The sequence below is a fragment of the Thamnophis sirtalis genome, unplaced genomic scaffold (assembly GCF_051295495.1).
Source record: "Thamnophis sirtalis isolate CommonGarterSnake01/CBP01778 unplaced genomic scaffold, rThaSir2_p1.2 scaffold_14, whole genome shotgun sequence".
Classification (NCBI taxonomy): domain Eukaryota; kingdom Metazoa; phylum Chordata; class Lepidosauria; order Squamata; family Natricidae; genus Thamnophis; species Thamnophis sirtalis.
In genome coordinates, this window is record NW_028261394.1 from 27,091,446 (window position 1) to 27,213,341 (window position 121,896).

Genomic DNA, 121,896 nt, shown 5'->3' on the forward strand with positions numbered 1-121,896 from the left:
TCTGCTGTAGACAAGGAGGCTGGGAAGGGAGAATCAAAGCTACTCATAGTGCCGTCCCATGAGAGCTGTTGGCTACTTAAAGGACAAGACATGGAATGCAACAACGTGCAACCCGCCAAGACAGAGATTGTTCCCAAAGCAATTTTAAATTCATTGGACGGAGGGGGGGGGAGGTAACGAGGAAGAAGGAGGAGAAAGGGAAAAGTTATTCAGGATGTTTTTAAAAGGGGAAACTTCGGTTCCAGCTTAATGTTGGGTCTATCCCGGCTTGGTCTTCTAGGAAAGAAAAACTCCCAACTTCTTTTGTAGTGAAATGAATTCTTTTCCTAAAAGCCAAGTGGTTTACGGCAAGGCAAAGCTAGGAACTGACGTTTTCACAGATAAAAGCTACCTGAGTAACTTTAACCAGGGTAGGCTGGATTCGGAAACCAATACCATGTACACCAGTACTGCATTGTGCACTTAGGACTACAACAAAATTCTCAGTTGATCAGTGAGACAGTTGTTAAGTGTGTTTTGCCCCATTTTACAACCTTCCCTGCCACAATTGTTAAGTGAATCCCTGCATAAATTGTTAAATTAGTAACATGGCTGTTAAGTGATTCTGGCTTCCCCATTGACATTGCTTGTCAGAAGGTTGCAAAGGGGGGATCACATGACCCTGGGATGCTGCAACTGTCATAAGTACAAGTCAGTTGCTGAGCATCTGAATTTTGATCGCGTGAGGATGCAGCAAGAGTTGTAACTGTGAAAAACAGCCATAAGTTATTTTCAGTGTTGTAATAACTTTGAATGGTCAGTCAATGAACTGCTGTAAGTCAGGGAGTGCTGACTTACTTATAGTACTCCTTCAGAGATGGTATTCAGCAGGTTCTGACCAGTTCTGGTAGTAGAAATTTTGAGTAGTTCGGAGAACCGGCAAATACCACCTCTGGCTGGCCCTGCCCCCATCTATTCTCTGCCTCCTGAGTCCCAACTGATCGGGAGGGAATGGGGATTTTACAGTATCCTTCCCCTGCAGTGTGGAGGTAATAGAGATTTTGCAGTATCCTTCCCCTGCAGTGGGGAGGGAATGGAGATTTTGCAGTTTCCTTCCCCTGGAATGGGGAGGGAATGGAGATTTTGCAGTATCCTTCCCCTGGAGTGGGGAGGGAATGGAGATTTTGTAGTATCCTTCCCCTGGAGTGGGGAGGGAATGATAATTTTGCAGTATCCTTCTCCTGGAGTGGGGAGGGAATGGAGATTTTGCAGTATCCTTCCCCTTTCATGCCCACCAAGCCACGCCCACCAAGCCATGCGACACCCACCAAGCCACACCCACAGAACTGGTAGTACAAATTTTTGAATCTCACCACTGTACTCCTTGACTGATGACCATTCACTTAGTGACTGTTCAATGTTATGATGATGTTGAAAAATGTGGCTTACAATTGGTCCTTAAAATTTGTGGCCATTTGGTTCTTTCATTTCCTGATTCATCAAATCTCTGTTGTTTTTTAACTTGCACCGATGAAGGACACTTTTTGCGTTATGTCTGATTGTCTCTTTTATTATTTTCAAAGATCATCAAAAAAACGTTTTGGGTTTATTTTATTAGTTTACAAGAGAATGTAAAACAGCCCTTATTTGTTTTATTGTTTTTATTTCATTTTATTGTTTTTAAAAGATAATGTAAAACAGATCTGATTTAAAGCAGATTTTCCAAACCCGCAGGGTTTAAAATACCAAAAGTACATTTTGAGAAAAGTGAAATAGTTTTTTCCTTGTTCTTTTTTCCTAATGGCAATTTTTATGTAATAACTTTCACTTCCTTCCCAGCCCTGATTGTTTCCTAAGCAGAAGAGGTCAAGGGTGCCTTCCCCTGAGCACCCACAGGATCTGCTATCAGCTAATGATGTCATGATCTAAAACAGGGGTCTCCAACTTTGGCAACTTTAAGCCTGGTGGACATCAAAGCTGGCTGGGGAATTCTGGGAGTTGAAGTCCTCCAGGCTTAAAGTTGCCAAAGTTGGAGACCCCTGATCTAAAAGACTCTTGCTGGATAACCAAAGACCAACCAAAGTACCTACCAAGAGGACTAAGAAAGACAGATGTTGGGGTCTGGGAGATGCTGCAGGGCACAAGCCCTGGATTTGTGCTCTTTTATCACCAGCAGTGGAAGAAAATTCAACCACCCACTGGGTCAGCCTCCAAGGTTGCCTACTAGACGAGTAGTAGAGTTGGGTGATGGGCACCAGAGGTGGTATTCAGCCAGTTCTGACAGATTCTGGAGAACCAGCAGCGGAAATTTTGAGTAGTTCAGAGAACCGGCAAATAGGCTGGCCCCGCCCCTGCTGCCTCCCAGCCTCCCAGCTGATCTTCTTTTGTTGCCCTGAACAGGAGAACGGAGCTGGAAAGCAAGTTAGTGGGGTGGGGAGGGAATGGGGATTTTGCAGTATCCTTCCCCCAGGAGTGGGGAGGGAATGGGGATTTTGCAGTATCCTTTCCTCAGGATAGGGAAGGTATGGGGATTTTGCAGTATCCTTCCCCTGCCATGCCCACCAAGCCACGCCCATGAAGCCACACCCACAGAACTGTTAGTAGAAAATTTTGAATCCCACCACTGATGGGTACTTGTTTCATCTCAAACAGATAGATGTTCTAGGTCAGCCCTGCCCATCCTTATGGCTCATCTCAACATTGCAAACATCAATTACAATCAAATCGTACCGACAACCTATTGGGCATATTCAGCCCAAGAAGGAATAGTTCTCTTTTCTTCCAGTGAACGTTCTTGCTTTGGTATGGAGGCCTGCCTCCCATGCTGAAGACTCTGTCCTTGCTCCATAGTAGCCCAGTGGGCTAAACATCTCAATAAGGCCAATGAGGAGTTGCTATGCTTTAGTGCAGCCTTTGACCAACAGCGGTAAACTGTCCGGACGTTGGCAGAGAAGAAGAGGGAGACCAGACAAGGACTCCCATCAGTTGTGCGACCAGCAGAGCTCATCCCTCTTGTGAAATAAGATGGATTTTTGCCAATCAAAAAAGATGGAGAAGTCACACAAGTTCCATGGAATGTGACTCCGCCTGAGAGTCACATGTGTAGTACATCACGCCTTGAACCTGCCTCTTGGGTGACCGTTTGATACACAGGTTACGCTTAAAGTAGACTAAGCCACCAACTGCCAAGAGGACACAGAGAACAACCCCAATAGAAAGCACGGGGATAATGTAATTGTGTACCATGGATTGGGAACGGGGATAGCAAACTACAGTTCCTGGTGGGGTATTTGGGTTGGGTATTGAAGTACTCTCAATAAAAGTTTCTTGCCGATGACCTGGAATTTGGAGAGGGTCTGAAGGTTTGGGGAAAGTTCTACCAGTTCCAATAGATAAAGGCAATTCTGTGGTGCCTCCTTCCCATTCTGCATCAACCACACCTCGAAACTGGACAGAACTGAGGCTAGTTCTACCAGAGTTAGACTGTCTGCTTGAAGGACTACTAGAGTTGGCAGGAAGTTGAGTTGTGGAACCCTCAGCTGACTGCAGTTCATGGTCTGCGCTGGAGCTGCTGAAAAGCAAACGGTGTTGATCGGAAGAGTTGGAAACCTTGGTGGGTATCATAATCAACATCTTATCTTTTGTGACAGACTTCTGGAGAAGCTTGCTGATGGGAGAGTTCATGGAAGGACGGGTTGAAGGATTCGCAAGAGTTTCTGAAACGAATGCAGGGCTTTGGGTACTTGTTCTGTCAGATCCTGGAAAAGGCATAGGAGGTGACACCAATCGTTGGGTTGTTCCAGAGAAATCTTCCAGGCCTTTCTTTGTTGGCGGGACGTGCTCCCCCAATCCTTTGTGCCCCTCAAGGGTTTCTGTCCCTATCTCGTGATTTGCAATCGAGTCAGGATGAAGGGTGGATTTATCAGCAATAGTTTCTGGCTGAGGAATCAACGATGCAGAAGATGTGGTGGCCTCCATCCCAGACAACCCTCTTTCCACAGAAGGTTGTGCCTCTCCTGTGGTTCTCACGGGGAGTGTAGCTGTCTTGTAGGGGGTTGTACTAATTTTTTTCGTGGGTTGAGCGTGGCCCTCAACCTCCAACTTAGTTTCTCCTGAATGTCTGTTAGCTACAGGGAGACTTTTTATGGTGTGGCCGAATTTAGTCCTTGCATCCATGGCCTGCATGGCTTTCTTTACCCAGTCATCGTCTCTCTTGGCACAAAAAAATCTGTTTTTCTTCGTTTTCAATCTAGAAAAAGGTAGTGGGGGGGGGAAACACTCAAGTAAGAATAGATGGGATCAATATTTTAGACATTCCAAGACATGTTTAAATCCCACTGAGTTCCAGTAGAAGGCCTTTAATATTGAAGTATTGAGGAAAGATATTCCTATCCCATTGCCTGTATGTTGTATATAAGTCTTTGCTATTGCCCTTCCTTCCTTCCTTCCTTCCTTCCTTCCTTCCTTCCTTCCTTCCTTCCTTCCTTCCTTCCTGTTACAATGCAGTATTGCAGGCTACCTCTGCCAACTGCCAGCAGTTCAATCCTGACCGGCTGAAGGTCAACTCAGCCTTCCAACCTTCCAAGGTTGGTAAAATGAGGGCCCAAATTGCTGGGGGCAAATAGGCTGACTCTGTAAGCCGCTTAGAGAGGGCTGTAAAGCACTGTGAAGTGGCATAGAAGTCTAAGTGCTGTTGCTATTCTATTCCTTCTTGAGCTCTGTGCAAAGGCTCTAAAAAACCAACATAGATTTTATGTCTGAGTCTTTGAATTGGAAAGAGAAAAATATTGTGACAAAAGGGCACTTACATGATTGACGTCTTGCCTCTGCAGGTGCTAACTGTGTAGCTCTCTAGTATACTCAAAGGAAATTTCCTCCGTAAATGGTCGAGGCATTCCATTTTGCAAGCTTTAGTTGTATCAGGTTCTCCTGGAGCAAAGAAGCAATCCAAAAAGGAATTAAAATCACCACCGATTCCATTTTTGCAAGAATAAAATCTCACGATTGGTTAGGTTCATATAACACCACAAACTTTAAACCTGGATTAACACAAATAACTGCACTGGTTGCATAATATGAGCTAACCCAGCCTTTCTCAACCTTGGCAAATTTAAGATGTTAGGGAATCCTGGGAGTTGAGGTCCATCCCTTTTGAAGTTGCCTTCTGGGAGTTGAATTCCACCCAATTTAATTTTACATTCTGGGAATGGAACACTGCCATTTATTAGTATTGCATTCTGGGAGTTGAAATCTATCCATTTCTTTGGTGGGAAGAAATTACGGAGCAAAAAATAGAATTGAAACCAGAAGCATTCTAATTAGGACTATTTGACCAAAAAATGGACAAACAATTTCAATACATAATACTACACATACTCACTAAGCTCGGATTGCTTTCGCACAAAACTGGAAAAAAATTAATACACCCACAGATGAAAAAATAATTAGAAAAGTACTCGAATGTGCAGAGATGGACAAAATGATCATAGAACTGAAAGAAAGAGAACTATAAAGGCTAAATATGAAAGTCGATACAGAAGGCTGTATAATTACTTTATGATGTTATGTATGGCTTTCTTCTTGTTTTTTTCTTTGTTTTTAAAGATTAAAATGTTTAATAAAAACTATTTTAAAAAAAGAAATCTATCCATTTTAACATTGCATTCTGGGAGTTGAAGTCCGCCCATATTAAATTTGCTGAAGTTGACAAGCTCTAAAACCAAATTACTTCTTAGAATTTTCGCCACGGTTTCATCCAACAGATTGAGAACTCTGGGCTTCCCATAACCCCAAAACTTCCCCCTTTCGAAAGTCCCGTCCATCCAGGCTTGGTGGGGCACATGTAGACCATTCAGTGTGAGATGCCACTGCAATTCACCGATGGCTTCCATTGGACTCAGAAGCGCATTTTTCTGCTCTCAGGGTTTCCGTTGATCGGGACCCAAACCTCCCCTCCACCACAAAAAAAGATTTTCCTCCAGCAGGGATACAACCTTTAGCTCTTAATCAAATCGGACGACAGTAACAGTTCATTTGGTTGTTCTGAAGTAAGAATCCCGGGGGGGGGGGGAGCGGGGGCGGGAATGCCTCTCCTTCTCCTTACATCTTTGTTCATTTTTAGCAAATTTATAAAACACGTTTGAAAATAAATTTATATATGGTACGGCTTTATATAATTATATAATTATGGAACCATATGTACATATATTTATGTATATGCCTCTGTCTATGTGTCTGCCTGTCTGTCCATCTATCATCTCTCTCTCTCTCTCTCTTTCTTCTGTCTCTGCCTGCTTATCTAATCTGTGTGTGTGTGTGTGTGTGTGTGTGTGTGTGTACACATACATGTATATGTATATCACAAACATATATGTAAATACATATACATATACATATGTGTGTATACACACACACACACACACATCTATGCATCAGGGGTGTGTTACTGCCAGTTCAGTGCACACACGCAGTTGCCTGTAAATAGGTCTGTGCATGCGCAGAAGATTTAAAATGTCAAAAAAAATGCCACTGCGACCAGGGAACCGTTTTGGGGGCGTGGCAAGCCTGCCGTCCCTACCGGCTCGGTGACCCAGTCGCAATTTTCACTACCGGTTCGCCCAAACCAGTGCGAACCAGTAAGCAACCCACTTCTGATATGTACGTAAGGCATGCAGTGGCTCAGTGGCTAAGACGTTGAGCGTGTCGATCAGAAAGGTCGGCAGTTTGGCGGTTCGAATCCCTAGCACTGTGTAATAGAGTGATCGCCCATTATTTGTCCCAGCTTCTGCCAACCCAGCAGTTCTAAAGCACGTAAAAGATGCAAGTAGATAAAGAGGAACCACCTTTGGTGGGAAGGTACCAGAGGTGGGTTCCTACCAGTTCACACCAGTTCGGTAGAACCGGTTCGTCAAATTTTTGAAACCCACTACACACACACACACACACACACACACACAAACACACAGAGACAGACAGACAGACTCACTCAGCGAGAGAAAGGGAAAGAAAGAAATAAAAAAAGAAAAAAAGAAAAAGTGAGAGAGAGGTGAAAGAAAAAAAGAAAAAGGGACAGAGAGACAAAAGGAAGGAGAGAGAGAGAGAGAGAAAGATAATACATGGCCGGCAAGCCACTCCCACAAAGGAGGCCACATCCACAGAGTAGGTTCGAAAATTTTTTGAAACCCACCACTGGAAGATACCAGCGATCTATGCGCCTTCGGCGTTTAGTCATGCTGGCCACATGACCATGGAGACGTCTTCAGACAGCACTGGCTGTTGGGCTTTGAAAAGGATATGAGCACCACCGCTTAGAGTCGGGAAAAACTAGTACATATGTGCGATGGGAACATTTACATACACACACACAGAGTTTATTATTCTCAATATATTTATAGGTTAGTACTTTATGTTCTCTTATTATTTTAATATTTTTAAAGGTTTGTTATTTTTAAAATGTCTTTATAAACTGCTTACAGGCCATTTTTTGTTTTCCATGTATTTATAGAACATTTTATTATCTCTAATATATTTAGTCATTATCTTTATATATATACCATTTGTTACTTTTAATGTACTGATATATTGATATACCATTTTTAAAAAATTCTTTAACACCTCCAGAGTCTTCTTAATGTATTTATGCCCTGTTTGTTGTTTTTAATCTATGGATAAACTATCCTTTTTTAAAAGAAATATCTTTGCTAGACGGTTGCATCAAGAAGCCTCTGGTGTTACAATCTCCCTTTTCTAATCTGTCACAAGAACTCATAAAACTCAACGCTCTTGCCAGCCCTTCATTCTGGGATCAAAGAAAGTCGAAGGCCTCTTGAGGCAATGAAATAACTCCTTTATCTCTCTGATACACCTTTCATCAGGGTTCATTGTCTCAGTCTGCCAATAAAATACAAGTTAAAAAATGACCTAGAAAAGCAAATACATTAAAAAGTGACCTCTGACTTTTTCCAATACTGAGACGCTAATAAAACACAACTTTTTTCTAAATGAATCCGTACTTAAAAACCTTTAAAATGCTAATAAAAGTTGACGTTGAAAATAAGCCATGTTTTTACATTTCATCTACCGCATATTAATCTATCTGTATATAAATCACAACCTTATATTTAACACTGCACAATATTTCTCTAGTCAACTCAGATCTCATCCTCAAATTCCAAAGATCATTTTTCTCCTCTCTTTTTTTTTTTTGCAGGAAATCTAACCGTGGTCTCCAAGCTAAGGAAGGAGACCACTGCTTTACATTATTCTCAGGAACTGGCTGCAATTCAACATTTTAGGGACACAGGCTCCCCACCCATTTAATATCTGATGAACCCTGCAACTCAGAGCAGACTTCATAGTAACTGAGTTGAGTTTATTGGCCTGACCACGGTTCGTAGTAGCAATAAACTAGGGAGACTCTGAAAGAAAGTAATAAATAGAGTACAACGTTAGAAGAAAAATTATTATAGCAAGGTGAAGTCAAAGCTGCAACCAAGAACTTACATTTTTCTTTCTAATTGGTTCTGATAGTTGGTGGACACATGTCCTCAAGAAGACAGGTCAACATTTCAAGAACTCTTGAGTTTGTTTACTATCATCGGGTCCTGATCTCATTGTAAATGGGGAAGTGGAGATGAAATCCAGAAATTGTAAGGTGGAGAAACATGACACTAAATTCTTTGTAACACTGAAACAAAAGTCTTCCAGAAGTCCTCACAACCAGCAATGACATACAGGTGGACCTTTGTCATAGTTTTGGCAGTGTGACTAGCTTGATGTGGCACACCCAGGAACAATAACACAGCACAGAGAGCCTTAAAGACAATTAACAGTGGTTTACTTACATCTATATACAGGCAAACACATGCAGAAGATAAAATCTCTTACCATTCACTACAGACACAAGGAGAGAACTGAATACACGCTGAGAAGAAGAAAAAACACCCTCTAATAGCCACCTATATATAGACTTGTGTCGTCCCCCCCATCAGAGTCTTAAAAGGGTTATACCATAGCTGCAATGAATCAACCTTATTTCATCAGCCTAGCGTTCAGCTTACAAACTACAGCTTACAGTCTTACATCAGCTGGCAGCTATTAAATCCTCAGGACCTCGACTTATGACCAAAATGGAGCCCAAAATATATGACATTTGTGACATGAGTTTTGCCCCATTTTATGACTTTGCCTGCCACAGTTGTTAAATGAATCATTGCGGTCGTTAATTAACCCGGTCGTTAAGCAAATCCAGTTTCCTCAATGATGTTTGTCAGAAGGTCGCAAGAGTGGATCACAGGACCCCTCTGGATGCTGTGGCCATCATAAATATGAAACCAGTCAGCAAGCGTCTGAATTTTGATCACAGGGATGCTGCAATGGACGTCAGTGTAGGAAATGGTCATAAGTCCCTTTCTTCAGGGTTGCTATAACTTTGAACGGTCACTAAATGAATTGTTGTAACTTGAGGACTACCTGTAGTAGGACGTTCCACAGATCCTGTTAGCTCGGAATTATGTTTCTGTTTTCTGTTACAAATCTAACTTTGCCAAGGGCAACGTGACTTTAGAAAATAGGTGTCATAGTCCATCATCCAGGAATCTCTCTGGGATCCCTCTAGATTAGTGTTTCTCAATCTTGGCAACTTGAAGACGTCTGGACTTCAACTCCCAGAATTCCCCAGCCAGCATTCGCTGACTGGGGAATTCTGGGAGTTGAAATCCAGACGTCTTCAAGTTGCCAAGGTTGAGAAACACTGCTCTAGATTCAATTCCAGAATTCTCCAGCCAGAAAGGAACATCTTTTTTTTTCTGGAAAAGTTTTTTTTATTTTTTGTTCTCTATATACAATTATAGGTATACATTCACATTATTATTCTTTTTTACATTCGCCATTCTTATACATTTACAGGGTTATAACATACCATTTGGGTTGCTTTGTTTACCATCCCTTGCCTGTTTTGATACCACCTTCTTTTCCCTTTCTTTTCTCCCTCCCTCCTTTCTCTACTTTCTTCCTTCCTCTCTCCTTTCCCTTCCTTCTTCCCTTACCTCTCCCCTTTTCCTTCTCTTCCTCTTCCTCTTCCTATCCTCTCTGCTTCTCCCTTCCATCTTCTTCTCCTCACCTCTATCTTCCTTTCTCTTTTCTATTGTTGTGGGTGTCTCTTCCAGCTCTTAATTTTTATTTTCTTGGGTGGTGTTTCCGCAGACCCAAGAATAATTGAATATCATTTCTTACAGTATAATACAATAGCAGAGTTGGAAGGGACCTTGGAAGTCTTCTAGTCCAACTCCCTGCCTAGGCAGGAAACCCTATCCCGTTTCAGACAAGTGGCTATCCAACATCTTCTTAAAGACTTGCAGTGTTGGGGCATTCACAACTTCTGGAGGCAACTTCTGTTCCACTGGTTAATTGTTCTAACTGTCAGGAAATTTCTCCTCAGTTCTAAGTTGCTTCTCTCCTTGATTAGTTTCCACCCATTGCTTCTTGTTCTGCCCTCTGATGCCTTGGAGAATAGCTTGACTCCCTCTTCTTTGGGGCAGCCCCTGAGATATTGGAAGACTGCCATCACGTCTCCCCTAGTCCTTTTTTTCATTAAACTAGACATACCCAGTTCTTGCAATGGTTCTTCATATGTTTTAGTCTCCAGTCCCCTAATCTTCTTGCTTGCTCTTTCCAGAGTCTCCACATCTTTTCTACATCGTGGTGACCACAACTGAATGCATTATTCCAAGTATGGCCTTTCTTGTTCCCTTTCCTTCTCAAATCTATCCTGATTGTGGTCCCCCTCCCTTTGTATCTTACTTTTGAATATATACTTTTATATTATTATTTTCTTCCCTATTCCCCCCTCTCCCCCCCCCCCCATTTTTTGACTTGATGGCGTATCGTCTGGGTTCCATATCTTCCCCTTACTTTCTTTTCTGTATGTCTTAAACATCTGTGGAGATTCTCCATCATCCAGGTCATGGTTGTGCCAAAGGTGATTTTTTTATTCAAAAGGATACTGGATTTTCTGGATTTTCTTTGAAGATGTTTCGCTCCTCTTCCAAGGAGCTTCTTTCAGCTCTGACTAAACCAATTGCTGTAAACCAAGGACTACATGTAAGTCTTTCATTCTGAACAGATGTCAATTCCCAACATCTGGAACTGATCAGCTGAGGAGCAAGAAGAGGCTTCCCTTGATGCATGAAGCCTTCCCCAAAATCTCTAAATTGCAAACATTCCAAGAATTGCGCCCATCTTATCTGCATCTGGTTTCCTCTCCACAGGAGTCACCAGAAGCTTATCACCTGTTTTGTGATATTTGAGTTTTCTTATCACTCTGCAGCTTCAGCATTCCAAACAGGGGAAGTCCAAGGTCACGTCGCAAAAAACCAAGGGGTGACACCTTTGCAGCTTTTAAAGAAATCCCAACATTCACTTCTTTTGAGTTGTTATTTTGCAGTGAGAACTGCTTCATTGTGAAAGCAGAGGATAGTTGGAGTGAGTTTTCCTTCCAGGTACCTTGCAACCTTCATCTTAAACTCTACCCATGTTTCTCAGCCTTGGCCACTTGAAATGTGTGGATTTTAATTCCCAGAATTCCCTAGCCAGCAGTCTGGCTAGAGAATTCTGGGAGTTGATGTCCTTGTATGATATTAATTTAGGGTCAAATTTCCCAGTATATTTTCCCCATGTCTCCACTGTTTCAAAGACATCTTCAGATGTGTCATTTTTGGATCTAAGTTTGATCCAAAGATCAATGGAGCTTTGCCAGCTGGGGGATTCTGGGAGTTGAAGTCCTCATGTCTTTAAATTGCTGAGGTTAAAAATCACCGATAGAGAATCAAACTCATTTTCCATAATTTTTTCCACATCTCTAATGTTTCCAAGACATTTACTGGGAGTTGAAATTCAAACATTTTCATGTTGCCAAGATTGAGAAACACTGATAAATGGTGTCTTTCAGAATCCGATACAATTTGGTGATTTTATGGGATCCTGTCAAGGGAAAGGATATGCAACCAGAAACAGCTTCGACACCTCCCCCCCCCCATGGTTGCACCCACCTCCGTAACTTTTTTACACCCCTCCTCAGGATGCTACTTACTTAAACAGGGGGATAAGAGCAATGAAACTTTTGTTTAGGAATTTGGAAAAGCTCCAAGGAATTAGGAGTCTGAGTAGATCAATTTCTCTGATATAAATCAGATGGTACAATTGATTACATAAATGACTTTCAAAAACAGAATGGGCCTGAGAGAAATGTCTATCTCTTCCCACTCTCCCTCTCTCTCTTCCCCCCTCTCTGTCTCTCTGTGTCTCTCTCTCGTTCTCATTCTCTCTCTCTTTCTCTCTCACTTTTTCTCTCTCTTTCTCTCCCCCTTCCCCTCGCTCTTCCCCCCTCTCTCTGTCACTTTCTCTCTCACACTTTCTCTTTTTCTCTCTCTCTTTCTCTCTCTGTTGCTCTCTTTTTCTCTCTCTTTCACTTTCTCTCATTTTCTCTCTCTCTCTCTCTCTCTCTCTCTCTCTCTCTCACACACACACAAACACACACACCCCCACACACACACACTGTTTTCCTCAAGAGACTGGAGATCCTTTCTCTTAAAAAAAAGGACTTGCCTTGCTCTCCATTGGAATAAATTATGGACACAGGCATTTCAGTTCAATTCAGGAGAAAAACATTGGCTTAGCTACAAAGCATCAGATGCAAACTGCCAGTTGCCTTTCTCCCCCCTCTAAAACCAGAAGGACCCTCGGGATTGATTGTGTGGACGGAATTCTTGAATTCTTTCCTTTCAAACTGTCCTTGGTTGCAAATACACCCCTCCCGTGCTGCTAAATGCTGCTCCAGACAAACAGCCCTGAAAGGGTTTCCCACCCAGAGCCAAACGGAATGACAGAAGGGTCCACTTGTGCCAGAAGATGCTGGGATTGCACAATCCTGCCTTTATTTGAATGCTCTGAGCGCCTTTGTGAATTGCTGCTGTGTCTTGGAGGAGCAGCCGTGTGATGGGTGAAGCAAGAGTTTGTTTGTCTTAACACACCCACACAATTACGGCAGTGACTTCTGAAGCTGTTCATACCAGCTACTCCGTAGATCTCGCCTGCCAAACCATAATAAACAGCGTTATTGAAAGGCACACGCCTGGGGCTGTTGGGATGACACTCATCTATAGGTAAAAGTTAGATGTCATTTGTGTATCCCTGTACAGGCAATTTTAGCAGGCTTTGGCAATCTCCAGATGAAAGATACTCTACTTCAGGACAAACTGGAAAAACTCCCGCTTTTTGTGTGTCTCCAGGAGTGAATCACACCTTTCCCCTTTTCGGTCTTTTGCACACACATGCCTAGTGGGTGTCACCTACACAATCTCTGTTTCACAGTCTTTAAAATCAGTGTGACTTGCATATTTGCTCAAGGTCCGGATGGATCTATTCTTGACAGACTGAGCCCTCTCTAACAAAATGAAATAAACTGAACAAGGGGAGATTCAACCTAGAAATAAGGAGGAACTTTCTGACTATGAGAACAATCAACCCATGGAACAGAAGTTCCCTTCGGAAGTTGTGGGAGCTTCATCACTGGAAGCTTTCAAGAAGAGACTGGACTGCCTTCTGTCAGAAATGCGGTAGGGTCTCCTGCTTGGGTGGGAGGTTGGACTAGATGACCTACAAGGTCCCTTCCAACTCTTGTTTAATATATCAATGTAAAGAAAATTAAAATCTTACACTTAGACAAAAAAAACCCAAAAAGACACAAATAAACTGGGTGAAACAGAGACATAGTCACTGTGAAAGGAATCTTGGAGTCTTAGTGGACAACAAGGTAAATATAAGTTAGCCGTGTGCAGCAGCAGCCAAAAAAGCCAATGCAATCCTAAACTGCATTAACAGAGGGATACAGTCAAGATCAAGATATACTAATACCACTCTATAAAGTAAGACCACACCTAGAATACTACATCCAGTTTTGGTCACCACACTATAAAAAAGATGTTGAGACTCTAAAAAAAAAGTGCAGAGAAGAGCAACCAAGATGAACTGGGCATGGCTAATCTAGCGAAGAGAAGGACCAGGGAAGGCAGGAGAGGAGTCTTTCAATATTTGAGGGGTTGCCACAGAGAGGAGGGGGTCAAGCTATCCCCAAGGCACCTGAAGGCCAGACAAGGAATAATGGATGGAAACTGAACAAGGAGAGATTCAACCTGGAATTTTTTCTGACAGTGAGAACAATCAATCAGTGGAACAGAAGTTGCCTTCAGAAGTTGTGGGAGCTTCATCACTGGAGGCTTTCAAGAAGAGACTGGACTGCCATCTGGCAGCAGTGATGGGAAGAATCAAGAGGTTTCAGCGAATATGAGATGAATAATACAGTCCCTGGGATGGACTTCACATTTAATAATTATGTCTACTAAAGCATCGCCGGTCTAGTGAAGAGAAGGACTGGGGGAGACATGATGGCAGTCTTCCAATATTTGAGAGGCTGCCACAGAGAGGAGGGGGGTCAAGCTATTTTCCACCTGAAGGCCAGGCAAGGAATAATGGATGGAAACTGAACAAGGGGAGGGATTCAACCTGGAAATAAGGAGGAATTTTCTGACAGTGAGAACAATCAAGTAATGGAACAGAAGTTGCCTTTCAGAGGATGTGTGAGCTTCATCACTGGAAGAGAAGAAGCGACTGGACTGCCATCTGTCAGAAATGGTGTAGGGTCTCCTGCCTGGGCAGGGAGTTGGACTAGATGACCTGTAAGCTTCCTCCCAACTCTGTTAATCTGTTAAAGGTATCCCTGTGGAAGGCAAAACTGCAGAAGTGGTCTTTAATCAGGCAAGGTGCCAAGAATCAAAGGATGTAGCTGTTAATCAGTAGAAGTAATATCGTTTTAGTCTTTCGAAGCCCAGAATAAGATCAGACAGAACAGAATTTTTAACACCAGTCTTTTCAAAGCGCAGGATAATATAAAGCAAATTACAGCCTTTTACTCAGCGAAGGTGGCCAGGGATCACAAGATTTAGCTGTTAATCAGTAAAACTGATATCATTTTAGTACCTCAAGGCCCAGAGTGGGATACCAGCTGAGACAGAATGGATTATTGTCAGTCTTTTCAAAGTACAGAGGACTATAAATGAAGAAGCAGAAGAATTTAGTCCCTTTGTTTGGGAACTATCCCTTTACTGAGAGAAATGGATTTTCTAAGCTGTTTGGCCTCGTATCTGGAATCTTATCAAAATAGCAAAGACCTGAAAAAGTTTTCAGGCATTGGAGAACGAGCTGAAAAATCCCTACCCAACTCTCCAATTGCAGAGTTAAGACTTGCTTTGCAGAAATGCAATGCAACATTTCTTTCTTGCATGCCTCTGACTGCTGTTGGCTTCCTAGGGGTTGCATATCCCTTGAGGGGAAGGATTTAAAAAGTCAAGATGTTGCCATGAACACATGATCCCTTCCCTTTTTATTGTGGATCACAGAGGTGATAATATAAAAGAAGGGCAGAGACAGGCTAACATCTTGACTTTTCTTTTATATAACCCACCTCCTTGAAGGACAATTCAAATTACGAAGTCCAAGCAGCAGGCAGTCAAACAATTCAATCACAAAAAAAACCTCCGTATCCTGGGTTTTTGACAGCTGTTTTCAGCCATTACAGAAAAAAAAAACTTAAGAATCCAGAAGAACAGCCAAACTTCATAACTACATCTCTACAAAATGTTGGATACCGGTGTACCTTGAATAGATGCAACTGATGCAATAGATCAAAGAACATCTGGTCAGGTGCTCTCAAGAAGCAGATGGAGACCTCTCTCTCTCTCTCCCACCATTGTCCCTCTGCAAGGAGGATTTTGGAGACACGCTGCTCCCAACTCAGAGATAACATTCAGTTTTCAAGACTGATAGTCCTCCAAGGGTCTGCCCTTCATCACCAATGGACCTCTTCAATCCTCTTTGAAAGTTATCAAAGCTACCGGCTGCTATCACCAGTTCTCTGATAATGAATCCCACAGGTGAAGTCTACAGACTTCACTACTATTTGGTTGAGTTAAAAAAACAGATATAACAGCCCATATTTGCGCTGTGCGTCTATTATATTTTTGTAAATACCCCACAAGAACATCTCAAGTAGGAGAGAAGAACTGTCAAGGCATGTTTAGCATAAATATTTTATGGTAGTCCTTAAAATAAGGAAGACAATCTTTTAGAAATATTTATGCAGATAATCCTCCACCAATGACCCCAACTGAGCCCAAAATTAGAACTCCTGAGCATCAGAGCGTGCTAATTACTGTATAAGACATACTAATGATCTGATGGTCATTTTGAAAAGTCCTTTCTTAGCAAACACCTAGAAGCCGAGAGGAACATATGTGCCATATGTGCCAAATCTCAAGTTTGTAGACTTTACGGTTCTGGGGATTTCGTGATGAGTGAGTGGTATATGTATATATATATTAAAAAATCAAGATGGCAATACAAACAAAGCCAACTTGCAATCACACAGTTGGATCTTGACTTTTTAAATTTATTCTGCAGATGCTCCTGGTTTAAAACATGTGGTTACTAGCACAGTAATCAACAGGTTTTCCTAATCTGATGGAATCCACCTCATAAAAGCTATTACTCAGAAGGCAAATATGATTAGGCTTTTTTTCACACTTGTTATCTTTCTGACAAACATTGGAATATTCGGGATCCATTTCAACAACCATAATCAGTACAATAATCTAATGGATGAAAGCTTCAAGCCCGCTTTCTCTATTATGTCATCTGCAAGATATTAACCTTAGACTGCCAGTGAAATTCCCATTGTTGCACAATCACGCCATGTGCCCACTTGATCCACCAGTCTTTCATTTGCTCGGTATGGGATTCAGATGTTAGCAATTAAGGGCTTAACTCATTGTAGCAAATAACTAGAATACTGCAACAACTGAGGCTGGAATACTGCACTACTTCTATGCAGGAGAGACAGCAGGAATGGAGGAAGCCAATAAAGGGGAATAGATGTCCCCCAGGGTTGAAATGAGGAGTCCTTGGTGCTCTCTGAGCGTCGTGGTTTTCTTGGAGACATCTCATTATCCAATTACCTCCACTAGAGCGATTAGATCCCACAGATTAGGCCTCCTCCGAATTCCATCCGCCGGCCAGTGTCGACTGGCGACTACCCGGAGCAGAGCCTTCTCTGTGGCTGCTCCGACCCTCTGGAACGAACTCCCCGTGGAGATTCGAACCCTCACCACCCTCCAGGCCTTCCGCAAAGCCCTTAAAACCTGGCTATTCCGACAGGCCTGGGGCTAAAGAAACGTTGCCCCCGTCTCGAATGGTATGACTGCTGTGTGTTTTAAACTATGTATTGTTTTGTGTCGTTTTTAATTTTGTCTGTATCCCCCCCTTCCCTGGTTGAGTTGTGAGCCGCCCTGAGTCCCCTTCGGGGGAAAAGGGCAGCATATAAATAAAATCAACATTCAACATTCAACTAGGTAGCATCATCAGTGCTAGAAGGAAGGGAGAGAGGGAGGGAGGGAGGAGGAAGAGGAAGAGGAGGAGAAGGAGATGAAGGAGGAAGAGTGTTCAGTCTTGCAATGATGGATAGATACCTTACTTGCTTCCAATCCCACAGATTTCTTTCCATGACACTCTATCCCTAGCCTGTCATTCCATGGGGTCCCCATCACCACTGTAACTGTGTGCCTCTTTCATGCTCTTCCCTTCTTTTCTTCTTTTCCACAATCTTCTCCAGAGAGCTGCCAAAGAGCTCCTCTTCCCACAAGGTATCCAAAATATGGTATTTTCAGCCTGGTCATTTGTGCTTCGAACTCTGTGTTGATTTGTCCATGATGCATTTCTTTGTTTTGCTTGCGATCCATGGAATTCTTTGGAAACCAAACATTCTCAGGAAAGCAAGCATTCTTTGTAACTTTCCCCTAAAAAACCTGCTTCTGGAAGTAAGCCCACTCGTGATAACAGTGAAGTGAGAATCCCACAGGTGGGTTGGTGTGGGGAATGGCTGGCTCCATGACCAAAAGGATGTGGGGAGAGAGAAGTAATTTTTGGTTAGCCCCGAGGTCATGGCCAAACATGGAACAACCGGGACTTTCAAAAAGGTGGAGAAAATCAATTGTGGAGTCTTTGGTGCTCTCTTAGCTTGGTGGTTTGCTTGCAGATATCTCATTGTTCAACTAGGTGTCATCATCAGTGCTGGAAGGGAGTGAGGTTTGCGAGGAGGAGGAGGATGACTATTGGGTTCCACCACAAATGCGCGCACAACAAAAGCGCGCCTGACTAAACCGCGGTGTCTAAAGCGCGGTGACAAAACCGCGCGACGAATGAGCGACTAATTAGCCCTAAAGCGCACCGACAAAAGCGCGCCGACAGAAGCGCACTGTAACATAACCCTAAACCTAACCCTAAACCTAACCCTAAACCTAACCCTAAACCTAAACCTAACCCTAAACCTAACCCTAATTCTAACTTTAAATCTTACCTTAAATTAAATCGCGCTTCTGTCAGTGCGCTGTTGTCGGCGCGCTGTTGTCGGCACGCTGTTGTCGGCGCGCTGTTGTCGGCACGCTTTTGACATCGCGGTTTTAGCACCGCGGTGTTGTCAGCGCGCTTATGACGTTCGCGCTTTTGTCGGGTCACGGACTATTGTGGTCCTTGATGCTCTCTGAGCTTGGTGGTTTGCTTGCAGATATCTCATTATTCAACTAGGTAACCTCATCAATGGTGATGATGCTATCTAGTTGTGCCCTGGTGACATTACCTAGTTAGGTCATGAAACGCCTGCAAGAAAAACACCCGGCTGAGAGCACCAAGAAGCCCATGGTCCACCTCTGAGCTCCAGAGATTCTCTTCTATTGGAACCAAACATGGGCATCAGAGGCTTCAGAAAGCATGGAAATGGGAGAAATGTGCATACAGGCAAACCTCCACCCACTATTCTTTCTGCCGAAATGCCTATAAACACGGAGCACACACACACACCCCTTCACTCCTTTCTAGCACTGGTGATGTTACCTCATCGCCGGGTCACAAAACATCTGCAAGCAAGCAAACTGAGAGAGTACCCAGGATTCTGAAGTTCCGCTACCAATAATCTCTTCCATTAGAAAATCATTCCCTTAGCTAAACATCTTTGGTTCTAAGAAACATTCCTGGGCTTTGCATTTCCCTCCCCCTCCCTGTTCTGGATTTCCTGCTCAAGGAAACCAACAAGTAATTGCTCTAAGTTTACATTTTGTTAGGGAGGAGAAGAAAAGCAAATGCAATCCTAAATTGCATTAGCAGAGGGATACAATCAAGATCAAGGAAGGTACTAATGTCACTATAAAGCCCTAGTAAGACGACACTTGGAATACGGCATCCAGTTTTGGTCACCACACTATGGAAAAGATGTGGAGACTCTAGAAAGAGTGCAGAAAAAAGCAACCAGGATGATGAGGGGGCTGAAGACTAAAACGGTTGCAGGAACTGGGCATGGCTAGTCTAGTGAAGAGAAGGACCGGGGGAGACAGGATAGCAGTCTTCCAATATTTGAGGGGCTGCCACAGAGAGGAGGGGGGGGGTCAAGCTATTCTCCAAAGCACCCAAAGGCCAGACAAGGCGCAATGGATGGAAACTGACCAAGGAGAGATTCAACCTAGAAATAAGGAGGAATTTTCTGACAGTGAGAACAATCAATCAATGGAACAGAAGTTGCCTTCAAAAGTTGTGGGGGCTTCATCACTGGAGGCTTTCAAGAAGAGACTGGACTGCCATCTGTGGCAGGGTCTCCGGCTTGAGCAGGGGGTTGGACTAGATGACGTACAAGGTCCCTTCCAACTCTATTAATCTGTCAAAAAGCTAAAATGTCAAAGGGGTAGGGATACTTTCCCTCCTCCTCCTCCTCAAATCAGTGGTTCCTGAAATGAATTGAGAAGGGAGGGGAGGCTAAGCCAACTCTGCCACTCAAATCCTTCCAGTTACATAAAAAAAAGAGGTCAATAGCTGCAGAAGAGACCAAAACATAAATAAATAAAATAAAATAACAAAATAAACCCAGCACTGCCTTTTTAGTGTCCCCTCTCAGTTGCTGCCCCAGAAGTCCTCAAAGTCCATTCTGATCAAGGTTTGCCTGAGCATTTTCGAAAGCAACTTTTTCCAAGTTGGAATCCTCTAGAGGAGTGTTGGCGAACCTTTTTGGCACTGAGTAAACTGGAATGTGGGTGCGTGGGTGCACATACTGGAGCGTCCTGAAAACACCCTTAAAAATACCCTGAAAACGACCTAAAAACCTCTTGAAAACAGTCCAAAAACACCCTGAAAATGCCCTAAAAACACCCTGAAAATGGCCCAAAAAGTGCCCTGAAATCACCCTTAAAAACACCCTGAAAACGACCTAAAAAAACCTTGAAAACAGTCCAAAAAGGCCCTGAAAATGCCCTAAAACACCCTGAAAACACCCTGAAAAACATCCTGAAAATGACCTAAAAATGCCCTGAAAACAGCCTGGTTTTTTGCCGTTTTCCGGTCATTTTCTGGCACTCCGGCTCCCATGAAGACCAACTGGCTGTACTGGAAACTAGAAGAGAAGCTGGCAACGGTATGCATGCCTACAGAGATCACTTTGCATGCCACCTCTGGCACATGTGCCATAGGTTTGCCATCACAGCTCTAAAGGTATAAAGGTATAAAACATCAACTCTGAGGAGCATGGGAATGGTAGTCCAAGCTACCTGAACGGGGGGGGGGGGGGTAGACTAGGAGACCTCCAAGGTCCCTTTCAACTCTGTTATTCTGTAAACCTGTACAGGTAGTCTTCACCTTACGACCACAATTCAACCCCAAATTCCCAGCACAAGAGTTCTGCTGTTAAGTGAGTTTTGCTCCATTCCCTTGGGGTTTTTTTGCCACAGATATTTAGCAAATCACTGCAGCTGTTAAGTGAATCATGGAGTCATTAAACAAATCCAGCTTCCCCCATGGACTTTGCTTGTAGGGAGATAACTGCGAAGGTTAAAGCTCTGCCTTAGAAACTTAGAATAGCAGAGTTGGAAGGGACCTTGGAGGTCTTCTAGTCCAACCCCCTGCTTAGGCAGGAAACCCTACACCACTTCAGACAAATGGTTATCCAAGTCTCTTCTTAAAAACTTCCAGTGTTGGAGCATTTACAACTTCTGGAGGCAAGTTGTTCCACTGATTTAATTGTTCTCACTGTCAGGAAATTTCTCCTTAGTTCTAAGTTGCTTCTTTCCTTGGTTAGTTTCCTTCCATTGTTTTTCATCCTGTCCTCAGGTGCTTTGGAGAATAGCTTAACTCCCTTTTCTTTGTGGCAGCCTCTGAGATATTGGAAGATTGCTATCATATCTTCCCTGGTTCTTCTTTTCATTAAGCTAGACCTACCCAGTTCCTGCCACCGTTCTTCCTATGTTTTAGCCTCCAGTCTCATCATCTTTGTGATCAAAAGTGGATGCAGTATTCTAAGTGTGGTCTTACCAAGGCTTTATAAAGTGGTATTAACTCTTCATGTAATCTTAATTCTATCCCTCTGTTGATACAGTCTTGGCTTTTTTGGCAGCTGCAGCACACAGCTGGCTCCTATTTAAATAATCTCCAAGGTTATCAATGATGATCAAATGATCTCAGGATGGTTCAGCAGACTTAAATACATGCCAGTTGCCAGCATCCGAATTTTGGTCATGCTCCCCTGTCCAAGCCATTGGTTAGGCAAAGGTGTGGCTATAGACAGGTGTGTCTATAGGTGTGTCTACATCCCCTTTGCAGCTACCTGTGTCTTTTTCAGGGCCTTCTACCTGGCTAACAGAAGGAAAGATTTCTCTGTTTTTCCTTGGGTCTGGTCTGCAAGGCCTATTCCATCCCCAGAGCCAAAGGCAGTTTTGCATCAAAGGCGTCCCACATCTCTATTCCATTGCAACATCAAGGGGCGATGTTTGAAAAGAATCTCAGCCATGCTCTGCATGTTTAAAACCAGCCCAAAAGCAAATAAATAAGTAAATAAATACTGGAAAAAAATACATACATGGTTGGAAAAAATGTTAAAGTAACATATTGATTTGAAACCAGAAGTATTTTTGTTGGGCATTTTAACGGATAAGCACAATAAGGGGAAAGCATATCTGATTTTACATGCACTGACTGTAGCCAGAATTGTGTTTGCACAACAATGGAAAAGTGAAGAGATCCCAACAGATGAAAATGTGATTAAAAAAATTCTAAAATGTGCTGAGATGGACAAGCTAACACTTATAATGAAGGAAAAGGAAGAGACTGAAAACTTTTTGACCTGGGATTTATTTTATCAATGGTTAACTGACAAAAAACAGTTAGAAACAGTGGAAATATAAGGAAAGAACCAATGATTACAATGGAGGTATGTTAAAATGGATAAGCAAATATTATTATACTATTATTGTCATTATAGAACCCATACTAATGCAATGAACGTTGTTGTAAATAGTTTTGAAGGCGTGTATGAATCAATGTGAATCAGTATTGGCTATTTGCTTTTATTATGAATTGAATATGTTACTATATAAGTGTTACTGATTAAACCAATATTTGCTCTTTGCTTCTGATATGATATGCTGTTAGAAATCATTTATTAATAATTAAGCTTTCTCATTGGCTTCTGCTTATAGTATTGTATACTGTCAGAAATTAGTTGTTTTCTAGCCTAGCAAATTGTACCCTTAATACTGAATGGCATTACTGCAAATGTTGTCTCGCTGCTGCCTCTCATTTCCATTCTTGGCTTCAAAGCGAGGCACATTTTTGAAAACATAGAAGAAATATCAGGCCCCATAGATAGAGGAACCAAACTAGGAAGTTTTCCTAGCTCATAAATCCTTAAAGCATTCTGCCGGAAAACAACTTGGCAAAGCGGGGCTGCCACACCCTACACGAGGCTATAGGAATTCCCCATAGATAATAAGGTAGGCAGAGACAGGAGCTTGAACAAAAGAACGCTTTAAAGATCATGTTGGTAACGAATCTTTGTCTCTGATTGGATAAACTTTGTTTCTATCTGCCTAAAATGTATATAATACTCTGAGCCCCTCTTGCAGGGGGTGGCTGTTCTTTCCATGCATTTATTTGTATGTTTTAGATATAGTTTTGTCATCCAGCTTTTTCTATGGCTGTAAATCAAAGCTGATATTTTTTTGCAAGCCTCGTCTGGAGCCTCACGCTCTTTGGCATTTCAGTGGCTCAGGGAAACTGCGGGAACCTTACAGTTTGATTACTATTTCCTAAAACTATTTTCACCCAGGCAACACATTGTTTCAATGAAAATGGTATAAAAATAAAACAAAAACTTTATGGGAAAAAAAACACGTTTAAAACCAGCCCAGCTGCAAATCACTGGACAAAACAAGGCAATGGCTGCAATTTCTCAAGCTGGCCAATCGAAAGCCAAGAAACAGATCGATGCCAGGATTTGGGGGGGAACAGAGGCTTCTAGTTGGTCTTTCAGCCAAACCACCGAAGGGATCCAGTTGTTTTGTTTACATCGGGGCACAGCAACAGCTGGAGGAAGAACTGTTTACTTCTAAAGGCGCCTAACACTTCAAGAAACATCTGACAATTACAACCCACCGATGCAGGGCACCACTGCTTAGCCACTTGGGGTTCCCAGTAAAAGTTTAGCAGGTGGAAGGGAGACCACGAGGAAATCACAGGATTGCAGGCCAGCCGCCCGTAGAGTGGGAGGAATCCAATCAGCCTGCTCAGAAAAAATAAAATAAAAACCAAAGTGGGAAAACCCCTTCCATGGGCTCAGAAGAAAAATCATCGGAAAGAGGAGAGAATGTGCTTCCGGGTGGTATCTGATGCGAATCTACAAAGCCAGGTGGCTGCAGGAGTGGCAACGTTTTGTGACAAGAAGGAACAAGATTCTGCTTTGGGGGAATTTCCAGGCAGCACCAGCCACTGGGCAGGCTGCCCAGACCTATCTTGGTTTTTTCAGCTCAGCCCACCCACGGCCAGGTAGCACAAGGGGTCCTGCCCAGTTGTGAGGCTGCCTGGTGCTCTGCTGTTTTGGGTGCAGATATTGGTGTGACAGCAGCTCCCGAGGCTGTTACAGGTAGTCCTCGACTTACGACCACAAATTGAGCACCGAATTTCCATGGCTAAGTGAGACATTTGTCAAGGGAGTTTTGCCCCCCTTTCTTGCCACCGTTGTTAAGCGAATCTTGGCAGGTGTTAAGTTAGTCACACAGTTGTTGAGTGAATCTGGCTTCCCCATTGACTTGGCTGGTCGGAAGGTCGCAAAAGGGGATCGCGTGACACACACACACCCCGGGACACTGCAACCGTCATAAATATGAATCAGTTGCCAAATGTCCCAAGTTTTATGACCCTGGGGATGCTGCAATGGTCGTTAAGTGTTCCAGCGATCATCAGTCCCTCTTTTCTGTACTGTCGCCACTTCAAACGGTCACTAAGCGGACCATTGTAAGTCATAGACTACCTGTATTTCTTAAGCTTGGCAAGATGAAGTTGGGTGGTCTTCAGTTCTCAGGATCCCCCAGCCAGCCTGCTTTAAGATGTATAGAACGACACCTCCCAGAATTCCTAGCCAGCCTGCTTTACAATATATGTGGACTTCAACTCCCAGAATTCCTTCAGGCAGCTTGCTTTAAGATCCGTGGGTTTCAATTCCCAGAATTCCCCCGTCTACACCTCTTCAATTGGCAAAGTTGAGAAACAGGGTCCTAATATCTGGAGTCAGAAGCAATCGGAGAACCAAACCAGGCCCCAAGAGAATAGCTAGTAGTAAGATTGTTATTGTGATGTAACTAATTAAGAAACAAAGAAATGAGAGTACATTGTTCATTGTAGAAAAAAAATGGAAAGAAATGCTCTCTATGCTTAAAACGAATTAGAGAATGTACGCTGTTTATCGCAAAATATACCAATGGAGAAAATAAGAAATGAAAATGTGATGTAACTTTGAAGAGGCAATGGAAGATATTGTTGATGTATTAAGAAAAAATAACCATCAAGATGAAAAATAATGGAAGAGAATAATTTGACGGAAAGTGAAAACAAAACTATGATGTAACCCCGGAAACCCCGGAAAACTCTTTATTCCTATAACATGTATGTTTTGTATTAAAAAAAATTAAAAAGTGACCAGAGAACCAAGCAAGTCCCAATTCAGGGCGCTGCCAACTTCACAGCCCAATTCTAGCATCGGAACATGCGCAAAGTGGAAGCAAGAGAAACACCCCCTTGCCTTAGTTCGGTGCTCCCATACTATACTCCCATACAGCTGGGCGATGAAGAAAACATCCAGGAATTATGTCATCCAGAGTGGTTGGTTTATCGAGCAGCAATTTCTCTCTTTCCTTCTCTCTGTTTGTCTATTTGCATTAAGAAATTCAACAATCCTCCCAGCTCATTTGGCCTATCGGAGGAAAAGGAAAAAGGGGGCTGCCTGCCATTTTTATTTTATGTAACAAAACTGCTGCTTCTGGCTGGATCATGCTTCTCCAAAGATTAAAGGAGTTGGAAGGGACCTTGAAGGCCATCTAGTCCAACCCCCCCCAGCCCAAGCAGAGACCCTACACCATTTCTGACAGATGGCAGTCCAGTCTCTTCTTGAAAGCTTCCAGGGATGAAGCTCCCACAACTTCTGAAGGCAACTTCTGTTCCATTGGTTGATTGTTCTCCCTGTCAGGAAATTCCTCCTTATTTCTAGGTTGAATCTCTCCTTGATCAGTTTCCATCCATTATTCCTTGCCTTCAGGTGGAAAATAGTTTCACCCCCTTCCTCTCTGTGGCAGCCCCTCAAATATTGGAAGACTGCCATCATGTCTCCCCTGGTCCTTCTCTTCACTAGACCGGTGATGCCTTAGTAGACATAACTATTAAATGTGAAGCCCATGCCAGGGACCGTATTATTCATCTCATATTCGCTGAAACCTCTTGATTCTTCCCATCACTGCTGCCCATGTTTTTTGTATACATATGGAAGGAGCTGGTATTTGCCCACAAGGCTCATTGAGGCTTTTTGTGGGGGGCTTTTGAGTCCATCCTGACAGCTGGCAAATGCTCAGAGACGTCCCTGCAGCTTTCCTGGCAAAGTTCCTCAGACGTGGTTTGCCATTGCCTCCTTCCTAGAGCTGAGACAGAGTTACTGGCCCAATGTCAAGGTGAAACCAGGCTTAATAGTAGTCACTGTGAGAGGGATCTCAGAGTCTTAGTGGACAACCAGCTAAATAGGTGCCAGCTGTGTGCAGAGGCAGCCAAAAAAGCCAATGCAATCCTAAATTGCATTAAGAGAGGGATACAATCAAGGTTAAGGGAGATACTAATATCACTCTATAAAGCCTTAGTAAGGCCACACCTAGAGTACTGCATCCAGTTTTGGTCACCACACTATAAAAAAGATGTTGAGACTCTAGTAAGAGTGCAGAGAAGAGCAACCAGGATGATTAGGAGACTGGAGGCTAAAACCTACAATGAACAGCTGCAGGAACTGGGCATGGCTGGTGTAGTGAAGAGAAGGACCAGGGGAGACAGGATAGCATCTTCCAATATTTGAGGGGCTGCCACAGAGAGGAAGGGGACAAGCTATTTTCCAAGGCACCCGAAGGCCAGACAAGGAATAATGGATGGAAACTGATCAGGGAGAGATTCAACTATAAGGAGAAATAAGGAGAAATATTCTGACAGTGAGAATAATCAACCAAGGGAACAGAAGTTGCCTTCAGAAGTTGTGAGAGCTTCATCTCTGAAGGCTTTCAAGAAGAGACTGGACTGACATCTGTCAGAAATGGTGTAGGGTCTCCTGCTATAAGGTCCCTTCCAACTCTGTTAATCTGTTAAAGTCACCCAGCTGGCTTTGTGCCTAAGGCAGGAGTAAAACTCACCACCTCTGTTTCTACTAGTGGATGCCTGTAACCACTACACAAACTGCCTCTACTACTAGTGTTCATCCCAACACAATCTTAAGAGAAAGCGGAGCCTTTCGCCCACTGCCTGTGGGTGTAGGTAATTACATGAATAATAACAGAGAAATCCAGGAAGACTTGGGAAAGGAAGGTTGCAATAGGCCGTGAAAGAAAGTGAAATGTAATAGGGACTTTTATGCTCTGTAGGTAAGCAATTTAAATTGAACCTGAATTTATTCTGCTGGGGGACAAGGAGAAGCTTTACATAAGAGAAAAACAGGAGGTTTCTACTTTCACTGTTGTATTTTTAAAAAAAGTCGAGAACTAGAAAAGCTAAATATGTAAGCAAATACAGAAGGCTGTAAAGCTATTTTATATTGTGTGTGTGTTTTTTTCTGTATTTGTTGTTGTTGTTTCTGTTTTTGAAGGTTAAAATGTTTAATAAAACTATTTTTTAAAAAAATATTTTTATTTTTTTAAAAAAGTCATCAGGTTAGGCTGCCATCCAGTTTGCGGGTTGCTAAACTAACCCAAGCCACCAAATCGGGTCAGCCCATGCCTAAAGGCTGCATTCTCACGACTCCGGGTTACTTGGGATGGCTATTGTAGCCGGCTGCGGGAACCTAGCCTGTCGGAACCCTTTCTGGTTCGACGCCACGTGTGAACCCCGTTCCTATCCGGGTCCAGCGGGTTGTGCGGACGCAAATGAGCTAACCAGGGTTTGGGTTCGAGGAGCGCGTGGGTTCCCACGGTCTCTCCCCGAAGGCTGCTAGGTTGGGGACAACCCCCCCCCCAACGTAACGCCCCCCCCCCCCAATCCAGCCTCACCTGTCACCGCCGTGATGGGCCACTCGCAAGCGACCGTCAGCGCCAGCAGCGCCAGCAGGCTCCGCGCTGCATCCGGCATGGCCCCGCCGTCCTCGGGGCACCCTGAGGGTACCCGACGAGCCACGGTCGCCTTGAGCCGGCGCGGCGTCCGGGCTTCTCCTGGAGATTTGCCTCCGTTGCTGTTCGCTGCCACAGGTTGGAAACTCCGCGCGGCTCCGGGCTGGGTTTTCCGCATGACGTCACGGGGGGCGTGTGGGACAGGCCCCCAAGTCGCCCTCCCTCCCCCTCTTTCCAGGGATCCAAAACGGGGATCCCGGAAAGGAGGGTTGGTTGGAAAGACTCCAGGGAGAGCCGGGTGGTGGCCGGAGCACCGATGCGGAGCTGCTGGACTCGGGCGACGGGAAGGAAAGCGGAGAAAACTTGGCAGGCGGTATCCCAAAAGTGATTTCCCCCCCCAGAGCTGAAGAAGCTGCTTGGATGAGAAGCGAAACGTCTTCAAAGGAAAACAAAGAAAGTCCAGTTGCGTCTTGAAAAAAGCACTTTTGGGACAACCATGATCTAGATATCTACAGACCTTTCGCCATACAATTTGGGATGAACACCCTTGGAATGGTACCTAGAAATGGATTTCCTTGTATGTGGCTGTATGAAAATGAAAAATGGAAAATAAAAACATTTTAACAATAAAATAAAAAAATAAAATAAAATAAAATAAATAAAATAAAAAAGCGAAATGGATTTTCAGAGGGGAGGGGGAAATTGCAGACTACAGGAACCATTTGCATCACTCAGGTGACCCTGAGGACACAGAAAAACCTCCCAGTTGTCTCAAGGACCCTCTAAAAGGATGCAAATGCCCAGCTGTCTGTAAGGAATATCAATCCTTCCATTCCCCACCATCCAGTGAGAGCTGAAGACGCTTCTTGGATGAGAAGTGAAATGTCTTCAAAGAAAAAACAAAGGAAGTTCAGTTGCCTCTTGAAAAAAGCCCCTTTGGGACAACCAGGACCTCGATGGCTGAGAATCTCTCCAGACTTTTAGCTATACAATTTGGGATGAGCACCCTTGGAATGGGATGGGAATAGGAATGGATTTTCAAAGGAAAAACTGCAGGCAACAAGAACCAGGAGCATCACTCAGTTGACTCTGAAGACACAGGTAAACCTCCAAAGGCTTCAGTGACCCTCTAAAAGGATGCAAATGCCCAGCTGTCTGCAAGGAGCATAAATCCTTCCTTTCCCCACCATCCAGTGAGAGCTGAAGAAGCTTCTTGAATGAGAAGTGAAATGTCTTCAAAGAAAAAACAAGAAAGTCCAGTTGCCTCCTGAAAAAAGCACCTTTGGGACAACCAGGACCTGGAGGACAGAGAATCTCTTCAAACTTTTAGCTACACAATTTGGGACGGATACCCTTTGATGGTGTGGGAGTAGGAAGGGATTTCCAGAGGGGGGAGGGAATTGCAGACTACAGGAGCACCAATCAGGTGACTTTGAGGACATAGATAAACTTCCAAGTGCTTCAATGACACTCTCAAAGGATGCAAATGACCAGCTGTCTACAAGGAATAAAAATCCTTCCACTCCCCACCATCCAGTCAGAACTGAAGAAGCTTCTTGGGTGAGAAGTGAAACCTCTTCAAAGAACAAACCAGAAAGTCCCGTTGCTTCCTGGAGGGGGTGAAGCACCTTTGGGACAACCCCGACTTGGATAACAGAGAATCTGCATAGACATCAGGAGCCGGTGGTTGTGGGAAGGGGACTGGAGTCGCCCGCACAGTGCAGGCTTTGCTGTGAGGCTCCTGGGACCATCCAGCTTGCGAGCCTAGAGCGAATTGGGGACAGAAGGAGCTGCTTCACTTTGCCAACGCTTCGCCAACTTCACTGGCCGCTGCTGAGAATGGAGGGGCTTTCTCATCCGCCCCATAAAGTCCTTGGGTGAACCAAGCCCAGGTGGGAGGTTCTTCCCAGCTTTCTTGCAGGAGGGGCTGTGTTCAGACCACCAGATTTGACAGTGGAGGAGAAAGCAGCGAAAGAAAGAGACAGCTAAAGAAAAGGGGAGGCAGCATAGCAAGGTTCCAATATTTGAGGGGCTGCCACAAAGAAGAGGGGGTCAAGCTATTCTCCAAAGCACGTGAAGACAGGATAAGAAGCAATGGATGGAAATTAATCAAGCCAAAAAGCATCCTGGAGTTAAGGAGGAACTTCCTGAGAGCAATTAGTCAGTGGAACTGCAGGCCTCCAGGCATTGTGGAAGTTTTTAAGAAGAGATCAGACAGTCATTTGTACAGAATGGTTATAGGCTCTCCTGCTTGAGCAGGGGGCTGGACTAGAAGACCTCCAAGGTCCCTTCCAACTCTGTTCTTCTGTTATTTCCAGAGTCACATGATCAAAATTCAGCCACTTAGCAACTGGCATGCATTTAGGATGGTGAAGTGTTTTGGGATCCCCATTTGCCACCTTCCCAGCTGGTTTCTGACAAGCAGAATCAACAGGGGTAACTGGATTTTCTTAACAACTACATGATTGTCAATGGTCCAGTTGGTGAATCTAGGACAGGAGTTTTGCTATTATTGGTATTATTTTACCAAGCGTATAAACTTTACAGAATAAACCACATTGGTACAGAAGAAGCAAAATCAGCTCTGGATTTCCCAGTGCCAAAGCAAGCATCGTCAATTCCTTACAGGTAGCTCAGTCTCCATTACACCCACCAATCACTTCTGTTCATTTTGTTATGGGAACCTGACAGCCATGCTGGGACATCTATTTGGTGTGGGCAAAGGATTTGAGTTTCTTCTTCAGGATCTGGCCTTCTAAAGAGCAGTCAGGGTTGATCTCCTCTAGGACTGACCGGTTGGATGGCCTTGCAGTCCAAGGGACTCGAAAGAGTCTTCTCCAGCACCATCGTTCAAAGGCTCATATTCATAGTTCAGTTGGGTGTATCTTTCCCTTTCTCCCTTGCCTTTGGCTTCCCTTCCTTCCTCAGCTATTTGCAAAGCTTCCTCAGATGGCCATTTTGCTTTCTTGCATTTCTTTTTCTTTGGGATGGTTTTAGTGGCTGCCTCTTGTACAATGTTGTGAACCTCCGTCCATATTTCTTCTGGCACTCTGTCTATCAGATCGAATTCCTTAAATCTATTTGTCACCTCTACTGTATATTCACCATGAAGTATGGTTTAGTTCACACCTGAGTGGCTTAGTGCTTTTCCCTACTTTCTTCCCTTTAAGCCTAAATTTTGCAACGAGAAGATGATTAGAGACATCCAAAAGATGTTGATTTGCATTTATAACCCTCTCATCTTTTTTCCCTACTTTTTCCCCCCTCCTAAGAATAAAATGGGGTTTACTCTAGTGTTGTCCTCAATCATCAGTTGACAGTACCAGGAACTCTCTGCCTGGAAGCTCTTACTGTACTCTAACATCACATATGATAAATGTTTTGCAATAACTTGTTAACAGAGGGGATCCACCTTCCTAACAAGTCTGCTTCTGTTCAGCAGTCAAATTTGCTCTGGAATCTGATAAATAGAAATCAAGAACAAAGGAAGACCTTTTTCACAACATCTCTTGAAAAAATTTAGATATCCACCACTAATCCATTGTCTTCAACGAGGCGAAATACCTGTTTTGTGGTAATCCTGTAGAGTTGCGCCTCCTAGGATTTCTCCAAACATTTTTAACAAATTGTTTTTCCTAAGCCAGTTGCGTAGAGAAGACTATTAAAGAAGCATTTGTGATTAAAAATGAAAATGAGAGCAATCTACCAACTTCTAGGAGAGAGGGGCATAATTTCATGGGGAAAATGCGCAGAAACATGGCACAGGGCAGCCAAGAATGAAAGGATGGCTTTATGGTTTAATCAAGTCCAGATCACTTTTACCCCCCCCCCCAAACACACGGATCCATCCTAATTCAGAGAAGTTACAAACAAACAAAAAATCAAACTTAATCACTTGATGCAGAGTGTTTAAGAGAAATTCCTTAAAATCCAAAGGAGCCAAAGAGCCATCAAATTGAGGTCAATGTCAGCCAATCAACCAAGTGAGGGCAAAAAAACCAGACCCTGCCTTAAATCAAGCTGTCAGTCACTCTGCCATGTCTGTCAGTCCTGGAGAAAGAGGGTTTTTTTCCAGGTGGGTGGGTGTTACTCAGAGCTGGGTTCCTACTGGTTCGGCCCCGTTCGTCATCGTACCAGTTCTATCCTGGATCCTGCCATCTTTATTTTCTGTTCTGCACATGCGCAGAACAATCTTCATTGAAAAAAATGACATTTTTCTCCTTTTTTAATGGTGTGCGCATGCCAGTCCCAGAGAGGTCCTAGAGATGGGCCGTTTTTCACAAAAACGGGGGTGTTTTTGCCTTCCCCCCAGCCCTGCTGAAGCCTGCAGAGTGTGCCTGGGGGCCGGGGAGGACAAAAACTTTTTTTTCTTACTGGGTGCTCCCTTAGCTCCGTCGAGGCTGCCTCCCCCCCCAAAAAAAACTTGTCGCCACCTTTTCGGTGGGCATGTCTTGTTGGGGTCATGTGACTGAGTGTGCGTAAGTTACATCAAGTTGCCCATGCCCACTCAGTCACATGCCCCCCCCCATCTAGCCACACTCACCGAACCGGCTCCAGGTTAAGCAGAAGGATGGGGTCATAATCTTCTTCTACAAGCTTCAAAGGCTTACATTCCCACAGCTGCAGGTAGAAATATCGAGAAAAGCAAGATTCCCACCCCAGATTCACAGCGAATACGACGGGGTCTCTTGGCACAATCTCATCTTAATGAAAATTGGATTGAGACATCTAAAGGCCTTGGGAAGCCTTGACAGTGATTCATACCTATTAGAGCAGTTTATTGTCAAAAGACTCACCTTAGATTTCCAAGGAAGCCAGCAAAAATACTTTTTACCTAATCCAGCTATTCATACTGCTAACCCAGAACAAGGTAAACTATTTTACTGGCAAGGAAACAAGATTTTTATTTATTTATTATGGTTTAAGTTAAGGCTGGAAAAAATGTATCCACATTGAGTGATAACCGACTTTGGCTTTGAAGAAAAGGTGAGATGTCAAATTACTAATTCTGCAAGGAAATGATGCCAAGCAAGGAAATCTATGCCAAGGAAATCTATGCAAGGAAATCTATGCAAGGAAATCTATGCCAAGCCCTTCCACAGAATCTATGAAAGAGCAGGTGTTTCTGACAGCACCTCATGAAAGATTTGACCGCAGATTTGATTTTCTTTCTTTTTTTCCTTTTTTTAATCCCGTTGGATCAGAGCCAGGATCTTTCACAGGGTCTTGGTAAAAATTGAGAAATCCTTGATGCTCTCTGAGTTTGGTTGTTTACTTGCAGACATTTTATAACCCAAACTAAGTAAAACCATCGTGTTTGGGACATGAGACATCTGTAAGAAAACCAAGCTCAGAGAGCACCAAGGACTCCACAGTCCTCCTCCATACTACAATTCCTTCTAGCATTGATGATGTTACCCAGTTGGGTAATGAAATATCTGCAAGAAAACCACCAAACTCAGAGAGCACCAAGGGCCCCACAGTCCTCCTCCATCCTACAATTCCTTGTAGCATTGATGATGTTAGCTAGTTGGGTAATGAAATATCTGCAAGAAAACTCTGCGCATGTGCAAGGAAGATGTTTGCCGAGCCTATTGCTCCGGCTCTGTCTAAGAATAAACAACTTGGAAGAGGCGAAACGGTGTTCAGGAACTGAGCCAATTGGGAGGCTGAGGACGAACAATCTATCAGGGTGCTGCTGCCGGCAGTGAATTGGAGAGACATTTGCTCTCCAGAGCTGCCGGGCACGAAAGACGCCAAAAGACGCCGACGCTGACGCCGCTTGAAGATACTGTGGCCCAGCTGTTCGGGAAACCTCACCGGAGCTACCATCTGCTTGCTGCGATTGCTGAGACCAGCTGGGAGCGCCGCAGCTGCTGAGAATGGCGCTTGAAAACGCCGCGGCTGTGGGTGCCGTGGCCCGGCTGTCCAGGAGGAGCCCTCTGTGCGAGCTGTGGAACGGTCGGTCGCTTTTCGCTCCGTCGAGACAGGCAGAAGGAATGCTGAAAACACTACCGGTTTCAGCTACAAGTCGTCCAGAAAGGAGCCCTAATGGTAGACGAGACTGGAAGGAGCCTGTGGATTTGCACCAGTCTATCATCAGCATTGGGGAGTGGGATGGCCGATTCACGTGGGCTGGATGGCGGCCTTGGACGGAAGGGGGCGACGGATTTTTCTTGGCGTCTTTGCGACTATCCCCCCACCCCCCTGGCTCTACTCGATCAGAGCCTCTTTGCAGTGCAACCCTCCCTCGCCTTCTTCTGTGATTACAGAGCCTCCTTCCTTCTTTTTACCACCTTTACCATCTGGCTCTCTCTGTTTACTTTGTTTACGAACTTGGACTCTCGGACTTCCAGAGCTACGCCCCTGCTCCTTTTGTTGCGACTACAGCTGCCCGCCGTTCCCCAAGAATATTATTCCAACTATCAGGGACATCACTCCATCTGCCCTCTATTTTTCAATTGCCACCCAACACGGCTTTCTTTTGGACCTTGACTTTGGGTGCTTTTCAGGACCTGAGGAAGGGAGAGGGGCGGAGCAGCTCTCCCTCCTCCTTCCGCACCATTGACTATTTTAACCGTACTTGCGCAGTGCTCCGCATATTTTAGGAATGTAGTGTGAATGGTGTGCCTGGCTGATGTTTGTACCCACCTTTTTAACTTCATATTGTTGTATTTTTTGTGTTTAATTAACATACGTGGGGATTGCATGGATGAGTGGCTGTGTATGTATGTGAGGACTGGGAGTACAGCCTGGTGCCTCCTTCACTGAGTGCCATTGCAGAAGTGGTAGGGGGCCCAGGCCTACCTCCCATCCCAGAATGAGTGACAAAAATCGCCTGCCGGATGGAGTGGAGGCTGTGGGAGGGGATATGGGGTCTACGGGTGCGGGGGTGGGCAGGAACATTACGGTTACTATGGGGAGAGGCAGGTACGATGGGAACTTCAGGGCTAGCCATTACCGGGGAAGGAGGGTTTGCTACATCACAGAGATCCCTCCTTCTGGCCCTGCTAGTTCCACTCCAGGGCCAGATGGTGAAAACTGTCAGGGCCCTGGTCTCAGGCTGTTCTTTCTAAATGCCAGGTCTGTGGTTCACAAAGCTCCCCTTGTCCGGGACCTAATTTTAGACGAGGGGGCAGACCTGGCATGTATTACTGAAACCTGGCTGGGCCCGGAGGGAGGAGTCCCCCTCACTGAAATGTGCCCAGAAGGATTTCAGGTGCTTCATCAGCCGCGACCCCAAGAAAGGGGTGGGGGAGTGGCTGTCATCGTCCGAAGGTCTTTAGTTCCTCGTAGGATCCCTGCTCCGGAGCTTGTCAGGTGTGAGTCCCTGTTGATGAAGTTGGACCTTGGTGGTCAAGTGGGTTTGTTGCTAATGTACCTACCTCCCAACAGCGTTGCAACAGCCCTCCCCTCGCTCCTTGAGTCAGTAGCCAAGTTGGCAGTAGAGTTCCCCAGGCTTATGGTTCTGGGGGATTTCAACCTGCCTACACTTGATGAACGCTCTGACGGGGCGCAGGAGTTCATGGCTTCCATGACAGCCATGGACTTGACCCAAGTAATTCGGGGTTCGACTCATTCAGCGGGTCACACGCTCAACCTCGTATTCCTCTCGGAGCAGTGGAGATGTGATCTAGAGTTGAAGGGCATTAAGACCTTGCCCTTGTCATGGTCTGATCACTTCCTACTAAGGCTTGACTTTCGGAAACCAATCCCCCACTGCAGGGAGGGGGAACCAATTAGGTGGTTCCACCCCAGGCGCCTGATGGACCCTATAGGATTTCTCGACCAGCAGGGAGGTGACACGCGGCTGGATCCAGACGATAGTTAACACCTCTCTCCGGGAGGGAATTTTCCCACTCCTTCTAAAGGATGCGGTGGTGAGACCCCTCCTGAAGAAACCATCTCTGGACCCAGCCATTTTGAGCAACTATCGCCCAGTCTCCAACCTGCTCTTTGGGAAGGTTGTTGAGAAAGTGGTGGCCTCTCAACTCCAACGGTCCTTGGATGAAACCGATTATCTGGACCCCTTTCAGTCGGGTTTCAGGCCTGGTTATAGCACTGAAACTGCTTTGGTCGCACTGATCGATGATCTCTGGCGAGCCAGGCATAGGGATCACCCCTCTATCCTTGTGCTCCTCGACCTCTCAGCGGCCTTCGATACCATCGACCATGGTATCCTTCTGCGACGGTTGCGAGAGGTGGGAGTGGGAGGCACCGTCCTTCGGTGGTTCTCCTCCTACCTCTCGGACAGGTCGCAGTCGGTGTTGGTCGGAGGGCAGAGGTCGACCCCAAGGCCCCTCAATTATGGGGTGCTGCAGGGTTCGGTCCTGTCCCCCTTCCTATTTAACATCTACATGAAGCCGCTGGGTGAGATCATACGCCGGCACGGGATTAAGTACCACCAATATGCGGACGATACACAGTTGTACCTGTCCGCCCCGTGCCAACTCAGCGAAGCAGTAGAAGTGATGTGCCAGTGCCTGGAGGCTGTTAGGGTCTGGATGGGAGTAAACAAGTTGGCACTCAATCCAGACAAGACCGAGTGGCTTCTGATGTTCCCTCCCAAATATTGGCCAAGTATTCCATCTCTCAGGCTGGGGGGTGAAATTATACGCCCCTCTGAGAGGGTCCGCAATTTGGGAGTCCTCTTGGATCCACAGCTGACTTTAGAACACCATTTGTCGGCTGTGACCAGGGGGACCTTTGCCAAGGTTCGCCTGGTGCACCAATTGCGACCCTGCCTGGATCGGGAGGCTGGCGACTCCCTGGGGGTGAGCCTTCTCTGTTGCAGCTCCGGCCCTTTGGAACGACCTCCCCGTGGAGATCCGGACCCTTACTACCCCTTACTACCCTCCCGGCCTTCCGCAAACCCACCAAGTCCTGGCTGCTCCAGAAGGCCGGGGGGCTTGTGAAATATCCAGCCCCACGGTAACTGTGATTGTTGTATATTTTAAAGTGTTGTTTTGTTTATTTATCCCATTCCCTTGTTTATTGTAAGCCGCCCGGAGTCCTTCGGGAGTGGGCGGCATACAAGACCAATAAACTCAAACTCAAACTCAAACTCAAAACCAACAAGCTCAGAGAGCTCCAAGGGCCCCACAAACCTCCTTCTCCTCCTCCTCCAACCTACAATTCCTTGTAGCATTGATGATGTTAGCTAGTTGGGTAATGAAATGTCTGCAAGAAAACCACCAAGCTCAGAGAGCACCAAGGACCTCACAGTCCTCCTCCTCCTCTTCCATCCTACAATTCCTTCTAGCATTGATGATGTTACCCAGTTGGGTAATGAAATGCCTGAAAGAAAACATGTCCTACGCTACCGGTGTTAAATGAAGAGACCCAAAGCAAAGACCAGCTGGCCAGCAGGAGGAAGGGCATCCCAACACTGGCAGCGTGGCAAGAAGTAAGATCTTTTTCTTCCATGAGCTTCTGTTTCATCGTTTGCAGGGAAATGGAAGCTTATGAAAGAAACGCCATGGAGATCTGACCTGGGGCAATGGCGCTCATGCCAGCAGAGAGGGCTCTGCATGTCACCTCTGGCATGCGTGTCATAGGTTCGCCATCACGGGTCTATGTTCTATGGCTGATGGAAAGTAGATTAGTGGTTGCACCAAGTAGTGGGGGGGGGGATTTCTCCACCAATTGGCCTCTGTGGTCAGAGTGGGGAAGGAAGGATTTCAGGACCCAACCTGGGCCTTTCTAGGTTGTTTTTGCCTGTTTCTCTTTCTTGCCCAATTTGGGCATTTCCTTTTGGTGTAAGCAGGTGGAGGAGTGTGATTAAAGTGACAAACATAAGGAGTAAGTATAAATACAGTCAGAAACACACCCATCTACTCCTTTGGGAAATTTTGCACCAAACAAGTGGGGGGAAATGAGATTGTGACATATGGGTGTGGAGCAGTGGTGGGATTCAGCCAGTTCGCACCTATTCGGGAGAACCGGTTTATAACTTTCTATGCAGTTGGGAGAACCAAAATCTCCTTTTGTTTTTTTTCCCACTTTACAGGGCTAATCCTGTAAGGAAGGCAGGAAGGAAACATTCTGGTGTGGTTTCTAGCCTCATCTTTATTGCCCTGCTTCCAGAAACTGCCTCCCCAGTTAACCCTTACTGCATTGTCACAGCTAAGGCGAAGCGCCCTTTGACCTGAGTATTGTTGAGTTGGCCACGCCCATATGGTCACATGACCACTAAGCCCCACCTACCCACCTGGTCATTAGGACAGAGAACCGGTTGGTAAATTATTTGAATCCCACCACTGGTGTAGAGACTGGAACAAATAGTAGATGACAGAAAAAAAGGAAAGATATGTTGCAACGGTAGAGGAACAGTTTAAGTTGATGTCTTGTAAAAGGAAGTCCGAAGCCTCCCCACCACCCCCCTGGCACTTTTGTCTTTCTATCTGTCTGTCTTCTTTCTTTCTTTTTCTTTCTTTCTCTCTCCCTCCCTCCCCCCTCTTTCTCCCTCCTACTTTCTTTCTTTTTCTTACCTTCTTCCTTCCCTGCTCTCTTTCTTTTTCTTTCTTTCTCTTTCTTTTTCTTTCTTTCCTTTTCTTCCTTCCTCTGTCCTCTCCTTCCTCCTTTCCTTTCCTTTCTCCTGGCTACCTTCCCTTCCACCTTTCTTCCTCCTCACCTTCTCTCCCTCCTTCTCTTCTTCCTTCCCTTCACCTTAAATATTTACTTTTCTTACATGAAAAGCTAATCAAGCTCCCACAAACAAACATCACACCCATCTGTTCCTCGCATAAAAGTTGACCTCTGTCTTCTTCTTGAGAAACTAAGTTGTTCCAGGAATGGGGTAGTGGGGAGGTGAGCAGTTGTGACATGTCTAGAAGGAATTCAAGAAATAATCTAAAGCTCAAGTCTAAGGGCAAAGACAAAGGACAAAATCTCCTGGAAAAAGAATGGCTGAGGAACTGCAGTGTGTATGTGTGGGGGGGGGGGGGGGGGCGGTGCATTAACACAATGTGGCAAGTCTAAAAACAGAGTTCCCCCACAGTCTTCTGGACAAACCGAGAATTTAAGGAGAGTCCCTTCTGTGTCCCTGGCTCCCCACTAAGCAGCTCTGGGCTATGCTGCCTCTTATCTGATCTCTGGCAGCAACTCTGAGCTCCGTCTCCCAAGGTCTTCTCCACACACCACTGCAGGTAATCCTTGACTTAAAACCACAACTGATCCCAAAATTTCTGTTGCTGATTGAAACAGTTGTTAAGTGAATTTTGCCCCATTTTATGACCTTTCTTGCCAGTTATTAAATGAATCACTGAAGTTGTTAAGGTAGTAGTCAACTGTCAGACCAATGAACCCAAAATAAGGAAACGCTCTCAGGAGCTTTGAATTCCCAAAAGTAAAACTTTATTGGATACACCGTGTCGGTACTTTCCCACACAAAGGCTTGCCTAGTTAAACAATAGCTTCTTCTTCTCCCCACCTGGGTGATCACATTGACTAATTATGAGATGTCTTTTCGTTATGGGAACAGTCTATTGCTTTCTCCAGCACCTGCAGTGATGACCTTGATGGTTGCCAGGTTCTCATGCTCTATGTTCTTGGCATTCTATTCCACCCTTCCCTCCCTCCCCCAGTTCATTGCCAAGTTGAAAAGCATTAAGGTTTGAAAGAAGCAAAGCAGTTCAATCTTGACATTAGCGACACAGTTGTTAAGTGAATCTTGCTTCCCCATTGATTTTATTTGTCAGAAGGTCACAAAAGTTGATCGCATGACTCTAGGACACTATAACCATCATAAATATAAGCCAGTTGCCAAACATCCAAATTTTGATTACATGACCATGGAGATGCTGCAACGGTCATAAGTGTGAAAAATGGTCATGTCACTTTTTTCAGTGCTGTTGTAACTTCAAACAGTCACTAAATGAATAGTTGTAAGTCCAGGAAGAAAGTGAGGAGGAACTAAAGAGCCTCTTGATGCAGGTGAAGGAGGAGAGTGCAAAAGTTGGCTTGAAACTCAACATTAGGAAAACTAAGATCAAGGCATCTGGCCCTCTTAATTCCTGGCAAATAGATGGGGAAGAAATGGAGGTAGTGGCAGATTTCATTTTCCTGGGCTCCAAGATCACCACAGATGGGGACTGCAGCCAAAAAATTAAAAGATGCTTGCTCCTGGGGAGGAAAGCTATGGCAAATCTAGGCAGCATACTAAAAAGCAGAGACATCACTCTGCCAACAAAAGTGTGTATTGTCAAGGCTACGGTTTTCCTAGTTGCAATGGATGGCTGTGAAGGTTGGGCCATAAGGAAGGCTGAGTGCCAAAGAATGGAGGCCTTTGAGCTCTGGTGCTGGAGAAGACTCCTGCGAGTGCCTTGGACTGCAAGGCCATCCAACCAGTCAGTTCTAGAGGAGATCAACCCTGACTGCTCTTTAGAAGGCCAGATCCTGAAGAGGAAACTTAGAGACTTTGGCCCCCTAATAAGAAGGAATGATTTGATTGATTGATTTGATTTGATTTTGATTTATTATATTTATATGCTGCCCTTTTCCCCCGAAGGGGACTCAGGGCGGCTAACAATTCAAATCAGGGAAGGGGGGTACAGACAAAAAAATAAAAGACAAAACATAACAATACATAATTTAAAAACACACAACAGTCATACCATTCGAAATGGGGGCAGCAGCTCTTTAGCCCCAGGCCTGTCAGAACAGCCAGGTTTTAACGGCTTTGCGGAAGGCCTGGAGGGTGGTGAGGGTTCGAATCTCCATGGGGAGTTTGTTCCAGAGGGTAGGAGCAGCCACAGAGAAGGCTCTCCTCCGGGTAGTTGCCAGTCGGCACTGGCCGGCGGATGGAATTCGGAGGAGACCTAATCTGTGGGATCTGATCGATCTAGTGGAGGTGATTGGCAGCAGGCGGTCTCTCAAGTACCCAGGTCCAATACCATGAAGGGCTTTATAAGTGACGACTAGCACCTTAAAGCGTATCCGGAGACCAATAGGCAGCCAGTGCAGCTCGCGGAGGATAGGTGTTACATGGGTGAACCGAGGTACACCCATGATCGCTCGCGCGGCTGCATTCTGGACAAGCTGAAGTCTCCAAATGCTTTTCAAGGGCTGCCCCATGTAGAGCACGTTGCAGTAGTAGAATGTCTCCCTGGAGAAGAGTCTCATGCAGGGAAAGATTGAGGACAAAAGAAGAAGGGGATGGCAGAGAATGAGGTGGCTGGATGGAGTCACTGAAGCAGTTGGCGTGAGCTTAAATTGTCTCCAGAGGATGGTAGAGGACAGGAAGGCCTGGAGGAATGTTGTCCACGGGGTCGGACATGACTTTGCAACTAACAACAACAACAACAACAACAACAACAACAACAACAAAAGTCCAGGACTACCTGTATATCTGCACACTAGATTATAACCTATGTTTCATAAACCAGAATGGATACATTCACACAAGCTGGGACCAACCTAGCACATTGCGAGGTCACAGAACGGGGGACTAGGCTACTGTCTCTTGATCTCTGAGAGATGCCAGAAACGTTGTGCTTGTCCAGGCAAGTCAATTCAATTATTCCAGGCCTTGCAGTGACCCAAATCTTTGTGCTTGTTCATCTTAGTGGCATTGCTACAAACAATGCAGGGAACCTGCCAAATTGGCTTGCCAGTTCTGAGTTTTTCGCCTGGCATCTTTTTTTCCCAGCAGTCAGGAGTTTCCCAGTCAGTCATCTTGTCCAGGAAATTGAATCTTTTCTGTCCATTTGTAAAAGTGCCAACGGAGAACAGTTTTGAAGAACTAGTTTGTGCAATTTTGGTCCTAAAACGTCCAAAAGGTGCATTTTTCTTTTTAAAAAAAAAGTTTGTATTTTTAAACAGACATAGACAAACAAAACATAAAACATAGAACCATCTTCAATTACATACAGCGTGTCGATTGGTTGCAAGGTTTTTGTGCATCCTTTCCATAGTTCTCACTTACAATTTATATGAAATCATGTATTATCAAATCAAATATATATGTATACATTATTATCATTGTACATCATTTATTTGACTACAGATATTATTCCTTCATTTTAAATGAGATATTCTAGATATTGGATTCATTTATATTATAACAATTCATTACATCATCTTAAATCTATCCAATAATAATACATCTTTATCTTTTATTCTGTTTCATTCTATTATTCTTGTATTATAAAATTCTCTAATGCCTTTCATTTCCATGTTTTTTTAATCTAACCACTGATAAAATAAACCCCGTATCTTGTAAAATTGTTTATCTTCTTGTTCTCTCATTTCAAATGTCATTTCTGCAAATTCCATTATTTCAAAGGTGCATTTTTCAAGAGGCCACTGGACTTTCGTGTTTTTCTTTGAAGATGTTTTGCTTCTCATCCAAGAAGCTGCTTCTGCTCGGACTGGATGGTGGGGAATGGAAGAATTTACGTCAGTCGTGGTATTCAGCCAGTTCAGACAGGTTCGAGCTGGTAGTAGCGACTTGCAGGTGGGGGATGCTCAAATTATAGAATTTGAGACAAGTGACAAATGGCATCTCAAAACCTGGCCAAGATCCCAGCTGAAATGTTGTGGAAATGCAGATCAGGTTAAACGTGCTCGGAACAGAGCTATTATCTCTCGGCCTCACAGGATTGTATATGTCGGAGAAAAAAATTGGAGATATTTACCATCTTGAATTGCTGGAAGAAAGGCATCTTATCCATTTAATAATCAGATCATATGAAGGACTGCCATCCAGTTTGCATACTATTAGAAAAGTGCAAATTAGCTACATTCTATTCAGAATAGAGCCAGAAGGGACCTTGGAGGTCTTCTAGCCCAACCCCCTGCTCAAGCCAGACACATAAATGGCTGCCCACTCTCATTTTTAATCTTCCTCCAGTGATGGAACACCCACAATTTCTGAAGGCAACTTCTGTTCCACTGGTGAATTGTCCTTACTGTTAGGAAGTTTCTCCTTAATTCCAAGTTGCTTCTCTCCTTGCTAAATTTCCATCCATTGCTTCTTGTCCTGCCTTCTGGTGCTTTGGAAAATAAATAGACCCACTCCTGTTTGTGGCAGCCCCTCAAGTACTGGAAGACTGCTATCATGTCACCCCAGTCCTTCTCTTCATTAGACTAGCCCTACCCAGTTCCTGCAACGGTTCTTTGTATGTTTTAGTCTCCAGGCCTTTAATCATCTTAGTTTCTCTTCTCTGCATTTTTTTCCAAAAGTGTCAACATTATCCCCAAGCATGGACACTTAAATGAAACAAGCAAAATGTTAAAACTACATCAGGGGTAGTCAACCTTTTTATACCTACTGCCCACTTTTGTATCTCTGTTAGTAGTAAAATTTTCTAACCGCCCACCGGTTCCACAGTAATGGTGATTTTATGAAAACCTAATGAAAATGTTTTTAAATAATGCTATGAGTTTTTTTAAAAAGTCAATTAAATTTAAAAAAAGGAAAGTACTTCAATATCAGACAAAACCCTACCGCCCACCATGAAAGCTGGAACGCCCACTAGTGGGCGGTAGGGACCAGGCTGTCTACCACTGAACTACATAAATGATATTTATGTAGTTACTTATATTATTATTATACAATTGTATCACAGCGGCCAGTTTTTTCGCCGGATTTGGCATTGGTTACTAGTCGGGCCTCACCCAGGGGCCTAGGACGTCGTAACGTATTTTCGTAATATGCGTGCAGATCCAAGCAGTGCGGCTTTTTGCATTTGACTGATGGTGATTTTGTCAATTTTTAAATATAATTCCAGTGCTTTTGGAATAGCACCCAGTGTGCCAATTACCACTGGAATTATCGCTGTAATATTATCGATGTAATATTTTTGCTAATGCCAGTTGTTTCTAAGCATTTTATGATCCAACTATGTGGCAGTGAGTCAAATGCCTTTTTGTAATCAATCCAGACCATATTCAAGTTCGTTTTTCTGTTCTTACAATTTTCTAATATCATTTTATCAATTAGAAGCTGATCTTTTGTGCCCCTGCTCCTTCTTTTGTTGCCTTCTTGCTCTATTGGCAAGATGTTATTTGTTTCCAAATAATCCATCATGTTATCTGCAATAATGCCTGTGAGTAATTTGAAGGTTGTTGGCAAGCATGTTATTGGTCTGTAGTTTTCAGGTGTTGTTCCTTTAGTTGCATCTTTCTGAATCAAGTATGTTTTTCCAGTTGTCAACCATTCATCAATTTGGCCCTTTTGTAAAATTTCATTCAGTTGCCTGGCCAATATTGCATGTAAACTGGTCAGATATTTGAGCCAGAAACCATGTACCGGTAATTGGTCCTTTCCAGGTGATGTCCAATTCTTTACCTTTTTAACTCGATTTTTGACCATCTCAGTTGTTATTTCTAATACTTGCATTTGTTTGTTGCCAATGCTTTTCTCAAAGTCATGTATCCACTTTGCTTCCTTGTTGTAGTCCTTTGCATTTTCCCACAATTCTTTCCAGAATTCAACTGTGGCCTGTTTTTCTGGTTTTTCACTTTTGGTGTCACCATTCACATTAAGACTTTGATAAAAACGCCGTTGGTCTGATCGAAATTGCTGATTTTGTTTATATTGGATGATTCATGCCTCATATCTTTCAATTTTTCTAGCTGTTGCTGTTATCTGCTGTTTTACAATCTCTACAGCTTCATTGATGTTTCTTGTATCCAATCTATATCTTCTGATTAGCCGATCTATGATTTTGTTGTTTTTAAGCCGTTGTTCATGCATGTTCTTTAAGTTACTAGCATCTGCTCTTAATTTTTTGATTTTTTGTTCTAAACGGATTTTCCACTTTGGCTTTGATGCTTTTTCTGTTGTGTGACTAGGTACTTTAATTTTAATGCCTAGTTCATTAGTGACTATTACAGCTGCGCTGTACATTAACTGGTTTGTTTCCAAGATGGATTCCGGTTCAATTGTTGAAAACACTGCATTAACCATTTTCATGATAGGGGCCAAAATTTTCTTAGGCATAGTTTTTAATGATGGTAAACGTTGCCTTTCCTCATTAAGCAGAAAATGCTCCATGATCTTATCCTTCAATTCTTTTTGTTTTTGAGTTAGTTCATCAGTTGGTTCAGTGATAGCTTGTTCTAGTGGTGGTGATGTTATTTCCTCCCCGAGAGCTTCTTCTGGGAGTTCTACTATAATGTCTTTAGTTGTGTCTTGAATATCACTTATTTCCGCTTGTGATATTGTTTTTTGGGTTTTGCAATTTGCCTGAATTTCCTCATGTTCAACTTCACTAAACACTTTATTCCGTATAATAAATCGCCTTTGATCTGCTAGTCGTTGTTCACTAACATTTGAATCTGGATATTGTTGTTTCCATAATTCATACATTTGCTTTAAATAGCCTCTTTTTTCTGGCTCTGAGTTATAGTAACAGGCCATTATGGCATGGTTTTCATCTGCACTATATTTTTGTCGTTTTGTTGGCTGGTCCACTTGTAGCCCACTTGTCGACGGATGTCCAGGGACCCCAACATCTGCCGCGGCCCTTGTTAACCCGCGCGACGACCGATGCGGTATGGAATTCTTATTTGTTTTTTTCACCATATTGTATGGGTTGGCGGGTTTTTTTTTACGGGACCAGATGCCAACCAGACCGCAACCCTCCTCCTTTCTCATCCGGGCTTGGGACCGGCAACGGCAGAGTTGTTGTTGTTGTTGTTGTTGTTGTTGTTGTTGTTGTTGTTGTTATTATTATTATTATTATTATTATTATTATTATTATATTAAAGTAACAAAAATATCTTTTAGATCCCCAAGACATGTCACAACTTTTGAGCACCCCTAATGTTGGAAATAAAAAGTTGAAACATTTGACTTGCCCTTAGAAAGGATTGCTAAAATTTTAGATAATTAATCAGTCCCTATAGCCTGGCCTTATTTCTTGAAACGTGCTGGTCCTTGACTTAGAGCCATTCTTGTTTGAAGTTACTGCTGAAAAATGTGACTTACAATCACACTTAGGACTGTTGCAACAACAACCCAGCTGTGTTATCAAAATTTGGGCCCTTGGCAACCAGCTTGTATTTACAACAATTTGCAGCTTCAGGTGACCATAGGGGTCACTGTTGATGACTTTCTTAGCTGGCTTTTGACAAGCCAAGTCAATAGGGCAGGGGTCCCCAGACTTGGGAACTTTAAGACTTGTAGACTTCTGGGAGCTGAAGTTCACAAGTTTTAAAGTTGTCAAGTTTGAAGACTTCTGCAATAGGGGAAGCTAGATTTGCTGAAGAACTGCCTGATCTTCTTAACTGCTGTTTTTTTGTTAATAACCATGGTGGAAAAAGTCGTAGAACAGGGTGTGACTCAATTCTCTTTGAAATAGTTCACCTTTGAGACCACAGTCTTTATGAAAGGAAACATTTAATACCCTCTCCTAAGGCAAAGATTGGAATGGAGTGGAGTGGAGTGGAGTGGAAGGAAAGGGAAGGGAAGATGGAATGGAATGGAATGGAATAGAATAGAATAGAATAGAATAGAATAGAATAGAATAAGGACCTTGGAGGTCTTCTAGTCCACCACTCTGCTTAGGCAGGAGAACCTATACTATTTCAGATAAGTGATTGTCTAGGCTGGTCTTAAAAACATCCATGATGGAGCAACCACGGTTTCAGGCCAACTGTTCCACTGGTTACTTGTCCTCACTGTTAGGAAGTTCCTTCTTATTTCTAGGTTGAATGTCTCCTTGGTTAGTTTCCATCCATTGTTTCTTTTCCTGCCCTCCGATGCTTTGGAGAATAATTTGACTCCCTCTTCTTTGTGGCAGCCCCTCAAGTCCTGGAATCCTGCTAACATGTCACCCCTAATTCTTCTTTTTCTTAGACTAGCCAAACCCTGCAGCCATTCTTCATATGTTTTAGTCTCCACGTTTTTTATCATCCTGGTTCTTAGCTCTTCTCTGCTCTTCTCTGAACTTTTTCCAAAGTCTCAACAAGATTCTTGATTGCCAAAAACAAAAACAATGAAACCTGAAGTAGAAACCTGAAGTAGTTATATAATTATATTGCTTAAGCCAGGAATATCTGATAAAGATATGTTTACCCTGATAAAGAATGTGGCATTGGTAGACTATTTTATTGGGTTCCTTGATGTCAGCCTCTGCTTTGCTGTTGCTTCGGCTGCCATGAAACGGGGAGGGAGGGCATGGTATTTGGGAGGGGTTACTCATTGTGCTGGAGGAAGGTTCTGGAGTTCACCGGTTGATCGGACTACGCATGCGTGGGAGTTTCCCGCCAGGACTAACGGCACCGACATTCCATCTTCGTGATGCCTTTTGAAGTTATCTCGCACCTGACACTTGGGAGAATTATGATTGGACTGTAACCGTGATGCCAAGGGGTGGGGAATGGGCTATTCTATATATCGATCGCTTTCGTGCCTAAATATTCAGATTTCGCTTCGCTATGCCTTTAATCATTTTTAATTAGTAAAAGTACATTTGATTTCCACACATGGAGTCTCGTGGTCTTTCTTTCCTAATTATTTAATGGAGAGGTGCTTACACTTATTATTATTATTATTATTATTATTATTATTATTATTATTATTATTATTATTCATTCAGAATTTGCCATCTTGCTTAGATATTATCTGCATATTATCCTGCTTCTCATTTCAAGCGAAGGATAATTTAATTGGTTTGGTTTGGTTTGGATTCAGGCAGGAGGCAAACCTAGTCATTGTGGTTTGTTTGTGCCGAAGCAAACCATGAATTAGCCTTAGCCTGGTTAAGAGAATCTTCAATTGTTGCATCTCTGTTTTCTCAAGCAGCACTGAAAAATATGCATTGAGCAGTGGTTTACCCATCTATAATTCAAACACCACCCCAGAAGATACTATAAAGGATTCCTTCTCTCCCTCCCCTCTCTCTTTCTCTTTCTCTCTCTCTCTCTTTTTTCCTCTCCCTTCCTCTTTCTCTCCCCCTCTTTCTTTCTCTCTCCTCCCTATTTCTATCCCACACTCTCTCTCCCTACCTCTCCCTACCTCTTTCTCTCCCCCCTCTCCCTGTCTCTTCCTCCCCTCTCTCCCTCCCCCTCCCTCCCTGTCTCTCCTCCTCCTCTCTCTCCCTCTCTCTCTCTGCCCCTCTCCCTCCTTCCCCCCCTCTCTCTCCCTCCCTCCCTCTCCCTCCCTCCTCTCTCTGTCCCTCCCTCCCCTCTCTCTCTTTCCTTGTGCCAAATACACAAATACCATCAAATCTCAAAAGATTTGGGGGATTTGACTTGATCTTTAGTGAGTTTGGGAATTCTTTCTCAAACTGTCAGAAGAGTTCAGGGTGTACACCCCATGGTTTCACAACATGTTATAAGTTCACAAGTTTCTCATTATATCCCTATTTTTTTTTTTTAAAAAGCATATGTACAGAGTGTGCCAATGTCAGACCCCATAAGCCAATCACAATGTATTTGATTCATTGTATGAATTAATTCTTTTTTTGTGAGAAAAACTGCACTCAGGAATGTTCAAAAGCCATGGGCCAAACAAATAAGGAAGGGTTGAGAAGGATTCATAGTTGGCTAAACAACCACACAACAACCCATAGAGGGCTTGTCCTCAAGGGAACTACATCTAGATCAATTCTAGAGCTGGAAGGGACCTTGAGGGTCTTCTAGTCCAACTAATGAGACCCTATCCCATTCCAGACAAATGGCTGTCCAGTCCCTTTTTAAAAACATCTAGTGATGCAGCACCCACAACTTCTGGAGGCCAGCTGTTCCACTGGTTCATTGTTCTCACTGTTAGGAAGTTTCTCCTTAATTCCAGGTTGTTTCTCTCCTTGATTAGTTTCCATCCATTGTTTCTTGTCTTTCCTTCTGGTGCTTTGGAAAATAGGTTGACACTCCCCCCTTCCTTGTGGCAGCCCCTCCAATACTGAAAGACTGCTATCATGTCACCCTAGTCCAGTGTTTCTCAACCTTGGCGACTTTAAGTCCTGTGGACCTCAACTCCCAGAATCCCCCAGCCAGCTGGCTGGGGGATTCTGGGAGTTGAAGTCCACAGGACTTAAAGTCGCCAAGGTTGAGAAACACTGCCCTAGTCCTTCTTGTCTTTAGACTAGCCAAATCCAAATCCTGCAACTGTTCTTCATATGTTTTAGTCTCCAGGCCTTTAATCATCCTAGTTGCTCTTCTCTGCACCTTTCCAAATGGTGTAGGGACTCCTGTTGGGCGGGGGGGTGGACTAGATGACCTACAAGGTCCCGTCCAACTCTGTTAATCTGTTGTTGTTGTTGTTTTGTAATTCCTGACAGGGAAAGCTCCACTGTGGATGCTCCATTCCTGGACACTTTCAAGAAGACATTGGACAACCATTTTCCAGAATGGGATTAGAGGGTCTCCTGATGACGCAGTGGGTTGGACTAGAAGACCTCCAACTCTGTTATTCTGCATTCTGTATTTTGTTTTCACAATAGGCCAGGCATGGGGGAAGGGGAGGCCAACAGGGAAGGGCCTGGCTCGGCCATGGGCCAAAATAGCAAAGGCTGCTGTGCCTCTGCTTTCAGCAAACAGCGCTTTCTGCCTATCAGGGAAAGTGGCACCAGCCCAGGAGATTAGTCAGCCAGATATAAAGGACAGGAAATGATGATTTAGTGGACAATGTGCTTTTCTCCCTACCCAAGAAAAGGCCCGTCAGTGGGAAAGTCCCAGGAAAAAGGGAAATATTAAGTCTGACAAATGAAGTTTGCCATGCGTTGGGTGGAGCAGATAATTTGCCAACTTGTTCTGGCTCTGCTGATACCAGCCGTCCCCACCTCAGTGCTCCCAAGGAAGGGATTAGGTCCAAAGTCAGGATTGTTGACACTTCCAGACCAGCAGAGGTTAGCCAAGGTCTGTCAGGAGCAAAGGATCAGGACTAGGTATGAGTTGCTGCTCAGACTGTCTACGGAGAATCTCCGTCCCCAGGTCCTGGTTGTCCAAAAGGTGCTTTTTTTCAAAAGGCAACTGAACTTTCTTGTTTGTTCTTTGAAGACCTTTCACTTCTCATCCAAGAAGCTTCTTCAGCTCTCACTGGATGGTGGGGAACGGAAGGATTTATGCTCTTTGCAGGCAGCTGGTCATTTGCATCCTTTTAGAGGGTCGTTGAGGCCACCTGGAGGTTTATCTGTGTCCTCAGGGTCACCTGAGTGGTGCAAATGGTTCCTGTAGTCTGCAATTTTTTCCCCTTTGGAAATCCATACCTACTCCCACATCATTCCAAGGGTGTCCATCCCAAATTGTGTAGCTAAAAGTCTGTAGAGATTCTCCGTCCTCCAGGTCATGGTTGTCCCAAAGGGGCATTTTTTCAGGAAGCAACTGGACTTCCTTGTTTTTTTTCTTTTGAAGACGTTTCGCTTCTCATCCAAGAAGCTTCTTCAGCTCTCACAGGAAGGTGGGAAATTGATGGATTTATATTCCTTGCAGACAGCTGGTCATTTGCATCCTTTTAGAGGGTCCTTGAGGCCACTTGGAGGTTTATCTCTGTCCTCAGGGTCACCTGAGTGGTGCAAATGGTTCCTGTAGTCTGCAATTTTTCCCTCTGGAAACCCATTCTTATATAGCTAAACGTCTACTGAGGTTCTCCGTCCTCCAGGTCCTGGTTGTCCCAAAAGTGCTTTTTTCAAGAGGCAACTGGACTTCCTTTTTTTTTCTTTGAAGACATTTTACTTCTCCTCCAAGAAGCTTCTTCAGGTCTGACTGGATTTCCATTCTTCCATTCCCCATGATGCACTTAGACCTGAAGAAGCTTCTTGGATGAGAAATGAAACGTCTTCAAAGAAAAACAACAGTTGCCTCTTGAAAAATGCACCTTTGGAACTGCAGTTCTGACCCTTTTTTGGTACATGCCGTACATAAGAATCTATGGGTTGTCTTGGACTTACAATAGTTCATTTAGTGACTGTTACAATGGCATGGAAAAAAAGTGACTTATGGCCATTTTTCACTCATCCGTTGCAGCATTCCCATGGATCAAAATTCAGGCCCTTGGCAACTGACTCATATTTATGACGGCTGCAGTGTCCTGAGGTCACATGATCCCATTTTGCAACCTTCTGACCAGCAAAGTCAATGAGGAAGCCAGATTCACTTAACAACCGGGCTACTAACTTATCAATTGCAGCGATTCCCTTAACAACTGTGGCAAGGAAGGCCGTAAAATGGGGCAAAACTCACTTAATGAATGTCTCATTTAACAACAGAAATGTTGGTCCCAATTGTGGTCGTAAGTTGAAGACCACTTGTAGTTGGTGAAGTTGAAGAATAAACTGGCACCAGGGAAGGGTTAGAGAGCCGAGGTGGCGCAGTGATTAAATGCAGCACTGCAGGCTACTTCAGCTGACTGCAGTTCTGCAGTTCGGCTGTTCAAATCTCACCGGCTCAGGGTTGACTCAGCCTTCCATTCTTCCGAGGTGGGTAAAATGAGGACCTGGATTGTTGGGGGCAATATGCTGACTCTGTAAACCGCTTAGAGAGGGCTGAAAGCCCTATGAAGCGGTATATAAGTCTAACTGCTATTGCTATTGCTATTGCTATAGTGGCTTTCAAGAGGGGTTGAACTTAGAACGTTTTTGGGAAGGTGACGATTCTAGGCTGATAGCATACTTAACTCTGTCCATCCATCAGCTCTTCTAATCCAAACGGGAGGTGACTAGGGCAGGAGTTACCATGAGCAAGGGCTCACAGTCCAGAATAGCAGATAGTTGCACATTAGACAAATCTGCGCGAGACAACGCCAGCCACAGCTGCCACCTACTCCTTTGAGCATAAGTTGTGAGTCCAGGAGAATCCCTGAATTGTGCACCAGCCCAATCCGGAGAAGTGCCTCCTGGTCTAGACCAGTGGTCTCCAACCTTGGCAACTTTAAGACCTGTGGACTTCAACTCCCAGAGTTCCTCAGCCAGCTTTGCTTTGTTCTTTTTGTTGTTAAGTGCCAAAAATGCGAGGACACATGTGCAATAGCATGCCAGCGCCCATAACGCAAAGCACGGCCCACATGCGCATGCGTGCACAACCCCCACATGCTCCTCCCACACATGCACTGCGCTACTCACCTTGAAGCTGAGCTTTATATTTCCTCCAGGGGGGCGGGGGAGGACATTTTCACTCTCCCCAGGCTTCAGAAAAGACTCCGCAACCTGCGGTGGGTGAAAAATGGGCCCAACCGAAATTTTTGCACACACCAAACCGGCAGTAATGCTGGCAGCAACCAGTAGTAGGTTTCGGCTCCCGCTGCAACCGGGTGCACCGGCGCCGTATGCTATGCGTGTGTGTGCAGATGGCCAGTAAACACTAAATACAGGTAAGGAACGAAGGCGGGCGGCCCCTGCAAAGCACCGGTCTTGTATGTTGGTGATGCTTCCGGCAGGCACCAGTATACGCGTACCGGGGCGTACTGCCTGCAACCCATCACCGGCAGCAACCCACCCCTAAATACTAAAGGACATATTAAGGGAACTTTTTAACTTTAACTTTTTAATAAATTTATATGCCGCCCAATCCCGTAGGACGTAGGGAAATTGGCAAGACGAGGGGAAAAGGAGAACCATCCATCCAGCAGCCCCCTTTTCAACATAGTCTGAAACAACAAGGAGATTCATACTAAGGCAGGACATAAAGCGAGATTTGGACATAAGAGTGAACATGAAACGGGGTCAGACTAGAGGATTTCTTGGGGACCCCATCTATCCCTTCTATCTCGTTGAACATTTTCTAGTCTTGAAAAAGAACAGAAAACTTGAACTTAGGATATTCAAATGTCAAACCGCGACACCTGTTGTAAGTAGGCCAATAAATTTTATTAAATCTAAATCTAAATCTAAGTCAGTTGGAGGTCTCCCTTGCGAGTCAGACAGAGCTTAACCACAGAAGCCAGAATGAAACTAGTGTTTCCTGCATGCTTCTCTGCCTCGCAATAAGGAACTTTGCCAATTGAAATGCTTTAATATTTCCGTGTTTTTGATGCTTTGAACACACTATAAAAATGCATGTTTGGATTAGAACGCTGTTCAGATGTTAGAAACTGCTATCTCTCTTTGAACTATTTGGCCAAATAAAGTTTTTTCTTGATCTCACAGTCCAAATCTCCTGATTTTCTGCAACAATACTCTACATGAAGCAGAAAATCACAGTGCTGTTATTAGGGCTGGGCTAAAATTCTGCAGTTAACATTGCCCTCCTGTGGCAATTTCTGTATTGCTACTGATTTCAGACTAAGGCGGGCAATGGTGGTGTTCCCATGGCATTCTCTGGAAGTGAAAGTTGGATTTTGTTGTGGTTGTTTTTATTTATTAACATCATACGAAATTTAATGTTTACATAAACTGTGTGTTGTCTGGGTGCAAATAATTTTAAAAAGTTGTAATGATCATAATAACAATAATATTCATAGCCTAAATAGTAATGAGATAATAATAATGGTACGTGCCTGTCCATTTTAATGAACCTTTTATGCTTTTAAATTTCTAACTTCTGTTTCTAATTAGTCATTGATAAAACAAATCCCATGTTATAAAGTATTCAGTTTCATCCTTCTCCTTGATTTTAAGTGTTAATCTGTCCGTTTCTGCACATTCTAATATTTTTTAATTACATTTTCATCTGCCGGGATCTCTTTATCTTTCCACTATTGTGCAAACACAATTCTAGCTGCTGTTAACACATGAAAAATTAAATATGTATTTCCTTTATTATGTTTTTCTGGTAAAATACCCAACAGGAATATTTCTGGTTTTAAATCTGGTTTTTGCTTTACCATTTTTTTCTAACCATGTGTGTATTTTTGTCCAATATTGTTTTGCCTTAGGACGGGTCCACCACATATGATAATATGAACCCGGTGTCTGATTACATTTCCAACATTTATCAGAAATGTTCCTAAACATTTTTGGCAATCTTGCTAGTGGAAAATGCTATCTGTAAATCATTTTATATGCGTTTTCCTTATATGCAGTTGACATTATTAGTTTATAGTTCCTATCTCACAATTTCTGTCATTTATCTAACTCTAAAGCAGTGATGGCTAATCTTTTTCTCCTTGCGTGCCAAAATCGTGCATTGGATGCGCAATTTTCCACATGCACGGCAGAGACCCCAAAATCAGCTGGCTGGTGGGAGACGCATGTGCGGTGAAACGGCTCGCAAGCATGCAGAGAGTACTCTGCATGCCACCCGTGGCACATAAGTTCACCATCACAGCTCTATAGTATAACCAAAAATTTTAGCCCATACTATCATTGTTTCCTTTACTTGTTCTTCTTCCATTTTAATGCTCAAGAGATAACAATAGGTTTTTAAAATTAGTTTGTCATCTGGGATAGAAACTGTTTTTCATCGTATTTGTCCTTGTTTTTATTGCCCTGTACCGTCTGCCAGATGGTAATAGTTTAAAAAAAAGGGGGTGCCCAGGATGAGATGGATCTTAAGAACATTTAGAACTTTCTTAAGGCATCGGGAGCTATAAAGCTCTTCCAAAGAGGGGAGAGGGCAACCCATGATCCTCTGGGCAATGACATTGACCCTCTGGAGCGCTCTCCTATCTGCCACTGTGCAATTGGCAAACCATACACTGGTGCAGTAAGTTAAAATACTCTCTAGTTTGCAGCAGTAGAAACTCACCAGCAGTTTTACATTCAGTTATCTGGTTTGATCTGACCAGAGCCATCCCCAGTAAGCTGTCAGGTTTTCATTTACTGACATCTGTCAGAAATGGCATAGGGTCTCCTGCTTGGGCAGAGTGGCGGGTTGGACTAGATGACCTTCAAGGCCCCTTCCAACTCTGTTATTCTGTTCTGTTCTCTATGCTTTTGATGTGTGGTGGCTTTTATGCTATTTTTTGTTTGTTTGTCACAAAGATGTTCAGGCTGGATTTGCATTTTGATCTACAGTACCTACTGAGTCCTTAATCCAAAGGGTTTGGGATAGGCAGATGTGGTTGCTTGATATAGAATAACAGAGTTGGGACTTGGTAGGTCATCTAGTCCAACCCTCCTCCCCCGCCCCCAAGCAGGAAACCCTACACCAGGAGTCCCCAAACTTGACAACTTTAAGACTTGTGGACTTCTGGCAGTTGAAGTCCCCAAGCCTTAAAGTTGCCAAGTTCTCCATCTAGATGGGCGCTAAGACCCAGAGGACACCGCCGGTCCCTTTCCTGCCGCTGCGAACCCGCTGCCTCCGATGAGAACAACCCAGCGGAGGAATATTAATAGCGGCCGCTGAACGCTCAACTGCGGCTGCGCAAAATAAGCCTTCTCACATAAAATAAGGGACGTCAGCAGTCTGTTTTGCAAATTTTGTACGAAGAAAGAGAACTGATTGGCCAAGCAGTCAGGATGGCCGAGCGGTCTAAGGCGCTGCGTTCAGGTCGCAGTCTCCCCTGGAGGCGTGGGTTCGAATCCCACTTCTGACAAATGCTAACTTTTTTTTCCCTCCTGCGTTTAATTTTGCAGGAGGTCTGTGGAAGAGTTCCTCTTTTACCAACCGCCACTAATGCCCCAGATCTCAGCAGGCGAGGGGAAAAAACCACCGCAAACTTCAACTGTTCCAGGCTTGGGAAGTAGCGCCTGTGCTCCCTCCGAATTAACAGCGGCTCCATGTAAACGGTTCCATCGGAATCCGGATAGACCAGACTTAAACTCAAAAAATCGGACCGCAAGTCCGGCCTCCTTCGTCTTCTATGGCTTCTCGATTACTTCTCTTGATTGCAACCTCCCCTCAAGCCAGGGAATACACAGAAATTTGCAATATTATTCTATTCTATTCTATACTATTTATGCTATGCTATGCTATGCTATGCTATACTATACTATACTATAATTTATATTATATTATAATATTATATTTATTCTATGGTATGCTATTATATATTATATTTATTATATTATATTTATTGTATTATATTGTATTGTATTATATATTATTATATTATATATTATTATATTATATTATTAATTCTATTTATTTTATTCTATTTATTCTATTTATTCTATTCTATTCTATTATTATATTTATTCTATTCTATTCCGTACTATGCTATGCTATGCTATGCTATACTATACTATACTATAACATTACATTACATTATTATAGTATATTATTACTATATTATGTCATATACACAGACATACACACACACACACACACAAAATAGCATTATATATATTGCAAATTTCTCTGCTTTCTCCCCCTAATGACCCTTTCAGTTTCAGCCTTTTTTCCTTCCAGGGAAAAGCTAATAGAAGAGATTTGGATGTTTTTTTTAAAAAAAAATAGTTTGTGGATTCATTTATTTTCCTTAGTTTGTTGGGGATACGGTCCTGTCTGCAGCAGCATTTCCCCAAAGTGCTTATAATAACTCCAAATGTCCTGTTTGAGAGGCCAAAAGTTGGCAGAGGTGGACCGAAATAGTTTTTTAAAAACCCAAACTCTAAAATAACTCCTAATGAAAACAATTGGCTTCTGTTGATAAAATCTGATGCTTTCTTTAATTTTTCATACATACAGAGTTCACAGACAACATGAGAAACACATGGCCAGTTGGAGGGATAGAAGAAATACAGATTAAATAATTAGATGATGGATGGATGAATGGATGATCAATGATAGATGATAAATAGATGATAGATAGATGATAGATTGATGATAGATAGATAGATTGATTGATTGATGTTTTATTACCTATAGAGGTAACATCATCAGTGCAATAAGGGAGCGGGGTTGCAGAGAGGAGGAGGAGGAATGTGGGGTTCTTGGTGCTCTCTGAGCTTTGTGGTTTGCTTGCAGACATCTCATTATCCAACTAGGTAACACCATCAGTGCTGAAAGGAAGTGGGTTTGCGGAGAGGAGGAGGAGGAATGTGGGGTCCTTGATGCTTCTAAGCTTGGTGGTTTGCTTGCAGACATTGTCCAACTAGGTAACCTCATCAGTGCTGACAGGAAGTGGGGTTTGGGAGGAGGAGGAGGAGGAGGAGGAGGAGGATGGGCTCTTGGTGCTCTTTGAGCTTGGCAGTTTTCTTGCAGACATTTCATTATCAAACTAGATAACATTATCGGTGCCAGAAGGAAGTGGAGTTTGGGAGGAGGAGGAAGAGGAGGATGGGCCCTTGATGCTCTCTGAGCTTGGTGGTTTGCTTGCAGACATCTCCTTAACCATCTAGGTAACATCATCAGTGCTGAAAGGAAGTGGGGTTTGCAGGGAGGAGGAAGAGGACGGTGGGATCCTTAGTGCTCTCTGAGCTTGGTGGTTTGTTTGCAGGCATCTCATTATCCAACTAGATGCTGGTGCTGATGATGTTACCTAATTTGGCGATGAAACCTCTGCAAGAAAACCACCAAGCTCAAAGAGCATCAGGAACTTCACCTTTCAAATTTAGGTCACAACTGCTGGCTAATTTTACGGGTACGTTTTGAGTTTCAACCCCTACCAATATCAGGACTGGGTCCCGAGGGCTGGCTTCCCTCAACTTACCGACTCAACCGACTACTCATTTTAATCATAGTTCCTTTTTTTCTTCTTTTTTTTCTTAACCTGCTGAGTGACTCCCGTGGGTGCACTTGGTGCAACAGATTGTAACCAAGGTAACTCCACATCTGCGGATTAAGCTCCAGACGGGGGAGTTCACCTATCACAGGAAGATACAAATCATTGTTTAAAAGATGCAACGGTTGGAATCCCGCAGGAGGAGATGCCAAAATTCAATCCAATAACCCCTTTTTAGCAGTAAAACTGGCTGTGATTACACAGACTTCACTGGGGCCTGTTGCGTTTCTGCCTCCATCCTCTTGGTGGGGGGGGGGGAGTAGCTGCCTGCCACACATCTTGGGGATAGTTATTGCTTTGTAGGTTGAGAGAACCAGTAAAAGTACAAATAACAGAGTTGGAAGGGATCTTGGAGGTCTTCTAGTCCAGCCCCCTGCTCAGGCAGGAAACCCTAACCATTTCAGACAAATAGTTGTCCAACATCTTCTTAAAAACCTCCAGTGTTGGGGCATTCACAGCTTCTGGAGGCAAGTTGTTCTACTGATTAATTGTTCTCACTGTCAGGAAATTTCTCCTTAGTTCCAGGTTGCTTCTCTCCTTGATTGGTTTCCACCCATTGCTTCTTGTTCTACCCTCAGGTGATTTGGAGAATAGTTTGACTCCCTCTTCTTTGTGGCAACCCCTCAAATACTGGAATCCTGCTATCATGTCACCTCTGGTCCTTCTTTCCATTAAACCACACATCCCCAATTCCAGCAACCGTTCTTTATATGTTTTTTTCCACCCAATATACTTGTATACAGATTACTCTCTATACTATTCATGTTGTCTTGTATTTTTGTTAAGGATTGCACCAATAGAGGCTAAACCAATTTTGTTGTACACATGATGACAATAAAATGGCAATAAAGACTATCATCATCATCATCATTATGTACTTTATTCATTAAACATGAAACTCGGTCAACTGAACATTCAAAAATGCATCACAAATGCCATTGACTGGTGCTAATGGTTGATACAGGTTGCTGCCAGGATGATGATGATGATGATGATGATGATGATGATGATGATGATCATCATCATCATCATCATCATCATCATCATCATCATCATCATCATCATCATCTTTGGTGAGATTCACAGTCTTTGGGGCTGGTTGGTAGCTCAACAGCTCGAGTCCTATCCAAGGACCTAGGAACTGTTAAGGTAACGTCGGAGGATATAAGCTGTTCCAAGTAGGGTGTTTGTAAGCTCCATGCCCTGGTTGCCTAGCAGAGGGAGCTGAGCCCTGTAGCTCATTTTGTGCAGAATGCCCAGGAGCCATAGCATCCAACGGAACCCTTGTTAATCCGGACGACGGTTCAGCTGGCATAAATTTCATTTTTTTTTCATATTCACCATATTTGAATGGGTTGTGGAGCAAATTTTGTCTGGCCCTTCACCTGAGACCTGTCTGATATGGCTGCACCTGTTCAGCATAGCCCTTAGGATCATTAGAGCATGCAAGCCCCTCCACCACGACAAGGTAAAGCTCGGAGGGTTGTTATTATTATTGTTGTGATGATGATGATGATGATGATGATGATGATGATGATGATGATGATGATGATGATGATGATGATAATCTTTGGTGAGATTCACAGCCTTTGGGGCTGGTTAGTAGCTCAACAGCTCGAGTCCTATCCAAGGACGTAGGAACTGTTAAGGTAACGTCGGAGGATATAAGCTGTTCCAAGTAGGGTGGTTTTTTGTAGAATCAGAATGTTCAAGTCTGATAAATTTAAAATTTCCAAATAGTGAGGTAGCCCTTTGGGTATTGCTCCAAGGGCTCCAATTACAATCGGGACAACACACAATTTCTTTTTCCACAGTCGCTCAACCTCAATTTGCAATTCCCGGTACTTTGTGGTTTTTTTCTTGCTTTTTATCTTCAATTCCTACATCACCAGGTATTGCAATGTCAATGAACCATACTTTTTTCTTTTCAATTATTATGTCAGGTTTGTTGTAGGCCAAGTGCCTGTCAGTCTGGATTCTGAAGTCCCACAAGATCTTGACTTTCTCATTCTCTAAAACCTTCTCAACCTGATGGTCCCAGTGGTTTTTGCTGTACTCAAATCCAAACTTTTGGCACAATTTCCATCTTAGCAATGCGGTCATGGCGTTGTAAGTAGTCAGTTTGTGAAATTTTGCTGCACCCACTGATCAAGTGGTTGACTGTCTCGTCTTTCTCATTACAGAGGCGACATTTACTGTTGGTGGTAACATGTTGAATTTTTGCCTTCATGCAGTTTGTGGCTAAGGCTTGTTCTTGAGCTTCCAAAATAAAGCTGTTTCTTTTTTCAGTACTCCTGATCTTAACCAGTTCCAAGTTAGTTTTTGGTCAGCTTTGCCTTCAATACTTTTCAAGTATTGGCCATGCATGGCTTTGTTTTTCCAATTTTCAGCTCGCTTCTCAATTACTTCTTTCTTATATTCAGCTTTTGACTTAGTTGTCTTTAAAAGGCCTCCTTTATTTACTTCCTTAATCATTGGTTCTTCGCTTTTCTGGATGTAATCATTCAAGCTGTGTTTTTCTTCTTCCACAGTCTGTTTTACTTGTAGGAGTCCTCGACCACCCTCTGCTCTTGGTAGATACAATCGGTCAACATCACATTGAGGGTGCAAAGCATGATTCATTGTCATAAGTGTCCTTGTTTTTCTGTCCAAATTGTCCAACTCCATCTGGGTCCAGTCAATTATTCCCGCAGAGTATTAAATCACAGGTATAGCCCAGGTATTTATGGCTTTTATGATGTTTCCTCCACTCAATTTGGACTTTAATATCTTGTGAATTCATCAAATGTACATTGCTGAAGTTAATTCCTTGACTTTATTATGCATTAAGTCAGAGGCCTCTAAAGTACTTGTAGCCTTCCTCTGATTTTACTGCCTTTATCATTTCTTCATTCTCAAGTTGTATTCCATCATCTTCTACCATCTTGCCTGCCTTGGTTGCCATTGTTGCACATTTTTTAATTAATTATTTGTGGTTGTTATTATTTATCCTCTCCACTCCTTTATAGAGGATGTTGAGTCCGGGGGTGCACTCAACCGGCGGGCGCCCTTCCTGGAAGCGGAGGATGTAACGGTGGTCGTATGAACCCGGAGGGGAGAATGCAAACCCGTGTAGAAGGGCAGGAAAGCGGCTGGTGCTCAATTCTGGGACTCCCGCGGGTCCTCCGCCTAAGGCCGGCCCCCAGGGCTGCGGGGGACGCGGCTCCTCCGCCCGGCTCGTCCCTCCTCCGCCTCGGAGCGCCGCCAACCAGCCACCGGAGCGCCCCTCCGGCCGCGCCCCAGGCCACCTCCCCATCCCAAGCCGCAGCCCCAGCGCCACCAACGGCGGCAGCAACAGCAGCAGCGCTCCAACTCGCCCCGGCTGCGCTCCGGAGCCGCGTCCCCTTCTGCGCTCCCTCGAGCGCTCCTCGCCCTTCGCAGCTTCCAACCGGGCGCCGCGACTTCTCCTCCTGCCCGGGGGCGCCGCCGGCGGGATGACGGAATTCCCGGCCAAAGTCAGCACCCGCACCAGCACCCCCGCCGGGGAGCCGGCTTTCCACGCGCCCTCCTTGGATCTGGACTTCGTCAGGTCCCCTTTCGGGATCCTGATGGTGGTGGAAATCGTGAGTAGTCCAGCCGGCGTGCCTCTGAGCTCGTGCAGAGCGCCCCCAGTCCAGAAAAGCAGGCGGGCCGCCTTTCTGGCAATGTCCAGCGGACCCTCGGGGTGGGGAGGAACGGGGTGGAGAAGCGGGTGGTCGGCTCCTTCCAGGTTGAGCTGAAGGGTACAGGTTTCCTTCCAAAGCAGGGCTAACCCTGAATCCTGGCTTTTGAACCTCGGTTTGTCTGGGCTTCCTACCATCTATTAACCCCGATGCGTAGAAAACCACCGGCAACCTTGTGCGTTTGGTTTATGTCCTTATTGCGACCGAGAGAAAGGATGGTGGATGGGAGACCACAAGGTGTTTCCTTCTCCTACAGTGATCTCCTTGTTTGGTAGGCTGGTCTAAGCTAGAGGGACCGTCCAGATTCCCCAAGGAAGGTCTGTGGCCAGAGTAAGATTTGAATCTGAGCCTCAGTGGGAACTTTATATGAACTTTCTTCCATCCGCTGAGAACTGTCCTATCCCATAAAACCCAGTTTTATCCAATAACCACTAATATGTATGAACGGATAATTTCAAGTTTACCTTCGTCTTTTTATTATGTTTTATAGTAATAATTCTTTTCAGTTATTTATGATTAATACCCCAGATTTTTTAAAAAAATCTTGAAGAATAACTTGTTTACTTCTTTCTGAGCTGAATATTTGCTTCCTCTTTAGAAATTTAGAGGTAGATTTTATCTAAGAATTTTAGTTCTAATAATGTACACCAATCTAGCATTTGTTTTATTGCATCATGTTAGCACACTTGATCTTATGGTAACCTTCCTTTTTCTTCTCCCTTTCCTTCTCCCTTCCCTCTCCTTCCTTCTCTTCCCTTCCCTCTTCTCCCTTCCCTTCTCTCCCTTGTTTTTTTCCTTGCTCCTTTCTTCTTCTCTTCCCTTCCTTGCTTTTTTCCTTGCTTCTTTCCTCATCTCTTCTCTTCTCTTTTCTTCTTTTCTCTTCCCTTCCTTTCCTTTCCTTTCCTTTTCTTTTCTTCCCTTCCTTGCTTTTTTCCTTGCTTCTTTCCTCTTCCCTTCTCTTTTTGCTTTCTTTTTAAGCTAGTCATTGATTAAAATTAATAAAATCTAACATCCTCATTATACCAGGTTAAGTCGCTGTGTAAGCTCAGCCTTTAGTATTCAAAAGGACCATTTTCTTCAGCTGGGGGGGGGGGGGGGCATTGTGCCACAACTGGCACTCAGTAGTACGATTTAAGGGCGTGAAAGAAATCTCCCTCCCCACCTAGGAGGCCAAGACTGGAGTGGACAACTGGAAAAACAGACACACACCCTCAAGGCAGAAACCACACACCCCCCCCCCCCCAAGACTACTAACCACAGCAACCACCTTGGGTTGGGCTGCATGGTCCAGAGCCAGCAATAAACTCTGATGTACTAAAGATGAGTAGCTTTGATCTTTGGGAAAAGACAAGATAATTGGGGTAAGAGGTGGAGGGATCCGCCTTAGGCTGACTTTGGAAAGCAGGGCATCCAAGGGTGGGAGAAAGAGGAAGAAGAAACTGTGGGGTCTTCAAACATGGAGAAGAGAGGCACCGGGATGGTCCTCAGCTGGGCAGAGGGATTTCTGCAGGGGGAGGAAGTGGGTTTGGCTTGGGGGGGGGGGAAGGGGAAGTGAAGCCCCTGTCCCAGCAGGAGTGAGGATGTGGCCTGGAGTCCCATCTTCCCTTTTGTTAAAAAAAAAAAAATCCTACAGGTAGTCCTTGTACTTATGACCACAGTTGAGCCCCGAAATTTCAGTTGCTAAGCAAGACAGAGGTTAAGTGAGTTTTGCCTCGTTTAACAATCTTTCTCGCCGCAGTTGTTAAGTGAATCACTGCAGTTGTTACGTTAGTAACCCAGTCGTTAAGGGAATCTGGCTTCTCCCTTGACTTTTTTCGTCAGAAGGTCATGAAAGGGGATCATGTCACACACACACACACACACACACACCCGGGATGCTGCAACCGTCATAAACATGACTCAGTGGCCAAGTGTTCGAGTTTTTATCACATGACCACAGGGAGGCTGCAACGGTCGTAAAGTGTGAGGAAAAAAGGATGATAAGTCTCCTTTTTCACTGCTATTGTAAATTTGAACAGTCACTAAATGAACTGTTGTAAGTCGAGGACTACCTCTGTCTACTAAATTTGGAGAGTTAACCTTTGCAAAGGATAAAGACTGCAAGAAATTCACTCCAAACAAACCTGGTGGTGTTGAGAACAGCAGAATGTATGTATGTATGTATATTTGTATTTGTATTATTTATATTTATATTTATATTTATATTTATATTTATATTATTTATATTTATATTTATATTTATATTTATATTTATATTTATATTTATATTTATATTTATATTTATATTTATATTTATATTTATATTTATATTTATATTTATATTTATATTTATATTTATATTTATATTTATATTTATATTTATATTATTTATATTTATATTTATATTTATATTTATTTATATATTTATATTTATATTTATATTTATATTTATATTTATATTTATATTTATATTTATATTTATATTTATATTTATATTTATATTATTTATATTTATATTAATATTTATATTTATATTTATATTTATATTTATATTTATATTTATATTTATATTATTTATATTTATTTTTATATTTATATTCGCATTCGCATTCACATTCACATTCACATTCACATTCACATTCATATTTATATTATTTATATTCATATTCATATTTATATTATTTATATTATTATTTATATTTATTTTATTATTTATATTATTATTTATATTTATTTATATTATTATTATTTATATTATTATTTATATTATTATTTATATTTATATTTTTTTATAAGCTATTCCTCTCTTCATAGTTTCATTCTTTGCCTAAGATGTGAAACATGGCAGAAGGTTGAACCACCTCTAAAAGGGGCCATGAGATCCACTGGGGGGAAGGTGGGGGACTTTCTCATTTTCTCTAGAAAATGGTGGTTGAGCACCATATTTTCCACATTGGTTCTCTGATTAACAGATTAACAGAATTGGAAGGGACCTTGTAGGTCATCTAGTCCAACCCTCCACCCAAGCTGGAGACCCTACACCATTTCTGACGGAAGGAAGTCCAGTCTCTTCTTGAAAGCCTCCAGTGATGAAGCTCCCACAACTTCTGAGAGCAACTTCTGTTCCATAGGTTGATTGTTCTCACTGTCAGAAAATTCATCTTTATTTCCAGGTTGACTCTCTCCTTGGTCAGTTTCCATCCATTATTCCTTTCCTGGTCTTTGGGTGCTTTGGAGAATAACCCCTCCCCCCACTGTGGCAGCCCCTCAAATATTGGAAGACTACTATCCTGTCTCCCCTGGTCCTTCTCTTTACTAGACTAGCTAGGCCCAGTTCCAGCAACTGTCCATCATATGTTTGAGCCTCCAGCCCCTAATTATCCTGGTTGCTCTTCTCTGCATTTTTTCTAGAGTCCCAACTTCTTTTTTATAGTGTGGTGCAGAGGTGGTATTCAGCAGGTTCTGACCAGTTCTGTAGAAGCGTTAGAGGAAACTTTAAGTAGTTCGGAGAACCGGTAAATACCACCTCTGGCTGGACCCGTCCCCATCTATTCTCTGCCTCCCGAGTCCCAGCTAATTGAGAAGAAATGGGGATTTTGCAGTGACCTTCCCCTGCCACGCCCACCAAGCCAGGCCCACAGAACCGGTAATAAAGAAAATTTGAATCCCACTATTGGTGTAGTGACCAAAACTGGATGCAATACTCTAGGTGTGGTTTTACTAGGGCTTTATAGAGTGGTATTAGTACCTCCCTTGATCCTGATTGTATCATTCTGTTAATGCAACTTGGGATTGCATTGGCTTTTTTGGAAGACTGCTATCCTGTCTCCCCTGGTCCTTCTCTTCACTAGACTAGCCATGCCCATCGTATGCTTCAGCCTCCAGTCCCCTCATCATATTTACTGAGCCGAGGTGGCGCAGTGGTTAGGGTACAGTACTGCAGGCCACTTCAGCTGACTGTTATCTGCAGTTCAGCGGTTCTAATCTCACGGCTCAAGGTTGACTTAGCCTTCCATCCTTCTGAGGTGGGTGAAATGAGGACCCAGCATGTGGGGGCAATATGCTGATTCTGTAAACTGCTTAGAGAGGGCTGAAAGCTCTATGAAGCGGTATATAAGTCTAACTGCTATTGCTATTGCTATCATCCTGGTTGCTCTTCTCTGCACTTTTTCTAGAGTCTCAACATCTTTTTTATAGTGTGGGGCCCAAAACTGGATGCAGTACTCTAGGTGTGGCCTTACTAAGGCTTTATAGAGTGGTATTAATACCTCCCTTGATCTTGATGGTATCCCTCTGTTAATGCAGCATAGGATTGCATTGGCTGTTTTTGGCTGCCACCACGCACAGATGGAATAGAAGCTTCTAGGATTTCTGCCTTTAAATTATTCGACAATGTAAAATTGTGATGGGTGGAGTAGCTTTCAGCACTGCAGGGAGAGGCAAAGAATCTTTTCAGGGCTTGTGGGGCAAATAAACATCCTCACCTTCCTGTGAGTGGAATAATAATAATAATACGGCATGGAGTCGTGTATTTACCATAATAATCCAGCAGAGAATGGTGTTTCCTGTTTTTTTAAAAATTGCTAACAGAGTTGGTGAGATTCCCATCATATTTTCTAAGAAACTAGAGTCATGGCCGTATATGCAGGATATCATTCTTAGACAAATGGGAGTGCTTGGCTGAGTCACCCTGTAGCATGAGCTTTGTAGTGCCACACAATTGATGGGCACCGATGTGGGGCAAGAGAGAAAGGGGATTCTTTTTCAAAAGCTGAGATGTTTGGGGTGCAAGGATGCAGGTCTGCAAGGACCAAGGGGAGATCCAGAGATGGGCTTCAAGACTTTTAGCAAGGGGTTCTCTGCCTGGTTGCTGGGTGGGTGTGGATGTGGTGGGCGTGGCCTAGTGGGCCTCCTGCACCACGTTGGGGGGGGGTTGCCCTCTCCACGCTGCAGAGACCCTCCAGAAGGCCTGTTTCCAGCTGTCCCAAACTTCTGTTAGGCCCATTTTTCACCCTCCCCGAGCCTCCGCGCATGCCCTGTACTTACCTGCATCTGAAACGGGCCGCATGGGGACTCCTGGGAGAGGCGAGGCGGGGTAGGTGGGGCTAGCCAGGAGTAGGATTTGTGGGTTTTCAGAAATGCACAAAAACTTAGCTAGAGGTTCTCCCGAACCCCTGCGAACCCCCAGCAGCCCAGACCTCCATTGAGACTGTCATGAGGAGGAGGAGGAGGGTTGATAGAGCCAATAGAACCAGTTCAGTCTAGTGGTTAAGGCATCAGGCTAGAAACAAGGAGATGGTAAGTTCTAGTTAAGCTTTGGGCAAGAAAGTTGGCTGGGTGACTTTGGATCAATCACCAGGAGATGGAGAGTTCTAGTCCTGCCTTAGGTACAAAAAGGAAGCTAGGCAATTTGGGCCAGGAGAAGGTGAGTTCTACTCCTGCTGGGTGACTTTGAGCCAATCACCAGGAGATGGTGAGTTCTAGTCCCACCTTAGGAATGTAAGCTGGATGGGTGACTTTGGGCCAGTCCTGTGGTGGGATTCAAATAATTTAACAACCAGTTCTCTGCCCTAAAGACCATCTGGGTAGGTGGGGCTCAGTGGTCATGTGACTGGGTGGGTGTGTGGCCAACTCAAGATCACTCAGGTCGATGGGCGCTTCACCTTAGCTGTTACAATGTAATGAGAGTTAACAAGAGAGGCAGTTTCTGTAAGCAGGGCAATAAAGATCAGGCTAGAAACAACACCAGAATGTTTCCTTCCTGTCTTCCTTATAGGATCAGCCCTGTAAAGTGGGAAAAAACAAAAGGAGATTTCTTCCAAAAACTGGTTCTCCGAACTGGTTAGAAAGATAACAACTGGTTCCTTCAAATAGGTATGAACTGGCTGAATCCCACCACTGGGCCAGTCCCTCTCTCTTAGACAAACCCACTTCACATGGTTGTGGTCATTACGGGTAAAAGAGGAGAAAGGAGTATGTTTGCTGAGCAACATAAATGAATAAAGGTCACTAATGCATAAACAATGAAAAAAACGGTGACTACCATCTCCTGCTTTTCCTAAGACCAGAAAAAAAGATGATTATCCCAGAGTAGAGACGTATCCATTCATCTCGAAAGGAGCAGATAATGCCAGGAAACTCCCGTGCTATTTCTCATGACCCCCTCCCCAATTCTTGCCTTGACCCCTTCCTCTTAAAAAATGCATAGCATTTGGGCCCTGCTTTGAAAGTGCCAAAAAGTCCTCCCACGTGTTCCGAGAGGACAATAAACACTCCAAAAAATAGTCACGATGGCAGAACACTTCATACAACCCCAGAGTTGTTTTCAGCAAACCGAGTCCTGATTGGCGGCTAAAGAGACTGCCAATCTTCCCACAAACCTGAGCTACAGTGCAGATGTCTGTTTGTTTGTTTGTTCAATTTATAGAATCATTTATTGTTTATATCCCGGTTAAGGGAGATGCGTAGTGGTTGCATGATTCAAATGACATGTTCCTCTGGTGAGGTTTTCCAACAGGCAAGCGGTATTAGCGTGTGGTAGCCAAAAGCACCAGGAAGAGCATATGGCTTTTTATAAAATTTGTTCATTAGAAAATGTGTTGACAAGCTCCTTCTGATTTTACATTACAGGGCGGGGCATAACTTTTTCCTAGGGGGTCACAGCAACACTTGTAATAACAACACAAATAATTCATACACCATTCGAAAGCCCATCAAAAACTGAGTTTATTGACACGATTTAATAGTCAGTATGACCACCATTAGCCCTTCGAACAGCATTCAAACGAGGTGGATAAGAACACAACAAATCTTCAAACAGTTCCGTTCGATTTTCCAGATTTTTCAACACAGTTTCCAAATTCATTCTCAAAGTTTCAACCGAATATCGACACCTCATTTTAAAGCCCATAAAAAACTGAATTGAATGAGCTATTAAATGTTAAATTTGTTTCGGTTGAAACTTTGAGAATGAATTTGGAAACTGTGTTGAAAAATCTGGAAAATCGAACGGAACTGTTTGAAGATTTGTTGTGTTCTTATCCACCTCGTTTGAATGCTGTTCGAAGGGCTAATGGTGGTCATACTGACTATTAAATCGTGTCAATAAACTCAGTTTTTGATGGGCTTTCGAATGGTGTATGAATTATTTGTGTTGTTATTACAAGTGTTGCTGTGACCCCCTAGGAAAAGGTTATGCCCCGCCCTGTAGTTTGGCAATAATATTGTGCATTGGTTTAATCCTTCCCCTTCAGTTAGTTGAGGGTGGAGTATGCAGAGGTAGAAAATGTTTTCAAACCAAATCCTATCTGACTAGCTAAAATGAATTCCATGTTAAAAATATTCTGTTTCTTCTTTATCCTTAAGTGTTAATCTATCCATTTCTCCACATTCTAGTATTTTTTATTACACTTTAGTACACTTCCTTCGGTAGGGATTTCTTCATTTTTCCACTGTTGTGCAAAACACGATTCTCGCCGCTGTTAAGACATGTAAAATTAAATAGGTAAAATTAAAAGTGCCTTTATGGTACTGTTCTGGTAAGATACCCAACAAAAATATTTCTGGTTTTAGGTATATGTTGCTTTACCATTTTTTCTAACCATGTATGTATTTTTGTCCAATTGCTAATTGACAGAAACAGAAGTTAGAATTTTAAAAACTTTAGAGAATAATTAATTATATAGGGAAGATTTATTAAAATGGATAAGCAATTATTACATACTTTATTCATTAAACATGAAACTCAGTCAACTGAACATTCAAAAATGCATTACAAATACCTTTGACTGGTGCTAATGGTTGATACGGGTTGCTGCCAGCATCCTAGGTATGAACCAAGTATCTTCTTAAAATATAAGATGTTCCGAGTAGCGCAGTTTCTTGCAGTTCCACTGGTGTTATTGCAGGAAGCTGCAATTTGTTGATGTATCTTGTAAAATTCTTGAACATGGTGCCAAGGGCCCCGATGACAATGGGTATCACTGTGACATGCTTCATCCATAGCCGTGTAGTTTCGATGGCCAGGTCGCGATATTTCATTATTTCCAGTTCTTTCTTTGCAAGTTCGTATCCACAGTTCATCTTCTTCAAAATGATGGTCAGTGGTAGCATTGAGAGTATAAAAAGTAGAGGTGAAAGGGAATCGCCCTGGAAAATGCCTCGTTTAATTTCAACTTCACTCAGTACTACTTCATTAGCTATGGCAACAACCCTCTGCTTCAGTTCTTCAATTACTATTGCAATCTCTTTATTCTCCAAATTGTATCTTGCTTCCAGGCTGTTTTTGACCTGCTTGTTTTTTAGCTGACCTTGCCTTAGGTTCTTCAAGTTGGTCAAGTCTCCACAAAATTTTTGATCTTCAATTCCAACCAAATTTTCCATTTAGGCTTCCTCTTCTTGCCTCTTTGGTTCTTTTGTATTTTCAAACCCAATTCTTTGGTGGTTATGAAGGCTGCTGTATACATCCGCTGGTTTGTTTCAGTTAATGTAGTGGTTTGAATGGTTTGCACAGCCTCATTGACCATTTTTAGTACCTTTCTCAATTCTTTCCGGTTCACTTGGTTCAGCTTTGGCAAACGTGTTCTTTCGGCATCTTCCATTTGATGCTTTATTTTCTCAGCTAATTGAGCAATATCTGTTGGTGTTTGTTCCTCAGTGTTTCCTTGTTCTTTATCTTCATCCATTTCAGCATCCTCCCTTTCTTCCTCAGTTTGCTTTTGAGTCTGCAAATAATTCTTGATGTTACGCTTCTTTGCTGGTATACTTAGACCATTAGTTGCTTTCTCTTCAATTCCTATTAATTCTGCTGTAATGAAAAATTTGTGGCTTAGAATTACACAGCGTTGGTCCATTATCCTTTGTTCAGTGATATCACAGTCCGTGTGGTTCACCTTCCAAATCTGATGCATTCATTTTTGAAATCCACGTTTTGCTGGCTCAGACTGATAGTAAGCTTTCATAATAGAGATGTTTTCTTCCCTAGTCCAGATTTTTCGCTTTTTCACTTTTTCTTCCAGTAGCTTGTCAGCTCCATGCCCTGGTTGCCTAGCAGAGGGAGCTGAGCCCTATAGCTCATTTCGCACAGAATGCCCAGGAGCCATAGCATCCAACGGAACCCTTGCTAATCCAGGCGACGGTTCAGCCGGTATAAATTTCATTTTTTTCGTATCCACCATGTTTGAATGGGTTGTGGAGCAAATTTTTTCTGGCCCTTCACCTGAGACCTGTCTGATATGGTTGTACCTGTTCAGCATATCCCTTAGGATCATTAGAGCACGCAAGCCCGCCACCATGACAAGGTAAAGCTCCTCAGACGGGTTGTTGTTGTTATTATTATCACAATTGTATCACAGCGGGCCAGTTGTTTCGCCGGATTTGGCATTGATTACTAGTCGGGTCCCATCCAGGGGCCTAGGACGTCATAACGTATTTTCGTAATATGCGTGCAGATCTAAGCAGTGCGGCTTTTTGCATTTGACTGATGGTGATTTTGTTAATTTTTAACTGTTTTAAATGTAATTCCAGTGCTTTTGGAATAGCACCCAGTGTGCCAATCACCACTGGAATTACCACTGCTGGTTTGTGCCATAGTCGTTGAATTTCAATTTTTAAGTCTTGGTATTTCACGATTTTTTCATATTCCTTCTCGGCGACCCTGCTGTCACCTGATATTGCGATGTCTAGGATTGTGACCTTATTTTTCTCAACCAGTGTGATGTCTGGTGTATTATGCGCCAGTATTTTGTCCGTTTGTATACGAAAATCCCACAAGATCTTGACCATCTGATTTTCGGTGACTTTTTCAGGCTTATGTTCCCACCAGTTTGTCGCTGTTTTAATATTATAATTTTTGCACAAATTCCAGTGGATCATTTGTGCTACTGAATTGTGCCGCAACTTATAATCAGTCTGCGTGATTTTTTTACAGCAGCTGAGTATGTGATCAATAGTTTCATCAACTTCTTTGCAAAGTCTGCATTTGGCATCATCAGAGGATTTTTCGATTTTGGCCTTAATGGAATTTGTGTGGATAGCTTGTTCTTGCACAGCCAGGATTAGTGACTCTGTTTCTTTCTTTAATGTACCTGCTGTTAACCATAACCAAGTTTTTTCACTGTCCACTTTATCTTTTATTTTTTCCAGAAATTGGCCATGCAATGCTTTGTTCTGCCAACTCTCCATTCTTGATTTTATCACATCTTTTCTGTATTCTTGTTTCGTCTGTTGGGCCTTCAGTAGATTTTTGTTCTTTACTTTGATTAATAGATGTTCTTGACTTTCTTTTAAATAATCAGCCAGTGCATGTTTTTCTTCTTCAACTGTTTGCTTCACTTGTAATAATCCTCTGCTACGTGATTTTCGGGGCAGGTATAATCTATCAGTATCACCACGTGGATGTAAACTGTAGTGCATTGTCATTAGTTTCCTGGTTTTTCGGTCCAAAATGTCCAAATCAGCTTGTGTCCAGTTAACTATACCAGCTGTGTATCTTATAACTGGTATTGCCCAGGTATTTATGGCCTTGATTGTATTTCCACCATTCAATTTAGATTTCAAAATTTTCCTAACTCTATTGGTGTATTCTCGCCTGACAATAGTTTTTACTTCTCCATGCTTGATATTATCCAACTGCAGAATGCCTAAGTATTTGTAGGCTTCATTTTCGTTGCATTTAATTAGTTGGCCATTGGGCATTTCAATTCCCTCACATGCAGTGATTTTGCCTCTTTTTATGGATACAGTGGTGCATTTTTCCATGCCAAACTGCATTGAAATATCGGTGCTGAATACTCGAATTGTATTTGTCAATGATTGGATTTCTATTTCTGACTTTCCATAGAGTTTCAAATCATCCATATTATATTATTATTATTATTATTGTTGTTGTTGTTGTTGTTGTTGTTGTTGTTGTTGTACAATTGTATCACAGCGGCCAGTTGTTTCGCCGGATTTGGCATTGGTTTCTCAGGCTGATGTTCCCACCAGTTTGTTGCTGTTTTAATATTATAATTTTTGCACAAATTCCAATGGATCATTTGTGCTACTGAATTGTGCCGCAATTTATAATCAGTCTGCACGATTTTTTTACAGCAGCTGAGTATGTGATCAACAGTTTCATCAGCTTCTTTGCAAAGTCTGCATTTGGCATCATCAGAGGATTTTTCGATTTTGGCCTTGATGGCATTTGTGTGGATAGCTTGTTCTTGCACAGCCAGGATTAGTGACTCTGTTTCTTTCTTTAATGTACCTGTTGTTAACCATAACCAAGTTTGTTCACTGTCCACTTTATCTTTTATTTTTTCCAGAAATTGGCCATGCAGTGCTTTGTTTTGCCAACTCTCCATTCTTGATTTTATCACATCTTTTCTGTATTCTTGTTTCGTCTGTTGGGCCTTCAGTAGAATTATTATTATTATTATTATTATTGTTGTTGTTGTTGTTGTTGTTATTATTATTATTATTATTATTATTATTATTATTATTATTATTATTATTATACAATTGTATCACAGCGGCCAGTTGTTTCGCCAGATTTTGCATTGGTTACTAGTCGGGCCCCACCCAGGGGCCTAGGACGTCATAACGTATTTTCGTAATATGCGTGCAGATCCAAGCAGTGCGGCTTTTTGCATTTGACTGATGGTGATTTTGTCAATTTTTAACTGTTTTAAGTATTATTATTATTATTATTATTATTATTATTATTATTATCATTATTATTTCTCAAAATTAACTGTACTCATGAATTACTGACTAGTGATTCACTTCAGGGGAGAATTGCTTCGCCAGAGTCCCCAGAGCTGCAAAAGTGGGTGCTTCAAAGGGGTCACTTCCTTCAACATCAATCAGAATAGAACTGGAAGGGACATTGGAGTCCTTCTACTCCAACCCCCTGTTCAAACAGGAGACCCTAGACCTGTGATGGTGAAACTATGGCACATGTGCCAGAGGTGGCATGCAGAGCTCTCTCTGTGGGCACGCACACCATCGCAAGCTGGTTTTCGTGGATACCAGAGCGTCGGAAAATGGCCTGAAAACAGCCTGAAAAATGCACAAAAAACAGGCCGTTTTCCAGGCCATTTTCAAGGCTGTTTTCAGGCTGTTTTGGGGGTCATTTTCTGGGCCATTTTTCAGGCCAATTTTGACCCTGAAAATGCCCCCCAAAAATAGCCCGAAAATGCTCCCAAAACGGCCCCAATACAGCCTGAAAAACTACCTGAAAACGGGCAATTTTGCGGGCTATTTTCAGGCCATTTTTTGGGCTGTGTTCTGAGCCAAAACGGTTCAAAAATGGCCCCAAAATGCCCTGAAAATGACAAAAAAGCAGGCATGTGCACGCTGCCCAGCTGGTCTTCCGGTTTCCAGCTCTCTAGCATGCACACATGTATGTGAATGCACACATGTTTCAGTTTGGGCATTTGGTGCTGAGAAGGTTCACCATCACTGCCCTAGGCCAGTGGTCTCCAACCTTGGCAACTTTAAGACTTGTAGACTTCAACTCCCAGAGTTCCTCAGCCAGCAAAGCTATTTTGATCAATTAACGTCCTGCCCTCTGTCTGCTAAGGGCTTTGAATCGAGTTGGGTGGGGAACTTGGCTGGGCTGTTTTGTTTTCCTTTGTTCCATGAAAAGAATGCTTTCGGAGTAAAGCTGGGACAAACTTCCTCTGAATTATTTTATTTTTTTTGCTCTGGGGAAAAAAAACCTCCTTTTTTTGAAGAAGAGTAGAAAAAAAAAACTGGAAAGGTTTTCAGGCACTGCCCAGATTCAAAGCGGCAGGAGCCACAGCTGCACAACTTCTAAAAATTTATTTATTAGATTATTTTTAAAGATCCTGCTTTTATTACTTTATAAGTACTTCAAAGTTGGGAATGTTGATAATACTCCTTGCTCCTCTTTTTCCTCACGACAACAACTCTGTGAGGCAGGTTGGACTGAAAGAGTGGTTGAGACAAAGACACCCAGTCTTTCGTGCGTAAGAGGGGACTAGAACTCACCCTTGCCTGGTGATAGGCTCAACGTGATCCAATCAGCTTCCATGGCTAAGGTAGTACTAGAGCTCACCCTCTCTTAGTGATTGACCCAAAGTCACCCAGTCGGCTTCCATGCCTAAGGTGGAACTAGAACTCATCCTCTCCTAGTGATTGACCCAAAGTCACCCAGTCGGCTTCCATGCCCAAGGCATAACTAGAACTCACCCTCTCCTAGTGATTGACCCAAAGCCACCCAGTCGGCTTTCATGCCTAAGGCAGAACTAGAACTCACCCTCTCCTAGTGATTGACCCAAAGTCACCCAGTCGGCTTTCATGCCTAAGGCAGAACTAGAACTCACCCTCTCCTAGTGGTTGACCCAAAGTCACCCAGTCGGCTTTCATGCCTAAGGCAGAACTAGAACTCACTCTCTCCTAGTGATTGGCCCAAAGTCACCCAGTCAGCTTTCATGCCTAAGGCAGAACTAGAACTCACCCTCTCCTGGTCATTGGCCCAAAGATACCCAACTGGTTTTTGTGCTAAGAGGGACTAGAATTCACTGCCTCCTGGTTCCTAGGCTGGCAACCTCACCAATGCACCAAATTCTCTTCTTCTGTAGCCTCAGCACACATAAGCCAGTGAGATGTCTTTGAGCCAGTCAGTCCGTCTCTGCCAAGAACTGAAGTTGTTTTTATGGTCACCACCACCACCACCACCACCACCACTACTACTACTACTTGTTCTTCTTCTTCCTCCTCCTCCTCCTCCTCCTCCTCCTCCTCCTCCTCCTCCTCCTCCTCCTCCTCCTCCTCCTGCCATATACATCATCAGACATTGGCGATCATGCTGGCAATCCTATTTTTATCAACAGCCGCACAAAAAAGTACTGTTGAGTTTTTTCCAAACCCTTAAATTTTGAAGCCATGATGTTCTTCTTCTGCCTGAATCTCCTTTTCCTTCAATCTTTCCCTGGAGGATTAAGTGAAGGTTGGCGTAGTTTTCCTGGTGTCGCATCCCATGTCTGAAATATTCTAACTTTCCCTCTTTTATGGTATTGTTATGGTCCCTAGGAATCAAGATTGACTCTATGTCATCAGTAGGCCTATTCCTCCCTCAGAGATGTATTTATTGGTTACCTATCTCTGGCTTAGCCAGTTCTCAACTGCAATAATTAATGGAGGTGCGGTCATTTTTCTAAACTATTAACAGCAGTGTTGAATTTACACACCTTGCTTTGAAGCTTCCACCTGTTTGTTGGAGAGGAGAAAGGAGGCTGGTTTTAAATTTCTGTTCTTGGCCAAAAAAAGGAATCTCCTCAGCCTTGTGGTCTGAGTTTGGCCAGCAGACTTGTTCAAAAGTGCAGAGAGGGTGGCCAAACAATCTTTTTAGATTTGGTGTTAGTGAAAAGACTGGATATTTCACCAAAATGGAAAGTGGTGGGGGAAAAAAGAGTTGTCCTTCCTGACCCAGGAAAGAGAAAAATGCAAAAATGCAATTTTGTGGGCTTTCACTCTAGAAAGAGTACAGAGAAGAGAAGCCAAGATGATTAGGGGACTGGAGGCCAAACATATGAAGAACAGTTGCAGGAACTGGGCAAGGCTAGTCTAGTGAAGAGAAGGACCAGGGGAGACAGGAGAGCAGTGCTCCAATACTTGAGGGGCTGCCACAGATAGGAGGGGGTCAAGCTATTCTCCAAAGCCCCTGAAGGTCCAGAAAAAGAATAATGGATGGAAACTGACCAAGGAGAGATTGAACCTAGAAATAAGGAGGGATTTTCTGACAATAAGAACAATCAACCAATGGAACAGAAGTTGTCTTTAGAAGTTGTGGGAGCTTCATCCCTGGAGGCTTTCAAGAAGAGACTGGGCTGCCATTTGTCAGAAATGGTGTAGAGTCTCCTGCTTGGGGGGTGGCGGCGGGTTGGACTAGATGACCTATAAGGTCCCTTCCAAGTCTGATAATCTGAGTACCTCTCAATCTCCTTTGATTTGTGGAGAAAGAAAGTAGATAGAGAAATGCCTTTTTTCCTTCTCATTAGACAGGGGTCTCCAAGCTGGGAAACTTTAAGATTTGTGGACTTCAACTTCCAGAATTTGGCTGGGGAATTCTGGGAGCCAAACTCTACAGATTTTAAAATTGCCAAGGTTTGGAGACCCCTGGTCTAGAATCCTAAGGCTTTAATGAAGTTGTGTGGGGAAGGACTTGGCCTGGTAGAGAAGTCGCAGACCGAGGAAGAAGAAGGCAGGACGAAGTTGTTTCTGGCCAGGAAAACTCCCATGGAAGATGGATTCAAACGTATGTACACACAGACAGAGTATCAATTGCAATCAAAGCCTTGATTTATTTTATGGAGCTCAGGACGGTGAACTTCCCACAAACCAGGTTAAATTGGGAATTAAGCCGGTCACACGATGAGGTCGTTAAAGACAAGTGGTTCAGAGGACACAGAAGGACACAGTTGTGTGAATGACCCAGATGGCACCGCTTGTATCAGTTGCTGCCAGCTATGCGATGACATCGTTACACAAATGGTGCTTTGGTTGTGTCATGACATCATCATAGAAATTTGCCTCATTTACATTGCTGTAATAATATCCTTTTCAGTTTATCAGACTTCGGAGCATAACTGGCGCCTGCTTTTCTCTGCTAGTCCATTATTATTATTATTATTATTTAGCGTGTGATGAGAACACGACAGAAGAGAAGTAAGCATAGATAGGTAGTCCTTGGCTTACAACCACAATTGAGCCAAAATGTATGTTGCTAAGTGAGAAATTTGTGAAGCGAGTTTTGCTCCGTTTTACGACTTCACTTGCCACAGTTAAGTGAATCACTGCAATGGTTAAGTTAGTAGCTCGGTTGTTAAGTGAATCTGACCTCCCTGTTGACTTTGCTTCTCAGAATAATAGCAATAGCAATAGCAGTAGACTTATATACCGCTTCATAGGGCTTTCAGCCCTCTCTAAGCGGTTTACAGAGAGTCAGCATATTGCCCCCAACAATCTGCGTCCTCGTTTTACCCACCTCGGAAGGATGGAAGGCTGAGTCAACCCTGAGCCGGTGAGATTTGAACCGCTGAACTGCTGATCTAGCAGTAGCCTGCAGTGCTGCATTTAACCACTGCGCCACCTCAGCTCTAAAAGGTCACTAAAAGGAATCACATGACCCCGGGACATAGCGACGATCATAAGTATGAACAATTGTAAGAGTGAAAAACGACCTCTAGTCATTTTTTTCCCAGTTCTGTTGTAAGATTGAACGATCACTGAACAAGTGGTTGTAAGTCTGCTTGTATTCTCACCTCATTTTATGGGGTCTTGGTCCGTAGAGAACTGATTCCCTATATCAGGAGGTCTTTGAGAATGAATTCTTCTGATTAAAAAAAAGGACATGTGCTTTTGTTTCCACATGGAAACCGCTTCTGAACTTCTTGCTTGATGTGGAAAAGAATGAAACTTTTTGATTTTAGGTTTTATAGATTAGATGGATAGATCTTTGTAGAAATGATTAAAGAAAAGAACATAAGTACTTTTGTTTCCACATGGAAACCGCTTCTGAACTTCTTGCTTGATGTGGAAAAGAATTAAACTTTTTGACTTTAGGTTTTATAGATTAGATGGATAGATCTTTGTAGAAATGATTAAAGAAAAGAACATAAGTACTTTTGTTTCCACATGGAAACCGCTTCTGAACTTCTTGCTTGATGTGGAAAAGAATGAAACTTTGACTTTCACAGATTAGACTGATAGATCTTTGTAGAAATGGCTGGTTCTTATCATTATGGAAAAACAAAAAAGTTATGATGTGATGCTACTGCCTTATTCTACTGCAAGAGAGAGTCGAAAGTCAATGCTTCTTTTTCTTTTTTTTCTTATCCTCCTTCTCTTCCCCCTTTCCCTCCTCACTGCTCTTTTATTTACTTTTGTGTTTTGTATTTTATAATGCTTAATAACTTAATCAAAAAAGGTTTGAAAATGAATTTTGATCACCTGACCAGCTGCAAAGGTCATCAGTGTGGAAAATAGCCGTGTCACTTTTTTTTTCAGTGCTGTTGTAATTTCAAATAGCCACTAAGTGAACTGTTGTAAGTCAAGGACTACCAGTACACACAGACTACATAATATTTCTGTGAAGGTATTGCAGTGGCCTCCTAACTGTATGTCCAGTTCAGTTACACAGGCTCTGGCATTGCTTCATGCAGCTCCTCTAAGGAACTAGAGAACATACATCTTTGGCAACCTTGCACAATGCTTAACGGTTTGCACATCAGCACCACAATCACAAAGGGAACCTTTCCATCCCCACCGACACAGGGCAGAGGCACTTCTTCCAGTATCACACCTAATTGTGTTCAGTTTTGCCCGGAGAAGAGGCGAGTTTAAAGCCAGGTGGTTGGGGATGGAAATAACAGAATAACAGAGTTGGAAGGGACCTTGTAGGTCATCTAGTCCAACCCCCCCCAAAGCAGGGAGACCCTACACCATTTCTGACAGATGGCAGTCCAGTCTCTTCTTGAAAAAGTGACCAGGAACTCAGCCGTCTATAAAAGGAGATCTATCAAAAGACGATCTTGGGCTACTGGTCCTGATTTTGCCTTGCTCGTGAAAGAACCATGTTGATGAACTTTCTGAAGGCAATTTAGCAATAGCAATAACACTTCGACTTATATACCACTTTACAACCCTCTCTAAGTAGTTTACAAAGTCAGCCTATTTGCCCCCAACAATCTGGGTACTCATTTTACTGACCTCAGAAGGACGGAAGGCTGAGTCAACTATAAGCCGGTCAGGATCGAACTCCTGGAAATGGGCAGAGTCAGCTTGCAATACTGCATTCTGGCCATTGCTCATCGTGGATGGATGGATAGATGGATAGAAGGGCAATAGCACAGACTTATATACTGCTTCACAGTGCTTCACAGTCCACTCTAAGCAGTTTACAGAGTCAGCCTATTTGCCCCCAACAATTCGGGTCCTCATTTTACCCACCTCGGAAGGATGGAAGGCTGAGTCAACCTTGAGCCGGTCAGAATCAAACTGCTGGTTGTGGGCAGAGCTTGCAAAACTGCATTCTAACCATTGTACAAGGAAGGAAGGAAGGAAGGAAGGAAGGAAGGAAGGAAGGAAGGAAGGAAGGAAGGAAGGAAGGAAGGAAGGAAGGAAGGAAGGAAGGAAGGAAGGAAGGAAGGAAGGAAGGAAGGAGAAAAGGAATAGCAATAGCACTTAGACTTGTATACTGCTTCTCAGTGTATTACAGTCCTCTCTAAGCAGTTTACAGAGTCAGCCTCTCCCCCCAACAATCTGGGTCCTCATTTTACCCACCTCGGAAGGATGGAAGGCTGAGGCAACCTTGAGCCTGATGGGATTTGAACTGCCAAATTGCAGGTAGCCAATAGTCAGCAGAAGTAGCCTGCAGTATGGCACTCTAACCACGGCACCACCAAGCCTCTTAATAATAATCAAAGATATTGAAATGGGAGCTTCAGTTTTAAAAGACTGAACATATGTAGAGGATGATGACGTATTTAGACTCATTGAGTGATGTCCGGCTCAAACATTCTTTTTTTTTTTTTAAGTTTTTTATTCTATTCAAAAGATTAATAACCAAAATCCAGAAAGATTTGGATTTGGGGAATGTCTTCTTCTCTCCTTCTAGAAAAATTTGGAAAAACTGCCCACTTACAGATAGAGCAGAGAACTTCGGAAAACCAGTTGCGTTTCTAGCACTGTTACAGGTAGATCTTGGCTTATCACTGCAATAGGAACTGAAAATCGAGTTCAAAGTATTTGCATTGTAAGTCAAGGAGGGGTGATTTTGCAAACGTTTTTTGCGGCCGTTTTTAGATGAATGTGGGAGTCATTAAATGAACATGGTGGCCATAAATATGAATCCATTTAACAGAATAATAGAGTTGGAAGGGACCTTGGAGGTCTTCTAGTCCAGCCCCCTGCTCAAGCAGGAGTCCCTACTACACCATTTCACACAAATGGCTGTCCAGTCTCTTCTTGAAAACCTCCAGCGATAGAGTGCCCACAGCACTTCTCTTCCGCTGGTTAATTGTCCTCCCTGTTAGGAGGTTTCTCCTTAATTTCAGGTTGCTTCTCTTTTGATCAGTTTCCAACCATTGTTTCTGTCAGGGTTCCAAATAGCACACAAAAGTAAATCAAAGTCCAAGGCAAAGTATTGCTCAAAGTTCCAATTTATGAAGAGAGCCATGTTGACACATCTGGGAAAACCTGAATCTGAAAGCTTCCTGGTTTTCCCCACCCAGTTGAAAGTTCAAGATTTTGCCCCCACCCCACCCCACAAGCCCATCCCATGGTCAAAATTCCCACTGCCACAATGACAGATTCCACCAATGTTCCCTCTATTTTTTTTTCAGTGTGTTTGAGTGGCACATTTTCATGTCTGAGCATCTGAATTTTTTTCACAGATGTTTCACAGAGCAATTGATTTTTAAGGATGGAAAAAATGGTTTTGTGCGTACGTGTGTGTGTGTGCGTGCATGTGTGTGTTTGAGTGAGCGAGGGATCCGGTAAGGGAACATTGCCTATTTAGAAAAGAAGGTAAATTATTGCAAACATGTCGAAGATAAGTATGGCGACAGGTTGGGCGGTAGAGGGGAAGGGGGAGAGAGAGAAAGTGATAAAAGACTAGGAAAAAAGGGGGAGAGACGAAGAAAAGAGAAGGAGGGAAGAGAAACTGAGAGAGAAAGAGGGAGAGAGGGAAAGCGAGACAGAGACAGGAGACAGAAAAAGAGAAAGAGGGAAAGAAGAGGTGAGAGAAAGTGATAAAAGAGTGGTAGAGAGGAAGAGAGGAAGAAAAAGAGGAAAGAGATACAGAAAGAAACAGAAAAAGGGAGAGAAAGTGATGGAGGAGTGGGAAAGAAGGAGAGAGAAAGAGAGACAAAGAGAAAGAGGGTGAGAGAGAGACAAAGAGACAAAGAGGAGAGAGAAGGGAGAAGGAGAGAGAAAGTGACAGAAGAATGGAAAAGTAGGAGAGAGAAAGAGAAGAGAGACAAAGAGAAAGAGGATGAGAGAGACAGAGAGAGAAGAGAGGAAGAGGAAAGAGTAAGAAAGAACATCTCATTTCAATTCTGAGGTGCAAATATTCTCTTTGATTGGTAATTTTATTTGTCCATTTACTATTCAATACTCTCATTTCTCCTTAAGTTCATCAAGAATTCCCTTCTTTTCATTGAATTTATCACAATACCTTGAGAACAATTTTTTCAGCATAGCTTTACAGATATTTAAAATATATACTAATTTAGGTCAGGTTTTCAGAACATTAGTCTACTATTTATAAGTCACTAAATGCAAAGAAACAGAATTCAGAAAGTTGGCTTCCCTTTTTATAATTGCCTATTACCTGCTTAATTTTCTACCTACTTTTTTGATAACTGATATTCACTGTTGACCCAAGAAGCCCATCATAGAAAGAAACCCTCCCTATGAATTTTGATGGATTTCCATGGAATGAAGTTTGATCTTTTTCTCAACCATACAGTAGCATATCTTTCTAAGGCGGATATAATCAAGATAGTCCATAATTGCCTATCAATGTAACAGTATGGCGATTGACAATCTCTTTATATTTCAACTCTAACTCTTTCAGTTTCAAAGAAGTATAGGCTATTCAGCCATTTCTGTTTCCTAATTTTTTTTATTGACATTTTTAAAAAAAAAAAACCTTTTACAAATGTTTACTTCCCTCCCCCTCCCCTCCCCACCCAAACCCCACCCCTCCCAACCTTCCCTCCCCCGACTTCCCAGAACCAATACAGGGTATAAATCTTTAACAAAAATAATCTAAAGTAAATTTAAAAGTAAAAAATTAATATTCTCTATCATTTGAGCTTTAACTCCTCTTTGGTAGGCTAACTCTAAACAGATTATGTCATTCCTTGTTGCCTCAGTCATAAGCTATCTGGAATTTCTTAGTCCCATATTTACTTTGAGTATAGTCAATCCATCTTCTCCAATTTTTATCTCTGATTGGAATGGTCCTTGAGATATGCTGATATTTTAGCCATCTCTGCTAAGTTTGTTACTTTTAATGTCCATTCTTGAATAGTAGGCAAATCTTCCTTCTTCCAGTATTGCGCCACCAACAATCTTGCTGCAGTTATTAAATGCAAAATCAAGTTAGTCTCTATAACTGTACAATCAGTAATTACACCTAACAAAAATAACTGAGGGGTAAACTTTATCCTTTTTTAAAGAACATTTTGCATAATCCACCATATTTTTATCCAAAATGCTTTAACCTTTTTACAAGTCCACCATATATGATAGTATGTAGCATCAGCACAATCACATCTCCAGCATTTAGGTTGTAAATTCGGATACATAGAGGCCAGTTTTTTAGGATCTAAATGCCATCTATAAAACATCTTATAAAAGTTTTCTCTCAAATTTTGGGCTTGTGTAAATTTTACATTTCATACCCAAATCTTTTCCCATGTATCCAATATTATTGGTTCTTCAAAATTTTGTGCCCATTTTATCAGACAGTCTTTAACTAATTCTGTTTCCGAATCCATTTCTATTAATACATTATATAGTCTCTTTATATGCATTGGACTCTGATCTCTAATTTGTTTTAATAAATTATCCTCGTCTTGCATAAAACCGATTTTTTGATCTTTTTTCCATCTGGCCTGTAACTGCCCATACTGAAACTATGTTTGAATTGCCTTTTCCTCTTTTAGTACATTCAAGGGTTTTAATTGTAATACACCTCTTTCTAAGGTGAGAAGCTGTCTGTATGTAATTACATCTTGTTTTTGTACTATATTTATGTTTTCTATTGCGTGTCTAGGAATTGGCCACATGGGTATCTTATCATTTAGTTTATATTGATATTTTTTCCAGACCCGCAGTAGAGCATTCCTTAAAATATGACTTTTCTTATCTACCTTTTTGTCATATAGCAAATAAGCATGCCAACCATATACCAAATCATGCCCTTCGAAGTATTCTATCATCTGTTAAATTAATCCAATCACTAATTAGCAATAAAACTACTGCCTCATAATATAGTTTTAAATTTGATAATTTCAAACCTCCTCTCTCACGCCCATCTTGCATTATTTTTAGTTTAATTCTCGGCTTCTTCCCTGCCCATACAAATTTATTAATGCCCTTCTGCCATTCTAGCAAATTTGCATCTTTTTAAAGTATTGGTATCATTTGGAAAAAAAAAAATTAGGTAAAACATTCATTTTCACTGCTGCTATTCTTCCCATCAAAGATAATTGTAATTTTTCCCAGTTTTTCACCTCTGTCTGTATGCTGCGCCATGGTGGCTCATAATTATACTTATATAGTTTCCCATTTGAGGTTGAAATATAGACTCCTAAATATTTAACCTTTTTAACTATTTCACACCCTGTCATTCCTTCTAATTCTTCCCTTTGTTTAGTGTTCATATTTTTAACTAGCATCTTTGTTTTCCCTAAATTTATTTTAAATCCGGACACTTGGCCATATTGATTAATCATATTCATTAAAACCTTACTAGATTCCTGTGGTTGGGTTAATGTTATAACCAAATCATCCACGAAAGGGCATACTCTATATTATTGATGCCTAATCTTGATTCCCTGTAAATCATCTGATCCGCGTAGTTTGTTCAACAATAATTCCAGAGTTATAATAAACGTAATGGGGATAGAGAACAACCCTGCCTTGTATCTTTCTCAATTTTAAATGGATCTGTTAAGCTTCCATTGACTATGATTTGAGCTGTTTGTTCCTGATATATTGCTTTAATTGATTGTAAAAATTGCTCTCCTATTTGCATTTTTTTGCATTATTTTCAATAAAAATTGCCTATTCCCTCGATCAAAGGCTTTCTCAACATCTAGAAATATAAGCGCAGCAGGGATTTGGTTATTCTTTCCCAAATATTCTAGTATATTAACAATTTGTCTTACATTACTTCTCATTTGTCTCCCTTGTATAAAACCTGTTTGATCATTATGAATCAATTGCTGAATGACCAACATTAACCTATTCGCTAGTATTTTAGTAAAAATTTTATAATCTATATTAAGTAATGATATAGGTCTGTAATTTTTTGGTTGACTAAGATCTTGATCTCTTTTGGTATAAGGGATATAAAGGCTGTCTTCCAAGATGGGGGTACTTTCCCTTCCTTTTGGATCTTATTAAATAGTTCCTTAAGAGGTTCTACCATTTCTAATTGTAAATTTTTGTAATAAGCCGATGTCAGCTCGTCTGTACCCGGTGCTTCCCCTACCTTTAGCTGTTTAATTACCTGGAGAATTTCCCCCAAAGTTATTTGTTGATTCAATCTCTCCCTCTGCTCATCTTTAACTATGGGTATTTTTTCTTTATCTATCTATATCTAAACCTTGTATTTTGTCATTCATGTACAGTCCTGTGAAAAATTCACGGAAAAACCTTTTGAATCTCATCCTGTTGATACACTTCCTTCCCTTTATAATGTAATTTCAATATATTGCGAGATTTCTGCTTCTTCCTAATCAAATATGCTAGCCATCTACCAGATTTATTGGAGTTACAAAAAGTGTTATGTTTTGTGTATAACAAATTAGTGGCCACCTGGTCTGACATCAGCATATTAAATTGCTCTCTTAATAAAGTAGTTGCTTCTTTAATCTTCCTATTTCCTGGTTTTAGTATTAACTCTTGTTCTCTCTTCCTGATTCAGTTTCAAAGAAGTACAGGCTATGTAGCCATTTCTGTTTCCTAATTTTTAAATGCCCATGCCAACATCTCATACCAGTCAGAAAGTTATTTTAATATTTTAGTTATTACCTTGATTATTCACAGTTTCGATTTCTAGATTGTTTCCTGAAGTTGACATCTTTAAAAAGCAAATATAAATATTGACATGGCCAAAGGGAAATGGCTGGTTTTTTGATGACTTCAAAATGAAGAACGGTTAAGCAGATGGCACTCAATATTTGTTTATTTTGAATTAGCGCAGAACAGCTTTCCCAGTCTGGTGCCTTTCAGATGTTTGAATTACTCTGCCCCTGGTGATGCTGGCAGGAATAATAGCAATAGCAGTAGACTTATATACCGCTTCATAGGCCTTTCAGGCCTCTCTAAGCGGTTTACAGAGAGTCAGCATATTGCCCCCAACAATCTGGGTCCTCATTTTACCCACCTCGGAAGGATGGAAGGCTGAGTCAACCCTGAGCCGGTGAGATTTGAACCGCTGACCTGCTGATCTAGCAGTAGCCTGCAGTGCTGCATTTAACCACTGCGCCACCTTGGAATAATGAGAATTGTAATCGCATATCTCTGAAGGACTCCAAATTGGGAAAATGAATTTAAAGAGAATGAACTCTCCCTCTCTTTCCTTGGAAAACACAAGCAAAGGATCTCACACAAAATGTGTATAAAGATGGTTGGTGACTTCAAATGTACTTTTTAAAGGTTTGGCGAGGAGAAATCCAAAAATTCTTTTAAAAAGGAAAAAAATGCTTGCACTATTGCACCCATGGAAACATGTATGTATGTATGTATGTATGTATGTATATACATACATACATACATACATACATACACAACACACAGAGAAACAAACTTAACAAAATGCTAAGTCTGCCCACCAACTCTCTCTCCCCCCCCCTCTCTCAAGTGAGTGCGTGTGTGTATCCCTCCTTCCTTCAGCCCAACACTCTCGCTGGCTTCCCGGCCAGGCGAGAGGGACTGCAGAGGGTTTCCTCAAGTCTAGGGCAGCGAGTCATTTGATGGGAAAGTTGCTCTTGGAGGGAATGACCCGGCTTGGCTCCCGCTTTCAATCTGCTGCCCAACGACTGAACAGGGAAGCGAAGAGGCAGGAGAGACGCGTTCTCACAGCAAATCCGAGCAGCTGCTGCTGGGAGCCCATCCCATGCCTTCTCCCAACCCCCACACCCCTTCTCTCAGCTACTTTCTGCCTCGTGGACTTAGAACTAATTGAATCGTGGCTGTCCCCGGGCTGGCTCTCCTCTCCTATTATCGTGAAAGTCGTGTCTCACAAAAATCACTCCGCGGCAGTTGGAAACTGCTGTGCAGCGTTTTCTTGTCACGTCAACAGCTGCGCAGCCGTGCAGATGTGCAGCTTAGAGGGAACATTGGATTCCACCCATCCAGTTCCGGTCAGGTGCAGAGACAAAGGATGACCTTGGCTTTCTAGAAAGAATTTTGTTATGGCTACATAGCATCTAACTCCGTAACCCCCCCCTCCCATTTTCCCACAATAGAAATGGCATAATAGAATAATAGAAAGTGTGGCAGGCCAAAGATCCAAGACAATTACTTGTTTGCCCTCTGGTGCTTTTGAGAATAGCTTGTCCCCCTCTTCTTTGTGGCAAACCCTTGAATACTCCTACCACGCCTCCCCTAGTCCTTCTTTTCTCTACTAGCCATAGTACCCAACTCAGATTCCTGTAACGAGCAGTTATAAAGAGCACACAGGCAGCTCGGAATCCCGGAGGATTATCTTAAGGGTGACCTTGTCCTCTTGCTTAGGCCAGGTAGACAAAACTACAGGTAGTCCTCAGCTTACAACAGTTCATTTAGGAACCATTCGAAGTTTCAACAGGACTGAAAAAAAGGGACTCATGAACATTTTTCACACATGATCATTGCAGCATCTCCTTGGTCACGTGATCAAAATTCAGGCGCTTGGCAACTGGCATGATCTTCCACTGTTCATTCGGATGGGCATTTTTTCTTGCCAGAAAATGGCCCAAACATTGCAAATTGTACTCGCGTGGCTGCAAAATGCTGCAACCGGTCATAAAAGGGATGTGTTGCCATGTGTTGATGTGTGGTTGTATGACCATGGGTGGGTGGAGCAGCAATATTTGCTGGCCGGACGGTCTTTTATGGACTGTAGACTTGTCCTGCTTTAGGGACAGCAAGGCACCCATTTACTGTAAGTGCAAATGGTCTTTAAGCGATGGTCATAAGTGGAGGAGACCACATAAGTGGTCTTCTATCCCATAAGCGGAGACCACAGCTGCGATATAAGGATATCTGCAAGAGGGATCTAAAGGCCTCGAGAATGGACATTAACAGCTGGGAAACCGTGACCTCCCATCGTTCCGCTTAGAGGCTAAAGACGCAGCATGGCCTTCTCCAATTTGAGGAGAGGCTTGTTGGCAGGCTGAGGGAAAGAGGCAGTCCCGGAACCAGCGAAATCGGGGGGCTGGGCAGGGGACAGGATGCATCTGCCCTCAGTGTGGAAGGGATTGCCACTCCCGAATTGGCCTTTTTAGCCACACCACATGCTGCTTTGGGACCTCTTTCCAGAGCACCACAGACTTTTGAGACGGAAGGATGCCAATATACAAGCAGAGGAATCCCTGCCTATTGATTTCCTTGTATTCTGAAACCTCTTTCTTTCTTTTTTTCCCAAAGAATTTTTTATTTTTTTACTCTCTTACATACCATTTTAAGCATACATTCACATAATTGTTATTCTTCTTTATATTTATCATTCTTATACATTTATTATTTCATTTACTAGGTTATACAATTTGGGTTGTTTTATTTATCATCCCTTCCTCCTTTTGTAACACCTCTTTGTTTTCTCTTTCTTTTCTCCCTCCCTCCCTCCTCTACTTTCTTCCTTCCTCCCCTCCTTCCCTTTCCTTCTTTCCTTACCTCTCACCTACTCCTACTCTTCCCCTTCCTACCCTCTCTTCTTCTCTTTCTCTTCCTTCCATCCTCCTCTCTTTACCTCTTTATTCTTTCCCCATCTTCCTTTCATTCTCTTCTCCTCTCTCCCTTTTTTTTTCTATTATTGTTGGTGTATATTTCAAAACTCAGTTTATATTCCTTGGGATGGTGTTTCTTCCGCCAACCCAGATATGATTTAATATCATTTCTTATACCCTTCTAAGGGTATTCTGAAATCTCTTTCAAAGAGCTACTTGATCTGTGCTGGCCTGGCGTTTCCTAACCTGTTTTTCCCACCAAAGAGTAATTTGGCTTGAGCAATTTTGGCTTTCCCGTCTCGTAACGTTTCATAACCCACGGAGGAAACAAAAGCTGCAAGACGAAAGAAAGAGAAAAGACAAAGAAATAAACCCGAAAGCAAGCAGGCCAGGAGGAGTGTGCAAGCTTTCAAGCAAAGGCTTGAATTAGTTAAATGAAGCACGAATGGGAAAGGTGTTTCTCTCCACTTGTTCTCACCAAACTGAAAGGCAATTTGGTTTATTGGATTTATTAATTTATTTATTGGATGTATTAATTTATTCTCCAAAGCATCTGAGAGCAGGACAAGAAGCAACTGGTGGAATGTCATTAAAGAGATATCCTATCTCCACTAGACCGATTAGATCCCACAGATTAGGCCTCTTCCGAATTCCATCTACTGGCCAATGCCGACTGGCGACCACTCGGAGGAGGGCCTTCTCTGTGGCTGCTCCGGCCCTTTGGAACGAGCTCCCCATGGAGATTCGGACCCTCGCCACCCTCCAGGCCTTCCGCAAAGCCCTTAAAACCTGGCTGTTTCGACAGGCCTGGGGCTAATGAGTTTTTTGTCCCCTCTCGAATGGTATGGTTGTTGAGTGTTTTAAATTGTAGTATTGTTTTGTTCGTGTTCTTTTTTCTTATTTGTACCACCCCCACCCCCCCCCCGACTTGGTTGTGAGCTGCCCTGAGTCCCCTCCGGGGAATAGGGCAGCATAGAAATATAATAAACTCAACTCAACTATCTATTAAACAGATATACTATCTGGCTAGTCTAGTGGAGAGAAGGACCAGGGGAGACAGGATAGCATCTTCCAATATTTGAGGGGCTGCCCCAAAGAGGAGGGACTCAAGCTATTTTCCAAAGCACCTGAAGGCCAGACAAGGAATAATGGATGGAAACTGAACAAGGAGAGATTCAACCTAGAAATAAGGAGGAACTTTCTGACAGTGAGAACAATCAACCGATGGAACAGAAGTCGCCTTCAGATGTTGTGGGAGCTTCATCACTGGAAGCTTTCAAGAAGAGACTGGACTGCCCTCTGTCAGAAATGGTGTGAGCTTTCCTGCTTGGGCGGGGGGTTGGACTAGATGACCTATAAGGTCCCTTCCAACTCTGTTAATCTGTTAGTTTGGGGTAACGGAGTACCTTTGAGGAAGGAAGGAGAGATAAAAAAAATTAAATCCAGATTATGACTGCAACCGCAGGACAAAAATTCTGCCCTATAGTGCATGTATCATTGTGGTGTGCTATCCATAGAATGCCTTGGTGTTTCGGTTGTGCAGTCAGGACCCACATCTGGTCTAGACACACCAAAGACATGATCCACTGAGAAACACAGAGCTGGAGGTGAATATAGCCTAGATTAATGGTCTCCAACCTTGACAACTTTAAGACCTGTGGACTTCAACTCCCAGAAGTCTATGCTGGCTGGGGAATTCTGGGAGTTGAAGGCCAGAAGTCTTAAAGTTGCCAAGGTTGGACAGTAGAGGCCATATTTAATATCACAGGCTTGTTTTCCACCGAGGTCTCAAGACAGACCATGATTGGGAGCCCAGAGAATAAGGGTTAACAATCTGGAGATGTTATTTTCTTTATTTTCCTTGTTTGGACTCCATCCGATCATTGTTCTTCCACGGAAAAGACCCAGCTGGATTCCTAGACAACACCCTCACTTTGGGCATTGATTTGATCTCTTCCCAGAGCAGTGGAGAAGAATTTCCACCCTGCTTCATGGAACTGGGATATCTAGGGATCAGGGCATCAGCCCCCAGACCCTGCTTTTCTTGGCAGCCTCCCACCCCGTGGCCCCTGTGTCAAACTGTGGTCTCAAGGTTTGGTTTTTAAGAATAGCAGTGCAAAAGGGAAGGGAATTTTGGCAGTCAGGTGAATAATTCAGAGACCACAAATCAATAGAAGAGAATCTGTAATTACGGCATCCCTGCTCTGCAGGAAAACAAGAGAGCGTCAAGGATCCCACAATTGCCTTCCTTCTCCTCTTCCTCCACTTCGTCTCCTTCTCATTCTCCTCCACTCCACAATCCCCACTCCCTTCTAACTCTGATGATGTTACCTAGTTGTGTCAAAAAATCTCTGCAGGAAATCAACCAAACTCAGAGAGCATCAAGGACTCCACAGTTATTTCTCCTCCTCCTCCTCCTCCTCCTCCTCCTCCTCCTCCTCCTCCTCCTCCTCCTCCTCCTCCTCCTCCTCCTCCTCCTCCTCCTCCTCCTCCTCAAAACAGATGGCGTTGAAGTCCATCCATCTTCCAAGTGGCCAAGGTTGAGAAACGTTTCTTCAAACCATCTCTAATTAATTTTCGTGGCTTGCCTCTTGCTGTGTTCCTAACAAAAATGGAGCTTTAGGGGAAGGAACTGCAATAAATGTTCTAAAAGAAATCTTTCCTTTTCTTCCCCTTTCTGGGAAAAAAAATGAAATGATACCCAATCTTTTTTCCACTGGACAAAATATCTCATCCAGAGCTAGGCTCCTGTGGAAATCTGGGCTCAATCAAAAGCTGTGCTTCTGCTGTACTTTTCAGCTTCTAAACAAATAATCTTTTTTTAAAAAAAATGCTTGTACTTCATCTGTTCTGTGAGCTGCTGGAGGGGGAGGGGGAGAGGGACACCATTGTCCAAGCTGAAAGAATCAGGGGGAGTCAGAGCATTTGTCTTGAGTCAAACAATGTCTCTTTGGCAGCTCTGTGGCTGCCTCTTGGCTGCAACCGAGTGAGAGCTTCAGAATGCTAGGACTGGAAGAGACCTTGGAGGTCTTCTAATCCAGGGGCCACCAACCTTTCAGACCTCAGGGGTCTTTCTTTGCTAGATGACTGCGTGGGGTGGCTGGCCCATTTCTTGAAAACCTCCAGTGAGACAACTCTAAAATTCCAGAAGCAAGCTGTTCCGTTGCTTAATTTTTCTCACTGTCAGGAAATTTGTCCTTACTCCCAGGTTGCATCTCTCTTTGATAAGCTTCCATTATTTCAAGTGGTTTGGAGAAGAGGTTGATCGCCTCCTATCTGTGGCAGCCCCTCAAATATCTGAAGGCTGCTATCATGTCACCCCTAGGCCTTCTCTTCTTTAGGCTAGACATGCCTAGAGATTTAATGGGTTTCAGCAATTGCTGAAAAGTTTCAATTTTTTCCAGCGTTGAATATACGTAAAGCCTACAAGGGATTTTTCAATTAAAAATAAAAATAGGTAGAATCTTTTCTTTAATAAAACAGTCAATTTTGCCATCTCCACCAATTCAACCACCTTTACCATCCATTCTTCCATTGGAGAAAGAAAAGAATGGAATGGAATAGAGAAAGATAGAGCTAGAGTAGAGATAGAATAGAATAGAATATTGAAATGAAGAATAGAATAGAATGGAATAGAATAATAATAGAGTGGAGTAGAATAGAGCAGAGCAGAATAGAATATTGAAATGAAGAATAGAATAGAATATTGAAATGAACAGAATAGAATAGAATCACATAGAATGGAATGGAATGGAGGGGAATGGAATAATAATAGAATGGAGTGGAGTGGAGTAGAGTAGAGTAGCTTTATTGTTATTTTGAATCTACACTAATTGGCATACAGTAAAAATGAAATTTCGTTCCATACAGCTCTTAAAGGGTCACCACCTCCAATTTTACACTGCATAAACATGACAAGATAACTAAACAAATGCATACAAAATGATGTATATACCCACATATATTATATGACACTAACACATATAGACTAAAGAAGATAGCGATCAGATCCCAGGATGTGTGTGACCTTCTTCTTCTTGTTGTGTTTTGCACAGGTGCTGGGCTGCTTGGTGTGGGGCCTGATTGCCGACACGTACTACCAACCCTACCCGTCCTACGGCTGGGTGATGTTTGTAGCTATCTTCTTCTGGATGGTGACAGTCATTCTTTTTGTGATGTATCTGTTTCAGCTTCAGTTGAAATTCTACATGATCCCTTGGCCTATTGTGGTGAGTGTGAAAGGCTGGGGGCAATATATCATTTTACCTTCCTCCCAGGGGACCTTTGACCAGTTCAGTTGGACTGGAGTACCATTCACATCTGACTATTTGAGGCGAAATGATGAGAGTTGGGTTACCTTTGAGATCCTTGTGTGGTGTCAGAGCTCCTGACGCTTCTCAAACAACCTTGACTCCTCATGTGGACTTGGCTAAAACTAAAAATCATGGGTGCTCCATCCCTTGAATGTTTTTAAGAAGAGACTGGACAGTCATTTGTCTGAATTAGTATAGGTTCTCCTGTTTGAGCAGGGGGCTGGACTAGAAGACCTCCAAGGTACTTCCAGCTCTGCTCTATTGTAATGTATTGTACTGTACTCCACTCCATTCCATTCTATTCTATTTTTATTTCATTGTTCTGTTCTGTTCTATTCTATTCCATTCCATATTCTACTCTACTCTACTCTACTCTACTCTACTCTACTCTACTCTTCTCTTCTCTTCTCTTCTCTTCTCTTCTCTTCTCTTCTCTACTCTATACAAATTGTATAGATTAAAATCTTTATTGCAGAGAATAAAGTTACACTAAAAGTTGATTGTCTACTGGTTGTAAAAAGTTGTTCATTAACTTTCTATCCTTGGGAATTTAAATTCCAGGTTTATCAGAGTGTCATATACAGGTAGCCCTTGACTTATGACTGGTGGTTTAACAATCATTCAAAGTTACAGTGGCCGCAGAAAGGGAGCTTTTCAGCACTTCTGGCTGTTATAAAATGTTGCTCCCCCTCCTGCAGTCATATGATCATGATGTGGGTGCTTAGCAATCTGTTTACACTAACAATTGGTTGCCAAGTGCCCCATGGTCATGTGATCACCATTTACAAACTTCTCTGCTGGCTTCCCCAGAAAGTCACTGGGGAAGCCGGCAGGAAAGGTTGAAAGTTGCTGCTGTTGCCTGCCTAGAAGACTCCCTCATCTCCAGGAACTGGCTATAGGAGTTCCCACTGAGGGGAGCTGAACTTCTCTAGCGGGCTGCAGAAACAGAACTCTCATCCCGAAATCCAAGGTCAGTTTGAAAGCATACAAAAATGCAAGTAGAAAAATAGTGACTACCTTTGGTGGGAAGGTAACAGTGTTCCGTGCACCTTCAGTGTTAAGTCATGCCAGCCACATGACCATGGAGACATCTTTGGACAGCGCTGGCTCTTCGGCTTTGAAACGGAGATGAGCATCACCTCCTAGAGTCGGGAATGACTAGCACATATGTGCGAGGGGAACCTTTACCTTTACCATCCCTTCTCAAAAGATCTTATTCTCCTGAAGCTGTCCTGAGAGCTGAAACACTCCTTCAGCTTTGAAGAATGGCAAACCCCTGGCAGGCATCTGGAGAAGTCCAGACTGATCCCTCGATTTCTCCAGCTAGGGTGACTCATCCTGAAGTCTGTGATGTGTTGTTGGTCAAAGGCCATTGTGCACCAGGCGTAGAACTCAGTTCCTGCACTGATTCATTTTCTGCACTCGCAACTTATTGTGAGCCGTGACCTCATTGAATGGGGATTTGCCCAGTGCCCTTAGCCACAGTGAAAGCTTCGTATTTGGTGCATGCAAAGTACCACTTCAGTAACTTGTTTAAACAGGTTGGGTAAATAAAATCAATCCTGAGCTAGGTGAAATAGGTTTATCACTTGATTGTTTCCTAAATGAAACACACCTTCACTTTTGCTCCTCTTCTTCTGCTTTAAGTCATAAAACCAAGGAAAGGTCATAATTTAACAGATTTAACAGACTAACAGATTAACAGAGTTGGAAGGGACCTTGTAGGTCATCCAGTCCAACTCCCAGCCCAAGCAGGAGATCCTACACCATTTCTGACAGATGGCAGTCCAGTCTCTTCTTGAAAGCCTCCAGAGATGAAGCTCCCACAACTTCCAAAGGCAACTTCTGTTCCACTGGTTGATTGTTCTCACTGTCAGAAAGTTCCTCCTTAATTCCAGGTTGATATTTAACAGAATAAAAGAGTTGGAAAGGACCTTGTAGGCCATTTAGTGCAAACCCCTCCCCCAAGCAGGAGACCCTACACCATTTCTGACAAATGGCAGCCCAGTCTCTTCTTGAAAGCCTCCAGTGATGAAGCTCCCACAACCTCCGAAGGCGAGGTGCTTTTGAATAATGTCCCAAAGGTGCTTTTTTTCAGGAGGCAACTGGACTTCCTTGTTTTCTCTTTTGAAGACGTTTCACTTCTCATCCGAGAAGCTTCTTCAGCTCAGACAGGATGGTGGGCAATGGAAGGATTTATATTCCTTATAGACAGCTGGTCATTTGCATCCTTTTGCAAGTCCAGTTGCAAAACCCCTTTGGGTCAACTGTCCTAGAGTGACCAATGACGCCTCTCCGTTTCTGGCGGCCTTGCCCTGAGTTGCAGGAGAGTAACAATGCTGCTTTTGTTATCCTTCCCTAAACCGAAAGGGCAGTGCTGACTGGCAAGTCAGAGAAGTAGCCTTGTTTCAGCCAGAAAACATCCCACGCCAACGCCGCGTGGCAGTTATTAAAAAAATGTGACCAATCATTGCTGTATGGTCCACTTACAGAATGCTGAACAACAGACTTGGAAGGGACTTGGAGGTCTTCTAGTCCAACACCCTGCCCTTATTTTGATTTCTACGTTTTCTCAGCTCTTCCATCCTGTAATTGTGCAAATGCATCTCCTGATCCACAATTGGAAGAATCTGTGGTCATCAAACAAGGTCAAACTAGGTCTTTAACAAGCAGCCATTTCTCTTCTCAAAATTTGCTTTCCACCCCAGATTCACATTCTCAGAACAGCTTCTGGAGGGGATTTGTGACAATTAACACCCCCCCTCCGTGCCTTTGTTTCTTTGAATGGTAGCTCAGCTCCCAGGAATGACTGCATCAGGCATGTTTAAGTAGATAGATTAACAGAGTTGGAAGGTATCTTGTAGGTCATCTAGTCCAACCTCCCGCCCAAGCAGGAGACCCTACCTACACCATTTCTGACAGATGGCAGTCCAGTCTCTTCTTGAAAGCCTCCAGTGATGAAGCTCCCACAACTTCTGAAGGCAACTTCTGTTCCATGGGTTGATGGATCCCACTGTCAAAAAAATTCTTGTTATTTCTAGGTTGAATCTCTCCTTGATTAGTTTCTATCCATTTTTCCTTTCCTGGTTTTGGGGTGCTTTGGAAAATAGCTTGACCTCTTCCTCTCTGTGGCAGCCCCACAAGTATTGGAAGACTGCTCTCCTGTCTCCCCTGGTCCTTCTCTTCCCTAGATCAGCCATGCCCAGTTCCTGCAATCGTTCATCATATGTTTTAGCCTCTAGTTCCCTAATCCTCTTGGTTGTTCTTCTCTGCACTCTTTCTAGAGTCTCAACATCACTTTTTATAGTGTGGTGACCAAAACTGGATGCAGTACTCTAGATGTGGCCTTACTAAGGCTTTATAGAGTTGTATTAGTATTTAGTCTTGATTCAAATTTAAGATTGCATTGGCTTTTTTGGCTGCCCCCACAAACTATTGGCTCATATTTACCTGGTCGTCCACTAAGATGCCAAGATCCCTCTCACAGTTACTGCTATTAAGCCTCATTTCATCCAGTCTATATGTGTACTTTCAATGGGAAACCAACATTCGATGAAAAAAGCACCACCCTGGAGCATTAGGGCGGTGCAGACTATCAAAAAAACTAGAAATTGAATTTTCAGAAACACCAATGAAACCTTTGTCAGCAACTAATTAAAGCTGCCACATCTTCTTACAGCTTCCCTGGCTGTAGAAATTGCCCCCAAACAGCTGGGGGATCCCAGAAAAAGATGAAACTGTTTTAATGAGTTGTAGCTAAGAGTTGCCTTTCTACTCTTAATGAGCATTGCACAGCCCTTTTGTTAGGTTTCTGAAAGATGCCCGAATTAGTTCATTAGCCTTGAGCCAAGTTTCAAAAGAAATCCAGTCATTTATTAAGAGCACCATTTTGGCAATACCGCTTTGCAGTCAGATCCGAGTCTCATTTGAATTATAGCTGAACTTTACCCCTGTTCCTTCCCTCCCTCAGTCTGTGTCATAAATCACATTCCCCAATGAGGTGCACCCCTCCCAAGCCTGCTGTAGTAATCTGAGATCCGACTTTAGCCAAAAGTATGCATGGAATGTGCTCCCCCCCCTTTCCTCACCATGGCAACTTTATGAGTTGACATCTTTCACCTGTCAATGTCATATTCAGTGGTTCCAGGTCTCCTGCCTTGGAAAATAAGATGAATAGCTGCAGCTCATTCCACCATTCACCTTCTGCGTTTGGTTTCCCTGTCAGTCGACACAAAATAAGACTTGCTTTCTACAGTACATCTGTTGACTCAATTCTTCTCTTTGTTGGGATGAGCATTCCAGTTTTCTGCAACCTAGTCTCTTAAAAGACCCATATTTGATTTACATCTTCTCCATGTTTGGCCGAAGTGACCCAGAAGTGCCTTTGCTAATCTGAAAATCAATCTACATTTTAGTATCTCCTATAATATCTGTTTCCTTTGTCTTTGCGAAGGAAGATTTTTCTGCAGGTTAAAGCAACCAACCAGGATGGGCATCCATTAGGGAGTGTCCTTGAGATCAAAGCAAAGTTTTTGTCTTTTTCCAAAAGCAGGATGATGACCTGTTTAAGGATGTATCTGCTGTGGTGGCGCAGTATTGCAGGCTAATTCTGCCCACTGGCAGCAGTTCGATCCTTACCAAGGCTCAAGGTTGACTCAGCTGTCCATCTTTCTAAGGTCAATAAAATGACCCATATTGCTGTGGGCAATAGGCTGACTCTGTATACTGCTCAGAGTGGGCTATAAGCATTATGAAGCGGTATATGTGCTACTACTATTGCCCTTCCAGACACACCCACACCCACACACACCCATCTATCCATGATGTGCAGTGTTTAGAATGCATTATTGCAGGTTGACTCTGCACACTGCCAGGAGTTCAATCCTGACCAGCTCAATGTTGACACAGCCTTCCAGCCTTCCAAGGTGGGTGAGGACCTAGACTGTTGAGGGAAAGAGGCTGACTTTCTAAACTGTTTAGAGAGGGCTGGAAAGCAATGTGAAGTGGTATATAAGTCTAAGTGCTATTGCAATTGCTATATAATAATGTTCAGATAGGAGAGAGAGAAAAAAGGAAGTGTCAAGGTTGAGACTTCAGCGTTGCCAAGAAGTCAATTTGTCAATACAACCTATTTTTTAATCAAAAAGGAAGTGGGGTGGGCAAATTGGTTGAGTAAATAGAGTTGTAAACATAAGCGGTGAGCCTGTTTTGCAAGGGGGGGACGGGGAACTACTATTCTTTTAATGTATTTATCAGTTTTCAATTTAGGTGTGTAGGTTTTTTTCCTCTGTCTCTTTTGTATTCACTGTATATTTATTTTATTTTATGTCTTGCCAAGACCAATCCAGCATCTTAAGAGATTTTGACCTCTGGATCCCATGGTTCTCTCTTCTGCTTTTCTCTCCCAGCTTGTGGTGGTAAATGTCTCAGCTGCTGTCATGTATGCAACGGCCTTCATAACCAGCGCTGCATCGGTTGAACCATACTCCTGGCCCCATTCCCCAGACTACAACAGAAGGGCCTCAGCATCGGTAGGTAACTATGAAAGCATGTTTCTTCTTTAGGCCATCAGATTTTCGTTGCACCCTTCTAAATGGGGTTGAGACCCTGCCCCTTTCCCCAATCATAGCAAAACTGAATAGGAATAGGAATAGGAAGAAAAGGGAAGGGAATAGGAGTAGAGCAGAGCAGAGCAGAGCAGAGCAGAGTAGGAATTCTTTATTGGTCAAATGTGATTGGACACACAAATAATTTGTCTCTTGGTGCATAAGCTCTCAGTGTACATACAACCAACAAAGTGATAGGTCATAGATCATAAGTCATAGTTTCAATCATTAATTATAAGATGTAAACAATTGAGAAATCATACGATACCAATAGGAGAAGGCAGTAGGAAAGATGAAAAGATGAGAAAAGATGAAAAATAAGAAGATGAGAAAGATAATAGCAATACAGCCCTACTACATGAGTAAATATATTTAGGCCTCAGATAGTGCTCGGGAAATGAGGTGTTCAGCAGAGTGATGGCACAGAGGGAAAACTATCTTTGTGTCTGGTTGCTTTGGCATGCAATGCCCTATAGGGGCATCCAGAGGGGAGAAGTTGAAACAGTTTATGTCCAGGAGGTGAGGGGTCTGTAGATGTTTTCTCAGCCCTCTTTCTGGTTCCTGCAGTGTCCAGATCCTCGACGGAAGGCAGGCTGGTTGCAGTGGTTTTTTCTGCAGTCCTAACTATCCCTTGAAGTTTGTACCCATCCTGTTTGGTTGCTGTGCCAAACCAGACAGTTACTGAGGTACAAATGACAGACTCAACAATTCCTCTGTAGAACTGTAGGACGCTATGATGATGATGATTTCTCATATAATGATATGCAACGGATTATTTATCTCCCGTATTTTTTGCTCTCCTAATCTCCTTTCACTCACCGCATAGCTTGCTTTTTCTGTAAAATGGAGCTGGCTTTTTAAGCCCCAAGTCTCGTAAATGCCAGCCACGAGCTAATCTTCATTCATGAGTTAAGCAGCAGCTGGGAGCTACATCATGCATCAGAACTCTCTTTGCTTTCGAGGATGCACACACTTGGACTCAAGTGTCAGTCACCAGTATGTAAACTGGGCCTTCCTCAAGTTGGCATCATCTGGAGGTCTTGGATCCCACCTGCCACCCCAATGGCTCATTGGCACAACTTCTCTGAAGGAACCAGATGGAGAGAGAGCCAGTTCTTCAAAACAGCTGGCCTTCTTTGTCTTGGGTGAAAGAGAAACTGGTGCATTTTGGATTCTTTAGCATCATTAGTTTCCTGGGAAGGGACCAAACCCCAGGGCCAAATTTGGCTTTGATGGTGCAGGGTTGTTGGGGTTTTTTAAAGTTTTTTTATTGAACACTAATTAAAACATTGGACACCGTGTAACCGTCCTGGTGAAATCTATGCCATACATGCTAAGATATAAAGTTATACATTATAACCACCCTGCTTTTAAACATTTGATCTATTCCGTATTTACAAATATAGAAATATCATATTTCCAACCATGTTGCTTTGTGTTTAGCTTATACATTTTCACTATTATAGTTTCATACATAATTATAGTCTCCATTGCCTATTTCGGGTCTTTCCTTTTTTGTTCCAAGCATCAGTAAAATTTATCCCAGATCTTATAATATTCTGATTCATCATTATTCTTCAATTCCCATGTCAATTTATCCATTTCAGCACAAATCAGAATTTTCCTAATCACTTCCTCTTCTTGTGGAATTTCCCCGTTTTTCCAGTTTTGGGCAAAGACCCTTCTTGCTGCCGTAATAATATATATTGTTAAATAAATTATCTCCTTGTTCTATTTATTGTTTATAATTTCCAAAAGAAATAGTTCCGGTGTGAATTCTATTCCCTCTTTGATTATCTCTATCAGCCACTTTTGGATTTTCTGCCAATATTCTTTTGTTTTTTGGCACGACCACCACATATGGTAGTACGTGTTTGATTCATGGTCATATTTCCAACAATTTGGCGTTGAGTTTCTAAACATTTTGGCAATTCTCGCGGGTGGAAGATGCCACCTATAAAACATTTTATGTAGGTTTTCTTTATTCAGTACTGCCAATGTTGTTTTCCTATTCCTTTCCCATACCGTATTTTTTCGGAGTATAAGACGCACCGGAGTATAAGATGCACCAAGGTTTTGAAGAGGCAATTTTTTTTAAAAAGTGTGTAGGTAGATAGAGAGATAGAGAGGGAGAGAAAGAGAGAGTAATACAGTAGGTAGGTTGGGTTACAGAGTAGTTAGGTAGGTAAGTAGGTAGGTAGGTAGATAAAGGGTAGAGAGAGAGAAATACAGAGAGGTAGAGAGATAGAGAAATACAGTAGGTAGGGAGGGGGAGAAAGAGTGTGTGTAGGTAGGTAGGTAGGTAGGTAGGTAGGTAGGTAGGTAGGTAGAGGGATACAGAGAAATAGAGAGAGAAATACAGAGATAGGTAGGGAGAGAGAGAGTGGGTAGGTTGGTTGGGATAGAGAGAGAGAAAGAGAAATATATATAGAGAGAAATACAGTAGATAGGGAGAGAGAATAGGTAGGTAAGTAGGTTGATGGAGAGAGAGAGAGAGAGAGACAGAGAGAGAGTAGGGAGGGAGGCAGGGAGGGAGAGTAGGTAGGTAGGTAGATATTTCCAGGGGTATTTATCCATGTGCTGACAATCTGCAGCACCTAAAACTTTGTTTCTGCTGGCACAGAACTTGATCAATGTAATTCTCATCAATCAGTTAAAGAGGTTTCCAAAAGGAAAAAAAAGTTTTTGCACTCTACAAACCTCCCCCAAACCACCCGTTTTTCATGAAAACAGGCCAGTTTTTTTTTTTTTTAAAGGCATGAATAGCCTTGGGCGGGCTTGCAGAGTGCTCCAGAGGGTGGGGGAAATGAGCAAAAAACACCCCATTTTTCACAAAAACGGACCTGTTTTTTGTCAAAAAAAATTGCATGCATAGCCTTATGGAGGCTTATAGAGTGCTGCTGGGGGCTGAGGGGCAAAAAACGGCCTGTTTTTGCTCAATTCTGCCTTCCCCAGCCACTAGGAGCTTTCTGAAAGCCTCCATAAGGCTATGCACGGCCATTTTGGTGAACGGGGTAGGGTTTTGGGAGGCAACAAATGCTGTATTTGATGTATAAGACGCACCCAGATTTTCAGCCTCTTTTTTGAGGAAAAAGGGTGCGTCTTATACTCCGAAAAATATGGTAGTTCTTGCCATCTATCCAGATGTATATTATAGCCAAAGTTTATCGCCCCTGCAACCATTGTCTCCTTAACCTGCTCTTCTTCCATTTTATATTCCAGTAAAAATGTGTAAATCTTCTTTACCAGTTGTTGGATGGATTTATGTCTTCTTCATAACAGGGAACAGAACCCAAGAATGATTTTTATTGATGCTGCTACAGTTTCTTGGCTCCTGCACAGCCGTATTTGCATTCTGAACTGAATAGTGAATAGTGTGATTGTTTACATGTGAAAATCTCAAAGAGGCTTTAGCATTGTCTCCTCTGTTAACTGAAATATTTTCACTGTCTTCCACTGAACAGGCTGCCCGGCAGCTCACATACATTCAGTGGGAAGAATTAAAGTCTCTGCTTTGTCAAAATCAGGCGGTCCTTGACGTATGACCACAGTTCAGCCCAAAATTCCTGTTGTTAAGCGAGACATTTGTTAAATGGAGTTTTGCCCCATTTTACAAGCTTTCTTGCCATGGTTGTTAATCGCTGAAGTTATTAAGTTAACAGCCTGGTTGTTAAGTGAACCTGGCTGAATCTGTTTGTCAGAAAGAGGATCACACGACCCCGGGACAATGCAACTGTCATAAATATGAGTCAATTGCCAAGTGAGTGAATTTTGATCATGGGGAATGCTGCCAATGGTTGTGTGAAAAATGGTCATAAGTTGCTTTTTTCCGAGCCGTTGTAACTTTGAACAGTCACTAAATGAACTGTTGTAAATCGAGGACTGTCTGTAAATCTTATGCTGCTTCTCTATCAGGTTTGAAGTTCCAGATCGCCTGGAAATGGACTTGAGATCCAATCCCGAAGGTGCTTTTTTTCCAAGAGGCAACTGGACTTTTTGGTTTTCCTTTGAAGATGTTTCGCTTCTCAACCAAGAAGCTTTTTCCGCTCTGACTGGATGGTGGGAACGGAAGGATTTATGCTCCTTGCAAACGGCTGGTCATTTGCATCCTTTTTAGACAGTTGTTGAGGCCACTTGGAGATTTTTTCATTGAGAAGTTTGAATTGTACTCCCTGCAGGATATTTTTCTGCCCTGTGTCCCTTCCCTGTTGAAGACAGGCGGATGGTTTCAGGGATGAGTCTGTCTCCATCTCAAACTGAAGTGCAAATGGTTCCTGTAGTTTGCAATTTTTCTGGGGATCCTTCTGTTCCCCACCATCCAGTCGGAGCTGAAGAAGCTTCTTGGATCAGAAGCGACATGTCTTCAAAGAAAAACCAGAAAGTCTAGTTGCCTCGTGAAAAAAGCACCTTTGGGATTGGATCTCAACTCCATTTCCAGGTGATCTGGAACTTTAAACCTGACAGAGAAGAAGCATAAGATTACAGATGGCCCCTCAACTTAACAAGAGTTCACCTAGTGACTGTTTAAAGTTACAACGGCACTGAAAAAAGCAATTTATAGCCATCTTCCACAAGAGACTGGACAGCCATTTGTTTGAGATGCTATAGGTTCTCCGGCTTGAGCAGGGGGCGGGACTAGAAGACCTCCAAGGTCGCTTCCAGCTTCTATTCTATTCTATCCCATCCCATCCCATCCCATCCCACTCTATTCTTCATTCCATTATTCTACTCTATTCTACTCTACTCCTCTACTCTACTCTACTGTATTCATTTCTCTATCCTATCCTATCCTATCCTATCCTATCCTATCCTAATTCTATTCCATTCCATTCCATCCCACCCTATCCCAATCTATTCTTCATTCTATAATTCTACTCTACTCTACATTCTTCATTCCTCTATTCTATTCTAATATTCTATTCTATCCCATCCCACTCTATTCTTCATTCCATTATTCTACTCTACTCTACTGTATTCATTTCTCTATTCTATTCTATCCCGTCCTATCCACCCTATTCTATTCTATTGTTCTAATATTCTATTCTATCCCATCCCATCCCACTCTATTCTTCATTCTATTATTCTACTCTACTGTAGTCATTTATTTTATTCTATCCTATCCTAATTCTATTCCATCCCATCCCATCCTATCCCACTCTATTCTTCATTCCATTATTCTACTCTACTCTATATTCTTCATTCTTCTATTCTATTCTAATCTAATCTTCTATTCTATTCTATTCTCTATTTGGTTCTTATTCTATATTTTCTATTATTTCCTATTCCTATTTTATTCTCTTTTCTTCACAAGAAAGTCCACTTGCCTCTTGAAAAAGAGCACCTTGGGGACAACCACAACATGGATGACGAAGTATCTCCATGAATGCTTCACCTCCAGGCTGATCTGCAGCCCGCCTCTCCTGATGGCAACATAGCTTTAATTGGTGTCTCTTTGTTTTTCCCAGTTCTTTGCCTGCCTGGTGATGATCGGCTACGGGATCAGTTCCTGCTTCAGCATCCGAGCCTGGAGGGGTTATGGGAGCAATGCGGCCACCAACCAGAGCATCTCCAATCATGCTTAAAGAACTGTGCCTCCTTTTGAATCAGCGGGCAGGGGGAGGGCAAGCTGGTGGGCAAAGGTGGCACCTTTCCCAGCTTCTCTCCCTTCTCTGCCACCCGTACATGGCCTGGCCTGGAAACGATGTCCCGTCCCAGCTTCAGTAGGGGCTCTTCCGATCACAGGGCTCACCCCTCCTCTCCCGTGCTCTTCACCGGCATCCTCGACAGAGTGGCTAAGGCCCGGATGAGATAGGCAGCCTCATGCTGGTTTTCATGATTCCTGGTTTGTTCCCTAACTCCAGAGCTAAACCTTTCAATGTGCCTAAAATGCTACTTTCAGTGATTAACGTTTATATGTATTGATATGTATGGGGGCAGGTGTATACAGATGTATGCAGTGGTGGGATTCAACCGGTGGAACAACTGGTTCACTGAGCATGCGCTCCGCACACACACACGCATGCAATGGCTTTGAAAACAGCTCAACAACTTACCTTCTACTGCAGCCCCGGTGAGTAAACCAGCGCCTATCAACTGGGCTTCAAACAAAGGAAATATAGGTCAGTATAGCGAACTGGTTCACTCTCAGCTGATCGTTGGAGCTACCGGTTCGCCCGGCTGAATCCCACTCCTATGGCATGTCTTATATGTGTGTTATGTAGGTGTACACTTTTGACAGCAGGCAAGAGAAATTCATTTTTAATGCGTGCCACTGGGCCATAGTTAAAAATAATGACAATAATGGTTATCAACTTATTTTCCCCTTGGCAAAGATGATGTTAGCTGAGCATTGCAGCTGAGCACTTGTGTTAGCCGAGCATCATAGTGGAATGGAAGGGCACAAGAGAGCCTTTAACGCAGAGGTCTTCAAACTTGGCAACGTTAAGACTTGTGGACCAACTCCCAGAATTCCCCAGCCAGCTGGCTAGGCAATTCTGGGAGTGAAAAAGTACACAAGTCTTAAAATTGCCACAGCTGAGACATCCATGCGCTACAGTTTCTAGGAATTAAAATCTACAAGTCTTTAAGCAGAGCTGGCTGGAGAATTCTGGGAGTTAAAGTCCACAAATCTTAAAAGTTGCCAAGTTTGAAGACCTCTGGGCCAATGTCTCTTGGCTAAACAATTGGGATTACGAGTATTGATTGGGATCTTGTCAAGAGCAAGGCTGGAAATAATGCCGACTCTCATTTAAATGGGCATTCCTCAGGCCTGTTATTGGCATGCCTTCATTGGCCTCTTCAGGAGTATCCATGTGGAGTGGCTGTTTTAACTTAAGCTAGAGTGGCTGTTCTCACTGTAATGCAGGGGTTTCCAACCTTGGTAATGTTCAGACTTGTGGACTTCAACTTCCAGAATTCCCCCGACCGCTGGGTAGGGAATTCTGGGAGGGAAAAGTGCACAAGTCTTAAAATTGCCACAGTTGGGACATCCCTGCACTAGTTTCTAGGAATTAAAATCTACAAGTCTTTAACATTGCCAAGGTTGGACATCCCTGCATTAGTTTCTGGGAGTTGAAATCCACAGCTCTTCAACCCTTGCCTTACAGACTTCTGGGAGTTGAAGTCCACAGGTCTTAAAGTTGCCAAGGCTGGATACTCCCCTGCTGTAATGTTTGCAGAGGAGTGCAGCAAAGATGTGCAGAGCAATCCAGAGATTGCATGTCTCTAGGGATGCCAAGCATTTCTCACCGCAACTAAGCAGACTGAAACCCATAGGCTCATCGCTTGCAGCTAAGCACCTGTAAATAATGTTTAACTATTAATTGTTTTGTTTCGTAGCACAGTTGCAGAAATGGCCCTGGCGTATACACCCAACAAATGTTTTATTTCTAAAAATAAAAACACCTGTTTTAAATACATTTTTAAAAGTTCTTCTGCATTGTTCTCATTTGTAAAAAGGAGTTCTTTCAGGATATAATTTGCTTGGAAAAGATACACACAGAATCCTTGGGGGGGAAGTCTCTCCCTTCAATTTTAAAAATTTAGATCGCGCCAGATGATCTAGGCATCTAGGGACGCAGTGGCTCAGTGGCTAGAGACGTTGAGCTTGTCAATCAGAAAGGTTGACAGTTTTGCGGTTCAGATCCTGACAGCTCTGCGTCACTGAGTGAGCTGAGCTCCCATTACTTGTCCCAGCTTCTGCCAACCTAGCAGTTCAAAAGCACGTGAAAAATGCAAGTAGAAAAATAGGAAAATGGTGGGAAGGTAACAGCGTTCCGTGCACATTTTGCATTTAGTCATGCCGGCCACATGACCACTGAGACATCTTCGGTCAGCACTGGTTTTTTGGCTTTGAAACGTAGATGAGCACCGCCTCCTAGAGTCGGGAACGACTAGCACATATGTGCGAGGGGAACCTTTACCTTTTTGATCTAGGCTAGGAATGTCTAACCTCAGCAAAATTTAAGACTTGTAGACTTGCAACTCCCAGAATTCCCCAGTGCTGGCTAGGGAATTCTGGGAGTTGCAAGTCCACTAGTCTTAAAAGTCAACAAGGATGGACACCCCTGATCTAGGCTTCCAAGGTAGCAATGGGTAAAATATACCCTGCAAATCTAGCAATGACTTCGTATGAAATGAGAGTGCGGAAGTAGTTCTGCTTTCTTTCCATGGCTAATCAGACAAAAAGAGTGCTTTCAATTTTTCCACTTGCAGAAACAAAAGGGAAGGACGCCCATTAGAATTTCAGAAGGCAGACTATAGAGGCTCAGCAACTAAGAGTTAATGAGTCTCAAACATGCCAAGAGATTTAACTATTAAAGTTGTTTATTGCAGTTTGGTCATCCTTTCCTTGTATCAGGGTGCCAAATATGTTTTCCTTCCAGGCACTACTGGGCCAGGAGCGAGACTCTTGGGGGTGGATAACATTTAAAATCACATCGAAAGCCGAATTGTGATCCTGCTCTCCGGCTCCCACAACTCTTTCCTTCATTAGTTCCACCTCAAGTCCGAGGGGAATTATCAGCAGCCACCTCTCCCATCTGCTATGGAAACGGAACAAACAAGCCCCAAAGGAAAATAGGGGTTTGAGAGATTCCTTTTGGAGGCCTGCTTCGCTCTCCCATCAGCAGGGATGACTTTTCTTTAACAGAATAAGGGAGAGTTGGAAGGGACCTTGGAGGTCTGCTAGTCCTACCCAATGCTCGAGCACAAACCCTTCTACCATTTCAGACAAATAACTGTCCAGTCTCTTCTTAAAAACCTGAATTTCTGAAGGCAAGCAGTTGCATTGATGAATTGTCCTCCCTGTTAGGAAGTTTCTCCTTAATTCTGGGTTGCTTCTCTCCTTGATTAGTTTCCATCCATTGCTTGCTTTGTCTTGGACAATTTAAGTACTGACCAAAGATTCAGAAGAGCTACTTCAGTCAAAGCACAGAGCAGAATAAAAATAGAAACCCACACTTACATGCTTCAATGGTTAAGATCAGGAATCTGGAGAAGGGGAAATGAAGAAGGGCGTATCAAATGGCAAGAGCCATTGAATAAATGACTTAAAAAGTTTATTTTTTTTAAAAAAAAAACCATCATTTTTTTTTAATCTGCACACAGAGAGGATCGTCTTCAACCTGTGGGAATAATTTATTGGCCACATTCCACAGGATATCTTTCTTTTTTTTAAACCAAGCAGACAGATTTTATTATTAGCACGAAGCAAAGCACGAAGCAAATACAAGAGGAGTATTCACATACCACCATGGCTTCTACCCCCCCCCCCAAGATTCTGGAAGGTGGAGGTTTTCTCCGTAACGTTTTCGATGCAATGCTCCAAGGGCTCACCAAGACTATTCCGTATTACAGGGAGTATCTTTAAAAAAAAACAAAAAAACGCAACCACCCCACAGGTAGCCTATAGCGCTGTGAATCCGGCACACTTCATTCATCCTTTTGGACCTGATGTCCCTGGTTGTGTTGACTTTTAATTCTAGCCCATCTGTTATCCAAAAGTATCTAAGCCGGGCTCTCCAATTTTGGCCACTTTAGGCTTGGCGGGGAATTCTGGGAGTTGAAGTCCGCCAAGCTTAAAGTTGCCAAAATTGGAGACCCCCCCAATCTAATAACAACTGAAATACCATTTCAACTATGGAAAACAAACATTTTCCTTATTGCGCTTCTCCATGTAGCTCTGGCCCCTAGGATGCCGAAACCTAGTGCCTTCCAAATTAAGTTGGCAATGATGGCAAAATGAAAAAAAAAGAGAGAGAAATTCCGGATAGGATCCCGCAGTCTTATCCTTGCTAGCCAAAGGACCGGCTGTTACGGATGGGAAGAGACTGGGCTTTTGAGAAAAAGAAAAGAAAAGCAAAACGGCGCCAAGGTAAATACTGAATAAATATTTCCAGCATGCTTGACTAGACCATTCAAATCTCGGTAATGCCCCATACCCTTTTCCATTCTGTGAGCAGGAAACCTGCAAGAATGGCTGAAAAGTTAGAATAAATCTCTTTCGCAAAGTAGGAATGGGCTTCCGGATAAAGATCTCAAAAATGCCACCGTCCAGGCTGAGAACGTTAGAGAAATGAAAATTTACAATGGAAACACTGCGTCAACTGTAAATATTGCAATTGCTTATTAGAAACACTTATGTTCTTTTTCAGTCTCTCCAGTCTTAGAATATTGTCTGCAGGGGGTTCCTGATGATCTTCCCTACCCAAGCGGCACCTAGAAAACATCTCTGCCCCATCCAGGGGCCGCAGGTGAATATACCCAGGCTCCTGCCAAGGGAGAGCGTAAAGAACTGCTGCCTACTGACAATGGCTGGTCCTCCTGCTGGATGGCACTCAAGATGGCTATAACTGGTCCCTTCTTCCCAGCAGGTGGAAGACAAACTTAAGCAGGGGTAAAAAAAGAACTTGGAGAAGGAGGTACAGCAGCTGTGGGCGGACAATTCACACCACTGGCACTTGATTTGGCTCCGTATGGAGGGCGGCAAGATTTTGCGAACAAGAATTCGACTGAAGGAACCAGAAATGTTCTCAGGAAGTCACAAGAGCTAGGTTCCTTGTAGGACATGGCTGTATCCTTAGATTACAAGCTACGAATCATAGCATGGACACTGCGTGGTAGTTTTCCTAGAATGGATGAAATGTACATTTGAAAAATATCACGGCCTCTGAGGATGAAAGGGGGGGAAGCCCTCAAAGCGGAGAGAAAAAGGTCTGTTGAGTGGAGAAGGACTCAAGTTCACCATCTGTGGAGAACATTTTCATGCTACATATACAAAAAAACCAACATTTGTATCGAACACCGAGAGAAAGCACCCAAACGCACATATTACCTGTTAAGCCAACGGGTTTCATTCACAGCCCACACAAAAAGACAATTTGCCAGCAGTCCTGCAATTGTGAAACTCGGGGGGGGGGGGGACTATAGAGACGGCCCCCTCACACCCGACACTAGTCTTTCATGACCACTGTCCCCACCAAAAGAAAAAAAAAAGAGGAGTTTAGGATGTCCTCAGAGAAACGGTTGCAGGTTGATCTCTGCAATGTAAAATCCAGTTGGGTGGGAACCACAGGAGTCCCAGTCCTCTGATGGAGATGGTGGTGGTGGTGGACCCATCCGTACAAGGAACGGAAGAGAAGATCAAGCTTTCTGAGTTCCCTCATTCCTCTCTTTCGTGTTGGAGGCACCCCAACAGGCCTCCTCTGGAGCCCAACACTAATGCCACAGGCTGTTCTGGGGGGGTGACCGGGAGGGCTTGTTTAAAGAGGTGACCACCAACCCAGCACTAAGGTCCAGGCCTCGTCCTTCTTTCTCCTAGAGCGAGACACAAAAAAACACTTGTCAGGTTTCCGAAAGATGCCCTAATTAATTCAACAGCCTCGAGCCAAGTTTCAAAAGAAATCCAGTCATTTATTAGGAACAACCTTTCGGCAATACCCAAGCAAAGTTAGATCTGATCTCATGTAAGTTATGGCTGAACTTTGCTCCCATTTCTCCCTTTCCCTCAGTCTGTGTCATAAATCACATTATCCAATGAGGTGTTCCAGCAGGCTGCAGAATTCCATGCTTCCCAAGCCTGCTGTGGAAATCGGAGATCTGACTGTAGCCGAAAGTATGTGTGGAATGCGCTCCCCCCCTTTCCTCACATGGCAACTTGATAACAGACATGGAAATGCTTTACGAGTTGACATACACTTCAGTTCAGGAGGCATTTGTAAAGTACAGGGGTCAACAACCCCTGACTCTGGAGCCACATGTGGCTCTTTCATCCCTCCGCTGTGGCTCCCTGTCACCGGTCAGTGCCACAATTTTGAGAGGAGCTTCCAGTTGGGAGGGTGGGGAGAAAGCACAGCGCGCCAGTAGGAGACTCTATGGCCAGGGGTGGGTTTTCTGGTCAGCTCCACAATTGATAGGGCTTTTGGTTAGGACAGGTAAAGGAAAAAGGACGCCATGCTAGGAGGAGACTCTATGGTGGGGGAACCGGACTTCCTGTCGGCTCCAGAATTGAATGGGGGGCTTCCGGTTAGGATCTTTAGAATACTCTTTGAGTGTTTAAGGTTGCCGACCCCTTGACTAGTAGAGATGAAAAAAGGGAAGCATTTTTTTTAATTTTCTCTCAAACTCTGGAGTAGGAATCATAAGGCCATGTAACCCCTCCTGTAAAAAGTAGAATATTTAAACTACCATGGAAAGCGAGGCTTTTAGTGATCAGACACTGCTGGGAGGAAAGCTGGGGGGCATCTCAGAGGTTTCTAAGGGATCAGTGGTCCCCTACACAGCTGCCTGCTCTTTCTTATAGAATAGAGTAACAACGTTAGTGTCTCTTTGAATGTACACTAATCGGCATATACTGAAATGAAATTTCATCGCATGCAGCTCTCAAAGGGTCTCCACCTCCAATATACACTACGTAAAGATGGCAAAACAAATAATACAAAATAATTACTATACCTACATATATTATATGGCCCAGAGAAACAACACAGTATAGTTTGGATGTATACATGCACACAGCGAGAGAAACGAATCTTCTGAGTTTACCAGGCGGATAGATGGCCCAGGGAACAAAGCTATTACAGAATCTGGAAGTCCTGCTAGAAATACTTTGAAACCCCTTCCCAGAGGAGAGCAACAGAAACAGACCATGAAGTGGGTGTGTGTGGGGTCTCTGACAATGCTTTGAGCTCTAAGCACATAGCACTTATAAGCCGTATTCTGAATAACAGGAATAATCTTCTCTGCTGTCCTTACCACTCTCTGTAGGGACTTTCTATCTGAGGCACTTCTCTTCCCATGACCCAGGAGAACCATTGTTAATGGGAAAACATTACCCCAGGTCAGAGGGACCAGCATACTGGTGTTCAGCACTCACTCTCCCCACTCTGCCCAGCTGAGTTCTGAAATACTTACAGCTCTGTAATCCAGGAACATCTCTTTAAATGCCAGAAAGTCAGTGAACGTGAGAAGCATATCAAAAATGTCTCCAGCTATTTCATCCTTGTGCTGCCTGCAAGTGAGGGATTCGGATAGGTGATTAATGTAGAAAAGGTATTTGACAGTGTAAAGGATTATAAAATTTGTTCTGGAGCAATGAAGAGGAAAAACACTACAGGTAATCCTTGCTTAACAGCCACAGCTGGGTCAGGCAACTTGGTTGATGAGTGCCGTTAACAGTCGTTAAGTGAAACATCATGTGGCCATGACTGCGGTTTCACTGCCAGCTTCTCCACTTGCTCTGCTCGTCAGAAGCCAGCTGTGAAGCATTCAAATGGTGATCACATGACTGCAGGATGTTGCAATAGTCATAAGTGTGAGGAGTGGTCATGAAGTTATTTTTTCAGCGTCACTGTAACTTTGAATGGTTGCTAACAGGATACTCTTAAGCAATGACTACCTGTTACTCCTTCCATAAATGTGATTATGCAGAAAATGACAGGGTTACTTAGAATATTTCCAATAATCCCTGAAAAAATTACATCATTACTATAATGAAGAATTAGACAATAAGGAAAAAGGCCACACTCGTTCTTGACTCTATGGGGCGGTGCTCATCTCCGTTTCAAAGCCTAAGAGCCACCGCTGTCCGACGACGTCTCCGTGGTCATGTGGCCGGCATGACTCAATGCCGAAGGTGCACGGAGCACTGTTCCCTTCCCACCAAAGGTGATTCCTATCTTTCTACTTGCATTTTTACGTGCTTTCAAACTGCTAGGTTGGCAGAAGCTGGTACAATTCACGGGAGCTCACCCCATTATGCGGCGCTAGGGATTTGAGCTGCCATCCTTTCTGACTGACAAGCTCACTGTCTTACTCACTGAGCCACCATGTCCCTACACTGACATTAGCTTTGATCTAATCTAAAAAGGGAGGACAATCAGTGTCATCAGAGGACCGGCTACCCAATTTTCTTTACACTTCTCCAAGGGAGAATGTAACCCCAAAGCCATCGGCGTGTGAAATGGAATCCCTGCTTAAGGGTTCTGTCTTGAGATTGGTTCTTTCGTCGCCGTGTTCGGTGCCAAGCAATCCTGAGTTGTGAAATTAGAAATCAATTGCTTTGGCTGATCCCTTACTGCAGTTCTTGCTCGTGGGAGACTCTCTGAAGTCATAGCAGGGAGGCAGACAATCCCCCAGTCCATATGGGGCTTAGGAAATGCAATCCTCTACTTAAGATTAGGCCCCTAGCCTGCTGTCAGGTGCCACCTGCTAAGGGTCTGGGGAACATTTTAAGAAATGAATCGAGCGTCTCCGGCTACCACAGATTCTCCCCATCCACCGACTTGCAGCTTCTTCTCTCCAAAACGTTTCTACCACTTTTTTTACTATTAGTTCTGGAAAGTAATTTACTACAGGACAAAGCTCTAGGGCAGGGGTCCCTAACCTTAGTAACTTTAAACCTGGCAGACTTCAACTCCCAGAATTGAATGGGAGTTGAAGTCCGCCAAGGCTTAAAGTTGCCAAGGTTGGAGACCCCTGTTCTAGGGAAGAGTTCCGCTTTCCTCCTTTGTGAACTGGCAGAGGGGGGACGTTTCCACTTAGAGTGTGGCCAGCAAGGTTTATGTCTGTATGGCATAAACCGGCAGGTGACCTTAATGACTCGCTAAAAGAATACAAATGACCAGCTGTCTGCAAGCAATTTGTGCAGGTCCATCTGCACAAGCGGCGTACGTGTGTGATGGCCGGTCACACAAATGGAGTGCGTCATTTGGGGTTTCCGCTGGTTTACCCTGGACTGGGCGAACCGGTAGTGGTGGGAGGCTCCACCCACACACCCGGAAGCTTCTGCACATGTGTAGAAGCATCGCGCAAGTGTGCAAGAGCGCAGTAGTAAAATAAATTTAAACCCACCACTGGAGTGCATGTGCACACAGCTAGGTTGTGAAAGTGGCGATGTACATGCGCTCGCCCAGTATCTGCAGCCTAGTTGCAAACACCTCACAGCCCACCAGTTGCCCTGGACCCAGAGGTTGGGAGCAAAAAAGACTAGAGATTCCAACACAGATAGCCCTTGACTTATGGCCACAACTGAGCCCAAAATTTCTGTTGCTAAGAGAGACATTTGTTAAGTAAGTTTTGCCCTATTTATGAAGCGCGGTGGCACAGTGGTTAGAATGCAGGCTACTTCTGCTGACAGCTGGCTGACTGCAATTTGTCAGATCGAATCCCACCAGGCTCAAGATTGCCTCAGCCTTCCATCCTTCCGAGGTGGGCCAAATGAGGACCCAGATTGTTGGGGGACAATAGGCTCACTCTGTAAATCGCTTAGAGGGGGCTGTAAAAGCACCTTGAAGTGGTATGTAAGTCCAAGTGTGATTGCCATTTGCCCTTCCTTCTTTCTTTCAACAAATTAACAGAGTTGGAAGGGACCCTAAGCTATTTCTGAGAGATGACAATCCAGTCTCTTCTTGAAAGCCTCCAGTGATGAAGCTCCCACAACCTCTGAAGGCAACTTCTGTTCCATGGGTCGACTGTTCTCTCTGTCAGAAAATTCCTCCTTATTTCTAGGTTGAATCTCTCCTGGATCAGTTTCCATCCTTTATTCCTTGTCTGGCCTTCAGGTGCTTTGGAGAATAGCTTGACCCCCTCCTGTCTGTGGCAACCTCTCAAATATTGGAAGACTGCTATTGTGTCTTCTCTGCTCCTTCTCTTCCCTAGACTAGCCATGCCCAGTTCCTGCAACCGTTCATCGTATGTTTTAGCCTCCAGTCCCCTAATCATCCTGGTTGCTCTTCTCTGCACTTTTTCTAGAGTCTCAACGTCTTTTTTTTTTTCTTCCTTCCTTCCTTCCTTCCTTCCTTCCTTCCTTCCTTCCTTCCTTCCTTCCATCCATCCATCCATCCATCCATTTGCAGTGTTTAGAGTGTAGTACTGCAGGCTGATTCTGCCCGCTGCCAGCAGTTCAATCCTGACCAGAGGCTCAAGGTTGACTCAGACTTCCGTCCTTCTGAGGTGGGTAAAATGAGGACCCAGATTGTTGGGGGCAAGAGGCTGACTCTGCGAACTGCTTAGAGGGGGCTGTGAAGCACTGTAAAGCGGTAGATAAGTCTAAATGCAACCTTTCTTGCTACAGTCGTTAAGTGAATCTGGTTTCTCTATTGACACTGCTTGTCAGAGGGTTGCAAAAGGAGATCACATGACCCAGGGACCCTGCAACCCTTACAAATATATGTAAGTTTTCCAGTGTCTGAGCTTTGATCATGTGACAGGGGGATGTTGCAATGAATGTGTGAAAAACAATCGTAAGTTACTGTTTTCAGTGCCGTTGTAATTTCCAAATGGTCATTAAACAAACAGTTGTAAGTCAAGGACTACCTCTAATCCTTTTGTCCCTGTTGTCAGTAATAGATGTCAGGGTTCATCTTACTATTATTTCCCTGGGAAATGAAATCTTGCTTGTTTGTAGGTGACCAAATACTTATTTTCCACCATAATTTGCAAATAAATTCTTTCCAGATCAGACAATGTGATTGTCTGGATTTGTTTTCTCATTTTGTCTCTCATAGTTGAGGTCTACCTATGATGTCAATTACAGGCCTCAGTGGGAGAACTTGCACAATTGGTGGCTGACCAAATACTTTTTTGCCCCACTGTGTATATATATGGTGGCACCCCAGGAATATGCCCATCCCAATGTTCCATGAAACCCAAGGGCAGCAGCTCACCTGCCCAAGATTCAAAAGGGGAGAGAAAAAATTTACAGAGAGTCCTTGACTTACAACAGTTCGCTTTTCACACTTATGACCCATGGTCATAAGCATCCCCATGGTCATGTGATTTTCATTCGGATGCCTGACGACTGTCTCACATTTGTGACGGCTGCAGTGTCCCCGGAGGCTCATGTGTGATCACCTTTTTGTGATATTCTGGCAAGCAAAGTTCATGGGGAAGTCAGATTCACTTAACAATGGTGTTGCTAATTTAACAAATTGCACTTAACAAGTGTGGCAAGAGAAGTCGTAAAATGGGGCAAAACACACACATTTCTCACTTCACACCATCAATTTGGGGCTCAATTGTGGTCGTACGTTGAGGACTCCCTGAACAGAGGAAAAACAGAGGAAGACGTCAGAACAATAAAGAACTCAACCAACTTTAAACATAAAAAACAAGGCAGAAACACGACTTACTGCAAAGATAAGGTGAAGGCCGACATGTTGAAACCAGGAATCCTGTCCAAAAGTTTCGCTTCAATGTATTTTTCAACTAAGCAGATCTAAAATGAGAAAGTTTTATTTATTGCCTCCTCCTTATTTATACACCGTTCCAATTGTGCATGGCATACATACCTGGCAGCCATAAACCAGGTTACAATAATTAAAACTGTGTTTCTCAATCCTGGCCACTTGAAAATACCTGGACTTCCAATTCCTGGAATGGTAACCTAACAGGTAACCACTGAGAAGCTAAAGGTAACCTGGAGATAATTCAGAGGGCACAATTCTGATTTACAGTCTCTCTGATGGCTGAACGTTTTAATGAATCTGTGGCAAAAATAAACCCTCTGCCCTCTGAACTTGCTATTGAAGGTACAGTTGTCTGATAATGAGGATGCTATGTTTAATGCACTTTCTTTTTCAACAACTCAGCAATTGAGAACGCATAAGAAGAGTGGTCAAAGGTACAAGCAGGTGTACTAGGTGCCAGTGGAACGGGAAGTAGATTAAAGTAAAGTTCGGGCCAGCTCTTTGATAGCTAATGACAATCTAGATCAGTGATGGCTAACCTTTTTATCGTTGTGTGCCACACCCATAATGCAGTGTGTGCCCACCCCCCATGCATGCACACGTGACCCCTGCATATCCTGCACAGCAAAGACCTGAAAACCAGCTGGCCAGAGGGAGGCGCATGCACATAGGCAGTGGAACAGAGCTGGGACGATGGCTCATGTGCTCGCAGAGTGGGCTCGGCATGCCACCTGTGGCACGCATGCCATAGCTTTGCCATCACAGATCTAGATTGACTTCTTGGCAACAATATGGTGGGCAAATCCACAGCTCTGGGATCTCCTGGTAATGTGACAAACAAATACTATCCGTGTCCATCCTTGCTTAGACTTTCCGAGATCGGATCAGCTATAATCTCCACCTCTTTAAGCAAGTTAAGTAATTAGGGAAGCAAATGCCGAGCTAGCAGGAGAGAAAAAGAATCTCATCTTGTAATGGAGGGAGAAACATTTCTGTAGGTAATAAATCCTGGGGATTTGGTAAATAGGATTTGGAGATGGGCCATACATTGCTCTCTTTTTTTTTTTTTTTAAAGGAACTATTCCTCCTTATTTAACATCATAACATTAATTGTATAGGTAGTCCTCGACTTACAATGGTTTATTTAGTGACCGTTCAAAAGTTACGGCACTGAAAAAAGCATTTTGGAACCGGGCGCCGGAAGTGATGGGCAAGCATGGGCACATATCCCTACTCGCCACTTCTGCCTGCCGCTCCCGCAAATTGAGCTGTGCGCAGGCTTGCCCACCACATGCACGGAACAATCCCCGCCTCTCCCCCCTGATGGTCCGGAAGGCTGAAAAGGTTGGGGAACTCGGTTCTACTACATCATACATTTCTCTGTGTTTGAGCGAAGTCAGAATACGCATTCTTGCCCAGTTGGAACTTTTAGCATCTTTATAAATGAGCCAAACAGCAATTCAACCTCGTTTGGGGGGGGGGGGGATCTTAGCCGTATGGACCAAAAAGACCACAACAAACTTACATATTCATTAAAGATAGGTGTGTAGACCAGTTTATTCTCCTCTGTGTCATCAAACTCTCGGTAGTATTTGTCCATGAAGTTTCTTTGTATTAGCTGGAAGTCATCATCTGAAATCACAAAAAAAATGTGTTAAATAGGGTGGCTATTTAGCTGAGAGACAGTGAGCCCATTCTTCAGGCCCGCTATGCTCGACTTGCCATCCAGCACATTGTGCTCTGGGTCAAGCATGACAACAGCGCAGCTGCAACTTGTGGGGGAGGAGAAGGGTGCACCATCTATGCAACCACTTCCATGTTTCACTAGCTAGGAAGGCTCTGGTAGGAACAGAATTCTTGGAAGTAAATCTCCTTAAGTCTTTTGGAAGTCTCCTTGGAGAAAGGACATCTATTCCCTGGAGCAGGGGGGGTCAAACTCAAGGCCCAGGGGCGCTTAGATCTGGCCTGCGGGGGCCGCCCTGGAAACAGCGAAGGACCAGCCCGCGGTGCCTCTGCCAGTGAAAACTGAGGTCGGGAGGGCTGTGTGGGGCCCTCCCAAACTCTGTTTTTGCTGGCAGAGGGTTGCAGGAGGCCGTCGCAGCCAGATACGGAGCTCAGGAGCCTGTTTTTGCTACAGAGTGCTCAGGCCACCACAAGCGCCCCCCGACATGAGTGATGTCGAGCTGGCCAGGCCCACCCACCCCCCTCAAGATCAAAGACAACCCTGATGTGGCCCTTGAGTTTGACACCCCTGCCCTAGAGAACTTGACAGGCCTGCAACAGTGTTCCCTTTATGATGAACATAATGGTTTACCATATTTTTTGGACTATAACACGCACCGGAGTACAAGACGCACCATGATTTTGAAGAGGTAAATTTTTTTAAAAAGTTTTTGCACTCAGCAGGCCTCCCTCGTTTTTGGAGAAAAAAGGGGGCATGCAGAGCTTTGGGAGACTCTTAAGCGTGCTCCTGGGGGCTGGGGAGGGGGCAAAAATGAACGAAAACAGCCCGGTTTTCACTCATTTTTGCCCTCCCCAGCCCCTAGGAGTACTTTGCAAGCCTCCCAAACCCTCTGCGCATACATTTTTGCAAAGAGGGCAGGGTTTCGGTAGGCCCAAAATGCTGTATTCGGTGTATAAGATGCACCCAGATTTTCTCCCTCTTTTATAGGGGAAAAAGGTGCATCTTATACTGCGAAAAATATGGTATATAGGAGGAGTGAATTGACATGAAGCGGACTGTCTGATCATTCCAAATGCTGGCCTGATCGCGGAATCTCATCAGGTTTGGCATGTCGTTCGAAGAGCCCTGTTCCAGATAATGTGTGCAATGACAAAACACAGATCAACTCTGTCTAGCAGACATTAAAATGAGCGATGCTGAAGATGGGTTTAAAATCTTCCATGGAGTTGGAAGTAGTAGATTTAAGCAGCCGTCTAGCAAGGATCAGGGTTCCACTTCAAGTGTCTTCCTCAGGTGAAGAGCAGGGCCAAAAGAAGACAAATGTCTCTGGACATCCTCTCATCATTCTGGCAACAGTGATGGATTCAGAGGCTTTTGACCCCGGGGCAGAAGCAATATTTATAAACCAGGTCAAAAACAGATGACCTCCTGGACCAGCAGGCTCTGGCCCACATCAGAAGCTTCCCTTCATGCATCCTTAGAAGGAATTGAGGGTAGAAGAATCAAGAGAGGCACAGAGTTATTCTCAGAAACTTGGGATCAGGTAAAGGTAAAGGTTCCCCTCTAGTGCTAGTCATCCCTGACTCTAGGGGGCAGTGCTGATCTCCGTTTCAAAGCTGAAGAACCAGTGCTGTTGTAATGCCAAAAGGCACACGGAACGCTGTTCCCTTCCCACCAAAGGTGGTCCCTGTTTTTCTATTTGCATTTTTTACGTGCTTTCGAACTGCTAGGTTGGCAGAAGCTGGGACAAATAATAGGAGCTCACTCCGTTACATGGCACTAGGGATTCAAACCACCAAACAGAACACTGTTACCTTCCACCAAAGGTGGTCCTTATTTTTCTACTTGCATTTTTTAACGTGCTTTCAAACTGCCAGGTTGGCAAAAGCTGGAACAAGTAATGGGAGCTCACCGCATTATGCAGCACTAGGGATTCGAACTGCCGACTTTCTGACTGACAAGCTCAGCATCTTACTCATTGAGCCACCCTTGGGATTACTGAGGGACACAGCTTCTGAGAAGTCAGGTCTTCTCAGAGGCAGTCATGCTCAGATTAGAGCAAGGCACATTTGATGCAGAAAACAGCCTGGCTTGGAATATCTGTTGTAGCAACATTGCTCAAGCACGATCATGGCTTGGTACAAGGAGCGTCCCCATGTTTGAGTTGGCTTCCTCCTCTTCATGCTGTCTTCCTGGTAAGCTGGACGGACTATATTTATGACTGTGAGATTAGGAAAGTATATATATATATTTAGGCCTATCAATCAAACACAAGCTGTTCTTTATGAGGCTGGAGTGCTGAGGGAAGCCTTTGGAGGGCAGTATTAACTATTAAAGCCAAGCTCACCCATTACAATGTCTTCCAAATATCCGACAATAGCATCGAATTCAGCATCAGAGGGCGACGAGCTGAAATAAAAAGACGAGGCATTTAGATTTCAGCAGCCAGGGAAGGTGAAATGCACATTATGTAAAATTCCCCATTATAATTTCGGACAAATGACTGCCTAATCTCTTCTTAAAAACCTCCAGTATGGGAGCACCCACAACTTCTGGAGGGAAGCTATTCTACTCATCTTTCTCACTCTCAAGAAATTTCTCCTTATTTCTAGGTTGGATCTCTCTTGAATGATCTTCCGCCTGTTATTCCTCGTCAGGCCCTGTGGTGTCTTAAGACAGTAAGTCACTCTTCTCTTCTTTGGGACAGCCCCTCAAAAGTACTGACAATTATGTCCTCCACCCTCAATCCCTCTCTTTGTTAGGTTAGACCAGGGGTCGGCAACCTTAAACACTCAAAGAGCCACAAAGGTCCTAACCAGAAGCCTCCTGTTCAATTCTGGAGCTGACCAGAAGTCCGGTTCCCCCACCATAGTCTCCTCCTAGCGTGGAGTCCTTTTTCCTCTACCTATCCTAACTGAAAGCCTTATCAACTGTGGAGCCAACCGGTGACAGGGAGCCGCAGCAGAGGGATGAAAGAGCCACATGCGGCTCCAGATCCCCTGGGTTAGACATAGCCAGCTCCCTCAACCGTTCATCATATGATTTTGCCTGTAGAACCTTTATCATTTTTGTTGCCATTCTCTGCCCTCTTCTTAGTCAAAATATCTTGGGAAGCCTCGCGTTCCGTCTACATCCCCCATTCCAAAGTTTTCCCCAATTGGTTGTTTCAGGTTCCCAGAGGCTCCACCTTCCCTCTTCCCTTAACCACTCCAAAAAAAGAACGAGAATTTTCATCCCACCCTGTAGAAGATCACAAGGCTGGGCTGCCACTCCCAATCCTCCAGCTTTGTTGCTTTCCTTACATTCCCAACAAAACCGCATGCCTTGCAGGCGTAGAAATAAGACTTACATGGATACACCGAAATTCTCTTCCTCTAAAGCCTCCATTGTTGCTTTGGTACCTGTGTTTATGAAGGAAAGATTGGAATATAGGTTGATTCATTTTCGGAACCCAGGGCACATCCCAGACACCCAGGGGTGGGGTTGAAAAATTTTAAGCAACCAATTCTCTGCCCGGTTGCTGGGTGGACATGGCCTAGTCCACCATGGTGGTAGTGGGGGGGGGGCGTTTTTCCCCTCCTCAGGCTCCGGTGGCTTTCCTCGAGCCTCTGGGAGGGCGAAAACGGCCTCCTCTGGCCTCCAGAAACCAGAAATGGGCCCGTTTCCAGACTTTTGGAACTTCCGGGAGGCCCGTTTTTCGCCCTCCCAGATGTTACTTTTGCTCCTTTGGAAAACTTTTATGGCAGGGGTGTCAAACTTGATTTCACTGAGGGCTGCATCAGGGTTGTGTTCGACCTGCGGGGGTGGGGGGTGGCTGGGTGGGTATGACCATCTCAACGTCACTTGTGCCTGTCATAGCCCGAGTGCTCTGCCAGTAAAAACAGGCTCCCAAGCTCTGTTTTCAGCTGCGACGGCTTCCTGCAGCCCTCTGCCAGCGAAAATGGAACTCGGGAGGGCTGCACATGGCCCTCCCTAGCTCCGTTTTTTCGCTGGCTGTTTTCGCTGGCAGAGGCACCTTGAGTCAGTCCTGTGCTGTTTCCAGGGCAGCCCCATGGGCCGGATCTAAGCACCCCATGGGCCACATCCAGCCCCCAGGACTTGCGTTTGACACCCCTGTTTTACGGTATTGCCATAGACATGAATGAGGGGGGTGACATTGGGCTGAGCAATGCAAGATCTCCAGAATTTATTTATCAAATTTACATAGTTGCCCATATCACCAAAGGCAGCATACCACTAATGGGAGCAATGAGCATGGGGAATTCTGGGAGATGAAGTCTGCCCATTTGGCGGTCATCCAGACGAACCAACGGGGATCCTGTACCAATGTTTATATTATTTGTGGGCTTTTTATCAGTAGAGGAGAGCTATAAAAGAAATGTCAGGAATGCATCCGCTGTAATAAGTCAACCCCTTTAGGCTCAGGCGGCTTTGCAATGCTGCTCAATCAATTCATCTAATTAAGTTACAATTAAATAAGTATTTTCCTTTGGGCTTGGAGAGCCTTTGAAACGCTGCTCAATCAAAAAGAAAATTGTAAATTAAAATACATAGGTTCTTCAGGCCCGGGGCCCCCTTGAAATGCTGTTAAATAAATGAATACAATCAACTGAAATAAACCAGAATAAATCAGTCCTCCAGGCTTTTGAAACACCACTACATGATTAAATAAACAAACATAAGTAAATAGGTGGTTTTAGGCCTGGGGCAGCTTTGAAACATTGCTAAATTAATAGAAATAACTAGATTTACAGGGGTCCCCAAACTTGGCAACTTTAAGACTTGTGGACTTCAACTCCCAGAATTCTCCAGCCAGCACAGCTTTTTTATATATTTAAATTTAAATTATTATATAGGTAGGTGTCTGTGTGTGTATAATTTAATTTATATTATTATGATAGAGAGATAATTATATTATATATAATTTAATTTAGGCCGCCCAGAGATTTAAAACCGATTTCATTAAAAGCGGGAGCTCAAGGTGAAAAAAAGGCAGACACCCACCCCCTACCCCCAAATCGGGGCTGCAGCGACTCTTTCCTATCGAAACCTGCCCTTCTTGACTCGGGAGATGAGTCTCCCGCTCCCAGCGCAGTCTATCTGCGGCCACACCCGTGGGCCAGATCCCCTAACCCCCCTCCCTTCCCATCTTCAACAGCGCCATGGGACCCTTCTGTGCCCGGGTCTCCGCGCTGCTCACCGGGATCAAAGCAGAAACGAAGGCCGCCGCGGGGCCGATGCCGCCGCCATCAAGTCCGTTAAAAGGGCCGCGGCTTCCCCCACCTCCCGTCGTCCGGGCAACCGCCGCTTCCGGTAACGCGAGCTTCAGCCATGAGCCAATCGGGAGGAAGCGTGGGGGAAAGGGCGGCGCTTTTTTTGTTCAACAAGGAAAGGCCAATCAGAGGCGGGGGAGGCGGAGTTTCTGGCTTCTCAGCCTTGCAAAGGAGCGGCTCTCCGTCTTTCTCTGGCTGGCGGGAGAATTCTGGGAGTTGAAGTCCACAAGTCTTAAAGTTGCCAAGTT

The 121,896-nt window shown here is 43.5% G+C and overlaps 3 protein-coding genes and 1 non-coding gene across 4 annotated transcripts; 2 read left to right on the forward strand and 2 right to left on the reverse strand.

Annotated features, from left to right (window-relative positions):
* Positions 1-1,582: 1,582 nt before the first annotated feature.
* CX3CL1 (C-X3-C motif chemokine ligand 1) lies at positions 1,583-28,043 on the reverse strand. Its single transcript, XM_087728742.1, has 3 exons — positions 27,681-28,043; positions 4,788-4,908; positions 1,583-4,228 (listed from the first exon to the last, which is right to left on the reverse strand). The coding sequence occupies exons 1-3, from the start codon at positions 27,913-27,915 to the stop codon at positions 3,037-3,039; spliced, it is 1,548 nt and encodes a 515-aa protein (XP_087584868.1). The 5' UTR covers positions 27,916-28,043; the 3' UTR covers positions 1,583-3,036.
* A 26,972-nt stretch (positions 28,044-55,015) lies between these two features.
* On the forward strand, positions 55,016-55,098 carry TRNAL-CAG (transfer RNA leucine (anticodon CAG)). Its single transcript has one exon. It is a non-coding gene; the product is annotated as a tRNA-Leu (tRNA).
* Positions 55,099-60,544: 5,446 nt separating this feature from the next.
* PLLP (plasmolipin) lies at positions 60,545-104,944 on the forward strand. The gene is made up of 4 exons (XM_087728775.1): positions 60,545-60,830; positions 91,642-91,815; positions 97,308-97,430; positions 102,971-104,944. The coding sequence occupies exons 1-4, from the start codon at positions 60,702-60,704 to the stop codon at positions 103,085-103,087; spliced, it is 543 nt and encodes a 180-aa protein (XP_087584901.1). The 5' UTR covers positions 60,545-60,701; the 3' UTR covers positions 103,088-104,944.
* Positions 104,945-106,542: 1,598 nt separating this feature from the next.
* On the reverse strand, positions 106,543-121,694 carry ARL2BP (ARF like GTPase 2 binding protein). The gene is made up of 7 exons (XM_087728690.1): positions 121,576-121,694; positions 119,725-119,776; positions 118,723-118,784; positions 116,217-116,323; positions 114,635-114,720; positions 110,418-110,514; positions 106,543-108,821 (listed from the first exon to the last, which is right to left on the reverse strand). The coding sequence occupies exons 2-7, from the start codon at positions 119,760-119,762 to the stop codon at positions 108,723-108,725; spliced, it is 489 nt and encodes a 162-aa protein (XP_087584816.1). The 5' UTR covers positions 119,763-119,776; positions 121,576-121,694; the 3' UTR covers positions 106,543-108,722.
* Between the last annotated feature and the right edge of the window lie 202 nt (positions 121,695-121,896).

What these genes read in the sequence shown, in the direction of transcription:
- ARL2BP (XM_087728690.1), bottom strand. Translation starts at nt 119,762, where the DNA reads ATGGAGGCTTTAGAGGAAGAGAATTTCGGTGTATCCAT. An exon ending in GCCTTCACCTTATCTTTGCA is followed by an intron (nt 110,515 to 114,634) that starts GTAAGTCGTGTT and finishes CCTCACTTGCAG; the next exon opens with GCAGCACAAGGATGAAATAG. An exon ending in TGTTCCTGGATTACAGAGCT is followed by an intron (nt 108,822 to 110,417) that starts GTAAGTATTTCA and finishes GTCTCGCTCTAG; the next exon opens with GAGAAAGAAGGACGAGGCCT.
- CX3CL1 (XM_087728742.1), bottom strand. Translation starts at nt 27,915, where the DNA reads ATGCGGAAAACCCAGCCCGGAGCCGCGCGGAGTTTCCAACCTGTGGCA. An exon ending in GCCCATCACGGCGGTGACAG is followed by an intron (nt 4,909 to 27,680) that starts GTGAGGCTGGAT and finishes TCTTTGCTCCAG; the next exon opens with GAGAACCTGATACAACTAAA. An exon ending in AGAGGCAAGACGTCAATCAT is followed by an intron (nt 4,229 to 4,787) that starts GTAAGTGCCCTT and finishes ACCTTTTTCTAG; the next exon opens with ATTGAAAACGAAGAAAAACA.
- PLLP (XM_087728775.1), top strand. Translation starts at nt 60,702, where the DNA reads ATGACGGAATTCCCGGCCAAAGTCAGCACCCGCACCAGCACCCCCGCC. An exon ending in TCCTGATGGTGGTGGAAATC is followed by an intron (nt 60,831 to 91,641) that starts GTGAGTAGTCCA and finishes TGTTTTGCACAG; the next exon opens with GTGCTGGGCTGCTTGGTGTG. An exon ending in ACAGAAGGGCCTCAGCATCG is followed by an intron (nt 97,431 to 102,970) that starts GTAGGTAACTAT and finishes TGTTTTTCCCAG; the next exon opens with TTCTTTGCCTGCCTGGTGAT.